The 144,179-nt window shown below is 39.8% G+C and overlaps 6 protein-coding genes and 1 long non-coding RNA gene across 18 annotated transcripts in view; 2 read left to right on the forward strand and 5 right to left on the reverse strand.

Moving 5' to 3' along the window:
* Positions 1-3,495, reverse strand: part of adora1b (adenosine A1 receptor b) — a 41,240-nt gene extending 37,745 nt beyond the window's left edge. The window contains exon 1 of the mRNA XM_044212308.1: positions 3,479-3,495. The gene's annotated coding sequence lies outside the window, so the exon portion shown is untranslated. The remainder of the gene's footprint in view (positions 1-3,478) is intronic.
* An 86-nt stretch (positions 3,496-3,581) lies between these two features.
* dclre1b (DNA cross-link repair 1B) lies at positions 3,582-8,530 on the forward strand. The gene is made up of 4 exons (XM_044212306.1): positions 3,582-4,277; positions 4,927-5,092; positions 5,325-5,507; positions 5,920-8,530. The coding sequence occupies exons 1-4, from the start codon at positions 4,080-4,082 to the stop codon at positions 7,245-7,247; spliced, it is 1,875 nt and encodes a 624-aa protein (XP_044068241.1). The 5' UTR covers positions 3,582-4,079; the 3' UTR covers positions 7,248-8,530.
* A 12,935-nt stretch (positions 8,531-21,465) lies between these two features.
* On the reverse strand, positions 21,466-104,738 carry cpne5a (copine Va). Of its 3 annotated transcripts, XM_044212309.1 has the most exons (22): positions 104,536-104,737; positions 92,490-94,167; positions 81,346-81,386; positions 80,464-80,510; positions 76,271-76,374; positions 75,267-75,306; positions 74,307-74,321; positions 74,061-74,137; positions 59,901-59,964; positions 56,089-56,192; positions 55,731-55,835; positions 52,394-52,435; positions 52,047-52,122; positions 50,064-50,117; positions 49,403-49,464; positions 36,006-36,052; positions 34,516-34,697; positions 32,828-32,955; positions 28,731-28,833; positions 24,945-25,002; positions 24,689-24,762; positions 21,466-23,719 (listed from the first exon to the last, which is right to left on the reverse strand). In XM_044212309.1, the coding sequence occupies exons 2-22, from the start codon at positions 92,597-92,599 to the stop codon at positions 23,531-23,533; spliced, it is 1,722 nt and encodes a 573-aa protein (XP_044068244.1). In that variant the 5' UTR covers positions 92,600-94,167; positions 104,536-104,737; the 3' UTR covers positions 21,466-23,530. The 3 variants fall into 3 exon arrangements, with proteins under 3 accessions (XP_044068244.1, XP_044068246.1, XP_044068245.1); XM_044212311.1 differs by lacking the exon at positions 92,490-94,167 and having other exon boundaries at positions 104,536-104,738; XM_044212310.1 differs by lacking the exon at positions 74,307-74,321.
* A 12,505-nt stretch (positions 104,739-117,243) lies between these two features.
* Positions 117,244-119,639, reverse strand: LOC122883531. The gene is made up of 4 exons (XR_006379654.1): positions 119,526-119,639; positions 118,132-118,237; positions 117,782-117,928; positions 117,244-117,551 (listed from the first exon to the last, which is right to left on the reverse strand). It is a non-coding gene; the product is annotated as an uncharacterized LOC122883531 (long non-coding RNA).
* Positions 119,640-119,747: 108 nt separating this feature from the next.
* lhfpl5b (LHFPL tetraspan subfamily member 5b) lies at positions 119,748-125,121 on the forward strand. Of its 2 annotated transcripts, XM_044212327.1 has the most exons (4): positions 119,748-119,812; positions 120,005-120,397; positions 122,959-123,195; positions 124,772-125,121. In XM_044212327.1, the coding sequence occupies exons 2-4, from the start codon at positions 120,067-120,069 to the stop codon at positions 124,780-124,782; spliced, it is 579 nt and encodes a 192-aa protein (XP_044068262.1). In that variant the 5' UTR covers positions 119,748-119,812; positions 120,005-120,066; the 3' UTR covers positions 124,783-125,121. The 2 variants fall into 2 exon arrangements, with proteins under 2 accessions (XP_044068262.1, XP_044068261.1); XM_044212326.1 differs by lacking the exon at positions 119,748-119,812 and having other exon boundaries at positions 119,978-120,397.
* On the reverse strand, positions 125,034-138,167 carry srpk1a (SRSF protein kinase 1a). Of its 7 annotated transcripts, none has more exons than XM_044212317.1 (17): positions 138,049-138,162; positions 137,322-137,376; positions 133,786-133,913; positions 133,377-133,485; positions 133,132-133,219; positions 132,697-132,784; positions 132,090-132,196; positions 131,386-131,551; positions 131,243-131,268; positions 130,882-131,107; positions 130,359-130,739; positions 130,064-130,164; positions 129,616-129,723; positions 129,361-129,430; positions 128,241-128,333; positions 126,785-126,877; positions 125,034-126,411 (listed from the first exon to the last, which is right to left on the reverse strand). In XM_044212317.1, the coding sequence occupies exons 1-17, from the start codon at positions 138,059-138,061 to the stop codon at positions 126,227-126,229; spliced, it is 2,037 nt and encodes a 678-aa protein (XP_044068252.1). In that variant the 5' UTR covers positions 138,062-138,162; the 3' UTR covers positions 125,034-126,226. The 7 variants fall into 7 exon arrangements, with proteins under 7 accessions (XP_044068252.1, XP_044068249.1, XP_044068251.1 ...); XM_044212314.1 differs by lacking the exon at positions 138,049-138,162 and adding an exon at positions 137,952-138,029; XM_044212316.1 differs by lacking the exon at positions 138,049-138,162 and adding an exon at positions 137,554-137,832.
* A 1,379-nt stretch (positions 138,168-139,546) lies between these two features.
* The window catches only part of mapk14a (mitogen-activated protein kinase 14a), a 13,638-nt gene continuing 9,005 nt past the window's right edge, over positions 139,547-144,179 (reverse strand). For 2 of the 3 annotated variants that reach the window (XM_044212322.1, XM_044212324.1), the window contains 4 exons: positions 143,013-143,092; positions 141,240-141,318; positions 140,917-141,090; positions 139,547-140,758 (listed from right to left, as the gene is read on the reverse strand). In XM_044212322.1, the coding sequence (XP_044068257.1) occupies positions 140,694-140,758; positions 140,917-141,090; positions 141,240-141,318; positions 143,013-143,092 (398 nt within the window). In that variant the 3' untranslated portion in view covers positions 139,547-140,693. Of the gene's footprint in view, positions 140,759-140,916; positions 141,091-141,239; positions 141,319-143,012; positions 143,093-143,540; positions 143,621-144,179 lie in introns of all 3 variants that reach the window. The other variant, XM_044212323.1, reaches the window with a different exon arrangement.

Consider the following 144,179-nt stretch of genomic DNA (forward strand, 5'->3'; position numbering starts at 1 on the left):
TGCATCAGTGTGGAAAAGAGAATGGTCACCAAGACTGGCTGTAAAGAGGGTTAGACAGCAATCATGCTGCTGTGCTGGGAGTGTGTGTGTGTGTGTGTGAGTGTTTGTGCTGGCGTGCCAAAATGACAAACAGCAAGAGCACAAAAAGACACATCGTGAACACCTTATTGGGGATGACAGAGTGGAAAGGGATGATTGTCAAGAAAACAAAGACATATCCGTACAGAGAGAGAGAGAGAGTGGGGGGAAACAAGAGAGTGACGGAAAGAGATATAAACAGAGAAAGACAGATGGAATAAGTGAGAGTGCATGCCAAAATGAGAATATGTGTTCTCACCAGCTCGTTTTGGCCGGCAACTTGCTCTTAGCCCCCAAGGGACATCTTCGGCTTCTCACACATGTCCATAAATATCTCTGAAGGAGTGTGTGTACAGCACCAATGCATCATCCCGGGAGCGGGGGGTATAAGAAATAAAGCTGTCACTGCCTCTGACTGTACAAATTTGTTGACTCAGATGAATGGAGGCAATGGAGATAGCTCACATTGCTCATTATTAATGTGGGATCGATTAATAGTTATGCCAACAGTTTTTGGATTTGACGGAAAATTTGGGAGTCACCATTTCATTTGGTCACCAATGCAACAGCAGAGAACATGACAAAATGTTATATACAAAGTGCTTATAACTAGTTTAAACAAGTTCTAGTCTATATCATAGAAGAAAGAAGGTCACATTGGCATACTGAGGTCAGTAAAAGTGTATATGGAGGATTATATGCATGGCTGTTAATAACAGCAGTGGCAGATCACAGACTGTGCAGCCATCTGCCTTTGTAGCATCACTGCTGCGGCCTGACAGCACTTCTGTTTTTCTCTGCATAACAACGTGACAGAAAAGACAACTCATCCTCCTGACCTCTGCAACCTTTGGCTTGACACATGTAAACAGTGCGGCTGTTTTCATTCTTAACACTGTGCTTATATCCCTATCATTCTGGAGTATAAAGCTCCTTGGTTTGGAATATATAATGTACTGGTAAAAACATGAGCTTGGGCTCAGATTTTAGGTGAGGATGTTCAATTATTTGTTGAAGTGTTGCTGATTGATATGATTGGTCTGCAAACCAATAACTAAAAATGAAGCATAAATAAGGGATTTTTTTTTAATACTGTGGGCTTATGTGTCATTACTCTAAATATCAACTTTAGTATCATACATTTATGAGCGAAATTGTAATTAAGCACATGCCGACTTGCCCCATACAGTGTCCAATAATCTAAAGGGCACCCAGCTGTGTAACTTATCACAAAGCATTAGAAGTGAATGGTAACAAGGGCTCTACTGATTTTCCTGACGGACTTCGACTCACTCTTGTTCAGTTAATCACCAGCACAATGTATTCCATCTCCAGCATAAGGTTTCCACAGGGGTGTGCGCACGCGCGCGTGTGTGCGTGTGTGTGTGTGTGTGTGTGTGTGTGTGTATGTGTTCGGAAGATAGATAATTAACTGTAAAGCAGAGTATGATTAATGTGCTTCTGGGTACGAGGAAAGGGCGAACGCTGTGTGATATGAAAGGAATGTGCAGCAATCCCAGGTATAATCCTGAAAAGTGAGCAGTGTGCAAATGTAGGGGGAAGGGAGGTTACAAAGGGTTGCTATCACCATAGCAATGCCCCCATTTTGCAGTAAACCCCCCCCAGTATACTGAAAAAATTATTTACAAATATTACAAATAGAAGGATCTGATGATGTTTAGGACAATTACAATTACACAGGATAATATGTGTTTAGAAAAGCATCATGCCAGATGAGTCAGCCATGGTTTTAGAGAGAAATCAATTATCCAATATCACAATCAGATAAACACTGTTTTATACATTGTACTGCTTTTTGTTTATTTTCTGCAACAGAAGAAAAATAAGCTTCCATATACATGAGACAGTTTTTATGTCATACTGTGGATAAAAGAAAATCATCAGGTTATGTATTAAAAAAGGTGTATTTTTGTTTGTTTTTTATTAATTACAGTATAAATTAAAATGAACATCAAATATGTAGAGTTTCCTGAATTTGTTGGGCAAGTAATCTACTCTATCCTTTCAGAATGTATCACTATATGAGCAGCTTACAAATAAATGTCCCATCGACTCTGTTTTCAAGTTCACAAACAAATCTAATCGTCACAACTGTTTCCTATCTCTTGGCGCCATCTTCTGTAGAGCAGAACATAATTCAGTACATTTCAGGGAGATGCTGTATAGGCTACTGTACATTTTTTATTGAACAACCTTTTTTCTGGGTCCATAAAGTCAATCTTAATAAGTGCCTCAAAAGAGTGTGTGAGTGGCATTGTTATCTTGGTTCTGACAAATGGCTTTTACTAATTTAAGAAAATGACTATTTTACTCTAAGACAGCTACAAAACTAAAACTCTTTCTAAATTCTATAATTAAGTTGATTTGAAGACAATGGAATCTAAAAGGAACCAGAGAAATTAAGTCGTAATCTGTGAATGTTTAACCTGATTAGACTACTGTAAGTAATACTGTAGCTCCTGTTCCTTTTTTTCTAGTATAGTTTACTTGAAGTTCCCCACCTCAGGGGTCTAAGATGATTGGTGCTATTTTGTGCCTGCTGTTTATTTGTTCGTGTTTTATTTTGTTTCCAGTCAAACAGCCTTTTGTATATTTCTCATTCCTTGCTAAGATATTGGTGGGTCTGCAGTCTTTAAAACCTTTAGGCATTCAAAAACTAAACTAAAGCGAAGCAAGGTTTTCCACCCATTTCTGCGAGGAAAAAGGAGGATGTTGGGAAGTTAGGAATAAAACAAAAATACTTATCAAGCTTCAAGACTCTATTGCCATTTCAACATAGTCGACAGGAATTTGGTATGGCGAGTTCACACAAAACAATACAACAAGAACCCCACGTCACATACAGTACCACCATATAGGACATAAGGGTAAATCAGTAATAAGAATAAATAATGAAAACAAGCTTTCTCATGGGGATGTTATCAGAACCACTGATGTATACATACCCTTGTATGTCTTAGACAGGAATAATAAGAGCACATTAGTGATTTAAGAGTTAAGGGCATGAAAGGCCTCTGGGTAGGTGCTGTTGCAGAACCTAGTTGTCCTAGTTCTGATACTTTTCAGATCAGAACGCAGAAGACGGAAGTCCACAACTACTTTTGTTTTGGAAACATTCAACTCCAAGTTGTACCTCAGTTCAGTAATCTGTTTCTGTTTTTTTATGTCAAGAATGATTAAATAAGTTAACATCTCTATTTACTTATTTCATAGTTTTGACTTAGTACCTCAATTAGTATTTTTTGTGGGGGGTTTTTGTGTCTTTTTTAATCTTACCTTTTTTTTCCCCCTGGCGGAAATGTGCTCTCATGTTGATATCTTTATCGGTAATCAAGCTGTTATTTCTTGATACTTTCATCGCGGCCAGCAGAGCAGTTACCTGTCCGTCAGCAGCGAACCACCCACGGGATCCACCATGGTCCGACCTCCAGATGGCAGCATAATACAACAACCAGGATGCCAGCTCCAGGACAACCCTAAAGAAGAAGAAGAGGAGGCGTTGAGTGTTAAATTGAAAACAGAAGTGGCGGGGTCCATAAACTGCTGTTAGCACCGTAACTTTGGAAATGTAACCACGGCCATGTGCTTGTGATATCGACGGTTGGAGAGTAAATTTTCAAAACGCTAAATAATGGCGTCGCGAAGCACCAAGCAGCAAGTATTTAGCCGGATAATGCTATCTACAGCTAGCCACACTGTGTTGTTTACCAACGTCACGAGTTTCTTCTAACGTTAACGTTAGCCACCACTGGCGTGTCTTCTCCTTTTTATGCCAACGCTGCATTAGTTAAATCACCGGGATTAAGGCAGTATTTTTTACATGAAACAACCATAACTTTTAAGCTATTTTCCGCAGCTATTACTAATTAGCAGGTCAATAGACAACGGTTATCGTCAGTCTGGCGACAGTCGATACTTGTGACAGTTATCAGCCCACCTACTACTCCGCTGGTGTATGATATCGGGTGAAACCATAGACTATGTCCGTCAACGGGACAGTCATCCCGCACACCCCGCTGGCCGTAGATTTCTGGCATGTGCGGAAGTGTCGCGGCGCACGCCTGTTCTTCCTGTCCCACATGCACAGCGACCACACTGTGGGTTTGACCTCCACCTGGAGCGACCGGCCCATCTACTGTTCACCAACCACTGCCACCCTGCTCAGACACAAACTGCAGGTGAGGGGAGTCACATGAAACATGCATTACTGTATTGAGTGTAACATATGCTCTGGGACACCCACGTTATTTTTTTCTTCTTTTGGACAGTGCACTCAGAGTTGTATATGAATGGGAGTTCATTGGAGCAATTGGGCACAAGTGCTTTGCTTTGTAGACAATGGGGCGCTGACCTTGTTAAACACAATGATTTCGGACCAGATTTGGTTTAAAATTGAGTTTATATCTGTTTACAGTGTTAATGTGTGGCGTTTACCTAGAGCTACCAGAACAGGTTCAGTGCATTTTTACAAAAGATATTCTGAAAATCTCCCATAGGTTGAGTTGAGATCTAGTGACTGTGAGGGCCATAGCATACGATCAACATCCTTTTAACATTCATAAAACCATTCAGTGACCCGTCATGCTTATGAGGAAGTATCTGCATTCATTGCTCCACTTATTTAGTTTTTTCTCTTTAATTTGTCACTTAACTGGAGCTCACTGGGGAATTAGAATACGCAGATATAGACTATGAATGTATTTAAGAGAAAAATTGGGATCATTAGGGTTGAAGTAGTTAAGAACAACAGTAGACATATTGCTGCATTAACCGTTTTTTGTACATACAGTAAGTTATCTTCTGAAAATGATTTCTGTTTCTGCTCAGGTGAAAGAACAGTGGATCCATCCATTAGAGCTGGGTGAGCCATACCTGCTGCCACTGGATGATATCGGCAAGGAGAGGCTGACAGTCACACTAATAGATGCCAACCACTGTCCAGGGGCTGTCATGTTTCTCTTCGAAGGCTACTTTGGCTCTATACTGTACACTGGTCAGTGTCTGAATGCACGGACAAAAGACCTTATCTGTTGCTTCTAGGATGTGGGAAATATTTGTCAAGCTATGGCTTGTGTTTTTCTCCTTTTCTTCTTCTTTTCCTTTTGCTTTCCAACATCATAGTTGGTATCATGATGTAAAAATATGTGCAGGTACTATATTATACCTTATATTGGTTATGGAATCATGGGAAGTAACAATCAGCAGTGACACATTCTTAATTTCAGGGGACTTCAGATATACTCCCTCCATGTTGCGTGAGCCGTGCTTGAGGACCAACACCACTATAGATGTCCTGTACCTGGACAACACCAACTGTGACCCCAACCGCACCCTCCCCTCCAGACAGCGAGCCACTCAACAAATCAAAGAGATCATCCGCAGCCACCCCAACCACAATGTTGTCATAGGTAATTTTATATAAATATTCTCTAAACATGCCTTAAGTACTTTCTCCTCATCTCAGCAGCATGTAAATTTAGGTTCTCACCATTGTCAGAAATGATAAACGACATTGTGATTGAGGGTCACTATAAGCTAACAGCCCAGAAATTAAGAAACAAGCAATAGTTACACAATCTAGTCCTGTTTTTTGTTTTTTTAAATTTCCCTCTTCAGTCATTATTTCCACCCTCGGGGTCAGGGTGGGTTAAAGTCATCAGGTGTTTGGAAAGTACAAAACACCCAACTAATACTTGCAGTACATGCCCTAGATAAAACTGTACTCTCTTCACTTAACCTCTGTGACCTTGCTGTTGCTCCCTGCACTCAGCAGAGACAGCCGAGACACAGACCCTCATGCTCTCTTGCGCTGCCTTGCAGGCCTGTATTCACTGGGTAAAGAGTCCCTGCTGTTGGAGCTGGCGATGGAGTTTAAAACCTGGATCGAGGTGAGCTTTGAGAGGATGGAGACCCTCAAAGCCCTGGAGCTGCCTGATGTCTTCACCACTGACCCAGGAGCCGGTCGAATCCGAGCCGTGGAGCAGTCGGAGATCTGCTCTGCCGCTTTACACCAGTGGAACAAAGAACAACCCACTTTGGCCATCTTGCCCACCAGCAGGCCCCTGGTCTCCTTTCACCCCAACGTCCATGTGGTGCCCTACTCCGACCACTCCTCTTACCAAGAGCTAGAGGATTTTGTGTCTGCGCTTAAACCTACTTCCCTTGTACCCATTGTAGGTAACTGTATACCTGGAAGCATCTCTGCTTTACTGCCCAGCAAAAAGCGCCATGAAATCCTCGTGCCTGAGTCAGTCCGACACTACATGTTGAGACAGCCTGAGAGCCAACTCAGTGCATCAGCATACACCAGCCTTCGCCGCAGACATTTCCGACCCCTTGCTCCCAAAGGGGTGGTATTTGAGTCTCCTGTAACGGGATCCAGGAAGCCATGCAAAGAAGCCTGGGGGGCAGAGTGCCTGGAGCAGGATGCTTCTGAGGAAGAGATGGACACAGAAAGCAGTGAAAAGGACTCTGACTGTATCCTTATTGACCTGAGCGAGGACCTCGCCCCTAACAAAAACAGAAGAGGGGCTGGAGACATGTGGAGCTGCAACATCGTCAAGACAGTGTCTGAAGATATGGCGATGGCAGAGTCTGTGCCACTCAGTCAATTCACCCAGAGCAACTTTGCTCCAGTGGAGATCCTGACAAACACCAAGGCCTGCTTGAATCCTGCCAGGACCACAAAAAGGCCTTTTGAAACGAATGCCAAAGCAATCAACGAGACAGTATCCAATAAAAATTACATTTTTCAGCATAGCAGACATGAAAATGTTCAGAACAACCACACATTGTCAGACAGTGATAGCATGAGTCAGCACAGTGGACTTGGAATTGATCAGGACAACGACATGATGGCAAATGACAATGACACGAGTCAGCACAATGGAAGTGGAACTGATCTGAACGACAGTGTGACATTATTACAAAGGAGCCTCGATAACGATTCCTGCTCTTCATCCAGCTCCACGACTGAGCTGAGGCAGGAGTATATAGAGGAGCTTGAAAATAGTATTTTAAAGGATCTCCCCTTCACAGAGGAGGACTTTAAGCCATGGGGCCTCCTGCCGCAGAGCTTTGTGCAACGCTATCCCCTCTGTCCTGTATATGATGCAAAGGAGGATGACGTCTCAGATTACGACAGTTAGTTTTTGCCTTGCTTTAGAGGCCTTTTTGTATGTTTGTGTTAAGATAAGCACCTTACAAACTTGCTATTTGTCATTGGTACCTTCCTTATTTATATAATTTTCCTTGTGGTGCCTCCATTTTGTGTGGGTGGCCTGGAGTTTGAAAAACAGGCTTTTGTGATCAAAAGGTCACTGAGTAACCTTTGCCCTCACCTTTCATCACGGTAGCCTTGGCCTCCTGGATGTGTATGCCAGGGCAGCTTTCTGTGGCTAAAAAAATTAAAATTTTTCATTTAAAAAAATGTCATTTCTCATGTAATAGGAAAAATTAATCAGTGACCTTTATCACTGTCTTGAAACATTGGTCGCTTTTTCATTCTTAATCCTTGAGCAGTTGAAAATGAGAGTCAGGGGATTTTGGAGTGCTTTGAAATATCGATAGATGGAGAGAAAATTTTGCTGGAAAGTCAGTCATAAGCCAAAATCTAAATTCAGTTTTTGCCTATAAGCTAAAATGAAGTGAGAAAAAGCTTAAAAGCAGTCATGTTTTTGCCATACACCAGATCCGCCTTTTTCACAAGCTCAAACTTCCTGTGATTGCCTATCTGAGCTTTGAGAAGATATTGTTTAAAATAAAGTAGTTTTCCTATATGTTCTTTAGCAGCTGTGGTAGTGGTCTTTTCTTTGTTAGTCCACTACTGCAGATAAATTAGTGTGAAACACTGCTCAACAACATCCAAAATACTTTCATTACGACTTTTTTTTTTTTTTTTTTACTAACTGGTTATAATAATAGTGGGGCGGGGGCTACTTATCTTAAATTACATGCATGTGTATTGTATAGCACAGCTTAATGTGTGTTTCATAGTTGCTTTTGTTCCCCATGACCACCATTGCCAACTCCAAAAAGTAGCTGCTATTTTACATGCTTTGATTAGAGGTGACATAAACCAGCGGTGTGCAGCTCGGCTGCCCTCCAAGAGCTTTAACAGCTCACTCTGCCAGTGTTAATCCCAAATCTTACTTGTTGGACTACAATACTCTATAAATCTGATGGAGCTGTAAATACTTTTTGTTTTGGAGAAAATAATGCATTTGGCTATATTTTATTCAAGTAACTAAAAGAAAAGCAGCACTGTTTGTTTGAAAAAGGAAAATGTTCCTCTTCAGAAAGATTAATTTCTTGTGAAGTATTGGAAAAGGAAATCCAAACTTTAATATGTGTAACTAATATTTATGTTGAATACAGGCTCATTAAGTGTGAATTCTTTCCTCAGTAAATTGCCCTTTTATTTGCAAATGAATGCTGTCATGTCCCTATTTTTATTTTTATTTTTTTTAATTCACTTTTTAAGCCTGACACACTGTAGCACAGACAGCATGTAAGCTAAGGATTCACAGCTGGTTGCTGTTGCAATGCTGTTATTCTCCCCTAAGATGGCAGTAGTTTGTTACATTTCAGCAGATGCTTTTACTTTCTCTTGCTTCCCATATAATTAGGGTGTTAGGTTTCTGCAGCACGTATGATTCCTGTAAAAAAAAATATATATATATATATATATATATATATATATATATATATATATATATATATATATATATATATATATACATACTAAGATATCATGTATATTTGGTAGGTAACAGCATGCTGAGCAGTAATGACTCTGCACTCAACAAACCCATCGTCCCTCCATGGTTTTTATATTAACATTACATTGCAAATTAAGATAAAAATGTTATATGACAGAAATACAGAACCAGGCTGTTTCAGTCTGGAAATGACAAAAAGCCTGCAATGCTCTTAATGTGTGTGAGTGTTTATGAGTACAATGTTGAAGCATGCATGCTGCAGTACCAGACTACACAGCAGGACCAGTTGTCATAGAGCCACCATAGAAAAGTAGTTTAGAGGTCTGCGTGGTGCCCTGAATAACAACAGAAGAGAACCTCATCCACTATCTAATGTGTAATACTTCTTTTCCTCATCACGTCCCCAGAACAGCATTCACCGTGAACAGTGTAATAGCTCTAAACAAACAGCACAATCGATCCAGTTGGCCCTGATCCTAACACGTCCCACTCTGCTGCACTTTGAAAAAGTGCCGTATAAAAAGTTGTCTCTGTGTGAAGATCAGAAACCTCAGAGGTGTTATGCTGAGACATTATAAAGTCACCATCAGTGGGTTGTCAGATTGACATGAGCTGCCAACAGGAGTCTTCTCTTGTGCTCATAAAGGATGAATGACCGGCTCCTGCGTGGGGTTTCCCTGCATGTGGGAGGAGGGAGATCTGAGATTAACAATCAGCCACGGGCTCAGGGGCGACGAATACTGATGATGACCAGTGGTGGAGGAAGTATTCAGATCCTTTACTTAAGTTAAAGTATTAATACGACACTGTAAAAATACTCCATTACAAGTAAGCCATGCATTGAAAACATTACATAAGTAAAAGTATAAGTAAGTATAATCAGAAAAATTGAGAAGCTGCAATCATGACATGCATTTTTGCATGAAAAATCATTAATTATGAAAATAGTTGGCAATTAATTTTCGGTCACTCGTCAATTAATCGACTAGTCGTTTCAGCTCTACTTGTAAATGCTGTTGGGTAGTTTAATCTATAACAAAGCATCCTATTTTATAAGCTCTTTGCATGTTTTGTATGCAAACATCTTAATTTGTAAAGTAACTAAAGCTGTCAAATAAATGTAGTAGAGTTAAAAAGTACAATATTTCTCTCTGAAATGTAATGGAGTATAAGTATAAAGTGGCATGAAAATACAATAAGTAAAGTACAAATACCTCAACATTTGAGTACAGTACTTGAGTAAATGTACTTACAGTAGTTACATTTTCACCACTGATGATGACTGCACCCCCCAACGGTTCTCACATGGGGCAAATGTGAGATGCCCCACCTTCCTACACATGACCAGGTCGTAACTTGCTCTATAGAGACTCGAGGATATCAGATTCCAAGGCTAAAGGAGCACAAGAATGAATTGTTTTAGTGTGCTGACATTGTGGTTTAGATGATAGTCAGTTGAAATCTTTCTTGACAGCAGAGGGGGACGGACTCTTGTACTCCTGAGATTGGTTGAATTGTAATCAGGACGAGGCAAGGCAACGCCCAAGATCGAATTTGCATTAAGATTCCGGCATATTTTACACAAGCCTGCTTTTTCCCCCTGCAGTCCTAGATGCTATTTTAAGGCAGCGCACTTGTATTGCAAAAACAGAAAACGTGTTTGTAGCCAAAAAAAAAGAAGAATTTGGGTTGGAAAAATGCATTTTCTTTTTTTCAACACTATGAGTGAATATAGAGCCCTGGCAGTGAGGCCAGGAAATGGAGTGTCACATACCCCTACAAGCATCACAGCAGGGTATTAGGGCTAAAGTAATAGATTCCTCACAGACGGCATTACTTGAAAGTGAAATCATGCTACCTGCAAGGCCAAGCACTTTTACCAGGAGTAAAACTGCTCATAGAATGAGGCGACTATTGCAATTCACTCAAATTTCCCTTCAAGTTAATATTTCCGTTAAGGATGCTGATCTGATTAACACAGACTCTGGTTACATCATCATGTACACTTTTACCTACAGCAATTCACCCAAGATCACAGGGGGGTTGTTTTTCTTTTCTTCTTGCGCTGTAAAGAAGAAGGGAAGGATCCAGCTGTGTAATTTATAGCTCTGTTCCAGCAAGAGCTCTCAATACATTTTTTTTTTTAAAATACAGACAATTCTGTCCCACGCCCCCTTTGTCAGATTCATTTGAGTAACATTATGAATTGTTTCATATAAATCCTTAAACACTCGTTGTCAAGGTCATGTTTTGTCCTTTTTTGTATTTCCGCTGTGACTGCACAGAATTCAAGTTGACAGTCTACACTTTAACCTCCAAAATACCACTGGTATCCAACTATTTAGTAGTATTTCACCACAGAGGAAACATAGTGACTGTAGTAAATCCGTGGCTACAAGTGAATCCATAGAAGACACTGTAATTGTGTGGGATTGTCAATGTTTAGACTTGGTTTCTCTTTTTTGTTTTTTACAGTGTGTTCCATCAAGTTTGCATTTATACTATTATAACTACTTGGAGTGGTACAAGCTGGACATTTTGACCATTTATCCATTACTTTTAGCTATCTAATCAGTCTTTTTTGCTCATTTTTAAGTACCCTTAACTGCAACATTTAGTGTTGCAATGGACTTTTTGACGGGAAACTGAGGCGTGTCCCTGGGCAGTCGGCCTTGTAGCTGGAAGGTTACTGGTTATTGTGACGGCTTCAACTGTAACTTTACTGTCCCCAGGTGAAACATTGAACACACACCAGACTTGAACATAATATACATAAAAGGTATATCAAAAATATGTAAAACATATGCTGGAGAACGTCATACCAAAGATGAGCACCATAGAAATTTGTATTTGTGTTTATTTTCTTCATATGTATATATACACAAATATGTGTATATATACATACTTTATATCAATATCATAATTTCTTTTTGTTTCAAATTAGCTGAACTCCTCATGTCAGAGGAGAAATATTTCACTTTTTACAACACTATTTATTTGACAGCTGTAGTTAGTTATTTTGCAGATTAAGATATATGATTACCTTATGAAATATTATGCAATAATCAAACTACCAAACAATGGATAATGTTGTTAAAATTAGTTGTATGTGGCTTTTCAGCACCATGGACAACACCTTGTGAACTCCATTACAATGAATCTTCCCTGAATAGAAAATCAATTATTAAAATTATTGTAACCTTGCTTTTAGTGGGGTAAGGTGGGTTAGAAAATATTGCAAACATGCAAATGAGTTGTTTTGAGAAACATTCATCCATGATGCAGAAGGAGTCCTCGCCCCAGTGAGCATCACATCTCGACTGCATCGGTCTGAAAGAGAGGATGACAACATTAAACCAAATGTATCAACTTGGCAGACCATTTGACTTGACACAGCTGGAACAAGGACTTTCCTGGAGGCAAAACCAACGAGCAACAGAGCAGCCTTTCAACTCAGGCCTCAGAGAAAACCTTATTCCTTATTTCATTTCCACTTTTAACGTCTCAGAATGCTGAGTCTGTCAGTTTTTAGTGGTTCTTCGAAGACAACGCCTTTCTGGCGGAGCTGTGTGGGAGACGAGCACCTGCTCAGAGCTCAGTACAGGTGATAGACAATAAGAAAGCCACTGATTTCTGCACTTTGTAGTGATTTCTCTCAGTCCCTCTTTCCCAGACTGTCGCAGAGAGTCAGAATGATGAAGCTGAGCTGTGTCACACCCACATAGCAGCAGTGCTGTTATGCTTTGCTCACAGTCTACTGCTATTTCTGTTCTCTTTGCCAGTGTCTTTGTGTGTGTGTGTGTGTGTGTGTGTGTGTGTGGTGGGGGTGGGGGGAGACGGCAGTGTATGTGTTTGTCTTCTGAGAGGGTAAATACACAAGGATGAGTACAGGAGTAAGAGGGATGAGACTGAGCACAGCAGTCACAAATCATCTGTTGACTGGAGAGAATACAGAAAAGAAGGATTTGGGGAGCAGAGGTAAAAGCTGCCAAACTCTGGCAAAAAAAAGCAATTATTTTGAGAAATGTAGCTGTTGCTTTGTGACTTTGAAAGAACTACGATAATTTTTTGAGAGATTCTCTCTCCCACAATGGGGTTTTCCACAATGCGCAGCCTCATACTGGAAAAATATCAACTGAGAAGTTTAGTCACTTCATAATTAAATGTTCAGGATTTTCTGCATGTATCAAGCCCTTGAGCGTCACAAGAAACGACTGTAGAAACTGTAGTGTATGGTATAACTCATTCATCGCGTTCTTTCACATCAAAAGAGCCTCAATCAGGCAGCCTTGAATTCACCAAGAGAGCCTTTTTTTCTCTATTTTGTCTCATCCAAGGAGCAGTTATTCATCACTCTCTCTTTGTTAATATCCCATAAGACCATAGGAGGGAATCTCTGGCTTCCACATGCCCAGATCCAGCTGCTCATGGATGACTCACAAGACAGTGCTTCCCATGGGGGGCTCCGTCTTCCCCTCCTCTCTCCTACTGTACTCCCCATGCTCTCTCCCGCTGTCTCTCCTCCTCGCCACACTCTTTCTCCCTACCCTGTGCTTTATCTAATCTCCTTTACTCCTCGTTCCAGCCTCCCACCCTCTCCCTCTGTTCTCTCTCCACCTGCCAGCTTTTCTTCCCTTCCGATGCCCCCCCTCATCATCTCCTCCCTCGCATATATTCTCTTTTATTAGGCTCCTCTTCTCCTTCCCCTCCAGCCACAGAGATTACAGTCCTGGCTCCAAGTCACTGACGAGGTAATCTAAGGTGTGTAGTAAATACATGCCGAGGGCACAGGAGAGAGAGAGAGCAGCAGATAGAGCAGTTGTCAGTGTAAGAAGTATTATCTGAGCACTATGTGAAACCAGCACTTACTTTCACTTATTTGAAATCTCCAAAGCCCTTTACTGCATGACAGGGCTGGTCAATGCGGTCATTGTGTGCACTTTTCAGTTTGCTGCTAAATGGCATGCATCAACCAGGGAATGGTTCTCACTGCTGAAATGGTTTATGGCTGCTGGCAGCATTGGCACTTGGAGATGTAACAGCCATTTGATAATGACTGCAACAGTCAGTGTGGATGTCTTACAGTTGAAAGGGGCCGTAGGAAAATTTTTAAGGGGGAGGATATTGTAATTTTTTATTTTTGCCGAAGGGAGGGTAGTCTGACTTTTTTAAGGAGAGCAGGAGAGGGTCTTTCATTTCTTATCTTTGCCCATGCTTCTACTTAAATGCAGCCTCCCCTGTGATATTTATTATACAAAAAAAAAAATCAAAATAGTTACGTCTGTTTACAGTTTAGAAAGTTAATGTGATCAGTCATATTTTCAGTCCATGGGCAATTTTACAACAAGTGCTCCAAATTAAACGACAAACTACTAAAATATTAACTAAAATATTGACAATATTCTGTTTTTACCATGCATTTCTATTTTATTCCATGCATTTCTCTATCTTCATAATTATGGATCATGAGTAAAATTAGGCTATTGATGTATGACTCATGCATGAGGGTGATCAATCACTAATTCACTTTAATAAAGATACCGGCATGCGCGCTAATCTTGCCATCACCATCGAATACCGTAAACTTCGTTCACTTTAACAAAGATCAGAAAAAAACCCAGGTCTCTGTGGTCGCTTCTGTTTTAAGGTACAATTAACTGCATTATTCACTGTTAACACTATTTTGTATGTGATGGGTGTTGATGAGGACTGGATCCCTTGTAGGCATTTTTGTTGGTATTTACAATGCTCATGCATGTGTGTGTTGTTATAGGCTGGTTTGTTGATACGTGACCCTCGCATTTGATGTTTTAATTGTGTGAAAAAGGATTGTGCTCATCTGTATGTGATGGGTAAGTTTAACCGTTGTTTATAGTATCACTCAGGTTACTCATGGTACTATCGTGGTCATGCTTTAAAAAAAACAACGAAACGGTAAAGGAACAGGCCTTCTGAGTTTTACCAGGATTAATGAGGGGGAGGGTCTTGCCTTTTAAAATGTGAAACATATGGTTCAGCCCCCCTCCCCACCCCAATAATTTTCATACAATCCCTAAAAAGATGAAGATTCTTTTTTTATTCTCCCCCCCCTTTCCCCAACAGAATTTTTAGCAATTCATACAGCCATATTCATGAACGCATAGTGCAGAGACTTCAGTCTGAACAGTAACTAATAAATTACCCAAGAAAGGAAAATGGGGACATAACAAAATAAAAAACAGCAACAATAAATGAATTAATGTATAGTATGTTAATAAATTATTCAACTACTGTATGTCTCATAACTTGTATGATCAATATTAATTTTTGCTTTTGTTTTATGTATTTATTTTTCACAAAAGTGAAGCACGCTGTGTTTTATTTATTATCCTTTATTGTCATTATTACTAAAAGCTTGTGTGAAGCTCTACTCTCTTTTCCCTCATATATATCCTAATATATTTATGGCTGCAACTAAAATTATTTTCATTATCGATAAATCTGATGATTATTTTTTTGATGAATTGCTCTACAAAATGTCAGAAAACAGTGCAAAATTCCCATCACAATTTCCTTAAGCCCAAGTGGACATATAAAAACTGCTACAAACAGTCCAGCACCCAAATATATTCAGTATATACTATAGTACTATCAGAAAAGATTAAGAACACCAGCAAATATTCATATTTGAGAGGCTGCAGTCGTATAATTTTTGTCATTTTTGCTTAAATTATGACTTAAACAATTAATGATTATATAAATTGATGCAGATTAATTTTCTCTCAATCAACCAAATGATTATGACTACTCATTTAACCTCTAAATATATTCTAAAATAGTTCATGCAGTGGTCTGTTCAGTGTACAAGCAATTAAAACTGTATTATCATTCCGTTTATTAGGCTCAGACTGGGTTATTTACCTTCTCATTATCCTCCTGTTTTGTACTGGCATATAGAATCAAATAAAATCACCAAAATAATCCTGACATTTTCAATTTCAGTGTTGTTTTTGTCCATAATGGGAATGCATTTTCATGGAGAACAGGCTGTTCCAGCATGCAGCAAACAGTAAATAAGGCTCACTCTACCAGGATGTAATGATATTCAGCAAATCAGACTCCCCCCTGAGAAGTCAACACTCTCATACTGTAGGCACTCAGCTCTTCTCCATTTTGTATTTGTTGATGTTATTGATGTGCATGGTCAGTGCGTTGACTAGTGCTTTGTTTACTTTTTAATTTTCATCCTTTCAAGGCAGAAGACAATAATTATTGAGGTTATTGCAAGCCAAATATGTCCGCTGTGTCCTTTTATTTAAATGTAAAATTAACTGGTAAAAAGAAATGTGGCATGTTTGTGTTTCTTTTCAGAGAATCTGACATAACAATTAAAATGATTCATCACAATTATTTTCTATGTGGACGGCTATCCCAGCTGACAAATCTCCAACAAATGATCTCATATAGGCGATAATGGTACACCACCCACTGCTCCGCTCCGGCTCCATTACAGTGCACTGAAAAGTCACTCATTCTTCTAATATCATTCTTCATCTGTAGCCTAATGAGGATTTATAGCCAATAGAAGGGCGGCTAGTGAATCGTGGTGGTGAGTGCATTTGTGCTGCTGAGCGAGACCTGTGTTGTAGCCCCGAGGTGAGTGGAGTTCACTTTGAACAGCAGAGCAGAAAGGTTACAAAAGAGAGGTATACCCTGTTGTATACAGTCTGTGGGTATACCATAGAGTCAATGGGAGCTGTGAGGAGTAGAAGCTGTAACAATCCTTCCCACTAAATCCAAATCTGAAAAGAAATAGCTATATACAGTATTTTGAATTGACCTGAGCTGTACAAATTGGATGTTGTTCCACCCACAATCAGATATGAAACAGCCCACCTTGCTGCTAGAGAACCTAGAGGCTATTTTAATTGGGCAGCGCTGGCAGTGCTGTGACACACCAGGAAGAGATCTGGTTCTGGTTGGTTTCCAGGTCAATACTGAAACTGCAGTCCACCCTGATCTCTGATAAGAGTGGGAATAGCTTCTGCACACCTCCCTCACCACTCTGTTGAACAGAGTAAAAACAGACACTCTAGAGTCCAGAGGGCCGTTTGGTGGTTGTTGACCACACTGACTGCGGACCTTAATGCATACTTAGTTTGTGTACTGTATGTTAAAAATGCACTGTTGTCATTGTCAAATAAAATGTTGCAAGCTGCAGCAAATGATTTAGATTATTCTTATTTTATTATTTTAGATCGTCTTATCTGTAGTTATTTTATATTCTTGATGCAGTTAAAATGTTTTTAATACATACAGACATTAGTTCAAGCAGTGGCATACAGTATCATATTTGATATACTTCTGATGTGATCACATGGCTGATTGACAAACCCAATAGTCAACAGTTAAATATATTTAACCAATTTGAAAATTAAATACGTAAGAAATAGTTCAACAATTTGGGAAAAACGCTTTTTCGCTTTCCTACCGAGAGATAGACAAGAAGATTGATACAACTCTTATATTTTTAGGATAAATAAGATGCTGGGTTAGCTTAGCTTAGCACAAAAATAGATGGAAAGGAGTCTGCTGGTGACAACAGGACTCCAGGAAGTTACTGCGCTGGGCTAAGAAATGGTCAGGCACATAAACCCCTTAAAACCACAACTTGGAGGTGCTGGTAGGTGGATTTTTTTTGCCTTCACAAAGAGCCAGGCTAGCTGTTTCCCTCAGCTTCCAGTCTTTATGCAATGCTAAGATAACCGGCTGCTGACTATAGATTCATAATTAGTGTACAGATATGAGAGAGGTATCAGTCTTCTCATCTAACTCTTGGCAGGCAAGTGAATAAGTATATTACCCAAAATGTCAAACTATTCCTTCAAGTATCTTTGCCATCAGACTGGTTTTTCAATATCTATTTTGGCTTATAAAATGTTGCCTGCCAGAACTCCAGAGTAATTGGTGTAATTAGTTCTGAGCAGAACTCTCTTGTGATTGATTTTTGCATATTATACATGTGAAATGTTATATATAAGTAGGGTATAATTCTATGTCATTAGCTGTTGATTTTCTTCCTGGAAGCCAGCCGGTGGTTATTGTTCAGGCAGTAAGTGGGTGGGCAAGGGAGGTGTTGGCTCTATCTTAGGCTGGTAATTTATGGCTCCAGCTGCTGTCTCCCTCTCCCCAGGTGGACATCTTGATTCGTCAGCAGTACATCTCATTAGGGGGAGAAAAATACATTTCTAAGGGGAACACACTCCGATCGCTGATTCGACAACAGTCTCCCAGGGGGATAGAGGTGTAGATACAAATCAACCATCTTGTTAAAAAAAAAAAAAGCTGCAATAAAAATCTCATGATAGCAGCTTTTCTGATGTATGACCCCACACTGACAGCTGGATTTATAAAATAATAAAGGAAATGTAGTTAAGACAGCTGAGCTTAAAGGGGAACTCCACCATTTTACACACCAAAGTTTGTTTACAGGCAGGACAGGCCTAATGGCAGAAGGAGTTTGTGGACCCTCTTCCCCTTTCGCAGAATATTAAATTATCATTTTAAGCCCTGTATAATAATATTCCTGTAATATCTCTGTCTGGTCTTAGAATACACAGTATGTGGTACAATTACCATGAGCTTAAAATATTGTACTACTTAAAATACCACATTCTAGCATGAAATATCACTTGAAAATATTCATACAGTAACTTGTGATTTTGCTGTGTTGTATTTACACCTTGTGGCATACCCAGCATTATCTTTCAAATTGCATGGGGGAAAACGTCATGAATTTTTAATAAAACTATTTATATAAAATAAAAGAAACACTAAAATCCAGTATGTAGAGGTGTGCCCTATATGTGTCCAATGTAGTAATAGTTTTTTGTATAACGGACATTATTTTCTATCAAAATATTTATGTAAAATAAACTAATCATACAATAGTAATCAAAATAAGTGTGCAACATGTGATCAATTTAGTACAATGTTTTAATCATAACTCACTCCATTGAGGGCAACAATTATTACTACACTGCCCACATTGGACACACCTCTACTATAACTGCAGTTCTATTACATAGGTCCAGCTGAAACTAAGATCATAATTTTCATCAATATGGGCAAGTCAGCATGAAGGTATTTAAAAAAACAACAATATTGTTATTGTGTCATTTAAGCAGTGGTTAAGCACAAGGGTAGGGAGGTGAGCTAACCGTCTTCCTACTGTCAACACTGGGTGAAACTCAGTAAGAGGATGCTACTTAATCTGGAGTCAATGTGTCGACTCGAATAACAACTTAAAACTAACTTCACTGTGTAGAGAAACCGCACGCACACACTTTTTTGTTTTGTTTACTTCTCTAGTTCTGTGTCCCTCTCAAAGATGGCTGGTTCAACCCCAAGATAATAAATTATTCAGTTAACTCTCGCTAACTATTGTATTATTACTGAATATGTGAAAAAAGTTTTATAAAGCCTTTTGTGGCTCCAGAGGGAGCTGCATGAAATCTGATAAATGGTTGGTTTGGAAATGAAAAAAATCTGCGGGTGTGGAATTAGAAAGAAGTGACATCTGTAGCCCGCTCCTCATCTCTGCTTGAGGATAGAGGCTTGTGGCTACATTAGCCACTACTAGCATAACACATCCAAATCTCTGACTAAACTGTTCATGGTCAAATTGCATTGTGGGTAATGGTGTGGCAGGTTTTAACAAGGAAGATAAATGTGTGGAATAAAAAAGACGATCTCTCTGGTTCTACTGCATCGAGTTTGATATTTTTTTAAACTATCCTTCATGAGTCCGACAATGTTATAGGAGCTAAATGCTAAAATGGTGGAGTACTATTTTAAAGTTAAGAGTTAAGTATTCATAGTTATGTGTTCCATTTTACTTGCTTTATCGCATAGTGACCAAACACACAAAAAAACAATCTTGCATTCTGCCAAAGTTGTCAATATTTTATTAATCTTCAGTTAAGGCAATCCATTACAAAGCATTTCACAAACCACAGTATGACGACAATATCATGTCCAACACCTGGTTTGGAAATTATTCAGCATGCAAGTCAGAGACCAAGAGAGGTATGTAAACAACCTGGGATAAAACAGCAGTAGTGGCAAGAAGAACCCATACAGTATGTGTCTCATAGCAACAAAATGGAAAGAAACCAGAGATGCAGCATGCTAGAGGTGGCTGTTATCTCTAAATAACATCCAAAGTAACAAATGATGCACATGGCAGATGCACTAATCAGGTGAAATGAAGGTAGACTACCAAACGTCCTGCCATTTTGGCACAAACATGCACATTGTCTAAAGAGGCCAAGTTCAACAACTGAACAGATTTTGGCACTGAATATTCTTTATATGGGGCTTATGTACATAATTAGGGTTCAGCCTCAAAGAAAATTCAAAATGAAGGGATAATCAAAGCCATTTCCACAGAGAGAAAATAAATAATTGTATTGTTGGAAAGACATCTTTTAGACTGCAGAATATATATTTCATAATAATTTAATGTTTCACAATTGCATAAGTGTCATTACTGTGCTCATTTCATATTTATTGATTATTTGTTTACTACTGAGGGAAGTAGTTTTTTGATTTCCCTGTAGAGGAAATCTCACAGAGGTAACAGGCCTCAGGGGAAAAAAAGATAATAGCTGGTTATAATCTTAGTAGAACAGCCAAAAATGCCATTTAATCCTACTCTAACTAATATTAATTTGTATTAATTACATAAAATATGTCTGAAAAGTGCACACAATGTACAGCCCGAACCCCACTTCATGTTTTCATTTCATCTCTTCTCACAGACATTTGCAATCACACTCACTGTATTTGAGCTGCATGCTGATGCTGACTTAACATGCCTGCCAAATGATGTACTTCTCTCAATTCATTTTCTGAGTAATGATTACCTTGTGATTGTTTTTAAAAGTGAAAATAATAACAAATCACTTTGAAAAGTAAAAAATGTAAAGTAAACATATCAGATATTTAAATTAGTTATTCATAATCCTGACATTATATATATATATATATATATATATATATATATATATATATATATATATATAATAACAAATGTATTCAATGTATATTAATTATTTCATCATGTCTTGAATGGCTTTCTGTAGAGGTATTCTGGTATTTATGTGTGTTATGTAACTAAACTTAATGGCCTCATTTCATTTCTGATGAACAAGTGAATTTGGCAGTAGATTAAAAGCTGCTTTGTCTTCTGAGGGATAAATGCCATCACTAATGAAAAAGGAAAAAAAAAAGCCAAATATGGATCTGGGCCTGTGACAGAAGGAGTTCTCTCCCTCTTGACTGAGTTTCTGCAGCATCATCAGACTCTATCTTCTCTCTGAGTGCATTAAAGCAATGGGAGTCAAAGAACATTAAATGGCTAACAAAGATCGTAAAGCAACATGAATTACGTAAACGCATTTGCACGAAAAACAAAACAAGATATAACAGTGAGAAATCAGAGCTTCACATTGTCAGAGAACAACAGGACAAATCTTTGCAAATGTTAGTTCTCTGGTGTCATGCGATGAAACTCTCTAAGCACAAAGAATAATGCACAAACACAACAGATCAAAGATAAACTCATTTCTTAATGAAACCTAATGAAAATGAATGTTTACTTTTTCCTTGAGGCAACGTTAACAGCCACAGTTGAATTGTAAACAAGTCTTGACTTTGAATATTGTACAACAAGGCTCAGCAACACTGTTAACTTTCATTATTTGAAAGATCATTATTGAAGAGCTGTAAGTAGAAAAAGTACAGAACACTGGTTGAGAATATGTGTATCAGCCACTGCGGCTGTAATAGTCCTAATTTTACAACAGTTTTATCGTCACCAACATTTTCTGTGTGTACACCTTTAACATGAGACCTGCTGCTGCTGGCAGAATAACACCTGGGTAACTGAATTTGGATATGTTTCTATATAATAGGCACATTTGGATCGAGATATTGAGTGACTGACAGATACTAATGAAAATAATGGCCATTATAAATAGAGAACTTGAGGATGTACACAACTGGGTCACAATGGCTGTAACTGTTTTTAAATTGTTTACACAGACACTAAAAAGAAATGCAGTGAACAAATGTGAATAGATTGAACAGCTTGAATTAAATCGTAAAATAAAATAGTGAAATTCTATCTTAGGTATTAAAATAGTATCCCGATGTTTTGTTATATAATGGGCTGTTGTGCATTAGTGTAAAACAATGTTATCTGGGAACACACATTAATTTGAAAGAGTAAAACACAGTCAACACAATGCATACATCAGACATTGAATGAATCAGAAAAATTGACTTGTAACTGTTTTTGTTTTGTGCAATCAGTTGTTGTATTCTTTAGATCATTAAAAAGAAAATCCAAACCCAAATATCTCAGACTCTGTTGCAAGATTTGTGACTTCAGTTTTCATTCTGGGGAAACAAATCAATTTAAGAGGGGGGAAAAAAGTGGGTATCAGTTGACATCAGTCTTTCAAAAGTTTATTTGCAGGGTCCTTTAAAATTACCGAGCAAAATCCAGGACAAATAACGTCCAACCACAATAAATATAATGGAAAGAAACACAAACAGCAAGATGACAAATCAGATATGGCAGAATGACTTGAGCAGTATAATTTATCTCTGTGCATACTAACAGGGAAAGCAGCTATGTGTTTTGAATTATTCATCTATTTTTCTGTAAACATACTGTTTTCATGATAAATATAAATTCATTTTAATATATTAGTATAGTCATTTTCTTATAAACATTCTTCTTGTTGTCATCCTGTTTAAAATGATGGTGTAAGACAATGTTAAAGTCGTGCTGAAAACATAATGTGGGGTCCTTTCCATTATTTTCATTGTGGCAGCTGTTGGTTCTTTCAAAATAATGGTTTTCAGCTTATTAACATTATAACCTTTGTGCTTTTTATTTGGACAGTAATTAGTGCATTCTGTTAATATAAATATTAGAAATACATATAAGACATGGTGCTGGAAAATCAGTATGGCAACAGCTCACAGCAGGTCCTCTACATAACAACTTGCAATCAAAAATTATCCATCAGTGAAAATGATTCATAAACTGCTAAATAAGTCTTATCACATGCTTTTTATATTACAGTCTTTATCAAAGTAGAAATGGGAATTATTTTATTACACTGGTCACAAAATATAAGATGGAAAACTACAGGAAAATATGACTTTAATTCCCACCCTTTAAAACCCCCTCAAAGGAATAAATTATTTCTGCAATAAATAAATAAATAAATAAATTAGTATACACATGATTTCCTAGTTTAACACACATCGATTCCAAAAGGTATCACAAACATGATACACACTGGCACATTCTAATATATTTATGCCTTCCAACAGGCTCTCTGTACGGGTTTACTTGCTATCCATTACATCACCACTTTTACAGGTTTGACAGCGAACAACTAAAACCTTCCTTTTGCACTGAGCTCATCTCAGCGCTCTCATCCTCAAGCACTCAGAGAGAATAAACTCCCTGATCATTAGCAGGTTCCCCCAGAGCAGTCTTATTGCTCCAAAACAAAATGGAGTCTCATCATCTTTTTGTTTAGCCGGATTAATATTTATGAAAGGGCTTCGAAAGCGTTTCCATTTACCCGAAGGACGGTTGTGGTTCCCATCCACCCCCTACCCCACCACAACGTGGAGCTGTGTGTGGCTCAGACGGGGTTGGTTTGGGGGTGGCCGCAGGGTGAGTAAGCCGGTGGGACGGTGTTAGGTTTAATGCCTCTGCTTTTCATGTAGGATATCAGCTGGTCAGGGATCTCGGCCAATACGTCTTTAGCCAGCCGCGCCATACTCAGCACATGGTTGCCTGTGCGATCCATGTAGTCTCTGAACGGGACAAACTGTTGTGACATGGGAAAGAAATCTATGACTTTATGAATAGAATGTATCATGTATAAAACAAGTCTAACAGGCTAAAGCCCTGCTAGTAGCCCCATTACGCCTGACAATATGAAAGCATTGGACCACACAATTTACAGATGACGTTGCTATTTATACTTGACTTCTTATTACTCATTGCTGCCATGCACTTGCCGTATTTATGCTCTTTCATTCACTGTGGGGATCGCAGTGAATGAAAGACGCATACAGATACACAGGCACCTTGCTTAGCAAAACATTTGCAGTGGAGATTGCTTGGTATGTCTGTAGCCGCCGTAAACCAGATGTGTAGTTATGTTTTTAAGGAGGTGCATTCTATAAGGAAATGTGCATAAGCTCCATAGATAAGTCATGACCCCTTAAGTCATGACCCCTTAACGCACAATCATAATTCAAGCTTTAGAGCATTACCAATACTGAGGCTTCAAAAATAAGTAAATGTTAACGTTACCCTGATGCTGGTGCCAGACGGTCATAAAAATGTCAAGACCCTCTTTTGAGCATGAATGTGTTCAGCTAATTTTTCAAACACTTGCCAATCACATTTTGAGAATTCCTGTTGGAAAAGTTTACATTTTAGCCTGACTGTGGTGCAAGAGTATAGGACAAGGTGAAGAACATACACAGTAAATTTAATTGAAATCCATCCATTTGATATCTTATGTACAAAAGTAAAGATTTTGGCCTGAGAGCAGCTCAAGATGAAAGGCCAGGGGGTTGTCAAAATCATTAATTTTCTCAGGACTTGATCTATGCATACCATGTTTCAAGACACTCTGGCCTGTAGCTGTTGAGATATCTTGCTTTGTAATAAAACAAACGTCGCCATCTATAAGCATAGAACTTTCAACCACTATGCCTTTGGAAGAAATTTGCCGTGTCCTGCCCATGACAAGCTGAGATTAGACAAAACATTAGAAATGTCTCACCTGTACAATGTCTCTCTCTGCCAACTTCCCCCGCGAGGAAATCCTGATGTCATCACCATCCAGCTCAACCATGGCTACAGAGAAAAGATGTTTTATCAAAAGTAATAGCACTTAAAAAATATTTTCACACTGTGAATTGATTCCAAATATGTTATGGTTATGGTCGGGAGCAAGCCCTGATGCAAACAGACCACAAACTGGTTTCCACTGTTTTTTATACATTTGTTCTCTGAAGAACTTTAGTTATTGTTCTCACCATCGAACTCAGCTTGGCCAACTCCAACAATGATGATAGACATGGGGAGTTTAGCTGCCTGTCACGAACAAGAAGAACAAACAGTCAGATGTCACTCAGGTGCCTGGAAGAGTTCCTACTGTATTTTCTGAAAAAAGCCTGACAGTTTTTATCAGAGTATGGAGGGGTTACAGTTATTTGTATTTTCCTCCCAATACACTTCTCATTCTACAAAGTCGGTATTAATCTGCAAGCACAGTTCTCCAGAGATGCCAGAGACAAAAACAATAATGGACAAGATAAAATGAGATAGACATAAATGATACATAGCATCATAGCAATTTCTTGACTGTGTTTGACATCACATTATGTTGCATAGTTTGGGTTGTCAAGGGACTGAGAGAAAATACAAAATACATTATTCAACTCAGGGGCTCCAAGGTTGTTACAGCAGACAGCATATAACAGAATATTTTAGCTACCTACTGTACAGTGTACACATTTTACAGGCTTCTTGTACTGTGGAATACCAAAGTACATAAGGTTACAAAATATTCTTGACTTACAGTAATGCGCACAAATAAAAGCAGAATTTGAAAAACAGTAAAGATAACTAACGTGCAAATATGAATGAAGTCAAACACTTTATTCATAAAACATGATTACTTCATCCTACACACTTACATCACTCAGTCTAACATTATTTATTCATGATGTTTGTATATAGAAATGTTTTATATACTGTTAATGTCAAAACAGAAAAACCACATGTCCTGCCTATTTAATTCCAATCTAAACAAAACTAAATAAATAACATTTAGGTTTAGGTTAATTAAGATTTAATATGGCTTATCTTCCAAGGTGTACAGGTTTCTCTACTACCTGAACCTAAACCAGTCCTGATGTGGAGAATGTAAATGCTCTGGCATGAATGAATGATATATGCTTGTGGTAGAAATGCTTTTACAGGGGTAAAAGTAGGTCAGCTTTCCTGGAAAAACCTCCCGAAGGGAGAGCCCTGTCACAGATAGGAGTAAATAGATGGAGGAGTACCACCCTCCATGTTCTATATAATATGTCTCCCTCCATCTCTTTTCCCATTTTATATTTCCATCCACCTGGCTCATTCCTCATGACGTCTTGCTCTCCCACACAAAATACATACATTCTGTTTGCCCCTTTCCAGCAGCAGAGGATCCCACAAGCATATACCTATAAATGCCAGATCAGATTCTGTGTCCAAAGCTGAATTATTCAGCCTACACCATTTGTTACTTTGCCTGTACTGCAGTCACTCAGGGGATCGCACTACACCATCTATCCGTCTGAGCAGATACTTCCTCCTCTCAAAGCACAGAACCACAATAAAAATACAGAGACTGATAGCAGAAGTCTGTTCTCAAAATAAACACTGAATTAATCTTTAAAGGAATATACCAACTTTTTTGCCCCATTGTTCACAATAACCAAGAGGCGAGAAGATTGGCACTGAAATAATTTCTGTGTCTCTGGTAGATAGATGTTTCCAGTGCAAATGCTAATACTTTTGCATCCAGATTGTTCGGTCAAATCCAATTTTCCCCTTTAATTTCCTCTTAAAGTCACAGTGAAGCGGACGTTGGAGCGTCTTTAGCTTTTGTAATGTGACATATTTCCAAGTGAAACAGACATGTGCAAGGAGTTTAGATTTAAATCATATAATTTAGATGTGATTGGATCAATCAAAAGTGGGCGTGGCTTATTAAATACAGCGGGAAATGAAGCTGTAGGATTCCCACACCTCCCTCATCCGCATTGTTAGATCAGGAGAAGGATACGGGTGAAATTAATAAATTAGACCTAAGCCACGTTTTTGGAAAATTTTGCCAGCTGAAATCCAAACATTCACCTCCTACTATGATATTGCTCTGCAAGCTACTCAAGCTAAGTCATCAGGAATATTTTCACGAGAAAAGAGGGGGATTTTTACTATGAAGAATACTCAAGTGTTTTTTATTTTTACATATATTTAGCATGTAACAAGAGATAAATGAACAAATAACACATGATTAGAACTTGGAAAATGTATTTTTCATTTCACTGCGTCTTTAAGTAACTTTAAAGGTGAAAAAATCATCAGTGCATCAATCAGTTTGTTCAAGCTCTTTATTGAAGCAAAAATGTTTACCCTGAGTTAAATATTCAAACCCAAGACTCCATGTTTTTTATGGCTGCACCATTCCATCAAATGAAAAAATTCTAGATGTCTCATGCATCATGTTCTTTAGGTTTAAACAAAGTTTGGCTGTACAGCAAACGTTTGTAATGCATGTGGGGTTGAAGAGGTCAGTGGTGAGAACAGTGAGAAAAAGAGTAGTTATAGCGGCTTTAAGACTGGATTAGACTGCAGTTAATTTTAATAACATACATTTAAACCTGCTGACTTGATTAGGAATCTGTTAAAACAAGATGTGACAAAAATGTGACAAAATACATACATTCAGTGGCAAAGTATCTCTTCTTGTGGACCTTTTTCAGTCAGTAAGTGTCCAGACAAGTGAAACTTTTCTTTGCTGATTCAGAATATAGAGTTAAGCTATGCGAAAAGCAGTTCTGTAAGTGTCACTAAATTTTAAAATATTCATGGCTTTATGAAGTTAGTGGTCGAGCCAGCCTCATATCCAGACAACAAACTGATAACCGGAGACATAATCTAATACCTGGGCACAAATTAATTTATATTTTGGCCTACCAGGTCGGAGAGAGTACCTCTTTTATAATTCAAAATCCTAAAATTAAATTTGGAGCTCAAAGGAAAAATATGAAAGGAAAGATTTCCTCAAAGGCTGTCCTGTTAGATGTGCGGACATATTAGTCACTGGAGGCTAAGCTGTGCTGGTTTGGGGAACAAGTAAACCAGGATAAACAGGACAAGTACGGTTTGGTCAGCAGCAGTATTTGTAATATTACAAACAGATATATGTCCAATCCTTATAGATATCTCTAAAGATAAACCACAGCACCAGAGAGCACAAATAAGAAATCAAAAGTGCAGAAATGAGGGTTGCACGTAACTCTATCGTCATATCTCCAGGGCTAAAGGCTAAATGCCAAGTGAAGCAGTTTCAGCCCTTTGCTCTATGGGCAGAAGAAAGAGTAGCCAGGTCCAAACTGAGAGGCGAGAGGTGGCAGCAGGACACGGCAGGTTCGGGCCGAGTAGTGCAGAGCAGCAGACAAGATCTTAAAAGGAAGGTGTGGCTGTTCGAATGGTTTGATTAACAGTCGCAAATTCCCTTTAAACCCAGTCTGCTGGGGGTCAGAGCACCGTGCTGCTGTCAGAGTCTACCTGGTCGATGATGACTCACTGAGTGCGTAGCCATTGAGTGTCTTATCATTGCAGCCATATTCCAACTTTAAATGAGCTACAGTATTTTCACAAGACACATAAAATATGCAGCACATGCATAAGAGAAACACAATCATTTAAAATTATACCAAAAAGGTACCTCAGATGGTGCACTGGATAAGACCTTTGCCTCTAATAAAGTGACCTAAGAGTGAATCTCAGCTGAGCCCCTCAGCCGCCTAAGGGTCTCAATAAAAAGGAAAAATATTGGACAAACAGAGCACCCAAGCACTGAGACAAGTGGAGCAGAAAACATCCCATAAATCCTCAAATCTAGCGCCACTGGCTTATAAACCCCTCAATGTAACAGAAAGTCTGAGAGAAGAGCCACAGTAGCTAAAAGCACCTGCAATGGCAGTGCCCTGCAGAGCTGAGGGGAAGGGAGAGAGAGAGAGAGAGAGTAGTGTTAGAGCAGCACTTACATTCACTATGGCCTCCTTGGTCTGAGCCATGTCTGATATGACGCCATCAGTGATGATGAGTAGAACAAAGTACTGAGATCCGTCCTGCACTGCTGCTGCATAACTGAAACAGAGAAATCATCAGCAGACAGTGGTTTAAGGCCGTAACACACAGACCATGTTCGAGTAAAGAAAAGTTGAAAACAGATGCAGACTACATGTTCGTGGATTTACATAAAACTCTGAGATTGGCTTGGTTTCTAAGAGCAGCATAGCAGCAGCCACTGTGTCAGAGATAAAAAAAACATTAAAAAAAAACATGGTCTTCCGAAACAAACTCGCCCTCCGCCCAGCGTGTGACACAAAAGCTTAATATAGACATGTAAAGAAGTAAAATATGTTGTATAGCTCTTCATGTCTCAGAGGTCTATTACGAAGACACTATTACGAAACCCTTCAGAGACACCACAGTGAGTGTGGCCTAGTTTCAATCGCCCATCGCTGGCTGGTCTTTGAATAATTTATTAAACTGTTTATGCAAGTGCTGCAGTCTTATTCTTTCAGAGCATTTTTGATTGCCTAGCTCTGGATTGACCAGACTTGATGAGCTGGGGGCAGATAATTGTGAGAGCCAAGGACAGGTCAGAGGTCAGCCTTTACTTTTGCTTTCAGTTTGGTGAATTTGACTGTGAGGCGTTGACATTTTAATCAAAGAGCGTGCCCAGTTAGTGACAAAGGCAAGAGTGATGACTGGTGTTATGGAGATTAAAGAGACATTTGTCTTCCCCATCTGCCATATAAAAATGTGGGCCACACTCACTAGAGACGTTTGACCACATTAGCAGAGTAATAACTGTAGCACCAAACACAATATTGTATTATAGATAATCTACATTTTCAAGATTAAGATTCATAGATGAGAATACAGAACTAGCACATTTAACATCATGCTGTGCATCTTGTATCTAGTATGTATTCTGCTTTCATTAATGAATCGGCTTTCTACTTGTGCTGCATGCAAAACCTGCAGTAAATGTGGAATTTTATAAATGCAGAAAGTCTCCGATTGCTTTCAACCCCGACTATTCAAAGCCATAATGTGAAATTTTTTATTGGGAATAAAATCCTTTTTTATTTTATTAATCATTTTTATTCCTTGAAATAATGCAAAGATGTCTGCTGGGGACTTTTTTCTTATCTTGTTATCTTTTTATTTTTTTTATTCTTTTGTGTCTGTGTGGGTAGTGAACGGGACTTGATAGGGTGTCTGTATGTATCGTCTTATTTGGGGAAGGATATTTTTCTGTTATGGCAAATAAAACTGTCAACCTAACAAGTAACATAAAGCTCTTTGGCTGTTTCAGATGAAAACAAACCAGTTGCAGTAGCCTTGTGTTTTAACCAGAGCCCCACATTATTCCTCATTCCAAGTTGTTGGAATATAAGTAAAATATAAGTTAAAGTCTAAGTTACTAAAGGTACCTAGCAAACACATACAGAATCTCCAAATTTACATCTGTAAAAGCAAAACTAGTTTATTAGTTACAATTGTAAGTTTAAGTGTGGTAGTTTTGGTATTGTCACTTCCTGGTTTATTTTGGTGGTATTCTTCTTCCCTTGTATGTCTATGTCTAATATGTTCTATGTTTTTACTTCCTGTCTGTGTTTTCCCTCCAGTTTTGATTGTTGGCACCTGTGTCTCGTTATCTCACCTCCCCTAGGGTATTTAGTCTTGGTTTTTTCTTTGTTCAGTGTTGGATCATCGTTGTACACATGGTGTTGTTCCTGTTAAGCGTATCTATCGTGAGGTTGTATTGGATTTTTTGTTCTCCTGTGGACCTTGTTTGTAGTTTGGATTCTGGATTCTTGGATTTTGGATTTTTGGATTTGGCCTGCTCCCCTGTGAACTGTGTTCCCACCTTTGACTCACTCCCCTGCTTTCACCTATACTAGCTGGTACTTATCTGCCTTTTGTCTGCTCATTACCTGTCTGCTTACTGTTCTGCCCGTACTTGCCTGCATACCACCCCACAATAAACACGGTAGTCATCCGGCTACTTTTCCCTGAGACTGCTTCCTCGTCATCTGCTTTTGGGTCCACTTACCTCCATACAGCACCCCTTATGACATTAAGTTATCAATATCATTCAATCATTGACAAAACTCCATCTACCAGTGGTTGTGTTGCAAGATACATTATGATATACATACTGCTTATAAATGCAAAACGGGGGGTTAAATATAAGTGTTACTTCATGGGGTAATTAGAAATACAGGTAAATGCTGAAAATCTAATGTAAAATTCAGGTCCACAGTGCACAAACCTGATTCCAAGTGTGAGTCATTAATATTCAAGTCCAAGCCATGTCATGAGTCATCATTACTGGGACCCAGCTTGAGTATGAGAGTCCACTATTAGAACACAGGTCAGGAGTATGATAGTGTGCACCTGTGCCATATTATAATTTCACCACTGTTTCAATCTTAAAAAAGACCATTTTCAACAAATCACGTCTGCTGTGTATTTAAAATGGTACAGCCCCATTTGTAGACACACACATTCACTTTATGCATTTATTCCATTTGCAATGACAGGAAGTTTGTAATTGTGAATTAAAACATGTGGTGCCCCATTCACAGTAAAGCTCATTTATTGAACAATGTGACTCATCAGCACGTGGATGAAAGGCTACATAACATGAATCCATTTACAAGTCCACTGCCAATCCTGCCACCTTGCCTTAAAACTCTCACCACACTAGACATCTAAAAAGCAATGTAGCACCTGCACTCTAAAATGTCTGGTCCCACAAATGCCTGATTACCATTTCGATTCATCTCAGCCTGGCAGCAGATTGTTTATTTTCCCTTTATTAGTTCTGCTCAATTCAAAGAGAAACCATCACTCACTATGGGGCCATTATTGTAGCAGAACTACTTACAAATGTGAGTGGAGAGTTGTGTGACTATATCTCAATCTGTGTGTGCGTAATCAGATTTGTAAATGTGTAAAAAAAAAAATCTCCAAATCTGTATTTAGATTTGGCAAGTGTACTGAGATTTATAAATGCATAGACAAATCTGTAAATGCGTACATATATCTGTAAATGTGTAGACACATCTGTAAATGCATACATCGATCTGTAAATGTGTAGACACATCTGTAAATGTGTACATAGATATTAATCTTTTTATTAACTTGCATTTCCAGTACTACAAACTGGTTGTCGGTGGCGACATTCCCAGAAAAATTGCTGTAACTTAAGTAAGTAAGTTAAGTTATCAACATTTCCTGGTTGTTGCAGCATTGCATTAACAGCATTTAACTGATGAAACACGGGTTGACTTTTATTATGAAGTAGTCACAGGAAAGGCAATGTGTTTATCAATGAGATTAGCACTGGCCGCTATTGTTCATCAAAAATGCGCAAGACAACGGTAATTTTTGACATTGTTTGACAGCTGATCAGTATGAAATATTGCAGGTAGTAATGGAACAAGAAGGAGAAGATGAAGAGCACCGTATCAGTGCACAGAAAGAAGCATGCATCTACTCATGGGTGAGAGGCGTCCTCCTCGGCTGAGCTGTAACGATAGCTAGCTCAGTGGGGCTAGGTGAGCTAGCAGTATCAATTAGCTATAAACTAATATCCACAAAATGAGTAGATGCACGCTTCCTTCTGCACGGTGATATGGTTGGCAGGTGTAGGTCGGTGGAAAGAAAATACTTCCTACAAGGTCTGTGGATTATCTTGAGTGACCGGATCATGATTCTGGAAAGAGACATTGCTGTAGAGTTTTTCCAAACGTATTTTTTTGGGGGGCTTTGAGCACCACAAGCCAAGTGACACCTATTTCTACTCTATTCAAGAGAAGGTAGACATCTCTACAGCTGATATCTCCAAAACTTGCTAACTCACACCAAAACAATCTCGATGGATAAATAGCACTACAGGTAAGAGAAAAAAAATATGCATTTTTGATTTTGGGGTGTACTGTCCCTTTAAGGATTACAACTTTAATACCTCTTACGGCATGTCTACCTCCTGAAGATTATTTACAGATTGACTAAAAGAAAGGACGACTGTGCTCACTGGGACAGGTATTTGTACTTGTACCTTGCCACATGATTAACAACAGGAGCGAAGTTGGTGGGTCCATACAGCTGAACCGTCTTAAGGCTTTGATGGTAAGCTTCGAGAATCCCCTCCATGCCGTTACAGTACGGGTTCTCAATGTTGCCATTCTGAGAAAAAAAAACAAAAAAAAAAAACATGAATGGATTTAAACCACTGGTGATCAGCAAAAACAAGATTTTCAGCTGCGGTTAAGTTGGTCTTTAAACACTTTGACATCTATGTATTAGGAAACTAGCTTGTTTACAGTCTCAAATGAGAGGACTGATGTGAATTTAATCTCCTTGCGTTCAATACAGATATGAATCTGGGACATGTTTAGCCTAACTAAGCACAAAGACTAAAGTTGTGTCAGTAATTGTTAGATATTCAATATATAGTCGACTATAGTGTGCTTTGAAGTGTTTTCTAGTGAGAATTATTGTACGCTTTATAGTGAACTCAGTGATCCCACAATGTATGTTAAAAAGTAATGTATAATTGATGCTAACAGAGAAAACTGTATTACTCAGACATGGAAAAAAGAAAAATATAGATGACTGATGAAAGGAATGACCAAAGTAGTGTCCATAATTGTTTCTGATTTTGTCATCTAACACACTATATATTGTAGTCATTTCCTAGTGCGTGAATAGTGACTGAGTGAATGAATGAGTGTGTAGTGAATGAGTGAAAACAGCCTAGAAGTAGAGGGAAGCAGCTAGCCTCCATTAAACAACAACTGCAAAAGGGTCTTATTCACTCATGTATCTTGTTAACTGACAAGTTAGTCAGCATTTTGTCAAAAATGTTCTATTCTGACTGTGTAAAATAAATAACAAAGAGGGTGTAAATAAGACAGCTTTGAAGGCGTAACACACTTCCGGGTTTCTGTACTGGATGAACAGAGATTAAAAAGATATCAATCAGACTAGTTGTGACTAGATGGTCTTTCCACACACAGTACAGCAGTGATGTAGCAGCTGTGATCAAGGGTGTGCAGGCTCATCAGACTTATATCTTGCAACCCATAGAGGTCCGTGCAGCAGTGCTTTTCCACCATAAAAGATGTAGTGTGGAGTTTAAGGGCTGAATGACATTTTGAAAACATTCTTTGCAGAGATGTGCTTGTCAAACTTTTCTTCAAAGGTTAGCTTCCCTAGCTACAGGGCAAGTTTCTAACCAAACATATATAACAAATATTTCACCCAGGACTGTAACTTTACTTTTAAACCCACTTAAAAGACTGGAGCATGAAAGAATGAGGCTTTAATTATATGGTGAGATGAATCTTCATTTGCAAATTTTAATGGAAACATGGAGTCATGCAGACGTTACCCTGTACACAGACTCCTCATTAGGCTGTACTATGCAGCAGCCAGAGCACATTAGCTGGCTGAGAGAAACCAAATTGATTCAAGAATCTTTCAGCCTTACAGAATCTAATTTGCACTATAAAAGGTAAATGGAATTCACTCTGAATTATGCATGTCAGAGGTGTAGCAGCATTCATCTCAAAATGCACACATCCATATTGCACAAGAAAACATGCTTATCCATACATGTTGGAGAAAATATAAAAACACATCCGAGTGCTCACACTCAAAGATAAGCTCCACGGGGAGGGAAAAAATAATTTTCATATGAATTACAACCTGAGTGTCTGAAATAAAACCCCATAGTTTACTCACCAGAGGGAACTCATGGGAGACCCTCCCATCAGGGGGCAGCTTAGCACCAAATCCCAGGGCAGGGAACATCTTATCACTGTCATAGTCCTGGATGATCTCTCCCACTGCCTTCAGGGCCATGGCATAGGCATTCATCTGGTACGGGTTCATGTAGTGCAGTGAAGTGGACTGGGACGGATTTCCTTCCAAGACAAGAGAAGTCTGAGTCAGTGATGCAAACCATCAGACGGAGACCGAAATGACAGCTGCAACTAGAGAAACATGAGTGAACTGAGACTAAATTAGATGTTCTGAATCTGAGGTGGGGCTCGATGTGACTATCTGGGTTATTAGCAACACTGGAATTCAACGTTTATATTTTCCTGTTCATGTTTTTAAAGTTACAGTGACATTTTGAACACTTCTGGACAGATATTAGTTTACAGGATTCCCTTTTTTACTGGCATGAATCAGTAACAAGTCAAAATATTACATGCAGTTCAGGGGAAACAGAGAGATTAAAATACCTTCAGAATGATCACATTGAAATGTTTGAATGTATATGGAAGCCACTGGTTGGCTATTAGCAGTGGTGGAAAAGGTATTCAGATCTTTTACTTAAGTAAAAGTAGCAATACCACAGTGTAGAGATACTCTGTTATAAATAAAAGTTCTGCACTCAAAATGTTACTAAAAGAACATAAGTATTAGCATCAAAATATATACTTAAAGTACAAAAGTAAAAGTACTCATTATGCAGAATGGTCCATTTCAGATAACATACAGTATTTTATATTACTTGATTATAATTATTGATGCATTCATGTGTAAGCATCATGTTAATGTTGCAGCTGGTAAAGGTGGGGCTAATTATAACTACTTAATATGCTGTTGGGTAGCATAATGTATAATAATACATCATAATTTATTAGTAAATTATGTTTTGTATTAACAATCAGAATCTGCAAAGTAACTACTAACTAAAGCTGTCACATAAATGTAGTGGGTTGAAAACCACAATCTTTGCTTCTGAAATGTTGTGGAGTAGAAATATAAAGTAGCATAAAATGGAAATACTCAAGTAAAGTACAAGTACTTCAAAATTGTACTTAGGTACAGTACTTGGCTAAATGTACTTAGTTACATTCCAGCACTGACTATTTGGACCTCTAACTAGAGAAATATACTAACTTCAGAGATTAGGGTTTTACGAGAAAAGATAGGGTTGGATGTTCTCTGTTTTGTTTTAGAGTCAGGAGGAGGTGGAGGTGGAGGAGTAGAGAAGGAGCATGGAGACAGTACATGCATTGCGTGTACTTGACTTTGTTGACCATGTGAACCCTTCAATAAAAAAGTATACCAAGAAAAAGATATTAAAGAATATTATTATAAAAGAATATTACAAGCAGGGAGAAAACTCCAGCCCGCTCTCTGATTCATGGAAAATGCCATAGTCATACATCAGAGGACAAATGGAAGCAGAACAGGGTGATGGTAGGCAAAACACTCACCATTTGATGCAGTGAAATCAATGGCCACTGTGAAGTGAATCTGCGTCCTGAAACAGATGAATTGGGGAAATGATGCTGTTAACAAAAAAGAGAGGCAGGAAAACTCAGCGCTGCAGTTTAATGAGGCTCTCCCAGGTTTCACTGTACTCTGAGGTGTGAGAAAATGAAACCCAAAACAGTCTTGATAAAACACCCTTTATTGTCTGTGCAACATAGGATCAAATCAGGTTTTTAATATTCAATTTAATGAAACAGACAGAGCATACATTTTATTATGGTCAAACAGCATCCAAAGTACCATTTTGATCTTTAAATAACACGCAACACAGGATTTAATAGCACAGTGGAAAAGTGAAAACCACATCCCATAAAAACCCAAAAAAGCAGAGTAAAACGACACAACATCGCACTGAGGAAAGATGTGGCTATTAACAAGGCACAAGAGCAGTAAAAAGAAAATAATCCTAATTCCTCACTAATGTGTTGGCTTATTACCTTATTTACCTTGTTTTTTCAAGATATAAGAACATTTACACAATCCTGTATACTGTGCACCTGATCGTCCATTATAGTCACCATCATAATCTTTATCATCATTGTAGTCACCATTATTGTCGTTCCACTTGGTCACTATTATATGATCAATGGAAAATTTGAGGTCTCCCATTCACTGCATCAATTTGAAAAAGCAGACTCACAAAATGTCCAAAAGCTACAGTTTTTTTTATTCATGAGCCCATAATGATAGCCAAAAACTTGGAAAGAAACTAAACACGGCCTAACTAGTCTCTGCTGGATTTGACCGTTCCCCCAGAGACAAACAAAGTGCGAGGAGTCTGGAGTTTAGATCAAAGTGTGTGCTCTTTTGTTGTGATTAACACTGATTGCCTTTCCTGACTTCACCTCCATTCAGAAATTCCCACAAGCACAGTATCAGAGATAATGGCGGCTTCCTCCTGGGACACTCTGACCCGAGCTCATTAATCAGCATTGAGCTGGACCGCTCAGCTGACGAAAGGGAACTGTTACAATGGCATGCTGCCTCAATTTGAAAGTCTCTGCTGATTTCTGTGGTTAGTTTTGAATGTTTGGCTAGAAAAGCAAGGTGGTGGGTTAGAGTTAAGGCAGCGTGCAGGACAGTAGAAATGGTCACACAGGAACTGTCAGTCAAACTGCCGATTAGGTCATCATAGCATTACCTGGAAGTTAATCCAGGCAGTAGCTGCTAAGCTCTGCAGCAAGTGGAAATACCTACAACATGACCCATCCTTTTTTTCTGAATGTTTATAGGGACACAGCGGATAATCAATTATTCCTCAAGTTAAAATACAAACCCGATTCCAAAAAAGTTGGGACACTGTACAAATTGTGAATAAAAACAGAATGCAATGATGTGGAAGTTTCAAATTTCAATATTTTATTCAGAATACAACATAGATGACACATCAAATGTTTAAACTGAGAAAATGTATCATTTTAAGGGAAAAATAAGTTGATTTTAAATTTCATGGCATCAACACATCTCAAAAAAGTTGGGACAAGGCCATGTTTACCACTGTGTGGCATCCCCTCTTCTTTTTATAACAGTCTGCAAACGTCTGGGGACTGAGGAGACAAGTTGCTCAAGTTTAGGAATAGGAATGTTGTCTCATTCTTGTCTAATACAGGCTTCTAGTTGCTCAACTGTCTTAGGTCTTCTTTGTCGCATCTTCCTCTTTATGATGTGCCAAATGTTTTCTAAGGGTGAAAGATCTGGACTGCAGGCTGGCCATTTAAGTACCCGGATCCTTCTTCTACGCAGCCATGATGTTGTAATTGATGCAGTATGTGGCCTGGCATTGTCATGTTGGAAAATGCAAGGTCTTCCCTGAAAGAGACGACGTCTGGATGGGAGCATCTGTTGTTCTAGAACTTGGATATACCTTTCAGCATTGATGGTGCCTTTCCAGATGTGTAAGCTGCCCATTCCACACGCACTCATGCAACCCCATACCATCAGAGATGCAGGCTTCTGAACTGAGCGCTGCTAACAACTTGGGTTGTCCTTGTCCTCTTTAGTCCGGATGACATGGCGTCCCAGTTTTTCAAAAAGAACTTCAAATTTTGATTTGTTTGACCATAGAACAGTTTTCCACTTTGCCACAGTCCATTTTAAATGAGCCTTGGCCCAGAGAAAACGCCTGCGCTTCTGGATCATGTTTAGATATGGCTTCTTTTTTGACCTATAGAGTTTTAGCCGGCAACGGCGAATGGCACGGTGGATTGTGTTCACCAACAATGTTTTCTGGAAGTATTCCTGAGCCCATGTTGTGATTTCCATTACAGTAGCATTCCTGTATGTGATGCAGTGCCGTCTAAGGACCCAAAGATCACGGGCATCCAGTATGGTTTTCCAGCCTTGACCCTTACGCACAGAGATTGTTCCAGATTCTCTGAATCTTTGGATGATATTATGCACTGTAGATGATGATAACTTCAAACTCTTTGCAATTTTTCTCTGAGAGACTCCTTTCTGATATTGCTCCACTATTTTTCGCCGCAGCATTAGGGGAATTGGTGATCCTCTGCCCATCTTGACTTCTGAGAGACACTGCCACTCTGAGAGGCTCTTTTTATACCCAATCATGTTGCCATTTGACCTAATAAGTTGCAAATTGGTCCTCCAGCTGTTCCTTATATGTACATTTAACTTTTCCGGCCTCTTATTGCTACCTGTCCCAACTTTTTTGGAATGTGTAGCTCTCATGAAATCCAAAATGAGCCAATATTTGGCATGACATTTCAAAATGTCTCACTTTCAACATTTGATACGTTATCCATATTCTATTGTGAATAAAATATAAGTTTATGAGATTTGTAAATTATTGCATTCCTTTTTTATTCACAATTTGTACAGTGTCCCAACTTTTTTGAATCGGGTTTCGGGAGGTGTTCTGGGCATGTCCCACCGGGAGGCGGCCCCAGGGAAGACCCAGGACACGCTGGAGGGACTATGTCTCTCGGCTGGCCTGGGAACGCCTCGGGATCCCCCCGGAGGAGCTGGAGGAAGTGTCTGGGGCGAAGGAAGTCTGGGAGTCCCTGCTTAGACTGCTGCCCCCGCGACCCGGCCCCGGATAAGCGGAAGAAGATGGATGGATGGATGGTTTGTACTAAAAACATTTTTTGGTTCCAGCTTCTCAAATGTGGGAATTTGATGCTGTTCTCTGTTTTACATCATAAATTGAATATCTTTGGGTTTTGGACTGATGGCCGGACAAAAACAATCAACTTGGGCTCTGTGAAATAAAGATGGGCATTTGTCACAAGTTCCTCACATTTTATAGACTTATCAAACATATATTATGGTCATGTAGACTTTTATAGGTAAATTTAGTATTGGAAAATTCAAGTTATGTCTAGTGATTTCTCTGATGTTATCAAAACTTCAACTATCATTTTTCGCCCATTATTCTAGGAATTACATCCATATTGGCAATGCCACACCTCAATATTTACATCCATTGCCAGCATTCAGTGCCATTGGAGGAAGTAGTGTGCTCTTTATGTAGTGGGTGTAAATGTTGGGGTGGTGGATGTCCATAACCACGATCTTTTCCCACCCTAAAACTGAAATAAAACCAAGTGTTTTAGTTGTCTAACCATATAGCCTCATGGTAGTTCAGGCATTTTATAATCACATGTTCCATACACCCTCCAGTCATGTATGTCCATGACCTCTCTCTCACAAAAGGCGGTCCACATGAACATTTGGCGCTCATTCACTCTGCATACGGAGGTTTGTATTCTCGCGGCTACAGCACCACTACCCTACTATCCTTCAATCCCAGTCTGCACAGTTTTCCATGAGGATTCACTGGATGAACAGGTTCAGAAATCAGAGCATTCTCAGTGGTGCCCCTTTCTATTAGAGAAAAGTATTGTGAAACAAACAGGCCAACAGACCATGGACATACATGGTCCTCTGGGGATCAATATTTGCTGCTGTCGGTCTGTGGCTTACTGCAGAAAGAGTTACATCTCCCATCACACATATGTCTTTGTTCAGTTTACTGGCTTGCAGTACTTGTTTTTTTTTTATTTCACTTGTGACGCACAGTGAGGATTTGTTTAAGAGCTGAGCTCACAAATTATTTTGAGACTAAAAAAATCAATACGGATTGATGTTGACTGATGCTTTTATCTCTGTAATCCTCCTGTCTATAGTCCTTGAGAGTAGGTAATTTTTCATTCATCTTTCATTTTTTGGACTCTTCTCTGAGTGATGTATTGGTTTGTGGACAAATTAATGTACCATCACCATTTCCTTACATTTGATCAGGAGTTCATGAATCTGACACCAGTCTTTAAATGACCTCTTACAACCTGATTCAGTACAAATCCTTCAGAACAAGCAGTCCAATAATTCCCTATGGTCTTCACTCGGTCCTTTCAAATCATCACTAACTCACTCAGCACCTCCTCTTCTCACAGTTTTTTATTCTCAGCTAAAATGACAGCTCCTTTGCCAGTTTGTGTATCACCTTGAATTACTGCAATAGTTTAAAACAGGTACAAATGAAGACAATTTACAGTATGTCTTTTTTTTCTCTTCATTATAAAAGTACTATTTTTATATTTATATATATATTTATATATATAAAAACTTTGTCCTTCACCCTCCGCGGGTGGTCTCATCCTTCGAGCTCGGGTCCTCTACCAGAGGCCTGGGAGCTTGAGGGTTCTGCGCAGTATCTTTGCTGTTCCCAGTACTGCACTCTTCTGGACCGAGATGTCTGGTGTTCTTCCAGGGATCTGCTGTAGCCACTCCTCCAGTTTGGGGGTCACTGCCCCGAGTGCTCCGATGACCACGGGTACCACTGTTGCCTTCACCTTCCAGGCCTTCTCCAGCTCTTCTCTGAGCACTTGGTACTTCTCTAATTTCTCATGTTCCTTTTTCCTGATGTTGCCATCACTTGGTATCGCCACGTCAACCACAACGGCTTTCCTCTGCTGTTTGTCAACCACCACGATGTCAGGCTGGTTCGCCATTACCATTCTGTCAGTCTGGATCTGGAAGTCCCACAGGATCTTGGCTCAGTCATTCTCTACCACCTTTGGAGGTGTTTCCCACTTTGACCTCGGGGTTTCCAGTCCATACTCAGTGCAGATGTTCCTGTACACTATGCCCGCTACTTGGTTATGGCGCTCCATGTATGCTTTTCCTGCCAGCATCTTACACCCTGCAGTTATGTGCTGGATTGTCTCAGGGGCCTCTTTGCACAGCCTACACCTTGGGTCTTGTCTGGTGTGGTAGATCTGGGCCTCTATTGCTCTGGTGCTCAGGGCCTGCTCCTGTGCAGCCATGATGAGTGCCTCTGTGCTGTCCTTCAATCCAGCCCGCTCTAGCCATTTACTACAACGAGCACTGTGCTTTATCTTTGACTGATGTTCAATTCTAGCATCTTTTTAGGAGAATATTAACTGTGGGCCTAAATTAAAATACAGATTAAATGATTTTATTTAACTCACAAAACTAAAACAGTGTGTAGAGAAGCTGAAAGTACTTCTTTCAGCCCTGTGTAATGTCTGCAGGTCGACAGCCCCAACAACCACCACCAATTAGATAGGGCAGTCTGTATGTAGCTTGAGAGGCGAAACACAGGGCAAGAAATAATCACACAGTCAGTGCTGCTTGTTAAGCTTAGTTGCTGTGAGTTCATGGTAACAGCTGAAGGCGACTCAGATGAAAATATCAATATCAACATTTTTAGCAATTCAGATCTTCTCTCATCTGGACTATTGTGACTGGACAGTAAGAGAATAATGTTCACAGTTAGAAATGCCCAGTCGAAAATACGCCTCTTGGCTATTTAGTATGTGGCAGTAAAAGTAGCCGTAAAACCAAGTAAACAAACAAAAAAGGTCAGGGAGGTCTAGAGTGGCAAGACGCCGATTGCAGAATGACATTCTCTAGTTTCAGCAACTCCCCAGACTAAAGTGAACACAACTGTGTCATACATAAATTCAAAGTGAAGTGTTCTGCCTCTGCTTCCCAAACATGGACAGGACCAACGGTGGCCCAATGTCAGAATGAAACACCAAAGCAGCACAAAACCTAGCAGTCCAGCACACAGTAATTGAAATCTTTTAACATCAATACCATCTTTTTCCTGTATTTGTGCAAGGTGAGCCGATAACAAACCACTGTGCATGCAGTAAAATATAACCTGGCAGAAGAATGAATGGAGAATGGAGAAATATCTCCCTATTTTCAAGAATCTTGAATATAAAAGGGCAGTAAAAGACAAAGAAATGTACTGCAAGAATGCCATTCTGCAGTCTGACCAGTAAGCAAACCGAAATTAAATGGGGAAAAAAACAGTATCAATTTCTCCCATTTCAGGACAACAGGATATTTTGGGATGAAACTATTAAACCTTAATAAGAAGTCCACACAATAGAGGCTCCACAGAAGCCATCACATGGCCGATCTCACTGCAGATTTAATTTAAAAAGAAACATTTCAACATGTGATGAAAAGAATATAAATCTTTCATTAGTCTCTCAGAATCAGAGCAGTATGTGGCTTTTGGACTTTAATTAGCTCTATTTGACTTTATCTCTGCTCCAATTGAACGTTAATGAAAATCTATGAAAAACCAATTTACTGGGAAACCAGTCAAGATGTGATGGTGTGCCTGGAAAAGAAATTGATTTTTTACCCTCTGCTTCAAAATATCATCTAAAATGCATAATGTTAGTTAAGCAAACACGTATGAAAGAAAAGGAGTCAATAGCAGAAATCTAAAATATCAAATTTGGGTCTTCGATCAGATTTATACAGCCTGATGCAGGTTTCTGCTCATATTTCTCATCAACTCTCTGAATGGCAGGGTTGGCAGGCATTCAGGTTCAGCTTCTTTTTTTCCCCAGTTGCTTTTTATACATTTGCATGAGTTGACGAAAAGTCATCTCTTTCACCCAGCTACAGCAGTACAGATGCCAAATAAAAACTAAGCGATGCATTGGACAAACACTGACTGTGCTCTGTGCCAGAACCCATAAATTGCAAATTTTGGTCTTGCAGATGTGAATGCATAAAATTTAAACATAAGTAGAATTAAATCTGAATTGGATTCAAAATGTTTTGCAACTTGTGTTTAACCAGAAACATCTGTGAATGGGTAGAAACTTTCCTGTTGCACATCAGTTTCCAATTTAAGTAAGATGATGCTTCAAAGATGTCAGTGTGAGATTAGGACATAACAAAAGGATTCACTACAGTAAAAAAAAAATGTGTTTTTGTATTAGTTATTTGTTGTAAATATTTGTAATCGTTTGCTCAGATAGCTAACATCTTATTTTTCTATCTTGGTGATGATGTGAGCTGCTTGTTTCCTCGAATGCTATCTAGCTAATTAAAACAGTATACATCTTATAATTAGATGAAACATACATTTAATCTTCATTGGCCCATTCTCAGCACCCATTGCATGTTTGACCATCCCAGTGGGGCAAATCCTTTAGTTTCTAATGAAGTTTTGAGTTTTTCTCATCCTCAGTTGAAGGGTTAAGATTATGGGGGTGTGGTTTATTTTGATAATGTGGGTGTTGTAAAGCCCTTTGAGACAGTAACAGTTATTGAGGGTTGCACAAATAAATGACCTAACTTGATGAATGTTCAGTGGAGAATAGGCTCTAACTATAAAGATTGATAAGACTTCAAAGTTGCCTAAAGGTGTTCGAGTTTAATTGACCAAAACAGCAGCTACTTTACACTGTAAGTCTGGTGTTTCATTTTCCATGGACACAGTTAATCACACCCATCATGGATAAGCAGCATGCTCATTGTTTCATCCCTCCCCTGCCAGCAGTAGTAATCTTGTTTATTTGCTACATCAGTCTGTCATGCAATCTGCTCCAAGCAGAGAATCTGTTAAATGCAATATATTTTATATTGCTTTTCTTACTTGATAAATCAGGTTATTTATGATTGTGGACCTTTGACGTTGTGAAATTACATCCTTGAATAGATCATGGAGATCTACTGGGTAACAGCAGTGCACATATAACATCTAAAATATACATATAATGGTCCAGAGATGGCCAAAAAAAAATTTTTAGAGAGGTGTTAATTCAACTGTATGGTTATTTAGGAGGATGTAGTTTGTGGTGTTGTTGAATTATGTTGCATTATACTGAGAGGTGTTTCTAATTTCTAATTATGTTCAACCTATTTATATCAATGAGGGTAGACTACAAAATAGAGGCACCGATCAGTATAACGCAATGTAATTCAACAGCACCAAAAATTACAGCCTCCAAAATTACCATAAAGTTGAATCAACACCTCTTTAAATGGGTCAAAAAACAACTGAACATTATAACTTTCATAAAGGTAGGATTTATTTCATGGCTGTTGCATTAGTTTTACATAGCTGTACCTAATAAACTGACAACTGAGTGTAAATCTAACTAACGTGCAAAAAATGTAGGGAAAAAAAGTCTAGTATGCTGAGATTGAAAGGAATTACAATGAAAATCATAGAGGACAAATTATCAGTTGAGTCTGAATCCACAAAGATTCAAAGATTGTGGTTCTCTATACTGTATTCTATACTTATTTTTACACATTTACTACTCTTAGCGCTTTCTTTACTTAACCATATGTACTGTATGTGTAACTCGGACACGTATATTCTTTTGTAGACTTATATGGATGGATGGTTTAAATGTAACCATCCACATGTTTTTCTGCTTTGTGATTTTTTCTATTCTGTATTTGCTGGTTCCTAGAATGTGGACATACAGTAATAATGTTTGGTCTTTCCTGGCTATGAATGACCTCTCAATGGACTCTACTTCTATGTTCTTGTTGACTGACCTGTGAGCTCATTGCTTTGAATCAACTGCCATATTCTGTATATATGTCAGTCAGATGGCTTTAATCCGGAAGAAGTCAATAAGTGCCGCAATGTCGATTCAGCGATGTCTTCCAACATCACCAAATATCTTCATATTGTTTTTCACAGTCAGGCTAGAATACCAGGGATAACGGAAACAAAGTCATAGGAAAAAGCATCAAAGAAAAAAAGTACACACCACAGTTCAGAAGTACGGCTGAAAGTACGTGATTTAATGTGTCGTCGGTCACAACATTGCCATTTCTCTTAACAGCCACTAGTAGACATATAGGCTAACTATGAGAAAGTTAAAGAAGGTAGGAATTAATGATTAAAAAAATAGATAGGACTAAGTAATATTGACCCATTCTCCCATAACTGTCATGTTTCTGATGGTATCTTTCAGACAATTCTTATCTCTGCAGCTCCTTATGAGAATTTTAATACACAAGGACTTCCATTGTTGGGAGCACATCTTAAAGAAAACATTAGGGAGACAATGACAACAGAGAGTCACAGCAAGTCTTTCATGATGATTTAAAAAGACCTCAAGAGAAAATATCAGAACAGAGATGCTGGAGCAAGTTTCTTACAGGGATTTCATATTTTATTTAAATAGCCAAGATCACAAAGTGTTTTTAGAGTAATAGCCTTTGTCGTCAGCCCCTTTCCCAAGCTTGACACTGAAACCACACAAAAGAACTGATGAGCTTTTAACATCTCTAAATGTCTGTAACAAAAAGATGAAGTAGCACTCTACATAATGCTTGACTCCCCCGTGCTGGGTCATATTAATTAATAGTGTAATCTTTCTCTCATTTCTGTCTGAAACAGTTTTATGTGAAGATTACCACTTTTCATTTAATGTGATGGATAAAAAGCAGTTTCAAGCTTCAAATTGATGGCTTTTTTAGGAGTTCAATTCCAATCTGATTTTAGAGTACTGAGATTAAGTAACAAATGACTGTCCTTTAACAACGATTTAGGTGAGTGCAACCTTTGCAACCCTGTCCCCTAGAAATTACGTTTGTATATTACTAAATTCATAATTACATTGTGGTGACAACGTAATCACTGCCTGCATTATGTTCAAAGACAGCGTTTCTTTTAGTGAATGAAACACTACATTCATGTACCATGCTGGAGCCGCAAGGGGGTGGTTGGGAAGGATGGCAGGCGTACAAAGTGCAGCATTGAACACCAGAATCAAGGGTTTGTGTTCAACTCCTGTGGTCAGGTTTTGGCAACAAAAGCACTTTGGTTAGGGAAAGATCGTGATTTTAGTGAAATGTCAATAACAGCCATAAAAAAGCTGAATAATGCTGTAGTTAGTAAGAGTGGATAGTGTATTGAAAGATTGCCTATTTTGGCTGAAAACAAATCAAATATGTTGTCATTGAACATTTTACTGATACGTTCAGTATCGTACATATTTTTGCAACTTGCCAGGTACGTTAATTATCAACATGTATAGAAAACGTAATTAGGGCAGCATTACGTTTCCCTCAAAACGTATTTGCTGTTGCAAATCAGTTGTATATAAACATGATTTCTAGGAGACAGGGCTGAGCTCTGAGTGCTGGATTTGGTGTATTACCTGCTATGTGTAAAGCCATCTGCCAGAAATTTGGGCAGGATTTTGATGACGACATCTTTGATCAACAGGTTAGTGGTGGTGTCTTTCTCTCTATATTTGGGAAACATGATTTTGTCATGTGAGGCATTCTATGCTACTCTTTATGTTGTGATATTTCTTTGGATTTTCTCGTCATGAAATTTGATTTTCTGTAGATATTTATCTGCTCCGAAAAATCGAAAATGGTACAATGCAGTCTTAAAATATTTGCAGACAATTTAGACCTCTTGTTTATCTTATTTTAAAGGTCTCATTTGGGACAGACTTATTACAGACATTTATTATTCCACTAAATCTCTAATATCCCACACATTTGGGAATAGTGTGTTATCTCTCACTTCTGTCTTTGAGCCTCCGTCCTTCCAAATGTCATGCAGAAAAATGTCTGCACCCAACTAAAGCAAGAACAGTAGCTGGGATGCTATGAGTACATGCCCCAGTATCAGCAAATCCCAGTGCTCATATTTAGGTTACAGAGAACTTCGATAAGTGTTTATCTGGGTTTTTATGAATATGAACTGATGTTAAAATGCACCAACAAAAAAACAAGAAACCCCAGTAACTGAAATATGTATCTAAATGCAGTACATTTGAATGATTTGGACCTACAGTGTATTAGTACTTGTTGTTTGCCTAATGTTCTTTTCCCTCTATTTTCCTACAGTATCTGAAGGACAAATTCAATCAGAGGCAAACAGGCAATAAAGGTAAGGATGAAAAACACTTTGAGGGTGTGTATGTGTGGATACGGTATGTTTGTCCATTTGTGTGAGCTGGAGAGAGACCAACAGGACAGAACTGGGACATTCAGCCACCAGTAGCAAAGCAGCAGAAAACTAAAACCAGGGCAGACACTGATCCATTGAGAAACATTTCCATATGTGACAGGTTGCCCGCCCTTAATTAAGCTCTCAGATCTTCTTCATATTTTATCATAGTCATTCATATTCATTCTTACTGTAGTTGTGGATGTGGACAAGTTCATCTACTTTGGGGGCACACTTTACTCACATCCAGGCCACTCAGTAACCGCAGTCAATAGCCGTGAAGAAAACGTGGACGGGTGCTTGTACTGTTATGAGCAGAGTCGGGGGAGCCGAAGTAATGCATTTAAATCTACTGCATTAAATCTCACAGCACTCATTTTCTACCTTTTTTCCATATATTAGTTACAGCGATGACTTGTTTACAATGCCCACAACACTCACTAATGTATTGCAGTAGCAGGTTTTAGCAAACTAGTTAACTCCCACTATTGACAGATAATGTAATATTGTATCTATGTAAAGTGAAGTTTTTGGTCAACCACAATGGCTTCTTAAAAGATAGCAACAGAAGACATAATGGATTAGGAGCTAAAATAAGTGGCAATATGTTTTTCCACTGGACTGTTCTTACTGAATTCTGTTGCAAACTACAGTGTGCTTGTGTGTGTGTGACAACAGGGGGGCTTGAAACTTCTTTAAAGATAAACAGTAAGTGCCAACAGGGACAAGTGGGCTGTTGGCTACAAAGTATAGCTATCGCATACAGTAGCGTAGCATTGTAGCTTTTAGTAGAAGGATGTTGTATGGAGTTTATGCTAACAGTGAGATGAAAACACCCATCATCACACTGGGATAGTCTAATACCACATTCACGTCATGTGGAATAGATGGTAGAGAGGGGAAAGATTCTCATGTTACCGACTTGCAAGCGTTCAAGTCATCAAGATGGTTGTATGATTACAGACTTGGTCATGTGAGGATTAAAATACTGTGCATTGACAATATAAGACCATATCCATAAAATTTGGGTTTAATTACATTTAATGTCGGTCTTTGGCTGATGTGAGCCATCCATGTTTGTGTGGTTTTCAGGCACCTCTGTATTAAGAGTCATGTGGAATATATCAGAGCTTTCAGAAAAATCTGAAAGTTTCCCAGTCTTAATTACGACTTGTATGTTGACATTAACGCTATTTACAAGTCGGACACTGCTAATTACAATAATTCCAATATGACATGAACATGGCATAAAGGATCACCCTGGAGAAACTTACATGCTGTGTATACTGGAAAATGTGGCCACTTCTTTGTCTGTAAATTTGAATGGTGCTGGGAGTTTTGTAGTTTTAATGGACTACACATAGACCACAAGCACATAATGGACATAAGCATAACCAGTAGCTATATTTTTTCCTTTACAGTAAGCCAGAAGTTGTGTAGCCTGTGACTAACTTTTTATTAGCTTTTCATACCATTCAAATAGAATGTCACAGCTGTGTGTTTAGAAAGCTGACATATGAATGCTAAACACGATAAAAGTAATTAAAGATGCCCTCCAGGCATGTTTTAAGACACATAATACTAATGTCTGATATGGTTTTTCCCCAAAAAGTTAAATTACCTGGTTAAATAAAAAAATCTTAAAACATGACATGTACTCCTTCTCCTTCATTGAAAAATCCAAATTAATGAAAATGTAAATATTCTTCATTTTACTAGTTCAGTTGCCATTCTCAGTATGTGTGCAATGGAGGTTTCCACATCACACTTCTGTAAGTTACATACTGGACGACGATTGATTTCCAAAGTAGTTGTGATGTCACAAAGTCATGCTTGTACATACACGCCTTGAACGTTCCTCCTTGAGAAATGTGAAAACAGCCTTCTAGTGTTAAAATCTGCACTTACATCATTCTGCACTGTTAAAGTCAAACGTCCAAGTGAACAATAAGCAAGACACATTTTTAAATGGAGGGAGACTTAATTAGATGTTGTCAGCCTCTCTGTGTTACTGCCCTAAGGAGCCTGGCACAAAGGTAATATCTAAATATACTGTTTATTCAAATAAATATTAACAACATACAATAACTGTCAGACAAACATTGGACTCACCCTCCTTTGATGTAATCCAGGAAGGTGTGCTCTGACTCCACATTGAATGATAACAAGGACACCTGAGAAAAAAAAAGGTCCAAACAGATTATCTCATGCTTGGTAATTAAGGAAAGCAAAATCTACCAATCTACACATTAACACTGCCCTCTGAGCTAACCACCCACAAAATGACTTATCCACGCAGAATGATTTTGATGCCTGGGCAGCATATTAGCATTACAATCACAAAGAGAACATCAGTGTGGCTGTGCTCTGATGGATGATTCATGTGATGGATAACTAGCCACAGATTTTAATTACGGAGTCACCGCATACAGCAAGAGCAGCCAAAGTACTCAGGCAGTAACAAAGCTGTGGCTTATTTCTAAGTATCCATCACTACTCTTCACTAATACGACACAGACAAGAGTCCCTTTATGCATTACTATGGACTTGGTTATTCACCCCGTTTGAGGTCACAAGAATGTTCTCCCATCTACTTAAATTCACTGTCTGGATCATAAGCCCCAAGACTGGGAATGGAACAAAAACATTTAACAGAGCTGAACTGCCTCATGCAATCCACTTAGAGGAAACTTCCTGATGAATACAAAAGCAAAGGAGTGCAGGGGTGTGAGTGCACAAGGACGTTTGCTCTTATCTCAGAACTCAGACTCACCGTCCCTGAGTTGATGTATCTCTTTTTCTTTATTTTCTTCTTGGCATTCACCACCTGATATGATGGCAGAATAGAAAAGAAGGATAATGATAACGTAAACTTGCAGCACAATTCTTTTTATCCACCCGTGGGCAAGTAATAAAAACATCTTTGTCCTCCTACTCCATGTCTGTAAGGGTAATGGAGCATAGGGACTGAATCCAATAACTGCAGTAGGTGAGAATGAGATAGCATAGATCATGCCTCGCAGCAAGATACAGATTATTCAGGGGGATTTTTATAAGCACCTACACTGTGCTGTACATTTTACATACACCAAGCTTGGGGATGGTGGAATACATATCTCTGTCCCAACTATTTACTTGTAATAAACAAAATAATAACCACATACAGACTAAATTACATAGTGTGCAAATTCACTGGTGTACAATAACACGTAATGTGGGCAAACAAACAAAAATACACAAAGATAGAGGCAATAAGCAAGGAGAGCTGAGAATGACCGATTACAGTATTCCCTGCTTTAAATTAATGTTACATTTAGAGCTTGCAGCCAAAAACATGTGTGCAACTGTAATTCATCAAGGTCAAATACTGCTACTGCTACTGCTTATTCTATGGGTCTGCACACAAACATAAAGCACAAGCCTGGAGGAAACTGTGCTGTATAATAAACTAAAAAGTATCCCACTCTCTTCCTCTCTCCTCCTCCCTGCGGCCATCACTCAGTCACTGCCAGGTTCACATTACATCACATAGACACCAGCCTCAATTATCTGTTAGCATTAACCTGCTGTCATCTCAACTCACACAGCAAATGTTTGCAGGCCCCATGCATGTCAGGTTGAGTACACAATCTGCAAAGAGTCGAACACTGCGGCCAGTGACCTATTCAAATGCTTTATTTGTCAACAGTGAAAAGGTGGCTTCCTGTAGTTTTTGACCACATCTTGAAACTGATTCAAGGGCAGTGACCTGGCAAAGAGTGCATGAAGAAACTGCTGTGTTTCAAATTAAAATACCGAGGTTTGGTGAAGGGTAATGGATGCACCTTCTCTCTCTCTCTCTCTCTCTCTCTCTCTCTCTTTTCCTTAAGCCAACTCCATGACTAATTCAGAGGCTAATGTAACATGGCAAGTGTTTTAATGAGCTGGGACTGATAGGTGCCTCCCAGCGCCTAACAGTAATACCCAATCTGACCCTCCAAGGACCATCCAAAAAAACCTCCAATCAGCAGCATAGTTCTATTGCATTCCCATTTGTATTCTCACCACAGAAACACCCTTCCTCATCTGGTCTGCTGCAACACTTAACCTCTCAGATGCTTAATGCCGTGTAGGGTGAGGAGAGACAGAGGAGGTTTGTTGTTAATCTCAAATAGCCACAACTCTGGCTCAAACAACCACAACCAAGTCATTAAACTCTGGATAACAAGACCTTGCTGAGCCAAAGGGCGCACTGATTTGCTCTTAAATCGAAGTAGGTTTCACACGCTGGCACCAAGAAATGGAACTTAGGTTTGTTTTTCTGCCCTAGCAGAATAACCTTTGTACCAAAGGTACATCCACACATCATTCGTTAATAGGTTGCTCACGGCTCTGTCCAGCCACACTATGTGCTTGACTTGACTTGAAACACAGTAAGTAATGGGTGTGGAAACACAAAAATCTTATATTGCAGAAACAGGCATCAGACCTTCAGAATTAGATATAAAAGTCAGGTTTACCTTGTGACCTGAATTCTACTTTAAAGTATTTTAAAGAGATCAAAGTGGAACGGGAGGCAAGAAGTACAACATACAACAAGATTTAGAACAACAATTTCTGGATATGTTTAGACACAGTGCTGTGGTCTTTAAACAGAGCTCAAATATTGCTCAAAATTAAATGTGTAACTACAATCGCTGCTTTAAATAAAGGTCCTCTGCTCAGAGGGAAAACAGAGAGGGTGATAACAGTATCCCCCGTCTTTATCTTCACTCACCTCGTATACGTTTAACTGGATCTGACCTCGACACAGTTCTTTGTAGCTGGTGGTGAATTCACCAATGAAATCGTGGCTGGAGAAGAGAGACAAAAACTGCATCACATGCTGTTCATTCAGGTACAGTAGGCACAACCCTGAGAGGGAGAAAACAAATGTAGCTGGAGGAATTACATTATAGCCACTGATACATAGATGTAATTTCTATAGTAATCAGTTAATGGAAAAATTAATAGCAATTAAGGGGAAAAGATTGTGAATGTGGTGAAAATGTAATTTATGGAGGAGTAGAAATTCATAGACAGGGGCAAGACATGGGGAAAATTTAATAAATGACATTCCATTACCTCCCATCTCTGTCCCAGTCATACACCTCCACTTTGATTGTCCTGTAAAACACATCAAAAGAGAGGAAAAAGTGTTTGTATGTGTGAGCATATTTATGTAACATATGAGCAACTACTTAAATATCCTTGAGGGGAAACTTCACAGAGAGCATTTCTGAAATGACGCAGCAAAAACAAGCTATTAAAGCTCATTAATTGTTAGTGAAGGCTAAATTAAATCAATCAAAGAGCCTGCTCTGTGTTTTGCATGCAAAAGATGCAAACATCTTCCTGAGGATCTAATAAGGGTGGCAAAAAGTAGTTACCTCTTTGAAGCTAGACTGTGCTGCACACTGAGACTGGTCAGTCTTTAAAATACATTAGCTAAGGACAAATGATTTAACCGAGACTGAGACCGATACAAATCCACAAAGCTTATTTGGTTTCTGTCAGTCTTGCATCTCAAAAAGCAAAAGAAGTCTATTTAGAGAGGGTTGGTAAACTGCCATCAAGGATTTTAATGAATTGTTTACAAGTGAGTTTGTGTTTCTCACAGATGAGAGAACAGGTTGATAGAGTTGCCAAAAGTTTGGGTAAAGCATTTCCCTGCACATGCCAAAGATAGAAAACTAACCTCTTGGGAGGGAGCATATTTTGCAAGTTCCTGAAATAAGTTGGAAGGCGAGAAACCAAATAAGTAAGCCTGAGAGAATTCTCTGAGAATGAGGAAAGTGCTTCCTCTCTTCTTGATCTGATAGAAGTATCAGTGGCTTACTCCCCACCCTGTTATCAGCTGTTGTCAATCATGTGTCAGTGGGTCCAGGAGGAAGCAAGGTGATGGAGGTCTGCCTTTTATCCTGACCTGAACTCATTCTGCCTGTATCTAACGTATTTCCCCTTCTAACAAACATGTGCGATCCATGTACTGCAGAGAGCGATAAGGCAAGTATTGTGCTGTGCATCTGTGCTAAAAACAGTTGCTTTCTCACTCTAAATATTGAAACAACATTTAACACAGCCAGATATTTGGATTTCAAAGTCAAAATAAGAGAACAATTAAATCTTCCTGGACAAAAAAAACGAATGTGTTTTGACACTCAGGGCCACAGTCAACATCCATTTTCTCTAATGTCATTTTCTTGCAACATATAATCGGGTCATGAGCAGCATTACGACACAATCAAATCCAGAAGACGATACAGAAAATTTGTTCCTGGATCGATTTTATTTCTGTTCCTGCACACACTGCACGTTTGAGTGGAAATGGAAGAGATTTCACTTTCTGATCGCTATTAAAACCAGATGATTACAAGAGATTTGACAGATTCACGAGGCCGAAAGACATGAGTAAGGAGAGGGAGTAAAGACGATCATTCGTATATTATCCGAATCGAAGGTCTATAGGATAGAGGGTGTAGCGATATATGGCTTAAAAGTCGTTAAAATTATTATAGCGAATTACCTTAATTTTGGTAAGAAAAAGGGGCAGATTTACTCTCAGTTCCGGCTATCAGAAGAAATCAGTGTTCACATTAAACAACAATTTAATTCACATTACATTCACCTCGGGGCACCAAAAGTGAAAATTGATAGCCAATTAATGAATTTAGTCTCTATCTGATGGTTGCTACAGAGTTCTTGACTCGTGTACAGTGACCGTATATTTCATACATACATACTCATAACCAGGTTCTTTATAAATGAAAGGTTTTAAACTACTAACTACACAGACAATAATTACAAAACAACAAATGAATGAACAATTGCAACCATGAATAAATGTGAACAAACACAATGACTCTAGCGATGAATGATTAATAGATGCATGAATGAGATTTTGAATACAGCCCAAACAATTAATGATTGAACGAAAACCAGTGTGTACCAGGTAAAGCAGTAGATGATGGTAAGGTCATTGAAAAGGGTGGTGTCAGGTTGTGCCATGCATGGTCAGGGAAAGCAAGTTGTAATTTATTAAGATGGCTTAGGTTGTTGGAGTTGGCCCTCAACCTTTGTTGTTCATGCTCTGTGAGCTTTTGCAGGCCTGTCATGAATTGAGAAAATGTCATTCAACTTTCCATTAGCGACCTCCCAAGTCCTGCAAAGGTCATGTGACAGCAGAGGTTCCTGGGAGAAGTTTATCAATTCTCTGAAAATATTTAAAATTCATCATCATCACCATCTTTATCACGCTACAAGGGTGTTATATGCTGTACAGATTGTAAAGCCCTTTCAGGCAAATTTGAGGGCTATATGAATTAAATTGACTTGACTTGAAAACATTTAAAAGAACACAAGGAAAAGCACAGTGGCTCAATCTATGAAATCTGCATTATTTATAAAGTAGAAAAGGCTTTGCATTCGATAAATGTCTGAGCCAAAGAAATTCAAAGCTTCAGAATCATTGCACACATACTGTGGGTCAAAACCAGTCTAACCGGAATTATTACAAAGCCATTATATTTTAAAGGTTTGATTTGCTGAGAAGTAGTGAATTGAAAAGAATTAAAATTACTGTGGCTCTGCTGTGTGAATCTTAGAAATAGAGCATGTCAAAAAACACAGCACAGCAAACTGTAGATATTTCACACGAAACGTCATGGAGACCCTAAATTGCCGTAGATTTCTCTTGTCATAAAAATCCTCAAAGGGAATCAGGTCGTCTTTGATGCTTCCACTCTATCTGTCTGACCCAATTAGCTTCTCCGGGCAGGTGAGCAGAGATGGGATTGAAGTGAAGAACCTCTGTTGATACCCAGCGTGGTGGAGAGGGAGAAGTTTGACATGTTCTTGGACGACTTCTACACACTCTCCTGGCTGTCTGGGTCTACACACTTTCATGCTTATGCACGCATACACACACACACACACACACACCCATAGCAGGGCTGCTCTGTTGTTCCAGCCACCTGTCAACATCTATAGAATGACGAGTACAGCCACTCTTCCTCCACCTCTCACTTTCTTTCTCTCTTGTCTTATTTTTTTATTTTCCTGCCAAAACTCTTCCTGCTCCTCAGGTCTCCCACGAGGCCCTTTGCACTGAGGATAAGATAGGAGATGCCAATGGAGCAGCCAATCAGAAACTTAAAATGCTCTGAAATGCTTTTGCCAGTTGTGGGCAAATCAATGAACAGCCAAGCGAGGTAGCATGTAGTTAGAGATAAGGCCTGCAATAATTCCCTATTTCAGCAGTAGATAAAAATAATGGTGGAAAATCAATGGTGTCTAAATTTGACGCACCCAACCCATTGTCTCTGCATGGCTTTGATTTCCACTGGAAAATCACACTCCATCTTAGTATCTGTGTGAGTGTGAGTGTGCAGAACACTTTATTGTGCATCATCATTTATCCTACCTGTCATAGTCTCCATTGCAGAGCGCTCTGACAGGGATGGAGAAGGGCTGCCACACGGGATTCAGCGTGTTCTTCACCACTTCAGTCTTGTGGCAGATGGTGAACCTGGAGAGGCAGGTCGACAGGGATTTAAAATTCCTAAAAGACACACCTCTAAAAAAAAAATCTTCCCACTATGCTTTGCTTCGAGAGCACGTCTGCATGAATTTATCTTTATGCCACTGAGATCAAGGGATCTCAATCTAATTCTCTTGACCTTGGTTCGCTTTCTCTTTGATGTCCACGCCCTCCTATATGTCATTGATAAGCTACAATGAAAAACCCACTGAGAAGCAGAAGACAAAGAAGACAAACTCACGTGCCATCCTCGTTGCTTCTGTAGAAGACCATGAAGGGGTCTGATTTTCCAAAGAAGTCCTTTTTATCCAGTTTGTTGGCACAGAATTGCATGGTGGCATAATCCTACAGACAGAGGAAAAAACAGAGTCAGAGAAATTAAAAGACAAAAAAAGTAAAGGACATTGTAAATCCATGCTCCTGCCTCTGTTTGCCTCTTGTTGTTTGTTTATACATGCTGTGTGCCAAGATATAAAAGCACTGAAGCACCAAATAAAAGCAAAGTGCTGACTGAATCCTAATAAGAGCAGTGCGAAACCAGCCAGTGGGCTCTAGTTTCCAAAACCTCTAAATGCATTCATTACCATTTCTTTATTATGCAACTCCTGCATAACAGTGGATGGGATAAGGAATATCAAATTGAAAATACCTTGTTGTGCTGAATATAATCATAGTAACAATATGAGAGACCATGCAGAGGCACAGAAATGGATTCTAAAACCCTGCACATGGAGGAGGGGGGGCTGTGTACAAAAAGGATGTGGAGGGTGTGAGTGCAGCTAATGATACATTAGAAAGGCTGGTATTACCATAATTATACTCATTTAGGCAGCATTTCAATGTGAGCTACCATTACAAGGACAATGAACATGCCCCTTAATGCTCTTGGTTCCAGATTGTCTCCCTGTGGTCAAGGTATTAGTCTGCACTGTATAATAATGAGGCTGCATAAGAGGCACAGACCGGACAGGTTAATGTCCACATCAGAAGAAACTCTGTTCTCCAAAGAAAAGTGTTCTCCAGAACTGACAGCCTTTATCTCAATACATACACATGCAAGTCAAGCATCTAATCATCATATCTTAAAGCGTGAGAAGACATTCAGATCCTTCAACTATCAAAAAGAGCTGTTTTCACCCTGCTGGTTTCCAGAGCTTTTAGGTTTCAAAGTGCAGCTATTAGATCTGAATCAGCATGGTGCTGGGCAGGGCCTCTATCGATTGCTTTGACCCACATCAGTGTGGTGCGCTCTGCCTCTGACCAGTCTCTCACTAACCCCCTGTCACATCACTTTATGCCTTGGACACAGACACGACACAGACCAGCCTCTACCTCTGAGGCAACCGTTGAGAGAAAGATGGATGCCACTACGTAGATACATAACTCTCAGAGAATTATCCTTAAAATAAGGAAAAATGATTGTCGCTGTTGTTTCCAATCATAGTTCATGTTTCCAATCAACGTTGTGGAACTGTTGAGAAAGAAGCAAAGTAAAGAGCTGATTAAAACAGCCAGTGGTGGCTAAATGAAGCAGGGTTCTTGTATATCCTACTGTCATTTTCAGTTATTATCTGTTTCTACCAATTCTACAATATAGGTAGAGACTAGAGAGAGCATGTTAATGAAGATTGTCTTTTTCCAATTTGTGTAGTTGGATACGGATCAGCCAAGTTATAGAGACATCCAGTGTGTCAAGCTCTCCCTTGATGGCTTTTCACAAGAACATCTAATTTGCAAAGTTCCCATTGTGGCTCTTTTTGTGGGTTTAAAAAAACAACGCATGTTAGAGGAGTTTGCTTAGGTCAGTTATCCAAGCCCTTAAAAATAGAGGCATCCTATAACTGTCCTGCTTGGACCTGACACAGCCTCTACAATTACACTATCATGGCAACACAGTGACTTAAGCCTTCATTAGGCACAGATAACACATACCCACTTTGGTGCCTAGCAGTGTTCTCTCATTAAGTGGGGAAAAAAGGCAGAACATTCATTTCAGCCACTGAGGTTTAAGAGCAGCAGGGGAATACTGAGAGCAGTCTGCATCCTTTCCACTTCTCTGCTCTACCAAGATATCGCTGCATGGGGTAAGTGGCAGAGCAATGCACACTGTCACTTTCAGAAAGTGGGACTAGTCGTTCAAGGATTACGAAACAAAGCAGACAATACTTCAATTCAGGTTACCTAAGCTTATGACTATGTAATGTCTATGTCTGTGTAGTGAATCACCAAATGAATCATGAGTCAGAGGATTTTATAAATCAGAAATTTACACAATTCCTTTGTATGCTTCATGCATCACTCCATTCTTTTGCGTGTTTGTCTATTGTGACTGTAAGCCTCAGGTGAAGGATTTTTCTGAATGTGAGGAACAGTTTTACATATGCACAATCTGAGCAAATAAAAATAAAAAAACTCTATGGTTTACTGCTGTCATATATAAAGTGTGATTTAAATCTGCCAGAGCTGCAGCTGGACTCTGAGGAGGATCTGAGAGAAAGCCAGCCACTGCTCGGCATGTCGAATGTGCCAGAGATAACGACAGCCAAGAGGAAGCCTTTGATCCATGCAGAGGCTGTTGCTCTGTCTAATGATACCTGGCAAATCCTCCACGAAGGTGAGAGCCAACCTGCCTCTTGGTTAACAGTCCCTGCAGAACTTCCTCAGTCGATTCCCACTCTGCTGGTTTCAGTTTCCCCAAACAAGAGTTGCAGTGTTTACCTCAGGCGAAGCAGCAATTCTGCTTTATTTATTGGTCACAGGTGGATTATAGAATAAACACCATCCAGATGGATGGCAGCAATTCCAAACTGCTATAATTCACAGGTGTGGGACTTGTACTGACAGCAGGGTCTTCAGACTTTTCAACTATAATATGCCTTTTCTCTCAGTTTCCTGAGGTGCTCCTGAGGTATTTCCATTCATTGTCAAATTCTGTGTCAACAGGGCAGGTCTGAAGTGACATGTCAAGCCTGTGTCTCTCTAATTGAGTCTGGGAGAAAGAAAATGGTCATTTGTACTAGTAATGATCATTTGCATTTATATTACAAAACCTTCTTGAAGTGGTGCTTTGCAGTGATTATGCTTACTCCTATCATCGCAGATCCAATGCACCTGATGACTCACAGCAGCCCTTCAATGACTGTGAGCACTGACACTTCAAACCAGCAATGACCAAATCAGTATTGGTTATCATGGCAGTTTTATTATCAGCATGGCTTATATGCCTCACTCTAAGAATGTTTATTTATAAATGAATGATGCTATTTGTATAAATTCAGAAAATCCTCAAAGTCAAGCACAACTACTGTTAAAGCAGGTTCTTCTTACTCAACATGTATGGAAGTTACAAAGCTTTGACTAATTAGATACATGCATTAGGATAGTTACAACCAGTGGCTTGCTTTATAGCCTCCAAGGGAGGCCAGTTGTTCTGGCCAATAAGTCTTGCTTCTTTCTCCTGCTCCAATGGCAGCAGTGTAATGTGATTATTTACTATCTTCATTTAGCAGTGCGGAGAGAAAGCCAATGGGCATTAGTGGACACAGGTTATTAATGCAGACTCGTGGATTAACACACAACCCACAGGAAGAAATGCCTGTTTTAGTGATTGGAATGAAGGCGGGCTCATTAAATAGCCATTCAAACGCGTAGCATATTCACTGTGTACACAATTTCCAAATGACAAACGCAATTGCATAGTGACATGGCGTATCCTGCTGGTTTAATGGAGATAGTTATGATATCATATATCTTACTGAAGTCAAGGCTATTAAACAGCCACTTCACTTCAGCAGGCTTGTGAACATTGCTAAACATACATTATGTGACTTAAACAGCATGCACCATTTTCCCACAGTGTGTCACATACAACATCACAGTGACATGCCATAATCTACTGTATCAGCTACAGTAAATATGTTCAATTAAACTCTAATGCACCGTTGTTAAAGGGCCGTTTCAAATTAGAGCAGTGAACATTTCAAAAACATTTATTATGAAACCTACAGTGTAAGTAATAAAAAAAATATACTGGTTAAAACTTTTTAGACTTACTCTGCAGTTTCCCAGCTCCTCAGCAGACAAGATAATGGTCCCACATTTCTTCCCAGGTATGCCACTGTGAAAACAAATAGATATTCACTCTTACAACAAAAATTGTTCACAGCACAACCTTAAAGATCTATTCGATCATTTCAAAGGTGTGTGGCTTAGATGGCATTGAAAAGCACTGTGTTGCATTTTTCAAAACCCACAAGCTATGCAATGTAGTCACTAAACTGCACACACCTGTGATTTCAATTTCTCAGTGGTTGATGGAGATGAAAATTGTATTGAGTTATTTTAGCAGCAGCTTTAACCATATATAACCATATATTTTGAAAGAGGGCTAAAGTACACCTGAGAAGCAGGCCTTCACTTTTACACCACAGTTTTCTCACCTCCTGTATGCCATTTCCACCAGATACTTAAATAATAATAATTGGAAAGATTAACGTTCATAAGGCTTTTTCTGCTATCACACTTTTCATTTGAGGCTGATAATACAGGTGTATTTTTACATAAAATTACAGCTTTAATCCAATAATGCATTACAGAATGGCTAAATGGCATAAAGTGACAGATTGACAGCTTTAATGAGCACATTATTTTAGTTCACCACTGTAACTGAATTAAAAACAAGTTATAAATACTGGCTCTTGAGTTTTTTGGTACAATGTGGAATAAAACTGCTGAGACACAAAGCTCCTCTGATCCCTGTTTGCCGGCACCAAACTGAGACTTTAAAACTCTGTGGAATCTGCAGTTGTTTACCGCTGATTCCCGCTCCAGCAGATGATCAAGACATATCGTAGCACACGAGAGGTTCCCTGCGTGTCTGTGTTTATATGCATCACCTCTTCAGTAGCTTGCCAATCCAAAGGCGCTAACAAAAATAGAGACACCATTGCTCCAGAGTTTGTCCTAAATGTTATTTGGCTGTATTTTGTGAAGCGGAACAAAATGAGATTTTTTTGATATTCAGTCTCACCAACTCTGCATCCACTGAAGCTGTGAGAAGAAGGCAAAGAGCCCATTCCACCTGACCCAGAGCAAGACAGCATATCTACTTTCCAATCATGAAGCAGCACTCCAGCTGCTGACACTCCTGTCATCTTTCTGGATAAAAAAGGAAATTACACAGGAGTCCTGCTGTGGCCTCAGCAGGAGACCAATCTTTAGAAGGTCAGACTTGCTGCAGATCCTCATCAAGCTGTGACAGTTGATGTGAGTGGTAGTTAAACTGGATTCCATACTGCTAAATGGTAGGCAGTCTTTGACTACAGCAGCAGAAGCTTGCATTATTTACAAAGATAATCTAAAGCACAAACCTGCAGTGGCTGAAGATACAGCACTGGATATGCCAGGGGACCTATTAAGAGATAGAGCGTGGTTTCCTCTTTCTTATCTACCTGTACAAGATGTTTCCATTAACCTTTACTGGCCTCTCTCAGGTTTCCCAGGCCCAGCATCCAACTGCAAGTGCTGTGCAAGAGAACAATCATAGTCTCAGCCTTTAATGAGGAAAAATGTAAAATTAAACCATCACAATCTGAGAAGGCAGGCACACTTCACTCTCAGGGTCTATCCTCAAGCTCCATGGAGACCAATCTCAGGTGAATTAACTGTCCTTGAATTATTTATGTTTCACTCCAAGTCGCTACCGTGCAGTTTGATGACCCCTCAAAGCGCCAGTAAACCCCTCACCAATGAGGCCAGTAATTCCTGCACACTCCATGGGTCAAATTATCTCCCTCAGGTCAGACGATAATGACCAATACTCCTTTCAAACTGGGAAATGAGACCCAGTGATTGGTAAAATATCAGCTCCAGACACGTTAAGATGCACCACCCTGCTCTAATCTTTGCTACTGAGACAAGAGCAGGTACCAAAAGGGCAATGGTCTTTTAAATTAAACATGCATTATTGAGTGCGGCATTTTCTCTGACAATGACTAGTTAACTTAAAGAGCAAGCAAGCACTGAATGGATAAATACAGTTCCTGTCGTTTATCTGTGGCACATGAGTTCCTTTTTATTGCCCAGACTGACAATTTTTCTGCTAGTTCTAACAGCTTCTGTACTGAAATGTGACTGCTGGTGATATGAAGTGTCCTGCATCAAGAAGCCTCAGCACTCATTCGCTGAGAGTTCCTCAGCGAGAAAACGCTTTGATGATGAAATTATGTGAAATGTGCTGCTGTGGTCCTCCTTGCTGTACTATCTGCTGTGAACAAGGCCTACAGCCTGACTGCTGTGAGGAATGGATGGGCTTTAATCAGTTGGTCATGTAAATGTGTTTCATATTTGTCTCCACATAAACATTTGAATATTCAAATCCAGTCAAACACCATAAGGGTATTTTGTGATGTTTAACAGTCAGGCAATCCCCAGCTAACCAACTCGTGTCAACGAAACGACGTGACAGCATCAGTGTTTCAGGTTACATCATCAAGCACATACATATCCACATACAGTATAATGCAGAATATGTTTTTAGTCTGTATTTTGCTTTAATTTTGTCACGTAGGGCCCTGTATTATGTATGGCATCTTGTGGTCTGGAGGTGGTTAGGTCATTACAGCATTACAAATAATTTGCTGTTATGATGTCCCTTTGTAATGTTGTTATTGGGTAGTGTGAATGTTGCAGCAATGAAGACTGTGAAGACTTAAACACACAGATAGTAATCAAATTACATTACAATTATACCATACATTGTTTCAATTATAATATTTATAATTATAATATTTCAACATAACATTGATAATCAAGGGCATTATTAATTATAAGTTGGTGAAAGTTTAATTGCTTAATATTAGGTTAACATCAACAGATGTTGGTATTTAACTGCAACTGCCTCATGCAAGCAGTCCCTGCCATTAACTGCTACTTCACAAATGTATTCTTTATTTTCCTTTTGGTTCTTTATAGTGTTTGAAAAAACCTAATGTTGATCAATTAGGATTTATTTTGAACTCTGTTTCTTTGATAATTCGACTGGGTTGACAGTTGTACATATTAGCTTGAGTAGTACCTGCCTGAGGGCATTTTCATTAAATTCTCTATGGATATTCATATTCCAATGATGAAAAGGTGTGTTTCAATAATCATTTGCCATGCTCTCCTTCACTTCCCCTCTGCACTTGATATCACGTATCACCACCTAACGAGCGAGGGGACAGGGTCAGAGGGGAGCGCAAGATTTAAAATGCGCCGCTCTTGCCCTCATCTGCAGACAAATTCCACAGATACTTTTCAATGATGAATCAGGAAAGAGCCGTTTGCTTAACTGTCTGTGCAATGCAGTTACTTCGCCTCATGCACCAATTAATGTCAATGAGGACACAGCATTTTCAGCAAATGATTACAATATGTGATCAGGTACATTTAGTAATGATAAAAGTGAATTGTATTATAATCACACTTTTCTGTGTTTAAAAGACAGAAACAAAAACAGAACGTTAATATCAACTGATATTTGTGAGATATTCATGTGCCTTGGAGCTTCGTGTTGCCCATCCAAAAGTAAAATAGAACATTTTAATTTCAAACATTACCTATATGATTGGTTAGAATAGTCACAATTGAATATTTTATTATTTATATATTTTAAATATTTTATAACTTATACATCTAAGCAACTTACAGTTATGAGGAACAATATTAAAGAATAAATAACATCTTAATTTAGTGAGTGAAGCGCAGACAGTTGAACAGAGTTTTGATGAGGGTCTTGTTCAAAGAACACTGATGACAGCCTCCATCCATGGCTTCTGTGCTTTCAGTGAATGATTGATATGATATAATAAAGGCATTAAAGGCTTCCAGCATCTCAGCAATGCAGGTGAGTAGTGACTGCAGAAGCCTCATGCTAAGGATACTTAACACCACATTCAGAATTCTCCATAATTCATACAGTCACTTACAGGCTTCCCTTGGCACTCAACAGACACCGTGCCATATGGTCCTGACCAATCCAATGCCAGTCCATGATGTGTATTGGTGTTGCCTGAAAACCCCAGGGGGCCTCATATTTACAGTCAGATTAGCATCATGTCAGTGAGGCTACCTCCTCTGCTGTTCTTCCTTGTCAACAGAAACCCAGAGGATCAAACAAAACTTCATGAAGAAAAACAAACAAGTAGAGACAGAGATGAAACCTTGTAGCAGAGGGGCTTCCTTTACCCAGAAAGAAATGGAAGGAAGAAGAGATGTCATGCTCTTAGCTCACACTGACACAGAGAGTTAGCCACAGCTGTCTTGACAGATCCCCTGTTTGATCAACTGAATGGAAAGAGATCAAGCAGCATATTTCAGAATCACTACAATTACTTGGCCAAAGTTTCTGATACTGCAGTTCAGCAGAATACAGATGAGAATACTGGGTCTCTCTCTTTTCCAAGGAGAACGCATTCAACTCATTTACCCCTCCAAAAAACAAGCATCAAAGATCATTGTGCATGACATATTATATTATGGATATTCAGGCTCGATGTATGGCCTCTATAATTTCCCATCTAGAGGCAGTTGCTGTCGTGAAATGGTGATTCACAATGCCTGTATTCGCCATTACCTATCAGTGCGGAGGTGGGGTGGAGGGAGGTTGGTGAGATTAAAGTCCGAAGAGGGAGAAGGAAGCAATTGTTGATGCTGTTCACATTAGGTCATTAGGATGAGGAATGGTCTTGATATTTAAAAATGCTGCAACGTGTCACGCATATGAGAGTGGGGGAGGGTTATCTGCTCAACAATATGAATGAGAGCCCAAGAAGAAGATTTTTTTCACACTGCAGCTGTTGCAGGGTGGGTCTACATATTTTCCTAAGAGACATGACTGCAGTGTTATCATACAAAGAAGAATGTTACTTTGCAATTTCACACCTAGGGATAAGTAAATTAAAACATTATCTGGGAAGGTGGAGTGCAATAAGACAAGAAATAGGATCATTTTCACTGCACGAAAGAATGATTTCAGTGAGCTTGCCCAGGTTAGTGAATCCAATGATTCTCTCTGGTTGACTAGGGGATATGGGAAAATGAACAAATCTAACTAGTTTGAGTTGAGTCAAAGACCAACAGAGATGGAGCGTTGACAGATAATCTGGCTTTGTGCCACTGTAAACGTTTGGGGCAGTGGGCATATCATAGTTGAACAGAGTTAGACAAGGTTTCCAAAACTCTATGTGGGTTCAAATGGGATTATACCCCTAATCCCCTTGATCTTCATACACCGATAAGCACCCATAAGCCCTCACCTTACCAGGATTAAAAAATAAAATAAATAAGAGGATGAAAAGTGCACTGGCTAATTCAAAAGGACACCAGAATACCTAAGAGTAGTTCTCAGAGAGAGAAAAGAGAGCTGCTTCCTACTGGTGTTTCGAGAGGAGCTGGTGTTTGTGTTTAATGCAGGTAGCTACAGGCAACCTGTGCTAAGCTCTTTGAAGCTTTGTTAGAATGAGCACAAAGCAAGTAAATAGGCCAAAAAAAATGTGGTGCAGAAAATGTCAGATGGATATACAAAACAACCAAGAGTAAAGAATGTGTGTTTGTTTTTTTTATGTTTGTTTTTTGTTTTTTTGCACTAGTGGAAATGAGGTGCAAGGCATGAAACAAACATGTCATCCTTTTTTTCCCCTTTTGTGTACCTATTGGGTGCTATTCACTGGATACCTCAGGTCTCCCACTGATACATAATGACCATTATCACAACCTCAATGAATTAACCTAATCTAGTTATTTATGGGAATTCTGCTCGCTCGCGTGCTTGCTAATTATGAACACTAAATATGAAATATGATTACATTTTAAATGGATTCTATTTTATGAGCGTGTAGTGATGTAATGAGACTGCTGTTGACGTTTTGATTACATAAACGTTGGCACGGGCTTTAATCACTATAACAATGTTTGATTTATTGTGATTCTAAATAAATGAGGCATTCATCAACCACCTGCGAGCTAAAAATTGCTTGTTGTGACAGAAAGAGCAAATTAAGAGATGTTGTCAGTCAAAAAGAAACTCTAAAGTCTAAATGCAAAAACTACTGAAAGTCATGACAGCGAGTTCACTTCCTTCCCTGTGTTCTCTCCTGCCAACAAGAACCCTTCTCTAGAGGACATAACAAGGCTTTTTCAATTTCCCCCCGGCAAGAACAGAACATCCCTCTCTATCAGAGGCCAAAAGAGATGCCCAATTCTCCTTGTTATTCCACAAATGACGTAAATCGCATTCTCTTATCCCTGCTGTGTCACGAGGCTGCGGCACCTTTAGCCCCCTCACCTGGTGCCAGGCAGCGAGTAATGTAATTCATATCATCGCCCTGACCTCCTCTGTGGTGGTTGCTGCTGACAATAGATTGCAATCTGCGCGCCGACAGATCGTTTTCATCTGCTGAATAGATTAATAACGTGGGAGTGTTAAACTGTGGCAGCAGAGCGCTCGTTCAGAGGCTTTCGGGGTCTTTTCTCACCTTTCCAGCAGATGACAGCGCATGGCCATGACAGAAATGAACACTGTCTGCTCTGAGTGCAAAACAAATCAGCTAAGCTGATCCGCAAAGTAAAGACCTCCACTGCCCTTGCCTGCTCTTAGACCCGACGCCTCCATTATAAGTGCGATGCCAAAAATCTATTGCCTTATTGTCTACAGCTTTAAAAACCAAGATCTTTAACAACTCCAGTATATAAAAAAAGAACTGTTTTCTTTTCATGGCAGAAAAAAAGGGAGATTTTTAGACTTTGTGTAAAGCCAAAATCCTTGAAGAGTCATAAACAGAGCAATTCAACTGAATGTGGGAAGGCCAGGTGAAAAAACTACAAGAGGTTTGCTGCAAGAGCTGTGCTGCTGAGAAGGCTTTTTGCCTCTTATGGAACCAAAATGGTACCAAATAAATCTGTTTCATCGGACACAAAGGGTTCTTGTACAATCAACACGGTTGGGGTTTTCCACACCTAAGCAGGAATACACATTAGAGAGGGACCCTTGTTAGTGTTCAGCCTTGGAGCCCAAATTGGCATTTAGCGAGGCAGCAGAATGCTCTAATTGTGTGTGATGTCCCGAGGCAGAGGATGCTGATTACTGTAAGCCGTCCAAAACACTTCACTTCCCAGTAAAATAATAAAGGCAAACACGGGGCTAAGCGGGCAAAGAAACACTGTACCTGCTTCCCTTTCTCCATGAACAGTATCAAGAGTACTTAGATTAAGGATTTTCAATTTCACCAAAAAAAAAAAAATGAACGTCTCATACTCCCACTCATTATTTAAATCTGCAGCATAAATTTTTTTTTCATCTCAGAGGAACTGCCGCTGTGTAGCCCCGAGTCAGTCAGCCAACTACATTAACTAACTTTAAAAGAACTGTGAGTCTCTAATGTTGAAGTGATGCCCTCTGCTTCAGTTTTCTGAGTCATAAAGCTCTGCTACTTGACACAGTGGTCTGACATCTTGTGAGCATGACATTGTAAAGATGTACTTGACCATTTTATATAAATTTTGATTATTAATTCTGATTGTTGTGTGGTGTTGTATTTTATAATTTATGTAAAAAATTATGTTATGTAAAAAGATCCATCTTAGAAAATGTATTTCATCTTATTACAGTTAAGGTCCTAACTGACCTTTTGCTAAACCCCTCCCCCAAGCAGATATCGTCCAATCATAGCTTAGCAACTTTCACTAGGCACAGAAGGCTCTAGATGTCTCCACACATTGAAGCGGTGTACACGGTGCTATAGGAAGAGTGATACTCAGCATTTTATGAGTTTGGATGGTGGTGTCTTTTTGTTTTGACTTTCCAAAAATCGAAAACACAAGAGCAAACGTTTGGGCAAATAGTGTGTTTGCCTGCTCTAACATAAGCTGCATACATTAGCATGATCGGCTAACGAGCTTACTATTGATAGTAGTAACTGAGCATTATTTCCAAGGCCAAAAGCTAGCATTTCATTAACTTCCTACATTAGTTTGTGGGGTTACAAGTTATGTTTAAAAAGCCCCATTCCTAACCAGCACATGTATGATGCTGGATGCTAGAGTTTAAGGATTTGAGGATATTTACACAGCAACTCCAGCCATCCTTACTGGAAATAGATAGATAACTTCATTGTTTCAGTGAAATGTTTCCTCTTACATGCCTTAAGACAAATTTTCTGAGAGTCGGTGATGATATGGTTCCACTTTTTCATGACAGTACTGAAGGCAAAGTGAGGATTTTTAGCATAATGAAGTCTGATCAGTTGGGCTATGATAATTATTACTGTTTCTTATTTTTGTTTTACAGTAAATCCTTATTTTCTCTTCATTCACTGATGGACTGTGAGTGGCAAAAAACATAAGACAGAAAAAAGTGAGAACTACAGTACATGGATGAGGACAGTACTACTAGCTTACTACTGTGTAATATAATGCAAGTGCAACCTAAACTTGCAATCTAACAAAAACACCAGAAACTGCTGCTCAAAGAATAACCATAGAATTGAATCAACACCTCTGACTCAGTCTCAAATATCAAACATTATAGGTTTCGCAGATGTAGTATTTATTGCATTACATTGTACTGGTGTTCAGTGGGAACAAAAGGATGAGAGCTTGAGGGAGTATAGTAAAATATTAAAATTCTATACTAAAAACACCAAAATATGTTTAATTTGATGCATTCTTGTGTTTCAGAAGAGAAAACTTTTTTTTTGTTTTAAAGATGAAGTCTTAAATTTTGACTTGTTTTGGTGGAGAGAGCGATGAGTCAATTAAAACATGGTTGATTTGATGAAAGCAGAACCAAGCTTCATTTTAAAAACATCCATTCTTCACTGTTTATCATTCGCCGTCTGCACTGGTGTGAGCACTTATCATTTAACACCAGCCAATGTGTCAATCAAAGCATAATCTTACTGACTTCCTGTTCCCTGAGGCCTCGTCAACAAGCTGAATGTGACAGACCCAGTTTGGAGCCATTTGGAGCTCCGGTCTGCATCAACAGTGTGAGATGGACTTTTTGTTTACTTTTCTCTAAAGACTTTGTGCTGCTTTATTGATGTTGGCGGTTTCAGCGTCAATAAAGCAGCCAAATAGAGGTGGGCCAAGCAAATATATTTGATAGCAATTATTTAAAACAGATGTAATTGTTGTCATCAGAAAGCAGGTTAGACATTTGCCTGTGACATATTTGCCACTGCAAATATTAAACCATAAATTCCCACATGAGAGAAAACAAATGATTAATAGCAAAGCTGTGATGAAAAAAAAGATGTTTATCAAATCAAGCTTCTTGTGATTTTAATCAAATATTGCCTCTGCTTTTATCAAATATGGCATGTTTTAATCAAATCATGTCTTTATCAAAACAAGTACAAATTCAAGAGAAAATGTTTAACTACACTTTCATTTTTTAGTTCCACCCCTGGGCTAATTTAAATCTAATTTCTGCTTGGCTTTTGACTTTAAAGTTTTGCATTTAAAGTACCTCTGTGGTGCTGTCACAAGTAATCAAGCAGGTACACAGGGAATACAGGGGTTGGACCCAAACCCAGGCACAGAGGCAGGGCAGGTGCAGGTGGATTTATTAAGAAAGTTCAACATGCTTAGTGAGTGAGGCTGGCAGAGGTCAAAATCAAGGGAGCAGTCCAAACATAAGCAAACAAATTCATAAGGGAGCAGGCAGAAAATCCAAAAGTCCATAAACAAGCAAAAGTCCAAGGAACACAGAAAATATCCAATAAACACATGAAACAAACACATTACAAAATAAAACAGGAAATAGCTGAACACAAACCCAAAACCATGACAGGTGCAGGGTTTGTTGAACAGTTTTTGGCGAAGGCTTAAAGTAAATACAGTAACGTACAGTGTCACACTAATAAGTACAGTGGCAAACAAGGGCAAAAGCGCTGCAACTTAAGAAAACACATGCAAATAGACAAAACACAAGCAAATTAAGAAAACATCTTCATTAATTTGACAACACATGCGCAGCATTTGGACAACACACTGCAATTACACAAATGCGCTGCAAAAACACACAGCACAACGGAAGTGTTTCCAGAAGACCCTAAAAAGGTTTGTGACTCATGAAGGCAACATCTTGCCAGGTAGGCTACATGCAGCAATCACTTTCAGAGTAGAGCAGTAGCAGAAGTCAGAAACCCACAACATAAACATGAACGGATGATACATAGACCCCACTTCAATTACTTCATGAGTGCAAAAACAAGCATGTCCAAGCTGTGTTCAGCACTTTGTAGTGTTCTCTGGAAACTTCTCGTTTTCTGTATTTGCAACACGTTTCTGTATTTGGTTGTGTTGTGTGTATTTGCAACTTGTGTTCTAAATGTTGTCAAATTAATGAAGATGTTTTCTTAATTTGCTTGTGTTTTGTCTATTTGCATAGTGTTTTCTTAAGTTGCAACACGTTTGCCCTTGTCGGCTACCGTAGATAACAGAACCAACGGCATAAAATCAACATTACATCAAACTTCCATGGTACCTCCACATCCAGGGTACATTCTAGCAAAGCATTAATTTTATTTTCACTTCAAAATATTTTTATATAAATGGAGTAATTCGGAGTTAATGTACTGTATAGATATAATGTATCAGACTTATGTCTTATATCTTTCCTCATAACTGCAACTAGAGACAATAGCTGGGTCACATGACACATGAAGTGCACTAGAAAGTGCTTATTGTACCTTGCATCCTTGCATTTGTGTAAATATTTTCCCAAACTTCCTACTCAGTTACCACTCTAGATGGAGTGTTGTAGAGACAACTCAAAGACAAGATTATTCCTTTTAATGATGGTTTGGTGGGATACAGTTCAGATGAGCCTTTGATGTGAACTACAGCTCTCAGTTTATTCAATTCAGCATGCACGCTTTTTATATATTAGTTTCTATATTTCTACGAATCCCTTTCCTCCCTTGGCTCCCATGGGTGCAGCCAGCACACCCACAGCAGTCATTGCAGTTTTGCTTATGGTTCATTTCCTGCTTAAAGCATACAGCAGGAGGTCACAGTCACAGTTGGCTAATGGGTTTAACATGCTAATGTTGTGCTGCATTCATATGCTCTAGTGTGTGGTACAATTTACTATACCAACAGAAATGGTCAGTGCCATTTGTATAATGAACTATATGATCATATTACCTATACATATATCATATCATGTTACCTATACATATACCATACCATATTACGATTCCTTCCCACAGTCTATACACATAATCACAGCCATGAGACATGTTTTTCAGTACAAGATGCCATTCACTTGCATCAGTCAATCATTTAGCTTTGCATTTCCTCAGCTACCAATAACATTGATACATGTCTCTCATTAAAACCAGATTATAAACCGAAAGGATTTGTACCACTGTGTCAGTTCAGTGGTTCATAGCTCACATTCCTTCCACTGGCATACATTTCTGTCTTAATAAAGGCATGTACCGAAGAAAAAGCTCTCATCTGACCTGTTATTTTCCCCAAGATAAATAAGTCTGTGGAATTTGTTCTGAAGCGAATGTCAGAACATTATGTTTATCCCCATGTGCACAGCACATACAAATTCAGAAATGACTGAGGTAAATTACTGAGAAAAAGTGTGAGTAGCAGGTTATGTTTCTACTTACATGAAGGGGAAAGAGTGTATGAGTGTGTGTGTGTGTATGTTCACAATGTGTTCATCACAATGTGAGTACAAGTAATACCACAACATGATGAATACTTAGTGCACGTACACCAACCCATAATTCAGTCCTCACAAAGTAAATCATTTATTTTTGGGGTTAAGACTTGATTTTTTAAGACTTAAAGTCAAAAGGGCTGAGTTAGGTTTTGGGTAAAGTCTAGGATTAAGCATGTAGTGGTTATGGTTAATGTTAAGTTAAGAGTGCAGGGAGTGAATGTATGGCAATATGATGTTCAACATAGTTTCATAAAACCTACATTCATATAAAACAAATTTTAATTAGCATATACATTTTGGAGGCAACGTAATGCTGCTCGGATTACGTGTTTATTAATCAATACATGGGACATGTCAATGCTCTGTGCTTTGTAAGCCCAACCATCTACCCCAACCACTTATGATTTCTGTGCAGTATAAGAACTTCACACTTAGGGCATCCTGGTATCCTAAGGGTTAAGACATATACCATATAACCACAATTTTTCCTGATTTGATTCCAGCCTGGGATCTTTGTTGCGTGTCATCCCTTTCTCTCTTCCCAGTGTTTCCTGACAGTCTCTGCAATCTGTCAAAAAAGGCTAAAATGACGAAAAACTTTACTCTTCCTGGTTTGGAAAAAACGTCTGCATACATGATGCACACAGCAATTTTTATTTTAATTATTTAATTTGTAGTATACTGTGTAACTGTATTTTGTAGGAGACAGGGTTGAAGGTATGTATTTGCCACATTGTGAGGGGACACAAATCTGTACACACTCTTTGGCTTGAGGTGAAGGTAAGAATTATGACTGGGTTAATTTTGGGGTTTGGGAGGCGTGTAGCGGTTATGGTTAACAATACCGAAAGACTAGGATAAGTCAGTAAAATGCCCTCACAAGTATAGTAGTACACATTTGTGTATGTGTGCTGGATGGAGGAGGGAGAGAAAGGAAGGCAGAATGAGAGTGAGGGAGAGGCTTGGGGGAACAAAAAGAAAGAGCAAAAACAATGAGGAGAAAGGGGGTCAACCTAGAGAAAAAAAAAGAATCTGGTGGATGGAAAGAGGGAGAACAAATGAGAAATGAAGTTTGGAAAATAGGGAAAAGGGTGCTGATGTGCTTCTTAAGCAGGTCATTGGATGCAGTGTGCCTTGGGACAGCTCTTTTAAGCATGGCTAACAGATTTCCTCAGCCCTTGTGGGAGCCATTCCTCAAAGCTCGGGTCCAGAGAGGCACTGTCATGTCAGGTTGCATGACAAGGAAATGGAGCACATAGCCATTAAACAACTTCTGAAAACTCCATTACCCATGGATACTGTTTAACTATTCAAAATGGACAAGGCTGAATAAAACCGTATCCTTAACTGAATGTCCTCAGGAACAGAGAATCAAAAGAAACCTATATTACTAATACTTTCCCTGTGTTTCTGAATTGCTACTCCCTGACATAAAAGCTGTTGGGACAGTTATAGCAACACAAGTGAATGTTTTCATAAGGGCTCATTTCTTCAGTTTGTAAACCATGGTCTGTACCGACAACCATATCATCATCAACACCCTCTGCTGCAGCTAAATTGGGTGTTGCATCAGTGCAGAGTCTCAGCGGAGATCAAGGTGCCCTGCTGAAGCTGCCAAATCAATACTTTTGTCCATCATGTCTGGGGGCTCCTGAGCCTCCTGCCTGTCTCTGATGTGGGGTGTGAAGCCTAGTTTACAGCATACTGGTGAACACTGTCTCTTGATCCTGCTCATCCTCTTATTCAGCGCTGAAGGGCACCGAGCTCTGTAATCCACTGCCACCAGTCCCTGGCAGAGTTCATGGACAACACCAAAGCCCTGTTGTTCACATAAAGTCCCCACTGCCGGGGCCAGAACCGCCTCATACTTCACATAGAGGCGTACATACTGCACTTCATAATCTCACACACAAACACAAGCTTCGTAGTTTGTCAAACCCTCCTTCTCACTTGCAGAAAGACACACATAACTCAAAGAGCCACATACACATCAGTGGGTGCAAATGGCTTCAGGGTTTCATATTTCCCAGTTTATGCTGAAGCTGAGTTGATAGTGCCATGTGTCTTGTGCTGACTTCAATCCACCCTCCGTGCTAGATCGCCTCCCTAATGACAGTAATTGCACTGAGGAAGCCCCCGGTCGTGTTCAATTACCCATTCCCATCCAAGCACACGGGTCTAATCTTGCAGTGTAATGTATGATACAGATGGCTCTAGAAGGCAGACATATTCATCACCGCCTCATCTTTGCTAGAACATGTGAAATCCAGCAGGAGAACTATGTCACATTTGAAAGGGCTGAGAGGTGGCACTGAATTTTCATTATCTGATAATATCTGAGAGCTTGTGTTTACAAAGCTAAAATGGTTCCATTTGTCTCCTTGATAGGATAAGTAAAGGAAAAACTGCTTCCTAGCTCTGAGTGGCTCTTATTCTTGCCACATGATTGTGCGAAATCAGAGAGTGAACACAGTAAAATGAACACTCACCCTAGAGGTTTCTCCAGGCGACTGGCAGGTGAACCCACAATCTCTCCCAGTGTACAGTAGACCTGTCCCAGGAAGTCCTGCCATGGGGGGGGGAGCATAAAGTGGGATGGAGAGAGACGTAGGTTGGGGCAAAGGATGGGGTGTTCAGGTGGATCACGGGGGGTAACAAGGAGAGTCGGTGAGGAGTTAAGCATTGTTATAAGCATTGTACGGTTATAAATTAGGACGTCTGAGGCAGACACGTACGTTAAGGTCGGTTGCCTTCCAGGGTGGAGAAGGAGGAGAAGGAAGAGAGAGAGACCAGGCAGCAGCATTGACACAACAGAGCATATCATGGAACAGAAGGCACACGACTCAAATACGAGACTGTCATCAACCAAGTGCAAGAAAGAAGAGCAGAAGTAGATATATGAAAGAGCATATTGGCAGAATAGTCACAGCACAGAGTAAAGAGTCACAGAGTCTCAGAGGAAGAGAAAAGGAAAGTGAAAAAGCACAAGAGAAGGCAAGCAACAAAGGCAGAAAGAGTTCCACACAAGAACAGTTTGTCTCCAGAGCATGCAGCACAATGCAACAACACAACAATAAAAGCATCACAGTGATGAAAAACTTGGTAGTATGCAAACCAAGTGCTGCAAATATATCCTTTATGTGTCTGTATAGAATGAGTAGGAGTTTATTTATCAAAGCTTTCAGCATAAATAATGACACTAACATACATTCACCTCAATGAGTTGTTTACCTGAATATACATTCTACAATAAAGCACTGTCCCTTTCAGACAAAACTGCCATTTAAATAAATGTATATTGTTTTGACAAACTGTATGCTGTCTTGAAAATGAAAATCTAATTTCCAAACACAGGGAAATATGTGGAAAAGCTTTGATAATGATGTGCAATTCTTCATTTCTCTTCTTCTTTTTTTTTTTTTTTTAAAGGTAACGAGGGTATGCCAGATGCAAATGAAACTCTAATTATTACAGCTCTGGAGGAATAAAATATCTCATTTTACAAAGTGAAGCAGGAGGGAAGGTAAAGAAAAATAAACAATTTTGGTATGAAGCATAATTCACTCATTATTCCAAAATATATTTGAGCATTTAGATGCCATAAACGTTGGTTTGCATAAAACCTAAACATTAGAGACATGCACTAATAACAATTCAGACTAATTTTAAGATAAAATATAAAGTTCTTCACTTACATGCTTTGCCAGATCTGGACTTTTAGAATCAATATCATACCTGAAATCACAAAGAAACCACAAATCACAGAGGCAATCACCTGTCAATCACTCACCTGGGTCATTGAGGGAGCAAAAGGGAATGGCCAATGAAAAAAAAGTGTAAGCAATAATGTGACAGTTAATTAAGGAAGTCATTCTATAGTTTATGAATGTAATTTCCGTACTATGCCTGGGGGATCATATTGAAACAATCTACCGATGCAGAGAAAGTTTTGAGCATCTGCCAGTCAAACTTAATGTAAAAGTAATTAAACCTCAGTATGCCCTTGCTCCCACCTCTGAGATAAAAGAGATGATGTAAATGAGTAACACTAATTGTGAAGGGATGCACTCCCTCCTTTCCTGTTCCAGAGTCGTATCATGATAGTACACCAAATGAATTCATTAAGTGTCTAAAAATGCTCAGAGACCTGCAGCTCAGTCCTGGATAGTCCACCCGGGACTGCATGCTTGGGGGGGGGGGCAGGACAGATTTTTGGAATATGTTCTCCTTGAGGAGGGGGGGGGGTGCAGGGGGGCGGGGGCGCACCTTCCTGACCCTCTCACTAGTCTGGCCTTTTCAAGAGGAGGAAGGCAGCAATATGTGAAGGGGGGGGTCTTTGTGAGCTTTATGGGACTTGGTTTCAGACATTTGCTTTGCTATGCAGCAGGAAGATAAGGATAAAACTTTATATGAAATATTTATCACCCTTATACCAATCTCCCTTCAACGAATAACTATTGAGACACTGCACCAATGAATAATTCCTCAGGAGAGAGCCAAGCAGGTGACAAGGAAGTGAAGAGAGAAGAAGAGTGACTCGACGAGAGAAAATGAGAGGCAGGAAAGAGGGAGACGGGACAAAGAGATAGATGGGGGAAGAGGGAGAGTGAATGAAGAAGATGTTAAGTTGTGTTGGAAACAATTGGAGGACTTGGTTAAAAGAGGGCGGCACAGGACTGGATCAAACAGAATAACTCACACGTCAAAGCGCAGGGTCTGCTTCTCCTCAAAAAAGTAATCCAGGATGTACTTTCTGACAAAGTCTGGGTTTAGCGTGTTGTCTATCACCTCGGTTCTCCCAAACTACATCAGAACCAGGAAAGAAAAGGGTGGGGGGGGACAGAAGAGGAACATGTGAGTGCACAGCGTTGAGACGGCACATCATGCAGTCACTCAAAAACTACATCTACTGCTCTATTACCTCACCCCCACCCCCATCGCTTCCCCCAGCAACCGTGTGAATTCACGGCTTCAGATAAGCTCAGATTTGATTAACAGAAGTCAGTGATCGCACAGTGTCAGCTCCTCTTCTCCACCTCTTATCATTGTGCTGGGTATGAGCAAGCCTGAGGAAAGCACTTCATTGAGTCCAATTACGCTCATATAATTAATACCACATTAACGCCACTGTTGTTCTCAGAACCACTTCAAAACAAGGGGCGGAGGATGGGGGTGGGGTGAGGAGACAAAGGCAGAGAAAAATAGTGACTTTCACATTCTGTCTTTACACAGGGGGACTGTCACAAATGATGGGAAGATGGCAAACTGTCTCCTGTTCCCTGGCGTTAAGAAGAAAATGGGAACCTGCCAGCACAGACACTGAAAAAGGATTTATCAGTGCAAGACCTTCTGATGAGGTGATGTGCCGATAAACAAATCAACAGACAGAAAGTGTTGCACCACCCGCACAAGCACACGCACATTAATTGTATCCAAAATGAATAATTCAAAGTCAGAGGACTGATGTTGAGCTGCATAAATAAAAGATCCCCAGTAGAAAGTGTTACCATAAACTGACACAGTGAATTAATAATAGCAGTGTTAGGCCTAATGAGGAGATGAAAGAGCAGTATTACAGGCTCACAACTTTGTGATTACAGCCAGTGGGGGTAAAACTCACAGTGGGACTTAACATGGGAGCTACGCAGAGTAACGTTACAGCAGCAGAATACTTTTAACAGATGGACACCTATGCTAATGCAAAAACAGTCTAGCTGGATTGTGTGTAACATATGACAGTCAGAGTGAGTGGGTTTGCTGTGTAACCTGCCATAAAACATAAAAGTGTGTCTAAGCCTATAAAAGTTTAACTAGTGTGTGGCACTACCTCTCCTCCTGCTCTTCCTCTTTATCCCTGTCAGAAAGTGTGATGCAAAGAAAGTGAAATCTCCACCGAGCGAACAGGAGCCTATTTCAATGATAGGAGCTGAATGTGGCAGCAGGGGGCTGATAGTGTATTCAATTTGGTCTCAGGCCAAACTTAACAAAGGAAGAATCAGCACCAGAGCATAGAACAGCAACCCAAGGAAATAAGAGTTCTCCCAATCCACACATTATTCCTACTTTGGCAAGTACACAGTCTGCCTGTAAAGCCAGAGTTGCAAATCACTACAATTAACTTCCAACCCCCCCCCCCCCCAAAAAAATAACCCTGCTACAGGGTTATCTGGGCGCTAGCAGTGTGCACTTCTTCCCCTCCAATAATCTTAACTAGGATAAATTCTGAGTTGCAATGTCAGAAAATTCCTCTTGGTAAAAAGATTAGCAGTGTGGCTACAAGTGGAAAGACCAGGCTTTGCTTGAATTTAGGGAGGTTATTATTGTGTCAGCTGCTCAGTTAAGTGAAAGCGGTAGAAAGAGGAAAACCTGTCATGCACCAGGAGTAATTACAAACAAGGGAGCTGAAGATTAAGACTTTAAAGTCATGCAAATGATTGGCTGCGGCTACAGTTTTATGTATTAGACCATGGATGCTGATAAAAATTAGTCAAAGGGTCACAGGTCTCAAGAGGAGCTGAAGAAGGCATCCTCCTGCAATCAAGACACAATTTATCCATGTTTTCATATTCTACTTTTGATGGAGGCCTGTGAATGTCTCGCAGCCGATGGAGGAGTAGAGTGATTGAATTACAGGCGGTTGGTGGCACAGTGAGAGGTGCTCCGACCAACCATATCTAGTCTCAGGAGAACAAAAATACATTACATGACAGAGGGGCAAAAGAGGCGCTTAGCTTTATCAACACTGCACAGCTTGACTCTGCTGCTTACAAAGCCAGCTGTCGTTTGCACTGAAAACACAGGGCCGTATCTCTTTCAGGGAGAGATGTTCAGGCTGCACCCACAGTTTGTAAGCTTGAGGTGGGGCAGTGTAACCAGAGGTGACAGGTGTAGGAGGCTCTTCCCACCTGAACACTGCATTTGATGCTTGTCTCCATTTGTATGTTAATAAGTAAAACTACTCTCTGGCTTTATTAAAATAATACCACTGTGTTGCTACTGGCACAAAGGTTTACTAAGCTTTACTGTGAGCCAAGCCCTTGAAAGACATGTGAGCAAAAATAATAACCAGCCACCAAGCTCAAGTATTATTTGTTCTGAGTGATTAACACTGCAATAAGATTTTTTTTTTTTTTTTTTTAAGTAAAGCAACGAAACACGCAGCTCACAGTCAGGTAATTAGCAAAAATCAATTAAACAACTGATCAAACATCCAACCAATCCATCATTCAGTCAATCGTTCATGTTAATTGTCCCTGTTGGGAAATGTATTATGCAGTCAGGTTAGTAACACACACAAGAGATGATAAAAACAGAGAGGTAACCACCATACAGACATACATATGACCGCAAAAATGGTTAAGTGGACAACAATTCTCAAGATGAGTTACAAAGTGTAAAAGTTAGCAACACTGTCTCGTGAACCCATCCATTTTAGTTTAAATGTGATGCCCCTCTCTCTGTGTGTGTTGTACTTGTGAGGACCAGTTGTTTGAGTTTTAAACCTTGAGAGTGAGGACATTTTTTGAAAGCGAGGATATCTTGACCCGTCCTCACTTCTTCAAAGGGTTGTTTGAGGGTTAAAGCAATAGTTTAACATTTTGGGAAATACGCTTATCCACTTTTTTGCAGAGTTAGATGAGACGATTGATACCACTCTGGAGTATCTTGTCGTCGCAGAGTGGTTGCCAGGCAACCAGCAGAGACAAAAAGTTACAGCTCCTGGCCAAGAAATAGTCCAGCACGTAACCCCCATAAAACCATGACTTTACGTTTTTGTATGGATGAAACAATCGAGATATAACATGTAACTAAGTGAGCTTTAGAGGTGCTGGTGGGCAGATATTTTTACACGTGGACAGTGTCAGGCTAGCTGTTTCAGCCCTGCTTTCAGTCTTTATGCTAAGCTAATCCTCTCCTGGCTGTAGCTTCATATTCACCCTACAGACATGAGAGTGGTATTGATCCTATCATCAAACTCTCAGCAAGTGTATTGTGTATGTCGAACTATTCATTTAAGACGTGTTTTCTTGGGTTCGGTTTTGAATGTGTGTGTTGCCTTGCCATTGGAGGGTTAAGATTAGGGTTCAGCTGTACCACTGAATCCTCTGTCCTCTGTAAACCCTACCTCCCTTTTTAAGAGGCCACACCCACCAAAACACAGATTATAACTGAAAACTTTGTATCTTGGAGCCGAGTGTTTCCCACTCTTAAATCTGTTGTGTAACACCACTATGCACCAGCGTGACACCGAAGTCTCTGTGGAGTCAATCAAACAGGATTTCAGTGTGAAAAGTATCTGTCTTCCTGTTAGGCAGCATGTATATACAGTATTGATTGTTGTATATTTCTGACTTGGCTGGCTTTTAGCTTTTGAAAAAACTGTTTCTTGTTCACAAACAATGATTGGACTGCCTTAGACCAAAGGAATATCTTGGTGTAAAAAAAATAAATCTTGAATTAACAAGTATTTCCCTTTGAGATGTAATTTAAGTTGTCATTTCTCTGTATGTCCATCCATTGGGATTACAGAGACATATGATAATCCCAAAAGGATTCTCTGTCTTGCTTCAATAGCTGCCTTCCTCTACTTTATCTGCCTCTCTGGTCTAATTAAGGCTCAGTGGCCAATAGCCAGGGGGGACTCTGACGCAGAGGCAAATCTTTATCTATACGAGTAGCTGTCACCTTCATCACCCAATCCCTCACATCTAACACAGTGCTGACCAGCACACGGATATTGGCAGGGTAAATCAATTGCAAATGATTGGCACTCACAGCATTTACCTTGAGAGAGAGGAGGGGAGAAAGGGTTGTAAACAGAGAGTGGGCTGTCATGGAGAGAAGACAGGGTGATTGAGTTGTGTTGACAGAGGGACGGCTGTGATCTCTTACCTCTCGCCACTGTTTAGACTCCACGCCCTGCGTGTACAACACCACCACTGAGAAGAGAGGAGGCGAAGGGAGAAAGAGAGAGCAGAAGAACACATTGTCACTAAACAATCTCAATCAAGCATCCTGCTTCTTCAAATGGTGTTTGTTTTGTTCCTTCTTTGCTTACATTCATCATTAATTATCCTGCCACGCCCTGACAGCATAATGAATTGCCAGGCTTGATGATGTTGCGTTGCATCAAATTCTGGGTGTGATGTCCACATGCAAAGCACAAAGCTCTAAAGCAAGATTGAAGGCTCCTGGAGCACAATTTAAGCCGTGCAATCAAAACACAATTTCTTCACGGTGGGATTCTCCTGATTCCTATTTGATTTTGCGACTTCAAATGAAGCTGAGGCTGGAGAACACGACGTGACCTGTCATATATCCCAAGGTTCAGCTTCAGGTGAATACAAAACAGGGCGAGTGTGATATTTTCCCTGTAGCTTATTTACCCAAAGGGCTTGAACCTCCTCCCTATTATGTTAAATGTCTCTTCAATTCTCTATCCTTCAGGGTGTATCAAAGAAAATGCCTTAATGGCGGTTCCCCATGTGTCTCACCAAAAGATACCCATTTGTATTCAAAGGCTGGCGTTTATACCCTGCATACATTAAGGTACTTTCTGTAGCTCTCAGTGAGGAAAGGTTGTCACATTACTGTGCAAATGATATGCAGTTATTGAAGGAACACTTTGAAATAGCAGAGTAAACTGAATCAAAGTTAAGCTCAGTGAAAGTAAAAAGTAAAGCTTTGCAAAAGGAGAGGGGGGAGTCAATGAACCATATTCTGACCAAGAAAAAGTTAAACTGCAATTAGCATTGTAAAAAGCTAAGAACTTACATGGGTCGGATTTGGAGAAAGTGTCTCGGTCCAAGAGATTCCTGTAAAAGAAGGAAATAGTTACACATTAATATCTCATTGGAGTCCAGTACGTGTTTATGTTATTGTTATGTTATGTGTCTAATTAATTTCACTGAATTTTAAGACTGCCGTGTAACATCTTACTTTGTACAGGCATGTAAATGCTTCCTCTCTTACACAGTTTAATAAAAAAATCCCATACACAAAGTGCTACAAGACAACCACACTTTACTTCACATAAACCATACTGTCCTTGAGTTTTCATTTGCAAGTGAGCAGTACAATGAGCACATTAAAGCTCGGTGAAAGGACACAGAGGACACAGAGGCAGAGGTGCCAGTAAAAACATGGGCACTGCTTATGAAAACAGTTTGGCACTGCAAAGCATTGCGAGAGTGCATACCTTCGCCAAGGCTGCACAATCTACATTTATTCTACTAATAAGAGAAAATGTTGAATTTTTTTAACTCTATCAATAAACATTTTCATTCAAGTGTAGAAGTTCAGGACTAACCGAATGATGGGCTGCACATATTCCACTAAGTTTCTTTAAAAATATATTTACTAGTTTTTTGAGAAATGCTGCTAAGAAACCAGCATTTCAACAAGACCACAGGAACGACACCAGGCTATGCAGCAATATTGGCATAGTGGTCACAGAAACAACGTAATGCAATGAAGAAAATGACAGACATTCAGAAATTACACTTTGTATTATCATAATTTGAGTCATTACATCCAATACAAATTACAAAGTTTCGAAGAGCCAAATCAGTACATTATACTTTCAGCTCTGCCAAAACAATTCATCAAGAAAATAATTGGTAGATTAATTGATAATGAAAATAATCGTTAGTTGCAGCCCTAACTCTAATACATATGTGATTGGGTCAAAAAATTTTAAAGTCTGAAGAACCTTTCAGCGTACCACCAGATGAGCAACTTTTATTAGAATGAATGGTGGGCTATCTTGGAACACAGTATCCAGTTCTATTCATATGTCCATGACGACACAGAGGAAAGTGTGACATTTAACACGTAATCAGCTCTAGTATCTTAGTAGGGCTACAGAGTGAAGGCGAGGAGTCTCGCTGTTTTTGCTCTGGTGACTATGGCCTCAGGGCAGAAAGCAACAAGCCACAACACAGAGTACATTTGAAGATTTATTTACACCGCTCACAGCAACATGGTACTATCAATACATTAAACATGTCCATCAGTATGCATGCATGGGCTAGGTTAGATTCAAAGCTCATGTAGCATCCATGGGAGCGTCATGGAGTCACTGGAAAAGAGAGTTCCATGTCATCATAACGTTATGAGTATCAGTACAGCAGTATGGGTACGTAAGTCACACTCATTCAGACAAGCTCCCATTCAGTCTCCCTCAGTTTGAACCACAATCAAAGAAAACAGTCTACTATTGCATGTCAGGATACCTACAACAGCATTTCCCACTCCCTAAATCCTCTAAACCCTAAATTAAAGCACAGACATGCTGGCTGTGGAGGAGCTATCCAGTTCCCTGACACTGATCATCATCCAACAACTTTTCACGCTGCCAGGCACTCTCATTGGCTCATTGACTCATTCAAGATAAGAGCCGCAATCAGCAGCACACACATCCAATCTTTATTTTTAGCCTCTTCCAGACTGAAATTGTGTGTGTGAGTTTTTTTTTTTTTTTGGGAGATGGAGGGAAATTCTGAGAGCTTCCCCGACCACTCGAGTCATTCCCTTTAGTATTTCCTTCTGTCACTGTACAAGTTCCAATAAAGCAGATATTACCTTTAAAACATAAGGCAGTGCTGCACATGGGTCTTACCATCAATCGCTTCATTCAACATTTTAGATGAGAGACATTTTCCAGATGGTTTCAGTGATCTTATTAGCATATCAGTATAACGCAAAAGCCTATTAATATGTCTTGTTTCTGGTTCCTGATTGTGAGCAGTGTAAATAAATAACTTGCATGCAGTTCAGAACAATCCTCATTCCTTTAGGGGACAGCAGGATTTCAATGAATATAGATGAGATTTCAGGACTGAATTCAAGCAACAGAGCATCATTTATGTACACCTAATTCTGCATTCCTGGAAACAAAATCTTTTGTCACAGGGATACGTAGGGGGATAATAGATGCAGCTTCGTTGAGTATTAGCCTTGGGCTGACCTGACTACAGTTGGAACATTGTCAGTGTAATTATCATTGGAGATAACAAAGTCATCCATGACTAACTGCCTCTTTGTATCCACCTGTTACTGTCTGGCATTCATTACCCTCCAACAAATTAGCTTGTCCATCACCTTATCCCATCTCTGAATGCAGAAGAGAATGTGCCACATGGAAAAAGGAGTGCAGGTAAAACATGACATCTCGTTTCACTTGTTTCACAATGTTACCGTAGAAAACAAGCCATCATTTGAGTTGCTGAACCTCACTTTCTCAGAAGAAATGATCAGTATACAGATTTATACACCAATACAAATTAATCCACCATCTCACTGTGCACATGGCCAGAAAACACGCAACAGTGCTGCAGGATGGGTGTTAAGATCAGATAATCTGTCTGCTTTCATTGAAGTAACGCTGCCTATTTCAAAAGTTAACTCCTTCTCTCTTCAAATCTCAGTGGGATAAGAGAAGATCATTATCCCGAAAGCTGATGTAGAAGTTTGTTGATGAAGATGAAGTTAGTTGAAAGTAGGACAAAAGTAATAAGATCCAGCTACTTCTCATCCACACCACATTTCATTTATCAGCCTTGTTTCATACTGTAGCACTTTTGTGATCACTATGACCATCTAGTTTGAAATATGTGAACGAAAATGGCAAACATCACTTTTCCTATTCCTCTTGATCTCACCACCTTTATTAAACCTCTGAGTGCAATCATCTCCTCTTGTCACTGGCGCACTTCATATTTTATCACATGTGAAGCAAGAGTCTGGGGTGCATTATTAGGTGTAGAACAAACAAAACTACAAGAAATTAAATTCAATTTCACTTGAGAAAAAAAGGAAAATATCATTTTAATAGCTTTCTTTCTCTGTCTAATTATCCCCAACAAAGTAATGTTTGTTCATTCATCAGTGAATTAAGCTTGTAGTTATTGGCTATGCACACTTTAATTAATAAGTAAGGCAGTACCAGGAAAATCTGCAAACGCTGAATTAGAATCACCCAACCAATGAATGTGCTCTGAAATCACATTTGCAAACTCTTTCTGGCTGTATAAATATGTCTAAACTATTTAGTTTGGCTAAAATATTGATAAATGTTTCCACTACAGGCTAAGAGGGAAGAAGGTTTGACCTCTAAAACACGGCTGGCTGCTGAACTCTAACTTAAAAGAATATATTAGGAGCACACTCCCTGGAGATATTTTAGCAGCTCCTTGGTCCATGTGTCTGATTACTAAACTGAGAAATGTGGGAATTAGATCCTGCACCTGCAGTGCCTTATGGTCAGCAGTCTCTTAATTCTCCTCCACTTTCTTAGAGTTGTCGAAATGATAATTGGCACCTTGGAGAAATAGCATCTAATTCAGGGGAAAGTGGTTTTAAATAGTCTTGAATCTGGCTGGCCAATTCCAGTTTGAGCTGCTGCCTCATTGGTTCTTAAAAGGACACGACAAATACAAGCTTGAAAGTCAAGTCTCTGCCTGGGCTAGAGCAAGGAAGTTCTCAATATAATCAAGACAATGGGAGATGGCTGGGGGGAGAAAGTGAAGGATGGTTTGCATTTTCAAGTTTACTCTGCCACTTCACTTTCTCTAATGCCCTATGGCCCTCTCTTTTTTGAGGACACAGAGGACAGACACTTTGTTTCCACTCACACACCACTGGGTCAGTAGGTCTACTTTTTGTCTAATACACCCTTAAGCACCTTCTCAGTGGTCAAAGGGTCAGAGAACCAAACAGGGGAGAGATATGAGGTCAGCTGACCCTTTACAAACTAGAGAAATCCCATTATTTATACTGAAATATGCAGTTTTCCTTGAGGGTATTTTTATGATTCATAGAAAATGATGTACAGTATATTATGCAGGAAAGGTCATCAGATACAGGCGTGTAAGAAACACCACCGCTGAAATTAAAACAGATTTAAACAACTAATAAAAGCTCATGCACTCCTGCATTTCATTTTTTAAATTATCTCCGCCTGCATTGCATAACTGAATCTGCCGGATGGTGACAGATGATGATACAGAGTAATGTTGCTTTTGTCTGGATCTGAAAAACTCCCCTCCATTACATTTAACGCACAGTCTGGTCCCTTTTTTAGTGACAGACCCATCTGCTGACCTTCACTGCGATGGCACCAGGTGTCTTCTTCTCCTCCATCTGTTTAATAATTCAGTTTCTGTTCAACCTGGGATCCCTGCAGGTCAACAATACCTGCAGCAGAGCATTCCCTGGGCGGCCATCTCGCAGGCAGTGACAGAATCTCAGTCATAAAACCGCTCTTCCGCTAGTATAACAAATGAGAATGCACATACGCTGTGACTCCCTGTTTCAAACTGGCTTTTGGTGTGTGACTAATGTCTGATCAGGGAATAATATCACCGTTAATTGCTCACTGTAACAGCTCGGGATTTGTGCAAAGAAAGGTCTTCTTCTTTTTTTTGCAAGGAGCTGAGGGATGCACACACTAATACTATATGGCTGTTATAACCCTGGCAGAGCACTTTGCACTTAGCCTACTGTGAATTCACGCGAATTTCCCTTCATCTCTCTGTTCCATCTGAAAAAACCCAAGCTGCAAATGTCTTTTGCAGGCACACACTAACCATGTACTTCACAGAATGGGGACATAAAGCACATTAAAATGTACACTAGGAAACGAATCAAGCACAGTAAAGCATTTCTAAGCTCATACATATTTTGGCTTTGAAATGACAGTAACTGATCATTAAATCGGGATAGAGAAAGGAAAATCTGCGTGGAGTCAATCAAGTGTGGAGTGGAGAGAGCAGGGTCAATCTCAATAGTGATCATGATAAAGGATACAAAGAAACTCTCTCAGAGGATAACACTAGTTGATGTTAGTGAGGGATGAGATAGCTGCAATGGTACTTTATAGGGTGGAAACAGAGAAATGGAGTTGTCTAATTGATGGTGGACTCATGTTGAGCCTCACTAGGTGGAAGCAGCACACAGCAGGTAGGTGGTGGTAAACCATAATGAGCATGAATTGATGAACACTAAAAATCTAAAAGTCAGTTTTCAGAGGCATAACCACCTTATGACACACACACACACACCTGTTCACTCAAACACACACACACACACACACACTAATTGACCCCAAATGTAACCACAGGGCTGGAAATGAATGTCCTATGCAGTTTCACAACAGATAGCCTCATAATCAGACTGTATTGCCATTTAATTTGACTTCACGACATGGAAGCTGCAGTGCAGTTCCAAGAAGCACTTATGGTTTTTCATGTCGGTAAAAGAAATATTTAAGATTTAAGAGTTGTTATTTTTGTAAATAACTTACAAAAACTTGTACAGCTACGTCAATCTCATCCACACTTGTCACCATTTTTCTGACGCTATTTTTCATGAATGTAGTTAAGTAGCTATCTAACTATGAAGAAAGATAATGTCCCTGTTATTAATCCAGTTTTCTAAGCTCTGATTGGTCAATTGCTTCTCTAACGCTGGAATTATGCTCCCAAGAAGATGCACGTAAACGTCTTTGCGAACCTACACAGAGGGGTGTTATGGGTAACCATAGTTTACAGAGGCTCACAGAGGAGCCATCGCGCACACTTCCCAAATCTCAACAAACGTGTAGTGAGGATCATACACACAAACATGCCTGAAACAACACCTGTATATGTTCGGTTACGCGCAGCCTGGAGAAACATAATTCTAGCTTAACAGCCTGGGCAAAATTACTTTGTTGTAGACCTTTTCTTGTTGACCACACATTTTAACATAACATTTGAAGTAATCTAACACAAATGAGAAACAAACTTGAAATAAGACTGACAGCTTCTACAGAAGCCTATAATCATTTCACAGTTTTGTAGCTTGTGGTTAAGTTTATTTTGTACGATTCACGCATTTTGACTGATAATCCATTTCCCTACAGTGAATTAATTGAATTTGTACTTATCAAACCTGATGTTTCAGTTCTATACACAGCTTTGTAGCGAAAGCACACACACACACATTCTCAACCACACAAGGAGAAATAGCCCTTTTGGCTACTGTATAACATATCCACTTTAATGTATCTAACAGACAAATTACTAACTCAGAAAGGTCTACAGGAATGGCAATAACCTGACTTAGTAGTGTGTTTAGGCCTTCGGCTAAGACTTTCAACAAGTGAGAGACCTTCAACATATGCAACATAATGTGGTGAAATCTTCACTGAGCAAACTGTCACTTTGTACAAATCCACCACCAGCTCTCACATTTCCGAGACGAGCTGTGATGTTAGGTCAAATATCCCCCGACACAGAAATCCACTAACATACTCTGCTGACCCTTAAGGTTCTCTGAAAATAGTGACAAAAGCAGCTTGATACTTCTGAGCCTGGAGGGACTGCTTTGATTTCTTATTGCTACACCACACTCTTGACTTTTCCTGTCATTCTAATCAACACTTTCAGATGACACAGGCAACATGCAGCGTGTTATAAACCACTGGCATGGCACCACGACTGTGTTTCCATGGGATCCCCCTCTGCTGTCATATATCCCAAATGAGAATATATTAATAACACTGGCACCACCACAAGCCAAGTGTCTGGGATCCAAACTCATTTTCACTGTGTCAGGGGTTCATGCATAATTATCCGCTTCATCGACCTGTGAGACTCGCCTGCTGCAATCCTAACATCCCCAAAATTGGAGGGGGCAAAAAAAATCTGCCTCCTCTTGGCACCCTCTTGTCTCTCAGCCTTGATCCCCAAAACAGATGCGACACATCACTCACACACACAAGCCATCCTGCAAGATAAAAGCTGCAAGCTCGCCCCAGGTCAGTCTTAACCCAGAACAAGATATGAAAAGAACGGCACAGTAAATTGAAATTTCTCTCTTACTTAGAGAGATCTTTAATTAATATTTTATGCTCTTATACAGTGCAAACTAGTTCAGATCAAACTTGCATTCTGCTAGGGCAAAACAAAAGGATGTTTCATCCTGTAAAACCAGGTCACAGGGTTTGACTGAATGGGTAACCAAGACTGAATGAGATCAACAGCTACAACAGCTATTAACACAACAGCAGAGTTACAGGCCATAACAACGCATTCGAATAAACAATAGGTTGTAACACAGCTTGAATGCCAATTGCTCTGCTCAAGCAATTGTTTTTGACAGATCAAGCAGCGATGCCACACATCCTAATCGTCCTGGTGATTTCATTAGGCCTCCCCCCTCTGCTGCAATGATTGCCTCAGGAAGAGCTCAGATGAAGAAGCATGTCACAAGTTTTCAGATTGACCCCAGGGAACAGCAATCAGTGGCCTTGTGCACCAGGGTTCTTCTCCTGCGAGCATTTGTCACAGGATGCTGGCAATCATGTGACCTCTTGCATGTTTCACCAGGTAATGAATCCCTCGGGAGCGGAGTGGCCTGGTTGAGTTAGATCCCCTCAGCTATGGAATGCATTGATTGGATGCAGTGCTACTCTAACCAATCTATCACAGCAAACACATAGTTAGAGCAAATTCTAAAGCAGCAGCAGAGAACAGGAGGTGATGGACAAGACGCAGTGTCTTCGTCGTGATGAAATGGGCAATGGGGGCTGATAAAGTTTGATGTTCAACCTGTCAGTTGGGAGGCTGAGTGCTTTGGAAGGGAGGGTGGCTTTGTCAGCCAATTTCACTTTTAACAGCATACCTGTGGTGTATTTTGACACGTTGCAAAGGACCAATAAATGTCTATAATATCCCCTCGGTTGATCTGTTTTCAAATGGGGGTGAAATAAAAATTCAAGCCATGTCCTTGGAGCTTGGTTTTGTTGAACTATAGAGTATATCATGTACTCACAATGATACAGTGTCCAAATCTGGGCTTTTCATTAAATCATTCTATTATTTTCTTTCCCTTCACTCTCCTTTGGATGGTAACTATCTAACAAATGAGATGCCAAAAACTAGTCTTTCAGGAGCAAGAAATTTCTTTTCCCTCGCTCTGTTCTGATAAGGGTTGTAAACCTTTGTCAGGGTTGTCAAGCTTATCATCTCTGCTCCCTCATTCTGGTCACAGAGGCACATACAGTAAACAGTGCATTTACAAATCATTACTTACATCCTGTACATGGATCTGTGCAGTGATGTAGAGAAATAGAAAAAAAAAATGTGCGTGTGTTTCTTCACAGTGGAACCACAGAGCTGAAGCCCCAATTTCCCTTAAGTCATTGTACATGGAAACTCTGAGACAGTCTGGTAAGCTGAGATATAGAAGGGCACATTTTACAATCCAGCAGGATTCACATGCACTACTTTGTTCATAAATTAAAACATGATGTAGCAAACCGCATAGACAACTTTTCATCTATTCAACTATTCATCAGAGCTGCTTAAATATTAACTAATGAACACACTCATTACTGCCACATAAGAGGTGGGATCAAGCCTGTACAAGCACCAGGGCACCACTGGCCCTAACCCACTGGACTGTATTCACTGGCATGCGTTTGGTAAAGCAGATGTAGGAATAGAGGCCACTTGAGTTTGAAGATCCATCTCACTGCAGAGTTGGAGTGTAGTCCTCACAGCTAAGAAGCAGATGCTCTGGGTTCGGCTCACTGGCTGACCTGTGAGCAAAACCAATCAGAGCCATAGACGGGGAACAATGTGCTATCACAGCGATATGCACTTGTTTTGAAAAGGGGTTGTCTGCTTCAGTCCCTCCAGTTTGTCAGGGGGCTTGCTGCAATATTGGCAGAGGGTTATGAGAATGCCTGTAGGGCTGCACGCCGCAATTCAATTCCATGTGCGCTGCAACCTCAGAGCTTTCAGGCTTACTAAATCAATTACACAGAGTTGTGGAGCCTGTGCCTCTCACCCACATAACACCCATTGTTTCTGTTTGCTTCTGTTGGATGGACCAAATACACACTTGCTGATAAGTGGGAGGAATAGCTGCATGCATGACTGTTTATCTCATATGTGTTCAACTTTTGAGCGAGTGATGGATCTTTGAAGCAGTTCTCAGAGGTCAGACATGAGCTACTTTGGCAATATCCAAAAGTCTCAAAGAACAGACAGGACCTGAAGTCTTTACATCTAAAGCAGACAATGTTTCAAGGTCCAATGAAAGCAGGAATGAATTTTTCTTCTCCATCCAACTGTAGCCTGGAGCAAGACATTAATGACAGACAAGGGAGCTGCAGATCGACAGAGCCCGGGGGCATCAACACAGATCCCAGCTTAAAGAACGAAGGTCTGAGGGAAAAAAAACAAAAGTGTGTACCAAGAGGGAAACAACACGAGTCCAGCTGCTACTCACAACACATGCCCCACAATGGATAAAACACACACACATAAAACACACACAACCCAGGCTCCATATGCCAACCGTACACACATGCTCACCACACACACACTTACTCTTCCCTCAGTGTTACACACAAATAAATCATTTTTGTCAGTAGGCCTATGTAGCGTTTAATGCTGTTCATCTTCTTTAAACAGCCCTGCACCCCCGTAACTGCACCATCCACTCAACCGGTGACTCTATAAAGGTTAACAGATTTGTTCTGTAACGTGACCATTTAAAATCCTAAATGGGTTATAAGGTCGCCTACATGGCAACAGCAATGTTGGGTTTGTTAAACAACTTCAGAATTTCTACATGGATGACAAAGCAGCCTTTGCAACAAAAAAGACAATCAGTCAGTTTCCCCTCCAGATAACTGACTGAGTGAATGGAGATTTCCAGAAGCAAGCAGATGAGAGAGGAGTAAAGAAAACAATGGCAGCAGGATGTTTGGGTGATAAATATCTGGCCTGTGGCTATGCATACATCCATTTCTGAAATCTCTGTGGGATCAGTTTCAACAGCAGTGCACATGGGAACACGTCATTTACATGCATATAACACAGATGTAGCCAGGAGCTACAAAGAGCTAAACACTGTGGATTATGGCAAAATGAGGCACAGCCGAAGGGGCCCTGGAAACACAAATTAACGCCAATTTCCATAAGAAACGTTAATTAAAGCTGTACCAATTGTACTTGTCGACCCATATAACGCCACTTGCAGCCGCATACATTATACAGTGACTCCACCTGCAACCAGCACTGCCCCGCCCTAACCAGCCGAGGCACTTGCTATCTTCGTGGTATTTTGGGTTTTTGGGGTAGGGGACAAGGGATTCAGTTGAAGGCTAATGGACAACGAGGGAGAAAATATGTAGTACTGATTGTGTTTTATTTTTCAAGTTTCTGTTACAAAGTGGTGCCGTTTTCGGAGCCTGTCAACCTTTTTACACAGCTTCACACGACAGGCTGCCTCAGGGGAAACCTCTCTGGCACGCCAACAAACTCTACGACGGTCGAAATCTCATGTGGCACGCGCGCACAAAACACAGCAGCACTGTAGACCCACGAGACACTCTGACGGAGACAGGGATTTTTCTAAATAAAGACCAAACGTAAATCTTAATGATAGTCAGACAAACAAACAAAAGCGTAAAAGTTTAGGGATTGTCAGATTTACAGCACGTTGTCTACTTTACTACATGTGATTGGCGGAAATTCTGGACATTACTGCAGTACTAATTAGGTGCTGTATGAATTTTTAATTTACAATGCTAACTAAAAGTCTCGCTTAAATATTTCAGTGGCGTCTTGTAAGTCTATGGGTCTTTATAGCAGAGCAAGAATCTCTGCGAGGATTTTCCTTACATAGTGTTGTCATTTTACCTTTTGTAAAGTTTTTTTATTCTTCAAAATATTAAACGTAGTTCTTTTTCATAAGGACACGACACATGGTGGCGTTTAGGATATGTTTGAAAATGTTAAATGGCACGTTACTCATTAACGTTAGTGTCCTGCCTTCTCATGGCAAAACGCACCCAAAGCGCGCGGAGCTCCCCGAACCCTGACGCAGAAAGTGCAGCATCAGCGCCGGAGTGGACTCACCTGCAAGACACGGTAATCTCCACTTTGGTGGCCGGGATGCTCCCGCTGATGGGGTCGAAGTCACAGACCGTCGCCGTGGCCTCCACTTTGTCCATAACGTCTCCCTCCATGCTCGAAGGAGACCCAGGCCAGCTCCCCGGGCCGCGTGAGTCCCTCTGAACCTGAAGAGTCGACAGTGGAGAGCCGGAGCGCAGCGGGCAAGCGAGCAGGAGCGGATACGATCCAGACAAACCTCCTAAGTGCTGTCCATTGGACGGCCAACAGCATGGAAAGTTTAGTGGGAGGCTGCAGCAGTGAGGCGACTGATTTGACTAAAGTCGGGAACACATGCCAGGACGCATCAGCGCCAACTCCGCAGTTTTCCAGGCAAAGAATGAGCTCTTCTGTCAGAGCAGCGTTTGAAAAGTAAAAGCTGCGAACTCCACCCCTCCTGTCTGCATTCTCCTACATGCGGGACTGCGACTGACACTCGTGGCAGAATCAAGCTATTGATCTATGGCTGGACGGATCGTTATTTAGCTCCAAACTGGTTTTAAGAGCCTCTAACAGAAAATAGATAAGGGGTGTGAATATTGCATTGGACTGTAGTTTCTCTCTCATTTTTAGCGGGTATCCGTGCAGATGTGAAAATACTGCCTCAAATTAACGACAAAATGAAATTTATAAGCTGAACCTTTACGTCACACGCAACTGGATGAATAGTTTATTTTCGCCTCCTGTTAACATTACATTAGTTCCTCCAGAGCCACTAGCTCTTATTACTAATTGAAAAGCTGTCCAAATGCTGGACAGCTCCTCAAACTTCTGCAGCTTCAGTCGCAGCTTCGTTCCTTGTTTATCTTGCCAATAAAAAGTGACGTTTGCTTCTCCTCCACACCTACTGTATATTCATTTCTCAGAGACTGTACGGAAGGCTGTGCTCTCCCAGGCGAGGTTCATTTCAGTTTCATCGTTTTCCTGATTGAACAACCAGGTGAAATGTGGAGACATTTCATCTCCTCTTGCAAAACACTTTTTTTAAGAAATTACTCTAAATCACTTCCCATGTCCCCTGAAACCATTCACACAGTTATCACTGCCGAATAGGCTACCTGCTCTCCCATTAAACCTCTCAAAATGATCTATTTACACAAAAGGTATAAAGAGCTGCCTCAATTTATGATATATGGAAATCATATTCTACATACTACAAACTGAAACGCCTACATATGTTCCATCACACACAAATCATGCAGGGAACTGTATGAGGTCCATGCTACAGATCAGTCACTCTCCACGCGTCATTTCTGAGCAGCAAGCATTGTGGGAGGTATATGCACAGCGGTAACACACTGCTATACACTTCTATACCGGGGAGTGAGACTTGGGCTGACGAGGGCTGCATATTTCGGACACAGCACCACCAGAGCGCAGCTTCATCATTAGTCATGTTCACTCGGTAATTAGGCCCCGTGGTGGCCCTTGGTTGGCTGATTTTGAGCTGCCTTCAGTGCGCTGTTCCCCGCCGCCCGCTGTGAGGCTTTCCACTGTTCCCACCCGCAGCAGCCCCACTTCCTATAGCTGTGGCAGGAGTTTGTAATTACGGCATCAGCAGCCATCAGCAGGGGGGAGGAGGCCAGATGATGGGGTAGGCCACAAACTCCAACATCACTGGTGTTCTGCAGGGACCTACAGTAGTCTACAGCAACAAGAGCAGAGGCTGGAAGTACATTTACTAGAGTAGGCCATTGTATTGAGTACAGTATTTTCAAGAAGTGGAATTTTTTACACTTTCATTTGGTAGGCTATAACTTTGTAGTAGGCTGGACTCCACAGTAATATATATAGCAATATATGGAACATTTTACTCTACTACATTTGTCAGACAGTTGACAGCCTATATATCAAAATACACACAAACCTGTTTCCAGTCTTTGTGCTAAGCTAGGATAACCAGCTGATAGCTCTATAGCTTAATATCTAGCATACAGGTATTAGAGTGGTATGAATCTTCTCATCTAACTCTATTTCTCAGGTAAAGAAAAATAACAATTTGACTTTTCCCCTGAGGTTTGAGTAGGGATCCCCATGTGACCGAATCACAGACTAGCTAATGGTAGAAAGCGCTTGGGGCTTGTGTATGATAAGCCTTTGCTTCAAGCTTATCAAACTATTTTACTCAAACTGGACTTCCTGGATCATAGTTCAATGTGTCACCTGTATCTGAAGCAACACACCCACATCAATGCACCCCCTTGTGCTTTTTAACAGTGTTGTTTTGAGTCTGAAAGTATGCTTATAAAGTTGTGGCTAACCTGTTACCAAACAGTTACACATCCAGCAGACAGAGAGCAACATTAACATTCATTTGGAGTCGTTTCTGGCCACCTGACAAATGGAAGTTCAATATTTACTCTGCCTTATAGCTCTGGTCTCCACCAACTTCAGAGACAGGGTAGGGCAGGTCATTTACCTAATTTAGATGATAAAAAATGCAGCTTAAAGTTGAATGCAGGGCTTCTACTTGTAATTGAGTATTTTTCTACTGTGGTACTGCATTTACTGAAGTAATGATCTGAATACTTGTTCTATCACTGAAGGTTATGATATAGAGAAAAACATCTTGTGAGAGGGAGAGAGAAAACATATGTGCATTTGAATGCTGCTGGCACTTCCTGTTTTTATGAAAAGGCGTAGAATAAAGAAACACACTAGAAAGTCTAATATCTTTTTTTTCTGTGCAGTCTGAAAACATTCCATGCATCTACTTTGAAATGAACATCTGTGAAGCAACATACTGTAAATGTACCGTGGAAGAAATGTTGGATATGGATTCTCTAGATGATTGTTTCTAAAAGTAGAATTTTGTTTGTTTTAGTTTTATATTTTGTTTCTGTTTTTCACATCTCTGTTGAAAAGCAGACATTTTTCAAGGACAAGTATAACATCTGTGGCAAAGTTTGTTGTGTTCGAAACACAAAAACACTGACTACTGAATGAATTAACTTAATTTAAAGTATGCCTCTACTTTCCCACTGAGAATAAATAGTGTTATAATGCTCAGCCAGAGTATAGTAGTTGAAGGCACAATTTTGCAGCCTGCTGGCATCAGACAACAAGCAGTACAAGATCACAAGGAAAATACTGACAGTGGAACTTCACTAAGATCTGTTTGTATGAGGCTTTGTTTGTGTAAGAATGTGTTGACGCATACTGTTTTTGTATTTCTATATCATCTATTACTGTTGTTTTTCGACTGTGTTTGCACATTTTCTTTGTTTGCTTGTACAGTGTCTTGACTTCGGCTAAAGTTTTATTTTTTTCCCTGGTCTTGCAACTTTTCCTATATCTGGTATGGCTATTAGACATTTTTAGTGATTAATTTTATAATTCATAGTTCTATAACTCCATCTATGTTTATTTTTCATTTTTTAGCTAACTATGTAACTATATATGTTGAAATTTTATGCTGATAGATTAAGAACCCTTTGAGGAACCTGGGAACTTTACCTGCATTTCAACCATAGGAACCAGGGACTAAATCAAGTTCCTCTATGATAATTTTTGGGGTGAAAAAAGTCCCTATTCAAGGGGGAGGACAATCGGGGTTGAGTTTGCAGGCTGGCCATCACTGGTTGGTCACAGACCCTGCAGCAACTACAACTTGTGTACCACTTAATTCACAAAATAAGAATGAAGAATGTTGATAGACCAAGTCAAGACCATGTACAACAGCAAGGAAATGGATTGCTCAAAGCATAAATTGTCATCAAACAGGACACCAAGATTTCTTGCAACAGGCTTGATGTGTTGTGACAGGTTACCAGTAGGTGGCAATATTTGTTTAGTGATGTGTTGGGGCCCAATAACAAGGATTTCAGTTTTATTTGAGTTGAGCTTAAGAAAATGTATCGACATCCAGTTTTTTTTTTTATGTCAGACAGGCGGTCCTGCAGAGAACTCAGTGTACTAAGGTCAGTGGGCTTGACAGGGAGGTACAACTGTGTGTTATCCGCATAACAATGAAAAGAAATACCATGTCTGCAGATGACATCATCTAAAGGGAGCATATATAAGGAGAACAGTATTGGTCCCAGAATTGAACCTTGAGGCACACCGTACTTGATATGGGAGAAGGATGACATGAAGTTATTAATGCTGACACAGAATTTCCTATTGGACAGACAAGATGAGAACCAGTCTAGTGCAGTGTTAGATATGCCCTCCCAGTGCCTCAGTCTATCTAAAAGAATCCCATGATCAATTGTGTCAAAGGCAGCACTTAAGTCCAGCAGCACAAGAACTGAGCACATGCCTGAATCTGCATTCATTAAAAAGGTCATTAGTGACTTTGAGAAGAGCTGTCTCAGTGCTGTGGTGCTGACGAAAGCCAGATTGGAACTTTTCAAAGGTATTATTGTTTTCCACAGCAGCAAGAAGCTGCTTAGATACAAGTTTTTCGTGAATCTTCTAAATAAAAGGCAGTTTGGAGATTGGACGATAGTTATCCAGGATGGTGGGAACAAGCCCAGGTTTTTGGGGGTTTTTTTAGGACTGGCTGGACACAAGCAGTTTTAAAGTAATCTGGGATGCAGCCAGTAGACAGCGAACTGTTAAAAATAATTAGTAAAAGGGGCTCAGCACAATCCATAACTTCCAATAAAAACCTAGTTGGGATTTTGGCCAGAGGGCTGGAGGATAGTCTCATAAGAGACATGATGTCTGTGAGTTCAGGCAGAGTAGCAGCAGAAATACTGCTCAAAGAATCCCTGACTGGGGGATCTTCATCTAAAAAGGCAGGGTTGGGGGTGATATCAGATCTTATTAACTCCACCTTACCAGCAAAGTGCAAAATAATCTTTTCACAATTAGCATCACAATCAGCATCACAATCAGCAGGGGCACAAGGAGAGGCTGGGTTAACTAACTGATCCACAGTCTTAAATAGGAATCTGGGGTTGTGCTGATGGGCAGAAATAAGTGCAGAGAGATGACATGTTCTTGCATCCTTCACCATCCTATTATAAAAGGAGTAATAACTCTTTGACAGCCGCAAAGTGGACCTGGAGACCTGATTTCTTCCATCTGTGTTCTGCTCTTCTGCATTTCCTTTTACACCTTCGAATACTATTATTTAACCATGGCTGTTTTTTAGTTTTTGCGTTTGGTCTATTTTTCAGAGGAGCTATGAGATCTAAGGTTAAAAAAAAACACAGGTAGTTAAAAGAATCAACAAAATCGTTGGTGTTGAAGGAATCGGGGAAACACATTCCCAGGAGAATTGAACAGTGTACAGAATTTTGAGGCACTATGCTCATTAAGGTAGCATGTGTACTTAGAGCAGGATAAGACAGTACTAGCAGCCTCTAATTCACAGTTAAAAACAATGCATTGGTGATCGGATACAAACACGTCCCTGATTTCCACAGATGGGGTTTTCAGCCCAGACTAAAGACTATGTCTAAGGTGTGGCCACGGGAATGAGTTTGGCCAGACACATGTTGTAAGTTAAAAGAGTTAGTGATATTAAAAAAAAAAAAAAAAAAAAAAAAATCAGCAGCAAGGGTATTAGAAGAGTCATCAACATGAATATTAAAATCACCACAAAAAACAATTATTTCATAATTCATAAACACTGGATAAAAATTCAGGGAGTTCCAACAAGAAGGAGCCAGCTGGTTTAGGGGGGCGATAAATAATAGCAAATATGACCGGGAGGGGGCCACCAAGTTTAAACATGAGCACTTCAAAAGGAGGAAAAATCTTTGCAAGCTATGAGGTTACACTTTAAATGCTTCCAATAGACAGTAACAAGCCCGACCCCCCTAAACCACAAAACCTTGGGCAGCTAAAGCAGTCATAATCTGGAGGGCACAATTCAGCCAGCTGACTGTGATCACTAGGACGTAACCAGGATTCAGTTAAAAACATAAAATCTAAATCAGTAAAAGAGATAAAATCATTTAAAATAAACATTTTGTTAGAGAGGGATCTAACAAAATGTTAATTAATCAATTAAAATTATTATTATTGCTATGTTGGCTGTGTATGTTTCATATTAAGGACCTATGCAAAATTACCACAGGAATTTTAAAAGTAGCACTAGAGGGATCCGGCCTCCAAATAGCAGCACTATGTTCAGTCCACAAGGGGGAGTTAGTGGCAGCAGAGGGTGCGTGGCTGTTTTTGGTAGGCAGAGAAGAGGAAGAAGAAGAGCGAGGGGAAACAGGTGATATAAATAGTCAACTACGTGAGGAGGACAGCACAGCGTGCTGCAGGTTAGCCGCCAGCATGCGACTACCTGACTTGTTGGGGTGAAGACCATCTCGTCCAATCAAGGAAGAACGATCCCAAAATAAGTTAAAATTGTGAATAAAACCAACGTCATGGGTGCTGCAGACAGACTGGAGCCAGGTATGAAGGCTGAGGATCCTGCTAAAATGGCCAATTCTACGACCCAGTGTAGGAATTGGACCTGAAATAAAAGCATGCTTTCCAGTGCTGCTGAGCAAGTCAAAGAGGTGGATGAAGTTTGCTTTCGTCAGCTCAGATTGCTGACGGGCGGTGTCATTGGTGCCGACATGGACTATGATTTTCGTGATAGTTGTCGGGAGTGCAGCCAGAAGTCCGGGGAGCTTTGAGGATGTCGGCGGTCGTAGCTCCAGGAAAGCAGTGTGTGACCGCATTAACGAAGCGGATATTCCTCACTATGGAATCTCCAACGATCAGCGTAGTTGGGGGGATGAGAGGAGGCAGAGTCAATATCGTGGAGACCACCGAGTTCCATCAGCTGTCCGTGGGATAGTCGTGGCCGGGGTCTACTGCAGCGAGGGGGGGCGGCGTCCTTCTTAGCCGAGGTGTTCTCTGCTGTCTCAGGATGAATGAGACCTCCAGAGCTTCTCCTGATCACGGCCTCTTTCAGTAACTTGCGGCAAGAGGAGGAGGAAGACTTGACCGCTGGAAAAAGGGAGCGTCCCTCCAGCTTTGCGACTGTAAGGTGACAAGATCTACACTCAGCCAACAGGCTTGCAGTTAGTCCGTGAGAGTGCTTCAAAGCTTAAAATCCACAGTAAAGTCTATAAATGTGCTAAAGAGCTTAAAATCCTTAGTAAAAGCAACCGGCTAGCCTAGCTGCCGGGCTAAAAACAAACCTAGCTGAGCTAGCAGCAGTGGAGGCAGTCCGGTAAACCACGTCGAGTTGACAGTCAGCTTAAAATCACTTAAGATCCATACGTCCGATGACTGAAAACTTTTACCAAGTTAAAACATATATGTAAAACAATGGCCAGGAAAAGAGTGTAGCGTAGAAACTTGGCTTAAAAACTCGATAAAATGTCAATTATGATGGTTTAAGACGAAGCTTCTGGCGGGTACACAAAATGCCACGACTGTAGGCCTACACAAAAACATATTTTCAGCACAAGCAGAACCTCACAGTTTGAACTCAGTGTAGTATCTTTAATATGAAGCCTGAAGTGGATGCTTTTCTTCTGCAAGACTAAAAGAATAGCTCCATTCTCATTCTTCCATGACATAAATCAACAATGCCCCTGTGCTGGGCTGGGAACACATTTGTCATTTTCCATTTCAGATGATCCGATCACTTTGTCCTTCTGAAGAGAAGGAAACAGGGAGCATTAAATCCCTCCAGCACGATGATGTTCAGGTCATAATGAGGGGAGCAGTATGTGGATCTTCAGTCATACATAACCGTACAGAGAACAAATGAACAATTGGACTGAAAAGTGGTGTTTAGTCCATTGCTGCTCCACTGCATTGTCCAATTGAGCTGCACTGATGTGAGGTGGATGGAGCTTTACCAAGTATGCAGGGAGGAAGAGTTTGAGATTTTAGCTCATTCATCTTCTATGTTGTGTATATTCACAGGACAGGGTTATGTGGGAATGTGTGTATATGCATGCACACATGTGTAAGTATTAAATTCACTGTCTGTAACAGAGACTCATCCGTTACACTGATTGAGCAACAGGAAATGCGATGTTGGCAGCCTCTCCGCAACCATCACTTAAACACTGGAGCGTGGCTGTTTTCAGTGGTGGTGACAGGAAAAGGCCATGTTTTACTGTGGTAAAGCTCCGCCACTTCCCTGTCAGGGAGTTCATTATATTGAGAAAGAGATTCACAATCCCCTAAAGTGGAGGCATTTCTTATTATAGAGTACCGTGGAGATAATTCAGACTCTCACCTGTATGTTCTGGCTGAAACCTGCTGCAGAATTCACACAAAATCCTTTTGTGGTGTGAATCTCAGAAAATTACAGTCACAGGTACAGTTGCAGTTATGTAAGTATGCTCTGAAAAGCTCAGGATCACAGATTTGGCTCTCTGTAGTTTTGCTTTGAAATTCTGCACACATAACGGGGATAATTCGTTCAAATTATTTTCCTTCGAAAAGAAAAAAAAAAAAAAAAAAGACGCCAGAAAGAAATCATTGCTGTTATTGGGAGCTGTCATGCATGCAGGAATCATTTAACCTTTCAAAATTCCCAAGTGTGATTTCTAGTGGTAGGGGAAAAAAAGCTTGCACATTTTAATAAAAGAAAATAATACTGGGGGCTTTTCTCATATCCTCTGACAGATCTGTTGGTTAGGCATCTGTGACAGCAGGAAGGACTCAGCTGTGTGGCGGGTTGGCTGCAACAGACAGGTCTTTTTTCTTTCGCCTCATATCCAAAGCAAAATTTAACTTTTAATTCAGTTTGTCGGGCAATTTTTTATTATTAAAGCTGATAATGTAAGCCAAACTAATGTGTTGGTAGCAAAACCATGAGCGTTGGAATTTGTCAGCTTTTGTAATTTCTGTTGTAATGATCCTGCAGAGAGAAATGATTGCAGAACGTAAATCATCATTAACAATTCTGGACTGCACACTTGCTTTGCCTTAGAGACCATGGAAGGGTCACTGCGATACCTAACCCAAGACAGCTGAATTCTTGCCTTTTTTTTTTATTTTTTTTATTTTTTTTTTATTTCTGACTGACTATTTCTCACTCATTTGTCTTCATAGACTCTGAAGGGTTAGCATGTACAGTATGGCATATTTTCTCTTTACATACTACAATAAAAGTAAGGCTATCTCTTGGCTCCAGCAACATATAACATCACTTCACCATCTTTGTAGAAATATCTGTTTCACATTCTGTTTGCCGAGTGAGTAGATCGACCAATCAATGCATCCAGTTGCTCTATTTAAATGTCAAGCTGTAACAGACAGAAATGATCCCCAGAGAAGTCATTTAGGGCTCCTCAGCTGGATGAGCCGCTTCCCTCTGAATGCCAAGAGCCCATAAACTTGTTAGAGACATAATCTGGAAAAGTTAAGGTCCCTCACATCTGCATGCCTCTTGAGGGTTTCTCTGAATAGTGCAGTGTTGCTGCACGTCTACTTGCTTCACTTCACAGGCAACTCATCATCCACCAGCAGCCTGACCTAGATCCAGCCATCCCTGTGCTCATATCATATACATATTCATTGGGCTCTCTTAATCATAAGACAGCCCTTGAGTGGGAGAGAAAACTCTCTAATTAGTTGCTATCATCCACTGCTTGCTGCGTTTGTCTTGCCTGCCACATGTTTTTGTCTGTGTGCTGCTGCAGTCGTTTTCATGCAGGTTCAAGGCTGCCTGTCATCTGCCATATCTGTGGTCACTTGTAATATAAGGGCCGTGATGAGTTCCTGTGACTCTCGTTCCGCTACATTATGTTTGCTAAAGTAAACACATGATGTGTGTTTGAAGCTGCCCGCTTGGCAGTTCAGAAGCCACACCACATGACCACAACTGACTGAAGTTTGTAGCTGCTGACTCTCCAGAGAAATTAATCAAAAGTATGTCGCTTGCCTTCCTCAGATTGTGTTACTGTTATCCTCTCAATCCAGACGCTTACTGGTCTTTAATACAAACTGTTTTCTGTAAATATGAAAAGACATTTAGACCTAACCAAACCAAAATGCATAACAGGCACTCTCCCCTCCTATTGTTCACAAAATGACTGATTGTATTGTCAGTTGTGATCATATTGGTAGCTCATATCAATGCAATCCAGCAGATACAGTGAATAGCGTCAGATTGCTGGTTGCATAAAAATAATTCAAACCATTGTGTGTGGGTTTGTAAAGCCCATTAACACGTCGTGATGCTGGGATGTACAAATACATTTGACTCTACAACAAACAAAATTATCATGAAAGAACACAATTCCAGTAAAACAAACACTGCATTCTGTCTCTAAATTACAACAGTCCTCCAGTTTAGTATTTTGTATTGCCGTTCCATAAAGTTGCCGATCTTGTGAGGGACAGATTAAAGAATGGTTAAAGTCAGTATGGGTCAAGCTCCAAAAACACTGAATCCTACACCTCCCATGATAGTTCTTGATAGTGTCTCATGTTAGACCCTCCCTTTCTGGTAAACACCTGTGTCAAATAAATGCCACATCTACTTTGTAACGCAGGATTTCTGTTAAAAATGTGTAGTCTCAAGCCAAAGCTGAGATACCCGAGTGATGCCACTTGAGTAACTTTCACAACGCTATGTTGAGTCACAGAAGACATTATACAACTGTTCAACTCCCATAAATGACATCCATATTGGACGATTCTACACCTCTCGATTTTTGTCCAATGTCCTAACCTTAACCTTTCCAAAGTTGCCATGTGTAGACATTGTACAATTCTCACCTCCTACAAAGGGTTAGGGTTAAAGGGGACATATAAAAAAAATAAAAATAAAAAAAAAAATAAACACATTGTCATTGAACACAATCCGGGATTTGGCAGAACCGTCTAATATTGACATTCTTGTCTGGCAATAGCGTTGAGTACACTCATGACTGGTAAATTAACATGTAAAATTACTCTAGCTTTAAATTGCAGGTTATTTTAAAAGGTCCAGTGTGAAGGATTTAGTGGCATCTAGCGGTGAAATAGCAGTTTGCAATCATTTGAATACAGCTCGCATCACCCTCCCCTTCCAAGCATGAAGGAGAAACTACAATGGCCGTGAAACTCAAAAAAAAAAAAAACAAACAAAAAAAACAGACCTATCTAGAGCCAGTGTTTGGTTTGTCCATTCTGGGCTACTGTAGAAACATGGGGACCTCTGTGGAAGGGGACCCACTCCCCATGTAGATAAAAACAGCTTATTCTAAAAAGGTATTGAGAACAAAGTGATTCTTAATTTCAGGTGATTATACACTAATGAAAACATACTTATGAATATTTTATTTCATGCCTGCCAATAGCTCCTAAATGTTACACACTGGACCTTTAAGCAGCTATTGAGCTCAAGCTGTCTCTTCAATATGAAATTAATTCACAAGTATGAAATCCCTTCTCAGTAAGCTTTGGGTAACTGAGGTCAGACTTCATGAATTATGTTAATTTCAGCTCGAAACAATCTACAAACCCAGAAAGAGCCACATTTTCTTCTGCAAAATTAGATGCAAAATAAGAGAGCTGTTCTTCTTCCAGTAAAGTTTGACAGAAACAGACGTGTTGGATGGTTTAAGTCTAATATCTTCAAAGGATGCAAAAAGTGTCAGAAAAAAAAAAAAAAAGAAACACAAAGTTGACAGGTTCATCCTGTGTTCTCCAAAAAGAAATTGATTATTGTTAACCACATTTTTGTATTTCTATACTTATGAGGACACTCTCGTTCTTTCGTAGTGATGAACCCACAGAGAATTACCACACGACTCTTCAGTTCCCTTCAGCTCTAGGGAGCTTTCTAGTCACTCTCACTGCTCTCATCAGCACTGTTTTCAGCCACATCAGGCAGCTGTTTCCCAGAAATAAGCTCTAAAAACCCACTGTAGTCTACCAACCCAGCATTAAACAGCATACAGAGAAAGTTAGCAACCAGCTGGTGAACATACTGGAGCATTTAGCAGCTAAAGAGCCACATATTTCCCTCAGGAGTTGGTGGGGACCAAAACCAGAGCTAAAATGTGTTGCAGTTTGTCAAGCAGGGTAGCAGGGAAAGGACCCAAATGCAAACAGAGCAGGTGCAGATCAACCATTGAATGATAAACACAGAAAAAAGGCTTACATGGATTTCAGGCAGTCCAACAAAGGTAAAACAATTCAGGCAGGGAGCAGGCTTGAACAAACTAAACAAAATCCAAGAGTGGACAAGTAAAATCCAAAAATCCACAGACAGGTAAAATACAGGCAACCAATGAATCCACAGAACGACAAACCAGGACATTTAACATGAATACAATGATGAACTGACAATGAACAAAGGAAAAACTCTGACTAAATACACTTAGGTAGGGGAGACAACAGACACAGATGCAACTAATTAGGGCGGGGCAAACAATCAAAACTGGAGGGAAAAGCAAACAAAGACAGGAAGTAAAACAACAAGACACACAAGGAGAGGAGAACAATTCAAAATAAAACAGGAAATAACAGGAAAAAAACCCAAAACCATGAAAAAATTAGAGTGAATATTGGGCTTAAATTCACCAGGTGCACAGAAAAATGTGCCTGCTGGAGGTGTAAATAAGAAACTGTTTGCTAAAAAGTTTGCTTTATATCAAATTAAAATGTGTTAATACTTCAATGTTGTGTTCACAGCTTGCTTAGTCCTCACAAAAGGTAGATGTACAATTGGCCACACACGTTTGTATTACTGTATTTGTTGGAATACCATCAACATCACAACTACATGGCAAACCTTAACATCAAACTAGCTCTCAAACATGCCCTGGAAATAGTGAGCGCTGGTTAAAAATCTCCTCTATCTGCAAACATGTCACTTTAAAAATGGTTCTCAGATATAAGATATAAGTACAATAAAACACACACACACACACACTTGGGACTACTTGGCAGCTTCCACAGAATTACAATTTGCCAAACGGAGCCGAATTGCAAGTAATTCCTTCATTATTGCTGCCGGCTTGCATGAACCACAAACGTCTCGGTGTCCAGTGTCAATCAATAAAAGAAAATGAATTGAATTAACTCAGAGGCAGGGAGCCTGAGAGAAATGTATCATCTGTTCATCCCCGAATCCCAGGCCACAGCATCATCAAAATTTTCCATTTCAGCTTCTACATATAACAGTTACACACCCACTAATCATTCTACCTCAGAATGCTAACTGAAGCAATTTAGTTTGTGTTGACTGAAACTCAGCAGCTCGCTCCACTTTAATGAAATAAGAATGATTTAGATGCTTAATAAAAACTGCTTTAGTGAGTGGCATTATCACCATGGCTGAGACTGGTGTACAATTTTTAGGGCGAAAAGAAGAACCAAGCCCCTCCCAAAGGATTTTGACCTCCATCTATTTGTTCAACAAGCAGTGGGGCTAATCTTAAATGCTGCACCTCTTTAGCCTCCTGCCCCTGCAGTGCCAGGAGGCATAGAGACATTTCCCTCCTACCCCTGATTAAAGTTTGCTTTCTATCGTGGGCGGGAGGGACTTTCATCACTGTGTTTTCTCAAAGCTATATCCATGCAAATTATTGCATTTATCCCCTGTGAAGTATGGGTGGAAATGAATACACAGCCAGTGATATGTGAACATTGCCATGGCAAGACTCGCAGCAGGCACAGTGCACCGCCAGTGGCTCACTGAGGAGAAATAGCAGGATTCCTCCCACGCAGAGATCAGATGCAGGTGCAAGGGAGCACCACTGAGCCAGAGCTGCAAAGGAGGACTACCATTACAGCACACATCCCCAGATGTTGTCAAAAGCTGGCCAGCAAAGTAGAAAAATATGGAGTGCCATAGTCCTGTTGTATGTGCTTAAATACCACTGTAGTTGAGTGAGTGAGGACACTAGTTGTTGTCATCCTGTTAGAGATGACAACAACTAGCATCCAGCATTAACATGTGAGGGTGTGAACTCCTGTCTCTGGAGTGGACCTGTACGTGTGTGACAGCTTGATTAATGTGACTCCACACCCTCTGCGTTATTCGACCCTCTTGGCACTCACATCTAGATAATGAGGAACACCTACTTGCCAGCTGAAGTAGCCCCGTTCTCTGTGCATATGCCCTCCGGTGCAGCCATCACAGCCAGAGGATGCTCCGAGCAGGATTTGCCATTATGGTTTTCCTCATTACAGGAGCAGCGTGATTTTAGGAGTCGATGGGCTTCGCATGTTCACAGGGGCCTGGGGAAGTCATCGCTGTCAATGAAAAAAAACTCATCAGTGGCGAGTGTGGGTAGCAGTACGAGCATGCTGTGGTGTTGTTTACGCAAGCAGTCTTTAACCCCTTGAGCTATTCCTTACCACCCCACCACCAGCAGCTGCCACTTTTTTCATTTCCATAGAAATAAAAGCTTGCTCGCTTCCTCCATTATTCTCCACAATCAAACCAGTCAAGAGGTGATGAAATGAAGGGACTCATTACTTACTTATTGTGAACACTGTTCTGCAATCACACGTCTACTGTTTGTCCTTTACACTTTTCAACAATTGATTGTCGACTTTATAGGCAGAGCTTATACAGTCAATACCTTTACATTGCCTTCATGTATAACCTCTTTGAAAAAACATATCTTTAGTATGTGTTTCTATGAGCAACCTGTAGGCCAAATGACAAAAGGACAGACAACCTGGACGCTGTTATGCTTAATAAACGACAGTGTGTTGCACAAAGTGTCAGTGATTGAAAAAACACATTAAAGGCTTGTACGGGGTCAGCAAGAGCCTAATAAAGTTCTTAGATCCCCATTCAATGCTATCCAGTATTTAGCCACAGCCACTGCTTTATGTGATAGAGCACCTTTCCTTTCCTTTGTGGATAAAAGAGAAGCAGTTAATGACTAAACACCTGGCAGTGTAAAGTGATTTAAAACTAAGCTGGTTTGTCTGTGCTCGTTTCTCCCTGTGCCTCCATTACTGTGATAAATCAACTCAAAAAGCTAATACAAACTGTAATTCCAGGGTACAAAAATCTCTAGTAGAGACAAAATACACTATCAAAAAAAGATAGCAGCACCAAAGGTTACTCAATCTGAAATGTTGAGAGACATTTCTTTGCATACCCAGCAACTACCTTTGAAGCAGGATCCAGTCACTCTCATCCCGGTTTACAATCGGTTTACATGAACTGACATCATCACCAGTCACTGTTTCGTCAGTGTTTGATGCAAACAGTGTTTGTTTGGATACTGTTCATCTGAACAGCCTTCATGAAAAAGTGTTTGCATGTGTGAAGAAGCGAGAGCAAGACATGGAGACTGTACCGCCGACTCCATACTACACATTAATGCCAACAGGGTTTTAAGTATTTAAATGTTCACACTGGAACAATAGTACACACTAAGTATATCAGTATGCTTTCTAAATTCACATCATTTTTGAGTGTGCTGTTGAAGGGCACTACTGTACCACAGTGCAATGCACAAAGGTGCTACTACTAAATTGCAAGAGTTCGATGATAATATCAATACCGTTCTCATGTTTGTATGGTAAATTTGAAGCTGGAACCAGCAGCTGGTTAGCTTAGCTTAGCATAAAGACTGGAAGCAGGTGGCAGTGTTGCCAGATGTGATCGACACCAAGTAGCCCAATCAAAGCCTCAAACCAAATTATCATAAATGTAGCCAAATTTTTTTACATTTTGTATTTGGATCTTGGATGGGGTTTTTTGTTTATCCATCCCTTTATTTTCTGTGGCTGAATATGAGCTCTATTAGTATATTATTAGTTTAATTAGGCTAACTATTGAACTAGTGCCTTGTCAATCTCATTAATACTAATTGGAGGAGAGGACAGGCCAATTCATTGGAATTTGGCCTAATTATTCAATGGGGGAAACTGCCCAAATGGCCCAATCACATAAAAAGCAGCCCAATCTGGCAACACTGGCAGGAGAAAACTGCGAGCCTGGCCTTGTTCAAAGGTAACAAAATCTGCCTACCAGCACCTCTAAACTTTACTGGAACACATCCTGGAGTGTCCACTGGATTTCTGGCAACTTCACAGTGACAACAAGACTCGAGAAAGTCACTTTGCCCAGCCAAGATATAACCCAGCACCTAATCACCCATAAAACTACAATTTATAATTGTTTACACTTTGGTTTTTATACAAATAAGAAATTGTACTTTGGACAGAGCCAGACCAGCTGTTTCTCCGTGTTTCCAGTCTAAGATAACCACATACATGCTGAATACAATTATAGTATGGAATTGGAACATAGACAGAGAGAGAGAAATAGAGGACATGCTGTAATCTAATACCCTTTAACAATCCATGGTGTGAACTTGCAGAGTGGGCTGAATCTGCAGTAGAAATCCTTCACAGTCCAATTAACAGCAAGAATTTCCCCACAGCTCTTGCAGCATCGCCTAGCCAAAGTTAACTGTGTGTTACTTTCTGCTACAAGGTTATGTTACTGCTGGTGTGTCACTTGTACATGCACTGACAGAAAACTGACACTCTCACAGACACATGCAGTGACAATCTAAAAGTGAACACATTTAGCAAGACAAATCAGGGCAGCCTCTGTTCAGGGCACTTAACAGAAGTGCTGATGGTGACATTTCAAAAGGGCACCCCACATCATGATTGAAATTATAGGTATGTTTTCTTTAATCATTGGAGGGCCTCTGATATTATACAAGTGAGAGCATACACATGCAATCAAAGTTCAGAGCCTCAGGTCTTTGCACATCATCGAGTCAACCAGGGGAGGTTAGAAAGGAAAGAATAACAATGAGATTCAACCCCTAGATAAATATGCCTCCTTGTCACGCGTGCCCTTACATATCTTCACCCCTACCTGATATCTCATGCAGCATGTGTGAGCTACGAGATGAAGCCGGTGCCGTCGCACCAATAGCAGCTGTGTTGGGAGAGGCAGCAGGGGTGTTTTCACTGTCAAGAGGACTGAATGATGACCCCCATCTCACACTTGATATCGTGTTCACGCACACACGCTGGGCTTCATTCCCAGACACAAAGAGGTGTATCTGCAAGACGTCCAGGAAATAAACACATTATTCACAATTCCAAATGAGGAAGAAAGACGGAGTGAGGCGGTGAGGAATTGACTTTCAAAGTTGGTGTTTGAATATGAAAATCAATGTGACTGAAGATTTTGTGTATTAATACAGTCACACTGGAGGATTCATAAGCCTATTTAAAGAACATTACACCACAAAGGATTTATGTAAAATACACTCAAGGTCTTTTTTAACGTCAAAGAATAACATAGGCATATCCTGCAAGAAAAAAAACATTACAGGACTCTCCAAAAGGTATGTTTAATATTGATTTTTAAACCAATCCATTACAAGTGACTCTTTGTATTTAAATACACGTGTGAACATTTGTCTGTTGCTTTGTTTGTTTGAGTGGAAGTATGGGAGGAGTATGCTCTTAATTTAACCTCTATGCATATGTTCTAATAAATGACCTGGCTCAATACACTTAATGGCATACTGCCCCCTCTTGGACAATCTTGGCTAATAAAAGATTTTTTCATCAACGCAATGGGAGCTCACAAACACAGAGAAAAAGCACTTTGAGGCATTTTCTGTGTTTTCATTTATTCTTTTTTGCACAAAAACAGAGCATCTGTGGTGGGGAAAAAATCTCATTAGTGTGACACCAAACACACATTCCAAGACATGTAACCATTGCGGATGCCGCAGTTATCCCAAATACAGTGGTGCTGGGTCGCTGAGGGTGTGAAAGCCCATTGTGCTCTTTTCTCTGTCTGAAATAACAAGATGCGTCTGGCTGAGGTCTGAATCGGCTCCTGCTTTCTGCTGCCAAACCATGCCAAATCTCACAGAGATGGGATGAAAGAAAATTGGCCTCAGAGTCGGCTGGACATGCATCTATGAAGCTGCTGTGCCGTAATGAAAGAGAGACAACATTAGTGCAGGGTGAGGCATCAGGGAGGAGAGGATGAGGTTTGGGTTGTTTTTCTTGAACACAAGCTGTTTCTCTGGGAGGAGCACAAAAATGTGGATGTTCATCTCTTGTCCTGGGCAGAGCTACTGCAACATTGCACTAAACTCACAGAGCTCATTATCTTCAAACATTGCTGCTGCAGGGAAACAAAGCCACAATACAGGGTCAAGGTCATTGATACAACATAATGGGGTGTTTAAATAGATATTACAATATACACAAGGATGAGATTAAAACTAGAAATTGAGGGATACTAGAGATACACTTGGAGTTTGCCCTCCTGCAACAACCCTCCTGCATACTGATTGGAGTGGTTTATTAAACTGAATGCTAAGTAGAGATGGCTAATTAAATCTTATTATTCTTCTTAAACCAGCATCAATGGCCAGTACCCTCCGCTGGGCTAATCATAAAAGAATTTAGTGCCTGACTTTAAACAACAGTTAACATTCAGATGAAATGCCTCTTCATCTCTAATTGGCACTGGCATCTAAATCTACTGGAGTATAGTGAGCACTGCTTGTTTGTTATGAATCCAAAGACCTGAAAACAGCATCTTTTACAAAGACAGACAGACACTTTGGTGGGAAGGAAGAAGAGTCATATAACATTAAACCGTAATACAGCAAAAATAACATATGATCATGATAGAATATCTGTCACATTTCCAGAAAACATTATGATGTACTCTGCTCTCCGTCTCAGCAGCAGACCTTAATCACATCAAGGAATAAGCATGTCGCTGGAAGTTGGCCATAAATGTAATAAAGCTGCCAAGGTTATTAGAAGTGCCACAGGCCATTTTACAGGCGCTCACACACCTAGTATTGGATTATGGAGAGAAATATGATGAACCAAGGAAGTAGAACTTGCCCATTTACAAAGGACCAGGGGAGGTTTAATGGCTTGTGACTGAATCCAGTCATACATTAATCCCTATAGCAATGACAATTTGTAGTGGTTTGTCTCAGCTCAATGAAAACTTGAAGACATCCTTTTAAGGAGTGCTGCAATTCAACTGCCTGTCCATATCAACCATGTGTTGCATGTGTACAAAATATACTATTATACTATACTATATACACCACTGAAAAACCTCTATAGCTTTGATCACAGGTTACATCCAGCAATAAGTGTTCAGTTGTAGGGGGTATTTAGAGTTGCTAAGGCTCTGGAGTGACCAAGAACAACATCTAAAGGTGTTTATTTAGCTCAGCTTGAGACAGACTTGGCCCTCTGTAAATGGGCAAGTTCTACTCCCATGGTTACTGGTCAGTTGTTCCAATTAAGGTTTTGTATATCATATGTTTGTTTTGATGTAATTTCATTGTTTTATCTTGGGGGGGGGGTTTGTTAATCTTTTTATTGGGAATACAGAAAAAATACAGAAGTATAAAATTACAAGTATTTCCCATTTTTCTTATGAAAAGAACATCCCCAGGGGCCTCAAAGAGAGACATAAAATACGGCGTCTTGCCAAAAGAGAGATAAAGGCTAATATGTCTGACAGTGAGGGGCAAATCTTAATATTGATTACTAGAATATTTGCCAACATCGTGAAATAATTACAGCAGAATTTATGTAGTCTTGGGCAAAAGAAAAACATACGACTCAGGTGACAAGAGGAAGGGAGACATCTGTCACATTGGTCTGCAATATTAGGGTAGATTTCAATTAGTCAAAAAAAAAAAACTGTGTAACACCTTGAATTGTATAAGCCCCCCCCCGGCCCATCTTTGTAGAGGTCTCTAAAAAGCTTAATGCCTCGACTCTGCCACAACACATAAGTCACATCAGTGAGTGATGGAGGGGAATAGGTGACCCTTCACTAAAGGCATCAGGGTGAAGGCTGACAAACTCAAAATGACATCTGAATTGAAATCAAATCCTAAGGGTAGACAGCACCACATGGCTACTTATAAAGCTGGAGAGATTGATTGGTAGGGAGGAGGTGAGTAGGGCCATTGGGGAAGATGAGGAACATGATTGAACCTCCAACCTACACCATAACGACCCTGGTGATTGAAGCCAATAAGTCAATATATGACTATGTGCTGACCAATAGTAGAGCAGAAAATTAGGTAAGGCAAGTGAATTTAAATTTTTGCAATAATGATTTCCTTACCCTGGGTGCTTACCCACCCAATTAAAAAGTGGTAATGATTTGGTCTATAGATTTGAAAAAATGTTCTGGCAAAAACAGAGGGATACACTGAAACAAAAAGAGAAATCTAGGCAAGACATTTTTACCGCATTTATTCTACCTATCAATGATAAAGGCAAGGAGTTCCACCTCTGAAAGTCAACCTTGTACGGAGCACTCTAAAGGTCACGGTGAGAATTTTGTAATATTTTGTTTTCTCTCGCAATATGTTTTGTGTTCTCTCACAATACTTTTCTTCTTCCATTCCTTCTGAGCCATGTGTCTATTTTTGTGCTGCTCCCAGCGAAACGCAACAGAATATACGCTCATAAAGTAACCTTCAATGCTGAAACAGGTTTTGGTAGAAGGCCTGTTGCTATAAGTGTGGAGCAATAATTGACGTTCCTTATACATACAGCTCCCACACCCAAAGTTTGATAATGTTCTATCTGATAACTTCTTTGCAATGGACATCATATAAGGTGAGGTGTCAATAAACAATGCAAAAATGCATTAACATGAGAATCTCCACACAACCTTCCATTACAAATAGACATATGGCTCAGAAGGAATGGAAGAAGAAAAGTATTGCAAGGTAACACAAAACATATTGCGAGGGAACGCAAAAGTAGTCCTCAAATAAATTCTCACCATGACCTTTAGGGGATTCCGTAGCCTTGACCTGGGTGACCAAGGGAAAGAAATTAGCAGAATAGAGAGAAGGTAAAGTACGGGTCACGTTGATCCCTAGATATTTAAACCCTTTAAACCCTGCTGAACTGAGTTTGAGAGGGATATCGGATTGTTTAAGTAACAATGGCGATGAATTTATGGGATAGCATTCACTCACAGGAAGATTCACTTAATAACCTGAGAAAGAGCCAAATTTATTCTGGCATGGACAAGATTGCAGAAATGTTAGTCAGTGGATCTGATACATATAGAAGCAGGTCATCTGTATAAAACAACATTTCAATTCGACACAGGTTGATTAGGCTTTAGCCAAAATTTTGACACCCATATTTAGCAAATATAGAGGTCTATGAGAGGCACAAGATGTGGGGTCCTTGCCCTTTTTCAAGAGCAGGGTTATGGATGACTGAGTTAGGATCCAGGGAAGTGAACCACGTTCTAGGGACTCGTTGTACAATGAAATAAGAAGAGGAGCTAGTTCATTCAAATTCATTCAGAATTTCAAACTCAGAGAATCCATCTGAGCCATGTGCTTTATTGCTTTGCATGGCTTTAATATAGAGTATAATTTTGTAGCAACAGGGGGGCGTCAAGCCCATTAGCAGTGACAAGGTCAACAGTAGGGGCCTCAAGACTCTGTAACCATGCAGGTAGAATCCTTAATTTGAGGAATTCAATCAAGAGGAAGCCTGTTGTTTCAGTTGATGGGCTAATAGTCTGCTCACCATAATAATTACTGTGAGTGTGTAGCATCCGTTGTTGTAATAAGGCCGAAGTCTGCCTGCAAATAGCAATAAAGTTGTCAAATGAGGATGAAATAAAGGCATTGAATGCATCACCAGACAATAGCAGGGGATTAAACCTCCAGGGTGATGAAAAGCAGGGCCGGTCCAAAAATGTAATGTTTATACTAAGGGGAGCATGAGCCGAAATCGCGATCGAGTGATATTCAGAGAAGGTCACTTTAAAGATAAGAGAATGGTGAAAGAAATATGACGTGTACATGTGAAAAAAAGGACAATGCCTGAAATAATCAAGTATCTGCCATTTTTATCAGCTATAATCTTAGTGGCGGAAAACTGAACTCTGCTATTAACCAAAATTGCTACCCTGCTAGAAAAACATCACCCACCCATGGTCAACTCAGTCTGATTTGATCTCTATCACATAAATGGGTTTCCTGTAGGAATGCTACTGTATATCAGCCTTTTAACGTTTAAGATGAGAAAATATGTTTGACTGTTTAACCAGACTGTTCATACCTTTGTATCAGGTTCTGATTTAACCTGATACAAGATCCAGTGTCTGAATTTTGTAAATTAGGGTTGGTCATCTAAGCTGTCACTTGAATAGGAAATAAAAGAAAGGAAAAGCAAGCCTGAATCGCCCCATATCAGAATCAGAATCCGAAATACTTTATTGATCCCCGAAGGGAAACTCTTTACACAAGTTACTCAAGTTTGGAAGAAAAAGAAAAGTTAAAAGTAAGGAAAAAGTAAGACGACGAGCCAGAGCTACGGCAACAGGCCGCATGCAGGCTGGCACATGCGCACTTTTTTGGGAAGGAAGGGAAGTAAAAAGGTGGGATAGTGAGGAGAAAAAAGTTAGAGACATAACCCAACCCCAACAGCCTGCCCAAACCCTCCCCCCACTGGTCAATCAACTTGCCCTGCATAAACTTGTACTGGCCCTAGGCCATCGGTTATGTCGGACCCTGGCCCTCTTCTAAATCCCCTCTGATAAGCATCTTCGTTATAACGTTACATTGTTTGAGGGAACTATATCATTAGGTAACTGGATGCAGCCGTCACTAACGCTAACATAGCTCCTCAGGGATTGAAGCTGTTATTTGTCTAATTTTGACAATCTAACCAGTGACAACACATTAGTTAAGATTGTAAGGACTATGGCTGCCAATAGTTGTTTTTGATTTTGTTTAAATATGCAGAATTTTTATGGGTTATTGTTGTTCGGACGATTAAGCTAAGATAGCTAATATGTGCTATCATCAGTGTCCATTTTCTCCACGCTAACTGGCAACTATACCACATGATACCAACGTCATTATACTATTGGCTCACAAACCTTGTTAGAAGTAGGAACCAAACGTCAGACATCTCACACAGAGATAAACAAAACATTTATTTGCGACTCGTCAAAAATTTTTAAATGATTCATTCACAATCATAATATATTCTATTTAGGAAAAGTTTTATTCTGCACCTTTCTGAAAGCTCTGTGGATGTTTTTGTTTTTTAAAATATTCATCTACATAAAAATGTTATCAATAAAACCTTTAAGTAGGATCTGAGTACTTTTTCCACCATCACAGTTACATTAAAGATTTATACAACATGTGAGAATAGCCTACGTCTTCCCATCGTCTGCCCATCTATTCAATACATCCTTGAGGCGAGCAATCCACATTTCTTCCACTGTGTATTTATCCGTCACTTTATTTGTGTTCTGCCATCTGTCGTTTGCAGAGAGCCGGGTGAAAAATGTTCACTTACTTCACTTTTCTCTTGCTTGCCTCTCTAGCTTGTGAATTTGCTACACAGGAAGGCAGATCGTTTTAACAGCTTCTCTGAACTGCAGTGAAGGCACAGGAAGCATTGAACAAACCTGACTCCTCAAGTTATAAGAATGACAAGGCAGAAGAGCTCAGCTATCAGGTTTGCTTTAAATTCACTTATCTGAGGTAAAGAATCCAAATGAATACTCAACTCTTTAAGTCCTTTAAGTGTAAATAGGTCGGTGGCTCTTGGCTCTCATATAGTATGTGTAGGTAGTAGATCTTGAGCTTGTACATGATGCAACAATTAAAAGGTGTTTCATTCTAATATCATTTCATTATTTCTCGTTCACTTTCAAGACAGGTAATTACCATAAAACAAAGACATTGTTTGGGTGTCCTGGTGGCTCAGGGGTCTAAGACAATGGCCATGTGATTGCAACATCCCTGGTTCAAGTACAGCTGTTACACTTTGATGCATGTCATCCCCTCTCTTTTTCCCTTCATTTCTTGTCACATCATACTTTTTTACTATTTAATAAGGCAAAAAATGTCCTAAAGCACACATAACGGCATAACCTTTACGTGTCTGAGCAGACTTTCAGAAGACAGGAATTTGGGTTGATTTTCTGCCAGTTTTCTGTCAGCTGGCTGCAGACAGAAAATTCCCATTTGGGCAAAAGAATAGCGCCTCAATGGGGTGACAGCTAGGATGAATTCCCAACCACGCTAAGCAGCTGTCTTTGAGCCCCCAGGGGTGCCAAATGCCTCAGATTCACTGTTTGTCAGTTGGTTTGTGGTAATCTAATTGTGCCTCCTTTGTTATCTGGGGGCTCTTATACAAGAACCAAAATGTAGCTTTGTAAAATTCTTTATTATTTCAGGTCATATTTTGTTTCAGTTGTTGTGCTGGTAGGTCTCCGGTGCTGTAGCCAAAATATAATTATGATGACGTGTTTATTCTACTGTTTGACAGTGGTGGAGTGGTCGAGGTGGAGCTAGTTTGTGCTGGGTAGTTTAATCTTTAACAATGCATCATATTTTATACACTCATATGTTTTGTGTGTAAAACCTTCATTTGAAAGTAACTAACTACAGCTGTCAAATAAATGTACAATATTTTCCTCTGAATTGTTGTGAAGTAGAAGTATAAAGTGGAATGAAATGGAAATGCTCAAGTACAAGTACCTCAAATCTGTACATAAGTACAGTACTTGAGTAAACAGTGCAAGGAAAGGGGTCCATTTCAAAAACTTTATTTCCAGTATATATATTTTCAGGGGTTCACAAATTTTAAATTATTTAAGTACTCTATTCAAATAAGCTAAAATTCAGTAAGCTCAATTCAGATCAAAATTCAAGTCAAGTCAAGAAATCTGGTTGCACAAATTGAATTGGTCAAATTCAGACACTAAAATTCAAGATATAATATTCAGATCTGAACATCTTGGACACCAAAGATAAGCAATTTAAGTTATTGAAAATTTGAAATTGACTGTTTTAAAGAGGGAAATTCAGACCACATCAATTCAGATAGAGTTAAATACTTTGATGCTATAAATTAAGTGCCAAATTTCAACATTCAGTAGTGATTACATTTCACAATTATCTGCTTCCATATGGTGGCTGCTGATTGGGGAAGAGTCCAGTCCAGTCTGTTTCACATGGTGTAGCATCAACTTTAATTTTGTCTAAAATTTGCTGGATTGCTTTGTGGCACAAAGAAACATTTGTTTTAAAAAAACATAAAGAAAGATCTCTTCTGCTCTCTTCAGTATATAAAAAGAGCTCAAAAGTTATGGAGTGACAGACGGTGGAATGCCTGAAAAGCCAATGCAAATAATGTTTCATTCCCCTCAGTAAAGTGAAAGAGAAATTAAACTTTAATTTATATCAATATTTAATCAAAATCATCATATAAAATCAAAGCTGTGAGCGTTCTTTAGTTTGTAATAAGGTGAGAAAATGGTAACACAGTTAAACACCTTTATCCTTCTGCTAATGTCAGATCCTGTCGGTGAAAAAAAGGTCGTAAAACGTTTTACCACCCACCTTGTGTTAACATCTGCAATGTATCCAGCCCATCAACCCTTAAGATAGACTTCACATTTCATCTTCATTTGGGAGCTATAACACAGCAGCACTGCTCTGGGTCAAAAGCAGACGGTCATGGATTCATCTGTTAATTCACAACCAGACCTGAATGCAACATAAGTGGTTTTTGGATTTCACTCATTCCCTCATATCACTACAGGCTTTCATTATTTTGACTTTAAAACTAGCCTGGAACAAATTTTTCATGTCAGAAAACAAACAAAAAAAAGACAAATAAAGAGGTTTATTCTCCTAAAAGTGTAAGGTATGTCTGTATTTGTGTGTGCATGAAGCCTTGATGTACTGACCGTCTTCAACCATTTTTTCTCACCAAGGTGCTTGTACCACATCTCCTCTTCAAGGCATCACTGAAGAAATAGCAGGCTTGATGATATCAGTCAGACTCTTCAGAGGCTGTCACATGTGTGAGGGATTACACCTAATTAGAGCAGCACTCAAAAGCAGCACCCCCACATTTTTCCTCCACAGACTTTTGTTTGAGTTTGATTAGTCTTTTTATCTGTGACGTCTCCTCTCCATCTCTCTCATTCTCTCTCTTGTTTCCCTCTCTGTTACCCCCCACCGGCAGCTAATTGTCCCTCCTGAGCTGCAGAGAGCCATCAGAGATCCCCTGGGGGACAACTGCTCATCCCTGAACAATTTTCTCTACACATTGTCTCTGGCACAGTGTCATGTAGGAGGCCCTCAAGCTCCTTCTTATGAACACTGACTGGAGGGTGAAGGGTATAGATGTTGGCATGCTCTGTCCAGCAGCCCCTGTCAGCCCCGAGCCATAGTTGTCATCCCAAAGTGAATATGGCACATAAAGAAAACATGTGCATGGAGTGAAACCATATGTGTTGCTGTGATTTAAAGGAAACCGTTAGTGTTGACTGATAAATTAGAAAGTGGGACTGCAGCAAATGAGATTCACAGTTTTTGCCCAAAATTTAATTCTGGTGTTGAATATAGTCACTTATGAGCTCACAGAGTGGCTATTAAAATGGGGGGAAAAAACAGTCTCCTGAACAGCAGTGACTGAGAGAGAGCAGAAAAAGCTGGACTCGCCAGTGTTAAATTGATCTCTGTTTTGGCATCCCAGACCAGCTGGTTTTGGCAAACACAAGTGTGCTGTGTGATTTGAAGCTGCCCACAAGTGTAGTGTTTTTTTCACATCTGCCCCATTTCTAAGTCACTAGTCACTGTTGTTCAGCGCACTGTGATGCAGCTCAGCTCCCAACACCAACAATCAAAAGCCATCTATCCATGTGAGTTTTTTATTTTTTTTTTATTTATCAAAATAAAATCCTCATTGTGTTCCTGTCACTGGCAGTACGCTTTCAGATAAGCAGCAGTCCAATAAGCAGACTCAGCTGGAACAATACTGAATATGATATCAGCCAACCTTTATTTTAAGCTTCCAGTGTATCAGCCATAAAACTCAGCAAACTGCCAGGTAGAAGCAATATCTATGGGTTTATATAAGCTCACTAAATATCACATTATGACATTTAAAAATATTAATGAAGAGGGGTTTGTACTAAATTAAAACAACAAAACTATGCAGTAAAGCTTCAGTGTGAATATAAAAATAACCCCTAAACATTTTAGATTCTAAATAAATGCATATTTAAACCCCCCAGTTGTGTTTACTGCATATTATAATAGTAGTAGTCTTCAAAAGAAATGCTGTTATTCTTACCTTTCCAAAATGAATTGAGGAGCTACAATACTTAATGAAGGAGAGATTTAGGAGACTCAGTAAATTGCAGATCTGCAACCCATCCCAATAACAGTAAATAAAGTATTTAGTTACTCTCCGCCACTGTAGTAAAACCTGTGTTGTTTTAGTTTGTGATCCCACATTGTCAGACAGCTGTCAATCTCTGACGTCAGAGCAACGTCATTAATTAGAGAGGAGAGGGTGCTGTCCAGGGTGCTGAATCCTGAGCCAGGTCTTTCAATGCAAAGCAGCCACGGTCCCAACAGGTGTGTTTGTGTGTGTGTGTGCGCGCGCGTGTGTGTTGTGGCGTTTAAAGACTCAGGACATATGGATGGAGTAAAAAAACCTATTCGAAAAATGTTCACAGATTTACTGAAGACAGAGATAATTTAAGAAAAGTTCCGACACAAACTTTTTTCTTTCTTTCTTTCGGCTCGCTAACATGGATCTGCTCCCAGCCCAGGAGGCTGCTAAAATCTACCACACGAACTATGTGAGAAACTCCCGAGCCATCGGCGTCATGTGGGCCGTGTTCACCATCTGCTTCGTGATCATCACCGTGGTGGTCTTCATCCAGCCCTACTGGATCGGGGACAGCGTCAACACCCCGCAGGCCGGGTACTTCGGCCTCTTTCACTACTGCATCGGCAATGCGCTCACCTCGGAGCTCATCTGCAAGGGCAGCGTGCTGGACTTCAGCTCCATCCCTTCACCGGCCTTCAGGACCGCCATGTTCTTCGTGGGCACCTCCATGCTGCTGGTTGTAGGCACTATGGTGTGCTTTAGCTTGTTCTTCTTCTGCAACACCGGGAACGTCTACAGGATCTGTGCGTGGATGCAGTTGGCCTCAGGTGAGGAGGAGTGTGGTTCTTCAGTGGTGGAAGGTACATTTACTCCAGTACGCCTACTGTACCTCTGTACCATTTTGAAGTACTTGTACTTTACTCGAGCACTTCCATTTTATGTTATTTTATACTTCTACTCCACTACATCTCAGAGGCTGACATCATGTTTTAATCCATTACATTTATTTGACAGTTACTAGTTACTGTTCAGATTAAGATGTTACAAAAAATATGTGACCAATGTATAAAATATGATGCATAGTTATTGATTAAGGCACCCAACATCTTATAAAGTTGTTCAAAATAGCTTAATCAGCTACATTAAAATGCTGCTCACATGTTAGTAAGTAATAATAATATAATGTATATAATAATATGATTTTCATACTAATGAAATGGTCCATCCTGCATAATGAGTACTTTTACTTTTGATAATTAAAGTACATTTTGCTAATAATACTTACTGAATGCAGAACTTTTACTTGTGATGGAGTATTTTTACATTGGGGCATTACTACTTCTAAGTAAGGAAACTGATAACTTCTTTGAGGGTAAAAAAAAAATAAAAATCAGTAGCCAAAGACATCATTTTGTATTATTTACATTTTGGTCACACTTTATTTTGTAGTCCAGAACTGATACTAAACTTACAACTGAGTGAAGAGAATAATTCCAATTATTTACTATGAGGTTGGATATCAACTTCCATTACACCAATCCCTACAATATCATCAGATTATTGATATTGAGGCATTGTGTGAAAAAAGACTGGTAATTAATTTTGTAACTTATGTCACCAAAATGTCTACTGGGTTTAAGATGAAGTCCATTCATTTTATGAGTTAAGGTTAAAATCTTGGCCAAGGTCAAAGGTCACAATCCATGGAAAAACATTAAGTAGGCAAGTGACTCCACCACTTATTCTACTTTTTAAAACCTTATAGTATCAGCATCAAATTATCCAAATAAAGACGATTTTTGTTTTTTTTACATTTGGTTATGGAAGCACACGTTCCACAAAACCTTTCAAATCTTTACCAAAAAGCAGCACATGAATATCAAAACTCTGAAATGCAGCAGTGGGTCTGAAGTGAGACCCTCACTCTAAATTGAGTGTGAGGCGATAAACTCATCGTGCCATGAGCCGCCTTCTCACCTCTCTGGTTTCAGGCGTGGTGTGAGTTTGTACTTGATGTGTTGTTCTCCACTGTGGAAGCCAATAAAGGGATCCAGTTTCAGCCCAGACTCTGACACCTCTGATGGTGGATTGGTTACATGTAACAAGATCAGGTGTTGCTGTGTTGTTAACTGATCTAAACGTGCATCTGAAACATACCTGGGCCAAGGAAACTAGCCATATGATAAAAGCTTATACTAGTGGTGGAAGAAGTACTCAGATCCTTTACCTAAGTAGAAATACAAATACAACAATGTCAAAACACTGGATAACAAGTAAAAGTCCTGCATTTAAGTAAAAGTACACAAGTATTATCAACAAATATACGTAAAGTATCAAAAATAAAAGTACTCTGCAGTAAAATGTCCCCTGTGACTAATACATTATCATATATAACATTATTAAAATTTTAATACTGATGCAACAATGTGTAAGCAGCATTTTTCTGTTGTAGCAGGTTGAGGTGCAACTAGTTTTAACTATTTTAGATTGTCAGGTAATTTTGTCCAATGGTTTCCAACCTTGGTCACAAGATAAATCTCAGAGGTCATATGATGATTAATGGGAGGCAAAAAAAGGGGAAACAAAGTTCTGTGACATATATTTGTGCTCATTTTTTGGGGAATTTTCTGAAATCTTTGCATTTTTGTAAAAAAAAAAAAAAAATGTTTTACCTCTTTGGGCCTTGAAAAGTTATTTAAATGAAACCATCTGAGAAGTTTTGAGAAACGTCTTTTTGATTGTACTGCTAACAACTCATAGACATCTGAGATGTGACAAAGGGCCCCCAACCAGACACTATGTTTTCATAAGGGGTCACAAGCCAAATGATTGGGAACCACTAGTCTAATCTTTTTATTTTATCTGTAAAGTAACTAGTAACTATATCTTTAAAGTAAATGTAGTGGAGTAAAAGAACAATATTTGCCTCTGAAATGTAGTGGAGAATAAAGCAAGATAAAATGGAATTTCTCAAGTAGTTAAAGTACAAGTACCTCAAAATGTACTTGAATAGATCTACTTAGTTACTTTCCACCAGTGTATATAATAACCCTGCTATTCCTTGAAATGCACATAGCTGTACAATTCTGATTTTAATCCAGGTTTGTGAAGTACTTATGGCAAAAACCCAGAGGAAACTTTACCAGATGAAGAGCATTTAACATTTAAGAACTTTCATAACAGTACATCATGCAAACAGCACCACTGAGCATCCTTTGCCCTGCTGCACCATAAATGAATTAAACCTTTGGCACTTTATGGGGGTACATCAGGCCTTATCTTGCACTGGGGGCTCAGAAGAACCTCCCTAATAATTATTTATCAAAGTAAGAGCACACAAGGGATAATTATTGCAAGGCTCCACCATTTCAGTGTCCCTCCCCCGCAGCTGCGTTGATGGTGATGGGCTGCATGATCTACCCAGACGGCTGGGACTCTCCGGAGGTGAAGAGGATGTGTGGCCAGAGCACGGACAAGTACAGCCTGGGGAACTGCACGGTGCGCTGGGCCTACATCTTGGCCATCATCAGCATCCTGGATGCCCTCCTCCTGGCATTTCTGTCCTTCACCCTCGGCAACCGGCAGGACAAGCTGCTGCCGGATGACTTTGAGTTGGAGGGAGCAGGTAAGGGTTCGTGCAAATAGGTGAAGGTTGTGGGGATAGACCAAAGTAGGGACGTAAGCATCTCTGCTCTTGAGCTTGGTATTGGGAGTCTGAATGCTGGTTGTAGGCCTTTTTCACAGCAGACATTTTGACTTGTCACACAGTAGGAAAAGCACAGGTGTTACTAATAACATTAACAATGGCTCTGTTCTATTCAAATGTCCCAGTATGGCAATGTGACAGGACAGGACCCTGAAACTGAAGCAGCTCAATGGAATTCAGCTATCATTCATTTTATTATTCACACCAGTGCTTATAATGTCACATGTCAAAATATGATTTTAAGTGATTTTTATTCTTCAACTACTTTCAGATCTTAAACTACAGCTGGAATTTAAACAGCTCACAGTGCACACACTTGAAGTGTCTTCAGCGCTTCCATTTCAAGTGAGATTTCTGCAGTCATGTTTTACTCCTCTACTGACATTTACGTGTCTTGCAGCCCAATTTATTACAGACACTATGACTGACATTTTAACTCTTTTCAGTACTTAGTCAGCACTTACACTTTCAGCAACTCCATTTGAGCTATTTTAACTTCTTTGTATTTCGACTGCCATTTGAACTATGACTTCAACTGTTTCAGCATTTCAACTATGTCAAATGTTCAACTGCAAAATTTCAGCAACGAGCACACGTACGTTTTCCTCCGAAAAGTTAGGGTTTTTTAATTTTAATATTTGTACCTGTGCTTTTCCTACTCTGACAAGTCACAATGTCTGCTGTGAAAAAGGTTTTTCACAAATAGTGTCAAAGGTTTGAGAATTATTAAACATTATTTATCTTGGAAACAGCAATTGACATAACAATCTCACCTCAAGGTCCATTTAATGTCTGTTTCTGAGCTTTCAGTCATATTATATAATCTTCATAAGCAAATAGAGTTTGCCCAGTTGTAGTTGAAATTGTAGTATACAAATTATAATTTTTTTCCTGAGCATTTAAGTACTTTCCTAATTTGATTACTTTCTGGATTTTCCTATCGTCTAATTGTAAACTGAGAGAGAATACATCGACTATATTTTTTGCACTTATTTATACTCGCTCATAGCTCAGGTGAAAATGTTACTGTTGAGCTCTTCATATTGATTTTTAAGTTGATAAGTTGATTTTTATCCTACAGCATCGTACTATGTTGTTTTTATTATCATGCAGCCTTTTTTGCATAACCAGTTAGTTGTAGTGGAAGTTTTATATGTATGCTGTTGCAGAATTAAATGATTTAAGAATGGGAACTACTGACTCTTTTGTACAGATTATTTTAATTCAGTGGTTTATTTACATCATATACATGATTTCATACATCTGTTTACCCCAGCGGCTATAAATATGATGTTTTGCTTTTTCCTGAAAGCTCAGAAGAAGGCATACTGTTGCAAAAACGTCAGCTCATGGAATTAAGTCTAAACTGCATATCCAGCATTTAAGTTATTGAACTAGTTTTTTCCCTAACATTAGTTTGAGTGTCTACTAGTATTATGGAGTTGGTTTAGTAGCCAGCAAAGGCTCAGTGTCTGAAATTTTTCCTCTTTTACAGAAAACCCCTGATGAACACGGACCTTCAGAACCAGTAATGCAGACGTACTTTGATGGCAATGAAATGTAGTTTACATCAAACTGTTCACCTGACTTGCTTTGTTTTATAATGTATTCTGCTGTTTTCATAGTTGTATTGACTTATGGTTAATTGAAATTTGGCAGCCCTTTACTGCTTCGCAAGAACTGCAGTTTTAATTCTGTACTTCATGTCAAACACAGAGAAAAATGTTAAACTCAGAGGAGAAAGCTTGACACAGTCATTTTGTGTTGTATGGACATCTGTTTTATTGTATGGTGTGTTGTACAGTTTTGTAAATTGACAGCTCACATAAAGTCTATGTTCTTGAATTGCACACTGATGTAAATTTGTTTTCACCTAGGCCTCAACAGATATGTTACTTTGATATGATCAATTTGGGACACCATTACATAACATCAGATCTCACCATTTCTATGGTAAAAACAGTGACATTATTGAACAGTTGGCCATACATACATACAACTGATCTCGAACACATCTTCCATACGCTTTATTAAAACACAGCTACCCAGCTAAATAATTTTAGCTAAGATATAAGATTTGTTAAAAACTGTACATAACTGTAATATACATAAAGGCAAACTCTTTGGTACAGATATATACAGTTTCACTTTTTTTCCTTTAAATTGGGCTTCTTAACATGTTGTCCTGTTGAAACCTTTAAAACACAATATTCCTGAATTGTAATAGGTGTATGAGAATACCAGCCTCCCATGAGAATTTAAGATCTCATTTATTATGTTTAACTAACCACACTAAATACCAGGTGACAACAGATTTGTTATGGCTAAATAATATGACCTACGTTATCAGACAGTGGAGTGTCTGTCTGGAGAAATACTATTACCACAGTCAGTGTAAATGTCAGCCCAGTGTGCAACTTCCTAAGCCTACTTTACAATTACAAAATATATACCTTACATATGTAATATAAGATAAAATAATTCATTAAAAAAAACAACACAGCACTAATGAAAATGTACGAGAAAAGAAGTGATAGTGAGTCCTTTTTCAAGGGGACAAAAATGACCAATAAAGGCTACATATCCTTGATTTGTTTGGGTTTTAGTGCAGGAGTGTAACAAACAAGGATGAGTCGCTAGCAGTACAATAACGGGTTTGCTTAGTTGGGTGGGTGAATGGAGCACAGCAGTTGGAGCCAACATGACCACAAAGCCACAAAGTAATATAATCCACTGGATTCCTGACATCATCACGCCGAGAGAAGAACCAACAAATACAAAGCAAACATACACAGAAGCATTAGTTCAAGAACAAGAACATAAGAAATCCAAAACAACGAAACAAAAAGAGAAATAAATATTCATCTGATATGCCCAAACTGGAAAGTGATCTGTTGCAGTCTCTGGAGAAGGTGGGAGGGAAGGGAGGTGCAATGGCTGGATGTCTCCACTAGAGGGAGAGCCAGGGGTGGCGCAAGCACTCTGCGGCAGTGGCTCTCTTCTCTGGGATCAGCTCCAGCATGGGAAGCAGGAAGTCAGCGAAGCACTCTGCTTCCTCACGGGGCCACTCGTACTTGTCAATCAGCACCTCCAGCAGGCCCCACGGCTTCAGCTTGGTGATGTGTTTCAAATCACCTGCAGAAAACCGCAGTCAGTCAGACAGCGCTGTTTCAGAGAGCCATGCAGGAATAGGGTACAACAATTTCCCAAGTGTAAATTCACTACAATCAGTAGTAGTAGTTAAGTCTGTGAAAACATGTTCAAATATCTAGATGTGACATACATTCAATATTTTACTTCATTAACTGTCAATGAATTTCCAAAACAAGTAATTCTTTTGAATTGTAGTATCTAATGTTGGAAATGTTTTAACAATAAAAGTGAAAAAATATATTTTTTAATTTTTTCTACACGTGTGAAAATAGATATGACTTTATTATAAGCGGCGCTAGGGCATGATCTTGACGACAGGAGAAAACCTTCTCTAATTTTAACACTGATGCTTTACCTTTCTTGGTGAAAAAATCCTTGGAATATTTGCCGGTCATTATGAGTTTACGTGGGACACTCCCCAGCAGCTCAATGATCAGCGCTATATGGTCTACAACAGCAGACGATTGCAAGAGGAGAGGAGAAGACAGACAAGACAAACAACAGATTCATCAGACAGTGTCCCAGTCAAAGGCCCACTCTGGGTGTGTGGGTGGAGGGCTGAGGAAGAGAGGGGTCAGGCTGACGGCACACACACTTGGGCCAGATTGTTGCAGAGGTTGGGGTGCACAGACCTACAGTTAGAAATCAGGTAATAAAACATGGCCACCAGACTCAACAGATTCAGTTTTGCCATTGCATTCAATCAGACATTGAATGGGATACTAACAAAATTCCCATATTGCCGATGACAAATTCATACTAAAACTAGGGTGGAGTATGAAGACGATCAGTAAATGTTCTTCCTGGGATTTGTAATCAGCCTTCTTCTGTTCATATATTTAAATCTCAAAGCAAAAACTTTCAGTTGCTCATTAAGTTATCACAGTGTTTTATTACATTTCACTACCTGCAACTAAAAAGGTATCAAATTTATCTTAAACTCACTGATCTTTGGCGTATGAATATATTCAACTCAAAAGTATTTATCATGTCTGTACGCCTGCTGTTTATACCTGTTGAAGCTATTTATACAACAGCTTCATCCTCATTTTCACAGAAACATTCTTGGGTGTAAACAGAGCTCTTGACACTTTAACCGCTTCACTATATCAACACATTTTAGTGCACTAAAGCATTACAAAGGTTCAAGACTCTAGGATTCAGGTTCAGGACCCCAAACAGGCATCTGCCCTGCAGAAGTGCTCATGAACATGACACTGAATGCCTACCAGCTCCAGAGGCGCCATCTGAAGCACAAAGGTTCTCAAGCTATTTCAGGCCAGAGATCCCTTAATGGATGAGATATTTTTCCAAGGCTCTTTCATAACTATCTTATACACTTCTGTAATTAAGAGAAACACTGTAACAAAGATCAACATTTTATCAGGTTGCTTTTTCTGTGATTTTATAATTCTATTAACTTAAATGCATTTTAAGGAAATAGTTAAAATCGGACCACTGCTGTGGCTGACCTTACACTCTTGACTCCCCTGTGGAGGAAAAAAGTAATGAGAATTTCCCCTACAGGGATCAATACAGTATCAAGTGTCCAGCCAAGTCCTCTGGCTACAGCTAAGGAGGAGCTGAATGTACCTCTGCCAGGCAATCTTTGGCAGAACTACTGACACTTGAATCAATGTCAGATGACACTGTTCAAAGTAACATTTATTTATTGGTCTGTATTAATTTTTTGCCCACTGGCCTGCACACACCAACAACTTTTGTAGATCTGAATGTGCTGACAGGAACCTTCCCCCTTCATCTCCCATCCACCATTCCCAGAGCGAGCCAAAGGCAGAGGGGTAGCATACCTCTCTTGGTGAAGTATTCCTGTGAGTATTTCCCACTCAGAGCATAGTGACGAGGGATTTTACCAAGCAACTCAATCATGAGAGCAAGATGGTCTGGAAATGAGGCACATCCGAGGAGGAGAGGGAAGACAGAAGGTCAGAGGGTAACAGTTTGGAGAGAGGAGGAGATGGTAAATGAGAGAGGGGATAGGAGAGAGAGATGGCAAACGGTCATGTGGAACAATGAATTAGAAACAATGGATGATGACAGCCTCGTATGACAAGAAGCACATGTATGGGAGGACTATATTATTTTTTTCATATCAAAAGCTATAACAAACATTTGAACACATGTGGGCCATTCATTTTCATACAGGAAAACAAAGCATGAAGCTGATTCTGATACATGAGTGATTAGTAAAAAAAATCCAATAAAAAGGACAGTCACACGACAGAGAAAGCTGTGGAAGAACATTAAGCAATAACCTCATAAGTTCATGTACTATAGGTGAAAAGGCCGATTCACAGCTGCAGGGCATGCGCCAATAAACTGAAGGTTGACGCTTAGCACATACCTGACATGCTGCAGCAGAATCAAGTCAGTACAGAAGCTCAACCTCAAGCTAAGTGGCAAGCCAACATTAATGAAAAGAAAGCATATGGAAGAAACCAAGGAAATGTGGAGAGTGAGTGAGGAGGAAATGACGAAAAGATGAGCAAGGAAGTGAGAGATGGCCCCGTCTCCAGTGCGGCAAAAATGTGGTTTGAGGTGTTAGAGAGGAAATAAACACAGGAATGTTGGTACTCATCATCACATGATTCACTTCTATGTTTCTTCTAAATTTGTGCAAATTTGCACAATAAGTTGGAGTGAAGGCCACAACTTGCCATGCTTACTGTGAAACTCATTAGATGTGTGGATATTTTAAATAATTCGTAATGGCAAGAAAATATCAATAAAGGCCAATTTAATAAGAAAAACATGAAGCTTTTCACAATAGCAATAACCAGTGCTAAATGTCTCTTACCATTGAAGCATACATTTCAAAAACACTACTAAATATAGCACTTAAGATTAATGCTGTGCAGTTATAACTGGATACAACAAAGAATGGACAGGAAGAAGAAGTCCCAGCAATACCTTCATCCCTGGAATAATCTTCCCCAGAATGTGGTTCAAACAAGTAGTCCCCTGTGGCAAGCTCAAAAGCCTGAGGAGACAACACAACCATCATAAGCACAGGAAAAAACACTGTATGAGGGGACATATTTACTCTCTCCCAACACTTGCTACACTTTTATAACGCTTTGAGATCTTTTCAAGGTACACTGCACCATGACTTTTTTCTTAGGTTTTGATAGAGTGCGATAGTTAATTGTCAGAGTAGTCTCTCACCATGCAAGCTGTGCTCCATATATCAGCCGGTGTGCTGTATCCAGAACCAATGAGTACCTCTAAGGACCGGTACTGCCGTGTCTGGATGTCTTCTGTAAAGTGCTTGTGCTGAGAGAGAGATAGAGGAGAAAAGACAAATCCTAAAAAACAAGATTCCATAACATGCAAGTAACAGAGCCTACAGCATGGGTCCAGTTATGACGGGAGAATTATAGTCAAAAATTATAAATGTGTGTGGACTCTGCAGAAGATTAGAGGACTAGGAAAGCTGTAAATCGACTTTATCTACCATTCCATCTCAAAATCTAGATCAATACAACAAATTCAACAAAGAGCTGGAAGATTAAAATATTTCTATTTCGGTAGCTAGATGACACTGGATATGTCCCTAGCTAAAAGGCGTCATCCCTAATCAGGCAATCCCTCAGGTCATTAGTAGACTACTCACCACCCAGCAGGCATTTCCCAAGTCTGCAATCTTGACCTTGATCTGGTCTGCATTGAGTGGCTCAAGGGGGTTAACAAGGAGGGATCCTGCTGTTAGCTTGCCTACATCAGAGCAGACAGAGAGAGAGAGAGATAAGGATGGACTAAATATCAAATAAAAGAAGAGCCTAACGACCAGTATTTCAAAGTTCACATGGCTGAGCCTTTATTAAACTTCCAAAGAAGCCCAGCCACAGCAAACAGATACCGAAAAACCTCTTTGCAGTTAGTAGATATACTGATTTTAGCTGACTGACCGTTTCTCAGACTTTCCTGGGTTGTAAATTGACAGTCAGGCCCGTCCTCTTGCAAAATGCTTCGCTCCAGCTCTCTTTCCTCTAGCCCAGCAGGAAGGTGTCTCTCAGTTACTCCACTGCTGTGAGCACCCCTGTCTTCAGTCTGAGTGTCCAGCTCCTTGAGATCTGCAGAGTCCACACCGTTGCACATGGGGTGAACAGGGGACTCCTTGCGTTTCTCCTCCTGACTGGCACATTTCTCTGTGGGCTCTGCGTTGCCATTGTGTTGGTCTTCGTCCCTCCACTGGGACTGCCTCTGGTCCAGCGCCACATGGCCATTACAGTTCACCTCTAACAGCCCTTCTTGCCCCACTCTTATGAGATCTGCATTCACACTGCTCTCTGAAAGTATCAGGAAAAGACAGATGACAATTCTTTTCAAAAGATTCATATCATTTTATTACTGTCTTACAACCATGACAGAACTTTAGCCAATGGCAAAAACAATTTAAGAAGCATTACTCCAGTGATGTTGGCTTCTTACCCTCTGTTTCCTCATTTCCAAGCTCTAGAAGGGACACCTGTCTGAGAGGAGAGCAGGCCCATCCCTTTGGAGACTGTGGGTCTTCATCTTCATCCTCTTCCTCCTCTCGTGTCTCTGTGGTCTTTTCCATCTCCTCCAGGTCCATGATGCACTTTTCCAGCAGCTCCGCCTGACGCTTCTGCTTCTTTTTTAACTTCTTCTTCTTGTTCTTGGACATTTTTACTGTCTGTCAGGGATGAACATAAGAAATAAAATAGCTCTCATGGATAGTTGCATATTCGTGGGACTGCTTTGTGTGTTATATTGAAAAATGTGGGAGGCTGATGTCCTATGCAAAAAGTAAGTAATAAAAGGGTTGTACCTGTTTTGGAGCAGGTGCTGTGCTTACTGAAAAGAGAATATCATATGAGTACAAACTGTTACCAAGCTGTGCTCATGAATGTACATGTGAACGTGTGTGTGTGTGTGTGTGTGTGTGTGTGTGTGTGTGTGTGTGTGTCATACTTGCTGAACCAGAGGGGGGAGGCGCCCCAGCCCTCTGCCACTCTGTGGCTTCAGCTGCAAGCTTCCGGACATAAGGCTCATCAACACTCATCAGGATATTCTCCGGCTTGATGTCTGTGTGGATGATCTCACACTTTGTGTGCAGGTAGTCCAGGCCTTGGAGTACCTGGAAAATGAATAAATAGAGAATGATCGACTGAATGTAAAAGTTTGACTGTAAATTTGAACTGAACTGAAATAAACAGTTTTTAATATTTCAATATCCTTTTCTCTATGTCTCTTTTGGTTTTCCACACGGTTAAAATATACAGAATAAAAGGCTGATACGCATGTGTCTCATAGGAACACAAATCTAGATAATGAGCAAACTAAGCATAAATAAAGAGTAATACTTAGTACTTATAAAATCTGTCCTTTGCAATATATTGCTGAATCAGTTATTTGTTCCATCATGACAAAGGCCCCCTTAAGTGAAAAAATGCACCACAATTTTTATCTCACTCCATCTGTTATGTTAAGAAGCTTGTTTTACTTGCTAACTGTTTATATGTTCAATTATCACAGAATGCTCAGCCCTGACTGGTTTCCACCTGTCAAACAGCCTGGAGGCTACCTGGCTCTTGTAAACTAGTAGAAGCTTCAACTGAACCTTCATTACGAGCCTCCAGCATACAAAAGGCGTGACACTGTGGGTCTTGTGTTACCTGTCTTACGATGCTCTTCACACACGGCAGGGGCAGCCCTTGGTAATTGGACTTTATTATCCACTTTAATAAGTGATGTCCCAACACCTCAAACACCATGCAGACATCTGAAGATCATAGCAGTTAAGATATTAACAATGCAATACAAGTAAAGCCAAACTGAAAACTCATTAGAAGAAAACTATTTACTAAAACAATTTGAGGCCCTGTGGTCAAGTCACCTGCACGAGGAGTAGCATTATTTCTACTGAAAAAAGGGCCGGTCATAGGAGTGCAAACACTACAGTGTTGTTAGGGAGTCTCATATTACAGCTCCAGCAATCCGTGTGGCATTCAGGGGATCTTACTAAGCCAACGTTTGTGATAGGTGGAGATCTGTTTGGGACACACAAGGTTCCATTTAGTACGCCCGTCACCTGTTGTTTACTTTGCATACTGCTCTCCAGCTAAATTTGAAACCAGGGGAAAGATTGATCCTTTCCTTGACAAAGTATTTTTCTAAGAATTAACAGGCTTTAGACTTTCCAGTCGGAAGGATTTAAACAGATCAAACCTGAGTCATAAAAAAGACGAGGAAGCATTAGCGATATTTGGCTGTAAAGGATACGAGTTCCATTAACACCAGAGATCTTGAAGTCGTCTAGCAGCTGGACCACCATCTCCCGGTTGGGATCATTGGGGTCTGAGTTTCTTACCTGGGGACAAAGAAAAGGAACAACACAATTGAAACAATCAGGATTTACACTTACTAATGTTAGACTGAACCAATACATTGGCATACGTGTCTCTTTATCTGTAGTCATGTAATACTGCTTGAACGCACATGCCTTACGTGCTGAATGTTGTAACACAGTGTGTGAAGTCAAACACTATGTAAAGTCTGTAATGGCTTGCACTGTAAGCAAGGTCCTGTTGTTCTTGTGCTATATGTGTTGTTATCAACTGTGATCGATGTGTCTGCATTGACGTCATTACTGTGCTTCCTGATGTATGGGATTCCAACTCACAAAACCTACTGTGTGCAACTAACTCAGCTACTTACAGATCTGAGAAGTTTGATCTCATCCACTGCCGTCTCCGTGTAGTGCTCCGCACTCTTCACCACCTTCATTGCAACAAACCTCTTCACCCTGCAACCACAGAGCAAGTAACGTTCACTAACAGGAAGCACCGTACAATGTCCTACCACAACAGTGTCACAGTCAGCTGCTACTGAATCTGTATCAAACTTCAGGCCTCAAAAACAAAACAGTGCAGTAAGAATATGCAGTAAAGATTTTCTCGTACTGGATGTCCCAAGCGAGCCAAACGGTGGAGAAGTGTCCCCAGCCCAGTTTCCGGATGACATGGTATTTTCCGTTGTAAAGGTCTCCTACTTTCACATGGTGGTAGCCACCTAGATGAGAAGAAAATGCATGCTGACTAGACAGATCAACAAACAATGAATAGACAGTCTGCCAGCGCATTTACATGCACTGTAATAATTGATTGCAACCTAACTAAGGCAATACAATACAAAACACCTTAACTGGGTTACCTTAGTTAAATTAGGACAATAAATTGGCAAACCTCATTTACTGGGGAAGTTTATTTACTGCAAGTCATACAAACACTTTAATCAAATGTTTCAATTTGGTTGTTCACAATACCTGGGTTATAGTCTGCACATAAACATACTAAGCAAGTCAGGAGTCACCTTTGCAGTAGTCATTCGGGTCCTCCTGCTCCTCATCATCAGAGCCAAGAATCTCCTCAGGTTCCTCGGGTTCCTGAGGCGAGGCTTCTAGCTGGGGCTGCTGTCGACTTCTGGGATTGGCTGGCTGCCTGGACAAGCACACCAACCATCATAGACTTTATTAGGAACAAAGTCCCTGACATCTTTCATCCTCGAGTACAGAGGTCCTTTTTAGTATTAACTTTAACAGCACCTCTTACCAACAACCCGTCTTAATAATTGAAATGCAATCCTTGATGTCTCCAAAAGAAAGCATTGTAAGTGTCTGTCCTGGTCAAACCAATTGAATTTAAGCTAAACTTTTAATTTAAATTAATGTTAAACACCATTCAGAATGTTCTATAATTTGAATGACTTTGAACTACATTAGCTCAGACAAATAGTGGGGATGTCCAGAGCCAGTCTGCAAATTTGTTGTTAAAATCAATCAAGCCCATTTTTAAATTGAGCTGTATCTGCTATAAAACAAATAAACGCAAACAAATGACAGAAACTTCAAGTGAGCGATGCAAGCGAATACACCATGGGGTTTTAAAAACATTTTTCAGGTGGACCATAACATAATAAATTGCTGCTGATGATTGAAAACTGCATTTGAAGTTCTATATTTTGTTCATGCTGGCAATGAAGAGAAGGTGTCAAAATCTTGTCAAAACTTTCCTGCCACAACAGATCCACATTGACACTCCTTCTTCTACAGATACCACACAATACAAAATATAGGAAACATTTAAAGAAATCTGTGCTGCACGCTATATTTTCTCAATACACAGCTATTCAGCTGATATGTCTGAGTAAGAATGGCTTTACTAATTTTAACACAGTCCTATTTTAGGTTAAGTGTGCACTGGTCAGCTGTATTATTTAAGAAAATATAAAACACTACTGAATCAGGACTTGGTAGATACCAAGTGGCAAGCCTCTGCGGTTGAAAAATGAAGCCAAGGCGGAAGTGCCAAAAACTGCAGTTCCTTGAATGGCCAATGAGGGGGGAGGGGGGTGAATTTTTATATAACTATTATTATTATTAAGGCTTGAAGTTATGCATAATTAAGGATGTGGCCACTTTGAGTGAGAGGTTGGTGCCATCACAGGTGGCTGGTTGCAGCAACCAGGCTTGCCTCAGCTCCACCCACGCTCCACGTCTTTGCCCATTTTTGGATTAGCTCAGAGCCGGCGGAGTCAGGCACTGCCAAGATGGCGCCGGTCGGCGCCACCACACTGAGCTTCACACTGGCTCTTCGGAAACCTATGGGTGACGTCACGGAGACTAGATCCATATTTTACAGAGTCTATGGTAGATATAATAAATTACTATGATCAGGGTCAAGAAATCTGCAGCTGCATTAAAGAAGAAAGCAATATATGGACCATGATTAAGAAAGAGTTTGGGTACAAGCCTGTGTGTCACTGGTGTCCTGCAATTACAAAGCTCAATCATTTTGTCATAATGTCAGGTTGTCAGATGGAAGAGACAAAGTACATCTAGTATAATTCGTAGAACACTGAACAAAAATTAAGATGTTAAGAAAGAGTATTAAGAATTTGGCCTACGGTTTTGTAGACAACTTTAGAAAAATGCACTCAAATATTAGTATTTAATGCACTACAAGTCTAGAACCTAAAAAAGACTGACAGGTAAGTATTGGTACACAATTAATGTTTTGGCATATGAAGAAAGGGCATGTATGAAAATCTTTGCATATTAAAATATTTAGATATTTTTAATCTGTAGTTTGGTGTGGTATTTTGACCGTGATTGCAGCTAAAAATGCATCACTGAACAACAGGATGGCCTATGGAAAGTGTACATTGGAATATATAATGCCCGTCATAAGGGGATATATCTGCTTTATAAGGGGAATGTACCTCAACATTTTAATGATATTAATATAATTTGAGTATTCATTAATTTAGTCATACAAATCTTTAAATGTGAAATTAAAATATAGCAGTTCCGGCATTTCAACCAAGCACAATAGGGCATTTTTGACAGTCAATGTGTAGGATTGAAAATGGATCAGGCTTTACAGCTCAGGACATTTCTAATCACAAAACAACATATTCAGTCATTATACAGTTCTAAAAATCACATTGGCATGTGAGCACTCTGTCTGTGTATATATGTGCAACATCCTATAATCTGTGTTTGCCAACAGTTCAGTTGCTAATATTAACTTGAAAGCCAAACAGCCTGATGTTACTTCCTCCACAGAGGAGATTAAGGCTGCTCATCACCATGGAAGCCAAGAAAGCCGAGATCACATTCAAATAAATTCATAAACTGGTCTGGAGTGTCTCACAAATGGGCTGCTGGTTTCCACATAATCTGCAACCTACTTATTCATGCCTGATACGGTTATTTGAAGCAGAGAGGTTTTACCACATGTTTGTGCACCAATGACAGAACAAACAGCTGCAATTACTGAATTATCTTTACTGAATTTTCCAATGATGTTTTTACCATTTGAAACGCATTCGCTACTCTTTCATTACTGCAGTGTGCTCTTCACTTTGGGTGTGAAGGTAACTGTGTGTCTAGTACTCAAGTTCTTCTGATGTACGTTTTTTCCTGAAAGGCTTACATTAAACTGATGTTCATCCTGACAACTGAATCAGAGCTATAGCTCCAACACTCTACTGTGTCCTCAACATGACTGAGAGTGTAATGGCTCTTCTATACATGTGGTGCTCAGCATGCAAGGATTACTGTGGCATGCAACGGTACTGTTTTAAGTTATATTTAGTTCCTTAGTATCATATGAATCGTATGTCTAATGGACATGCAGCCACGAAGATAACACTGTCAGGAGAGAGTATCTGCAATAGTGCTGTTTTCACCTAAACAGCATGTTTCGGTGGGCTGATGTGGGCTTCTTCATTCTCTGGTTTTAAATATAGCACAGGTGGTTATGCAACACTCCGGAGGATGCCACTGATGGCATGATTAGTAGATTGTTAGGTACACCAAAACAATCAGTATTGGAGATCAACGCTTGAATGGTCTATTTTGAGCCCTAAATGTTGTATTATCTTAATGCAATCATTCATAAACTATTTTGATAGTTAGGCATAGATAGGGCAAAGCCTTTGGGTAGTTTATTTCAGGCACTGCATACTGCACATTCTATACAGATAGCTTACATCTTATCAAAATAACTGTCCAAATGAATAATGGTACTGCTCTTACTTGAACCCACCATGCAAAAATGGAAAGCTATGGAAACTAACCCAGAGTGTTCAATCTCATGAGTCTTTTGAGATATGTCAGTCTTTCACTACTTCATCTTTGGATCATGCACAGACCAAAATAAAGTATGAGTGCAAGCATGCAGTCAAGGACCTTGTGTCAGTTTCACAGCTAAACCATGCACAGACGGCACGTGTGTCAATCTGCAACAAACAACCAACTCTGAGTACAACTGACAAACTGCATGCTTGAAGGTTCCATGTACAACATGAAGAGACAATAAGCTTGAACTGAGGTAAAAACTCACTTTTTGATGGTCTTCTTTGCTTTCGCCCTCTTCTTCCTCGCCTGGAGTGCTAGAACTGTCAAAAAAAAGACATCAGTGACCAATTATTTTGCCATTGTCTGGTTGCCGATTGTTGTCTAGCTGACACTCAGGACAAAAAAAGGTTGACACTGTCTGAGGTAAACGATACAACTAACACCCTACAGCTCAGAAACTTGGTCATTATGCACTGTATTGTCATATTTGCAACTACCAATATCTAGATCACAATTGCAGTGCATCTGTCGGTCTGCCAGTCACCCGGTTTGATATTGGAAGCCATCTAACGTTAACTTACACCACTAAGCTACCCATCTAGGTAACCGTTCTTCTAAAAGACTAACGATAGTATGCAATGAAATAATTTCAGACACTTGGGTGGCTAGCTGGTCGGTTAATACAGTAACAGCTGGTTAATGTTGTCGGTGTTTTAGTTGTGTGTAAAATATAAAGAGCTAGAACGCTATACGAAGCTAGTTAATCCAGACATGTCCCATTGAAGCTAAAGCTAATGTCTAGAGAGCTAACGTAGCTCGCTCCAGCTCAACAGTGCGTGACAGACGCGTTCAATTAAACCCCCATCTGAATGTATGCAGCTCGGCTAAACTTTACATTTGTAACTGCGGAGGAACATCAACTGCAGTGTCAACACACACACAACGGCTAACATTACTCATACAGCATACGGCGTGTCGGTGTAAAGATTTACCTTTTCTCTCCATGTTGGCTGGATTCGTAGCCTAGCCGTTAGCTACAACACCAGTGATCGAATGTTCCACGCATGCGCACTGGTTCGTTTTGCTTAAGGGGAGCTTCCCGAGTGATGTCCACCTGAGCATCAAACCATTTTTTAAAATGATTTTTTACTATATTTAAGCTGCAGGGAACATACAGTTAACAGCCTTACAAATAAGTATTTTATGTGGTAGTAGTGATGGGATTTCCAACTCATTTTTTAACCTTTTATTTACTTTTACTGTATGACAAGGGTTGTAATGATTGTAGTGCCTGGTGGAAGGTGAGGTGATTTAATGGTTTGTCCCCACATAACACAAAAGAACAACTAGATAAAATAATTCTGGGGGTAAGTATATGTGGCCTGTATTCAATTTTAATACTTCCAAAGACAAAATTAAATTTGTTTCACAAATAAGCTGTCAAAAGGTTATACAAAAAAATCCAGATTAGAGACTGAAATTGACAGTGGTGTGTACAGAAGGGGGTAGGCAAGGGCCAATTCTCTAAACACAACATTGCCACCATTAGCATTTGCAGGGTCAAGGGATTCTTGAGGCCGATATCAATACATATTTAAAATTTTAAATATCTGATAATGATATATTGTCCAATATTCTTTTTTTCTGACATATTTGTATTAACATGTTTGGCAAGCATCCCTTAAATTGGGTTAATAAAAAGTTGTGACCAAAATATGTACTGAGATGGACATTTTACAAACTTGTCACAAACTGTAATTTTTAAATTACCATAAAAATATAACTTTGGCCTTTCTGCACTGTAATTTCTTGTTACTTTTTAGCCAACATATGTGTTGAAACAATATATCTGTTTTAAGTTAATATTACCTGATAATGTCAAGGCTCTGGTCCATAAACCAGGGCAGGGTCTAATTTTAGCATTATTTTGTCAGTGTCTTGTGTTACAAAATTGTGGATTAATGGGCATTTGACATTGGCAATTGACATGTGGCACTGGAATGAAATACTGTAGATAAAGACATCGATTTTCCATTGGGAAAAAAAGTGCTGCAGAATCAGACAAATACGCCTCCTTCTGCACACTGATGATTTGCAGTGCACTCAAGACTTACAAAGTCACTTATTCTGAGACAAAGTGCTTTTCTTTCATGTTTGTGATTGAACAGCCAATCTCAGGTTTTTCAATTTTATGTTGTAGTTTTTCTCTTTGTAGTGTTTTGCTCAAGTACACTTGCTGGGCAGATACAGCACTTGTCATCATTGTAGGTGCTTGAGATAAAGTCAAAATATGCATTAAGTAAATGGGAATCATGAATTTTCAAAATGAAAAATAAATGTGCTGGTCATTGAACTCTTGGCAAAATCATCCACATCAATTCATTAATTCATTCTCAAGTGAAATCACTGAGGATTGGCACCGCTGATAAAAATTTGGTTTGGAAAATAGGAAAGAAAACATGCTGTAGAGGAAATTGAAAAAAGCGTAGGTCTCTTAAAAATAAGTTTATTTTGTTAAACAAAGGACTGAAGATAGTAGTTACTCTGATGGACTGAAAATAGTTTAAGGGATCTTTTGATTGTTGTTTATAAATACCACCTCCACAAAGCATAAATACATCTGAAATCCCTCTTTTACACATTAAAGCAGTATTTCTATTAGAAGTTTTAGCATGACACTTAAAATTCCTGTAAACCAAGAACACACTCTCACAAACGCACACAAAGTCTTTAACTGATGTATACTAAAAGTGATTGTTTCATAACATAACCACAATTCAGAGATTTAAAAAATATGGCACAGATATTTACATATTTTTGAGCAGAGCGTGTACCCATGAACATTTTTTTTTTCTTATTTAGGTGCCTTGTTGAATAGCACTGTCCTTAAACAGCAGAGGCTCAGATTTTTATGTGTAGCCAAAATATGTAAGAGTCTCACAGAACATCTAAACTATCAAAATAAACATTAAACTGTGTGAAATGCAGTTGGTGAGCACTAAAGCTCAATGACTACACAGAACAGGCACATTCTCAAATTGTCCGATACCTAAAAACATAAAATCAACTTCTGTCACAGATATGAAACCCTTCAAAGTTCTCTTTTTAAATATAGGAACTATCATGGCGATAACTGAATACATGTGACCCAGTTCTATATGAGACAGCTTGGCAGGGTGAGTGGTAGATTAGCATAATACTTTTTCATTTGATAGACATAAAAGCTTATGCATAAGTTAGTCAATAGAAAATTTAAAAACACAAAATAGCACAGCTATAGGTCCAGGTGTTTCAGCATCTCAGTGTCACAGTGATAAAAGTCTAAATTTTAAAAAAATCTGAAGAATATAAAATTATTTCAGCAATTGGCAAGAAGTGACATTTCCCAGCAACAGACCATCAACATTAGTGGTTCATAAATAAGAATAATGACAATTGGTCAAGCTCTTCCTTGCGCTGGTAATGATCTCCTTACAAGAGTTAATCATGGACAATGTTTGCTCGGTTAATAAAGACTGACAAAGGTTGGCAGGCACTCTGATACAAGTGTGTCTGAGAGTTCCTTTAACACTCATGCACATGTTCGAGGTTTTTACAAATTGTTGGAGGCCGGGGTCGAAGTGGGTAACACGTCTCATTACTCCATGTCATCCTCATCAAAGATAGGTGGCTCAAAACTACACACCTCCTCGTAGGTTAATCCTGCAAGAAACGAGAAAAAGTTCAAACACATATCAGGTTTCTTTACTGTCAGTATGGCATACATTAATGCCTTTTTCTTTACAAAAACATGAATAGATTTCTGCAGATTTTTTTCTCTCTCCCAGTATTAAGAGTTTCTGTGTAGGATAATGACGTACGTTTCCACTCTTCAATCTCCAGCTCGCGGCTCTCAAAGCTCTGGTCGTACGGCTCGGCCTCGGGCTCGTCGTCTGGGTCGTGGTACTGAGCAAAGTAAGGGTGAGCCAAAGCCTCAGCTGCTGTTATCCGCTTGTCTGTGTCCAGAACCAGCATTTTCTCCAAAAGGTCCACAGCTTAAAAACAGGTCAACACGTGAATGAGCTAAATCTCAAACTATGGTCTATGATCCATTAAAAATCCTGCCATGTAGAGTTTTAGGCAGGGCTTGCATCATAACACAATACAGTCAATGTTGAGAAAAGCCAGTTTTTTCTGGTATTACCTTGTGGGTTAGCACCAATGAACACATCAGCAAAGTTCCTCTTTGGCATGTGTGGCAAGGAGCTGATGTAGTTCCTGGCCTGGGAAAACACATACAGTAACTCAAATGTCACTCCAACAAGCAGAAACATGTCGCTCACATTCAGTACAGCCTGCTTCATAATGCTCGCACGTTTTCATGCTACTGATTCTGTTCAATGTAGCCACCTGCATCAAATCATTACTGCTTGCTTATCATATTTCTATCTACAGATGTGACTGCACTGTATCGCAGAATCCTGAATTTATATAAAATACTACAAAGAGCATATATGTTGGTGTTAAAGCTCAAGCCCTCTGCAGCCTCCCCACGCACCCAAAGGTTGTCGCGCTTCCTTGTGCATGACACTGATCAGGGCAGTTTACAGTAAACAAGGGCCTCCTGTGACGAGGGATAGTCCTTTTTACAGCGATACAAACAAAAGAATTCCAAGTTTTATAGAGAAATATTAGTGAGACACTTGAAGTTTCAGGTAAGTTTTTTAGATCTGATTGTTACCACTGGGTTTTTGACTGCCTGAAGTGAGACGCAAGCAGTCAAAAACACAATCAGCTGCTGTTGATAGCTAGGTGTAGTTTGCAACAAACATGTGATTGACAGCCCTGATGTGTTGCCTGGCAACAGCATGACGTCTTAGTGTCATCGAAATCAGAGCTGCAGGAGCAAAAACATTGTGGTGCTACTCTCCTCCGTCCTGTTTAAACAATTAAGTGTTTACACTGCAAATACTATTTTTAATATTTGATTTTCATCATGATTTTTGAATTTTATTTTAATACTTTTTTTAAATAACACAACTACATACATTTCAAAGATTGTTTGTCTTGAAAAATAATGAGCCCCAAGTATCCTGTAAAAAGAAAAGACCCTGCTGTCCTTGTCTCCTGTGTGAGTGAAGACTCAACACCAATAACAAAAAGACTTTAGATATTATTTTATCATAAATCATAAGTCATAATCTTCCTGATAATCAACCTCTCCGTGTTAACAAAAAAGTTTAGGTTGCAGACTGGCAATTATTCTATCATTTGGAATGAAAAATAACATGTAAATTACACAAAAACATATTGAGAGAAGCAAGACGGCAAGTTTCAAGAAATGTGCACCAAAAACCACAGAACAAAGCACAGAAAATATTGTTAGTAGTTACTGTATCACCAACAGTAAGCCTAGTTATTGCACACACTGCATATTTTAATACTACCCAAGTGAAATGACAAGCACAGAAATGCAAATACCACACAGAGTTCTGAGCCACTTCTGGCAATCATTGTTACAATTACATGCAGCACGCGTGTCAGACACCACACAATTACTATGATTTTGGGAAACTAAAATCCCCGGTAGTGGTTCCTAGAGGCAGTGCTGCTCCTTACACCCAACTTGACCAAAGTCAACTGAGTGATGCTGCCATCCTTAGAGCCCAGCGCTCTCATTAGTGTGGCCATTAACACCTCCATTGCCATATCACTTAGGACAATTAAAGTTAAATAAAGATTAACATAGTTCAATCTTAGCATCAAATATTACTGCTGTTATTCTTCTATATATGGATATGTTAGTATGGAAAACTCTCATACCATTTTGGGGTATGACTCAGGATAAATACAGGATAGTAAGCCAAGAGCTGCATTGCTTTAAAAGCAAAGAAAAAGTGAGTTGTAGCACTTTTGACCATCCTCCTGCCCTGGTCTGCTGTGTGGTCTAAAGAAAGCAACTGTGGATCCTGCTCACCTCATGGCTGGGCATCCTGCTTATTAGAGATGCTGGGGGTGTTCCTGTGAGACGCATTATCTGCTGAAGCTGGTTTATATCTATGAAGCTTGTGTCAAGGGGAGTATAGCGACAGAGCAGAGTTGGTTAAGAAGCTGCTTCTCAATCTAACACTGTGCGGCTTAACTCTAGATGCACTACGATGTTATGTTGAAATGCAAACTTCAAGCTTTGAAGCAAAATGTGACAAAAAGTTAGGAAGAGGGATTGGCAAATTTAAAGGAAAGACACAACACAATATATTGCATTACAGTCAATCAGTGAAAGCAAGAGCTCAATCACCTGTGTCATAATCATATCATGGCAACCGTAACTTAATACACCCAGTTAAAGAGGCAGAAACAAGTCTCAAATCCACAAAGCTGAAGGGTGGAAGACATGCTGTCAGTTAGGTAGCAGATACACACAAAGTTATTGTACAGCAGAGTGGCAAGTTTGGAGCAGAAAACTGGTTAAATAAAAAAACCTTGTATAACTTTGGGAACTCACAGACTCTGAAGATATTTTCATCAAGAGCTCAGGCCCTGGAGTTCCGACGAGCAGCATGATTAGCTTCAACTGATCAATGTCTACCGGCACACGGTAAAGGAAGACCAGATGCTGGACAAGGGAAAACTTGTAATCTGACCTGTTAGTCTTCATCCTCCTTGTGAAACTTATGTCACTTAAAAAAACATCTGTGATGTTAAATTTCACTATATTTACGACAAAAGAAAAGGCCTACACGTAAGTCTGCACAGAGGAGAGAAGATTAAGTATTTGAAAAGTAACTTGTGGACAGCTTACAACATGACAAAAGTGGAGGCAGCGGACAGCCCTGTTGTACACTTAACTTACAAGCTCAGCCATAGTCTGAAAACATTGGCAGGCGGAGACAAACATAAACAAAATCTTGAGCACCGACACCGCAGATTTATAGGCCCATACAAAGACTGGCAGTGGTGCAGGCAGAAAGTGGACCAGAGCCAACAATGCATACTGACTGTGTAGGAAGAGTTGAAGCATGCCAGTGGGAACATTAGAGGGAAGCATGGAAACAGGTACTATTTGTGTTACATTTTTAATCTAAATTGCCTCAGGCAGCGTCATGTTGGAAGAGAAAAGCAAAAAAACTGATTTTCATGAGAG

Source organism: Siniperca chuatsi, linkage group LG10 (assembly GCF_020085105.1).
Source record: "Siniperca chuatsi isolate FFG_IHB_CAS linkage group LG10, ASM2008510v1, whole genome shotgun sequence".
Classification (NCBI taxonomy): domain Eukaryota; kingdom Metazoa; phylum Chordata; class Actinopteri; order Centrarchiformes; family Sinipercidae; genus Siniperca; species Siniperca chuatsi.

Excerpts from the sequence above, each read along its gene's own strand:
- dclre1b (XM_044212306.1), top strand. The coding sequence starts at position 4,080 with ATGTCCGTCAACGGGACAGTCATCCCGCACACCCCGCTGGCCGTAGAT. Across the intron at positions 4,278-4,926 it reads TGCTCAGACACAAACTGCAG|GTGAAAGAACAGTGGATCCA; the intron begins GTGAGGGGAGTC and ends GTTTCTGCTCAG. Across the intron at positions 5,508-5,919 it reads CAACCACAATGTTGTCATAG|GCCTGTATTCACTGGGTAAA; the intron begins GTAATTTTATAT and ends GCTGCCTTGCAG.
- lhfpl5b (XM_044212326.1), top strand. The coding sequence starts at position 119,989 with ATGGATCTGCTCCCAGCCCAGGAGGCTGCTAAAATCTACCACACGAAC. Across the intron at positions 120,398-122,958 it reads GTGGATGCAGTTGGCCTCAG|CTGCGTTGATGGTGATGGGC; the intron begins GTGAGGAGGAGT and ends CCTCCCCCGCAG.
- srpk1a (XM_044212314.1), bottom strand. The coding sequence starts at position 138,009 with ATGTTAGCCGTTGTGTGTGTGTTGACACTGCAGTTGATGTTCCTCCGC. Across the intron at positions 132,785-133,131 it reads AGATCAAACTTCTCAGATCT|GTAAGAAACTCAGACCCCAA; the intron begins GTAAGTAGCTGA and ends CTTTGTCCCCAG. Across the intron at positions 131,108-131,242 it reads CAGCACCTGCTCCAAAACAG|ACAGTAAAAATGTCCAAGAA; the intron begins GTACAACCCTTT and ends CATCCCTGACAG.
- cpne5a (XM_044212309.1), bottom strand. The coding sequence starts at position 92,599 with ATGGAGGGAGACGTTATGGACAAAGTGGAGGCCACGGCGACGGTCTGT. Across the intron at positions 52,436-55,730 it reads TGCAATGGAGACTATGACAG|GACAATCAAAGTGGAGGTGT; the intron begins GTAGGATAAATG and ends TGTGTTTTACAG. Across the intron at positions 52,123-52,393 it reads GACTGGGACAGAGATGGGAG|CCACGATTTCATTGGTGAAT; the intron begins GTAATGGAATGT and ends TCTCTTCTCCAG.